Source organism: Lethenteron reissneri, unplaced genomic scaffold, assembly GCF_015708825.2.
Source record: "Lethenteron reissneri isolate LAM-NWPU_2019-01 unplaced genomic scaffold, ASM1570882v1 scaffold_1640, whole genome shotgun sequence".
In the NCBI taxonomy this organism is placed as follows: domain Eukaryota; kingdom Metazoa; phylum Chordata; class Hyperoartia; order Petromyzontiformes; family Petromyzontidae; genus Lethenteron; species Lethenteron reissneri.
This window is the reverse complement of record NW_026891378.1, coordinates 2036862-2181040: the sequence shown is the minus strand read 5'-3', so window position 1 is coordinate 2181040 and position 144179 is coordinate 2036862. Positions and strand designations below refer to the sequence as shown.

Below are 144179 nucleotides of genomic sequence, written 5' to 3'. Positions count from 1 at the left end.
TGTGTTGTGGTTATTGCAAACATGATGCCTTGAATAAAGGTGTCAGTTTTGTACCAGTTAAAATGGTAAAAACCTACTACTTCATTTTTGTTGTTCTCTGTCCCCTGAATCGTGCCCGTTCTGTTGGAATATGTGCTGATGCCTACTTCATTGTGTCGTGAGTCTATGGGTCTCTGCGTGGTGAGTCTATGGGGTCTCTCTGATGAGTCTATGGATTTCAGTGTTGTGAGTCTATGGGTTTCTGCACGGTGATTATATGGGGTCACTCTAATGAGTCAATGGGTGTCTATGTGAGTCTGGGTCTCTGTATGGTGAGTCTATGGGTGTCAATGTGAGTCTATGGGTCTCTATATGGTGAGTCTATGGGTATCTATGTGAGTCTGGGGGTCTCTCTGTGAAACTATGAAAGTGTCAATGCATGGGCTCGTTAACGTGCACCGTGTAGCAGATAGTGTTTTCAGCTGTTGGTGGGTTGTGGTCATTGTAGTAATTCATCGCTTTGTTACAATGTCGCTTTGTTATGAAACGGTTTATGGGCAGCTCCACGAGGAGTTTATTTCTTTAGCCAGTTGAGAGTGAGATGGTGAGTGAATTGAGCACGAGCGAATTATTAGGTGCGTGAGTGGGTGGGTGAGGTGATTTGAAGGTGAGGTATGTGAGGGTGAGGTGAGTTGAGATGGTGGGGATGAGGTGAATTGAGATGAAGTGAGTTAAATTGAGATGAGATGAGGTGTGTGAGAATGAGGTGACATGAGATGAGTTTAAAAGAAGTTATTTGAGATTAGGTGAGTTGACATGAGGTTAGTTGAGATGGACTTTGACCAGCAACCCCTGGCGCTGAGACGTCGGCACTTACCAGGGTGCGTCTTGTGACATGCATATGTGAGCGAGTGGGATTTTGCATGAGTGAGTGATATGGTGGTTGAGTGAGTGCGTGGGTGAGTGAGTGGGTGAGTGAATGAGTGAGTGGGTGAATAAGTTACTAAGATCCTGAGTGAGAGAATGAGTGAGAAAATGACTGAGATGGTGGGTGTGTGCATGATTTAATTAATGCGTGAATGAGTGAGTGGGTCAATTAGTTCTTGAGATTGTAGGTGGTTGAGTGAGATAGTGGTGAGTGATATGTACTTTGGTGGGTGAGTGAATGAGTGAATGAAGGGGTAATTGAATGACAGAGATGGCGAGAGGGTGAAATAGTGAGATGGTAGGTAAGTGAGTGAGATGAAGAGTGAGTGAATGACGAAGTGAATGGATGAGGTGGTGAGATGGTGAGTAAATGAGTTGAGGACAGGGTACGATGGTGTAGTTTGAGTCCCTGTCTCTCTGTGCCTCTTTCTCCCTGTACTCAATCCCGTTATCGATCCTTATTCCTCTTTGGACCCTCCACTGGATAAAGATCCCCTGTACATTGAACAACACTGCCCATAGACTCAACACTGCCCATAGACTCAATGCTGCCCAAAGACTCAACACTGCCCAAAGACTCACCACTGTTCATAGACTCTACACTGACCCTGTACATGAAGCAACCTCACTTATTACCCTCTTTCTTTCTCTATAGTAAAGCCTGACCTCTTCTCCATTACCCTATCTTGTTGTCACGGATACAATTTAATGTGGTTCACAGTGGTGATCAATGATGGTACAATAGTCTGACTCGACGGGTTTCTGGTCCATTTGAAACTGAAATTATCTGGATGTGGCTAGGGGCCGGGTAGCCAAAACCCATTGGCACCTTCCCGTATACAAGGGGGTTGACTGTTCGAGCAGCACCAGCAAAAGAAGCAGCACCAGCGGGAGAAGCAGCGGCAACAGTGGAGGAGGCAACGGCACCAGCAGCAGTGAGCTGAGCGAGCAGGGCAGCTCCCCCTGGGGCGGAAGCAAATACCCAAATGCCTGGTGTGAGGATCAGAAGGGAGAAAGCAGGACTCAAGATCTATCCTACTGTAGGCCTCTTGGACTGATGTCTAAAACCACGGTGCTGGTTTCCCAGTCCCGTGCATTGAATATGTGGTACAGTTATTCAGGGACGTTTGTGGACTGTCTACAGTGCATGTGGACAGTAGAGTTGGTTTTGGTGCTGTGGGTGAAATGGTGAAACGCATAACGACCACCACTACGGAGACTGTGTGTGTTTATCGGGATTACGCAGAGTCATAGGCGTGAGTGGGTTTAGATAGACCCGTGTGTCTGTGATGAATTGTGTGTTCTGGGGGTGTGCGGCCGCTTTGGTGGGCCTTCACACATCTCACTCTACTGTCTGTAACCTGGCCTAAGCACAGAAGTAAACTTGTTTCATCGCTTAAAAGCCTGGTCCATGGATGCCGTTGCTTATTCCGCTTTGTGGAGCCGATCGGCCTGAAAAGTAGGTCACCATGGTGGAGGTAATCATGTAGTGACGCTAGAGTTGTTTACCCACCGTCACACTCTTCCTCTTCCCTCCCCCTACCCTTTCGTAATCTCTAAGTATCCCCTATCGCAGTCACCCATTCCTCAGCCTCTAACACGTCCCTGCCATCCATACTGTATGATGTATCCTTTCTTTTTAACTATGTTAAGCACATTGAGAAAAGGTGTGCTCTGAATATAAAATAAGTTGTTGAGATGAGCACCGCTGTTGATAGACGCAGCGAGGCTCGCCGAGGCAGCGCTGAAGCCACCACTCGACTAGTGGATGGCGACGCCACTGCCCTAGAGGTCGCCATCTTTTTATAACGTATATGTCACTTTCAGCAAAGGGAAATCTGCGTAAATTGTCGTTCAACAAGTAAAGCCTCAATGAGTCACTTTTCAAATATTGTTTTGGGACGTTCAGCCAATTCCTCTTCAAATGTGTGAGAAACCCAACCACAACCCTGCAGCAGTTATTTTCGTTTCAGACTGTTGAGGACACCTGCGGTGCCTATGGAGGCCACCTGCTTTGAGTGGCAAGTCCCTGGCGGTTCACCGAGCCAGGCTCATTATTTGTGGCCAATGTTTTGGACAAACTTCATGAACCCTGTGGACCTCTTTGAGATTGAACTTAAGAAGAGTGGAACTTAGGCTGGAGGGACTTTTTCAACTGCAACTCTGACGTAATTTCTGGACTGTCTGGAAAGGACGCGCCAGCATTTGTTGGTGCTCAACTGTTCTGATATTCGTGTCTTTAAGGGTCACGATTATTTGGAGCTTGGTAGGTGAGTTCAACTTTGTTATGGGAAAACTTACGTCATCTCTGCGTGACGGTGGGGCTCGTGAGTTTGTGTAATTGGAGGGTAGCTATTGATTGTCCAACCTTCACAGAAGTGTGTTGAGAATGAGATGAGTTGACACAAGGTGAGTTGACAATAGGTTAGTTGAAATGAGGTAAATTGAGATAAGGTGAGCTGAGTCTTTATTTAGCTACTTCTGGCACCGAGACGTCTCTGCATGGTCAAAAGTCAACACATTCCAGGGCGCGCCTCATGATATGCAAATCAAACTAAAAGAGTTTGTACTTTAACCTGCCTCACATTTACGTGGCTTGTTCCTAGTTTATTGTCTCAGATGTCGCCAGAGACTGCCTGAGCTACAGCCCGAAACTGCCTGAACAACAGACAGAGACTGCCTGAGTGACAGCCAGCGATTGCCTGAGCTACAGCCAGCGACGAACTGAACAACAGCCAGCGCCTATCTCTGAGTGGAGCCACAAGGCCATGGCGAGTGCGGCTCCCAGTGGTAGCGAGGCTCCAGGGGAGTTGACCTGCCCCATCTGTCTGGACGCGTTCCGCTGCCCCTGCACGCTCAGCTGCGGCCACTCGTTCTGCCTCAAGTGCGTGGAGGGCGCCTGGGATGCGGCCGAGTCTTTCTCCTGCCCACAGTGCCGAGTGACTTTCCCTCAGAGGCCCAAGTTGAACAAAGACTTCACCCTCGCCAGCCTGGTGGAGCAGCGCAGTGCCGCAGATGAAATGGCCACCGTGGTATTGTGTGACTTCTGCAACGATGGCACGACTGCTGCCTCGAAGACCTGCCTCAGGTGTGATATGTCCTACTGTGTGACTCATGTAAAGCCTCATCAGGAGAACCCGAAGTTAAGGAGCCACATTCTGGTGGATCCAGGTACAAATCCTGAGGACCGCAAATGCAAGCCGCATAGAAAGAGGATAAAGTTTTACTGCCGACAGGACGAGAGCTTGGTCTGCACAACCTGCACCTTCGCAGGAGACCACAAGGGTCACGATGTGGCTACGCTGGAGGATGAGCACAAGACACGGGAGGTGAGATGGTTTGCCTGTGTGACCGGGAGCCTCTCCTGTGTGAAGTCATCATGTCCCAGTGCAAAATGAACAATAATATCCAAGTAAATATTATATCATTCCTCTTTCAGCTTCCCATTGTTTCTTTAAATTTTAACAACCTTGATTTAATATAAAGTATGCTGAGGTTGTCATAGCATATTATATAATAATAAATAGTATCAAAGTGGAATGTTTAATACAATGTATAAGGTAATATATACTATCGTAATTTTATAGTGAATATATAGCAGTGTGGTATATAGGGTGGTGTATAGTAATACAGTATGTAATTTAATGTTGGGTTTGTCTATGGCAGTATATAGCAGGGGGTAGACCAATGTGATGTAAGAGAATAAAGTTTAGCTGAAAGCATATTATAATTTTGCGACATAGAATTATAATGTATTACTTACTGTTAGTAGATCAGCTTATTGGAGATTATATTTAGTATACTGATGATACTATGTAGTTTATACTTTAGTTATTTACGTGGTGGTTGAGTTACTGCAGCTACATACTATTAACATTCCTTCACTTCATTAATGCTACTCCTACCCCCTCCCTTTGATTCTGCTAATCCTGCATGATGCACGGGCATAATGACTTTAAACCCCCTTCCTACCTCCTACGCACTTCACAATTAGTACTAATCCCATATCTGCATTTCCCATAAATATGCTAAATTCTTATTGTTATGCAAATTATTTTGTTAAGGCGCACCTTCCCGCTCCAATCTAGCTTAAATAGACACTACAAGCCTGGGGCGTGTCATTCAGACGCTGTCTTCTCGACAGACCTGTTTCTTCACCTGAGGACGGATACTTGCGTTGTGGCCGAAACGTCGTGAGAATTATTGGATTATGTTTTATTTTTATTATTTTATTATTTCCTTCTACGTGACTATACCGAAAGAACCAAGAAGATTATCAATCCTGTTATCTGACAAATTTATAAATGTGCTCTTAGTATATTTTATAAAACTGAAGGACTATAATGCATACAATGTTTTCTCTAAATTTCGTGGGTACATAGACTGTGGTTTGTATACAAAAAAGTGGTTTGTGGAATAGAGGAGCATTCTCCAAATGTGTAATGCGAGCGTAAATGGGGTTGCTGCTGGACTCTGGCCCAATCACACGACCCGGGGTATTGGGGGCGGAGCCCAGTATGGGGGGCGTGTGAGAGGGGCCGCCGTTCACCTCGGCTCCAATGGGAAGCGAGGTGAATGGAGGTCGAGCCAGCAGGGCAGTATGGGAAGGCCGGATCTGACAATCCGGAAGGGAGGAGTCAGGGTCACGTCGGAGAGATGATATAGAGAGGGAGCCCGGAAGCGATCGGGGCCAGGTGATGGAGTGAAGAAGCGGGACCACGTTGGGTGGCCCCTGTGCCATCAGCCACGTGGCTGATGGGGCTTCGGCACACCGTCGGCCAGCGGTGTGCGGAGCGGGGAGGAGCGGAGCGACTAACGGGAGAGCACGTGCGGGGCGCGCGCGAGAAGGAGCTGACAGAGGAGCGTGCGGGGCACGCGAGAGGAGCGTGCGGGGCACGCGAGAGGAGCGTGCGTGACACGCGAGAGGAGCGTGCGGGGCACACGAGAGGAGCGTGCGGGGCACGCGAGAGGAGCGTGCGTGGCACGCGAGAGGAGTGTGCGGGGTACGCGAGAGGAGCGTGCGTGGCACGCAAGAGGAGACGCTGGTCCCTTGTCAGGACCAGCGGGGTGGAAGGACGAGTGGAGGAGCTGAGGAGGAAGCGCGTGCGCGGGGCGCGCGAGAGACGACGCTGGTCCGTGGAGGAGACCAGTGGGGTGCGGAGAAGAACCTGAACAAAAGACAAGCGGAGACCAGCAGTGCCTGACGGAGTCTTTTATTACACTGGTGTCAGAAGTGGAACGAGATGTCAAAACATCTCAAGAGAAAGAATATACCTGCACCATCTTCAGAAGACGAAGAGGACCTTTCTCCGGCGGTGGCGGTCCCGACCATGGAAGGCGTGGGCGAAGTGGCGGCGAGCGACACGACAGGAGTACAAGATATTGTCGGGGCGGCCGGGCCGTCTGCGCCGACGAGCGCCGAGGACGGCTGGCGACACGTGGCAGTCCAGCTTGATTCGCTGTGGGCTGTTCTGCTGGATTTAGTCACCCTCGTGGTGCCAGCGACGATGCCGGATCGGCCACGCGGCGGGCCTTCAAGCGGGGAGCCTTCGGGTGGGGCCGAGCCGTCCGCCATTGGGGCCTCTGCGACGCTTCCCACCCTCTCCAACACGTGGCAGGACGCCGCCATCTTGGGTGTGGTCGCGGACAAACGGCGGGAAGCCGCCATCTTGTCGCCGCCGCGGTGGAAAGCCGCCGCCATCTTGAACATCGTGGCGAAGAGGCGGCCATGCGCTGCCATCTCGGAGGCGCCGTGTGGTGTGCATCCTGCTGCTGAGCAGCTGTTTTGCGGGAAGGAGCCGCAAGGAGAGGGCGCCGACGCTGCTGCTGCCGGGGCGGGAGTACCTCCGTCCTGGCTCGTGTGCGAGACACCGGAGCAGTCGCAAGAGGACGCCGCGCTCACCGTCCGAGTTCTTCGAGGCGTCTCAAGTGACCACCCTGCCGTCCTCTGCTCGCTGCAGCCCCGGGCGAGTCGTGACGATATGCACCCGGCCAAAACACACACCTCACCCATCTTGCTTGTGCCGGGGTGCGATTGTTTGTATGTCTCGAGCGTGCGGAGAGCGGGTCGGGGTGTGTGTGTGTGTGAGGATGGACGGGCTGTCTGCTTGTGTTTGCTCTGTGTCAAATAGTGTTATGCGTTGCGGCATGGAGATGTTATCTTGATGGCGAGGTTAATTATTAATTCGGTTGCGTCGAGTGTCCCGCGCTGTTACCATCCCGTGGGTTGCTGTGTGCTACGTGGTTATTTTGATGATGATTTTTTGCTGCACGGTGCGACAGGGTTAACGGTGTGTTATCTGCCTGCAGCTCTGCTTGCGATTGTGCATAATGTACGACCTGTGTGGAACTTTTCTGCTTGTAATCGCGATATGCTGACTGCATATACTGTATAGACTGTCTTTCTGTATGGATACGGAGTGCGGTGCATTGTTTTGACCATTGGGTTCGGGATTGTTATTAGTTGTGCGTACCTGTTTGGAAATTGGTCAATTCGGGGGGGACCCTTAAATTTGGTTCTATGGGTGTTCGTGCACACGAGATTGCATGTGTGTTCATAGGAAATTGCGAGTGTTGAGGGATGAAGGCGTTGTTGGTGGCTCTGCCATCAAGGGTGATGGGGCCGTAAATTGTCGCCAAGTGGCGTCGCTCTTTCCGTTGATTGCATGCGGCCAGGGGTTGCATTGCGAGTTGGTGTGTATGAGCAATGTGTCTTGGTCAACTATGGGTTAAAAATTCCCCCGATATGACTGCTGTGCGCAGCGAGTTGCGGCTATGCGTCGTATTGTTGGGGGTTGTTAAAACGTGATAGGGGATGTGTGTTGTGACCCCCAGCAAGGGGCAGCTGGGGTGCACACACGGGGAAAACTGCCGACGTGGTCGCACGTTGGGCCGCCATTTTGGCTAGCGCGGGAAATCGCGGGGATGCGCTCGGCGCATGGGGCCGCCATTTTGTGCGCACACGGGAAATCGCGGGGATGCGCTCGGCGCATGGGGCCGCCATTTTGAGCGCATGCGGGAAATCGCGGGGATGCGCTTGGCGCATGGGGCCACCATTTAGAGCGTGCGGGGAAAACCTCGGTGGGGCGCTTCGCGCGTACCGCCGCCATTTTGAGTATACACGTCGAGCCGCGGGGATGCGGTTATGGATATCATTCCTTGACTCTCGTGTTGCGCTCTAATTTGTGTGCGTGCATTGCGTGTTGTGCGCAATGCTGGCATGTTGGCGCCCATTGGGGTAACAGGAGCGGAGTGGCCCGTGTCTGACTAAGGGGGGGGCGTGTCATTGCACCAGCATTTTGGGACAGAGATACTGGCTGGGTTCTATTCTGGGGCAAATATTTCACCGGAATACGCCTACCATTGTTGAGTGGTTGATGCACGAGTTGTGGTCACATCGGCCTATGGCCGATGGCTGACCTGACAGCCCGGAGGCGAGAAACTCCGTGGTATGTCTCAAACTAATGGGCCGTGTGCTCATATGGCTCGGGGAGTCGGGGTTCCCTTGTGCGGTGGCAGACTGTGAACCTGGTGGGCCGGGGGCTCACGGAATTCAGGAGAGGAGGTTCCGTTACGTGGCAGCGAACGGGGAGACCTGGCTAGCATGGGGCGGGGATTCCCCTTGCGGGTCCTCCAGCGGGAAGGGCCATGGACTTGTTCCGCTCTGGGTTATGACGTTATTGAATGTATAAGGGAACATTGCCCCGTGGGGGGGGTCGATGGGGTCTGGCCTTGCCAAGGGATGCACCTTCCCTTGTCTGTAAAGCGTCAGACTATAAAATACTGAGGTGTGTTCATTGGTGATGGGATAGTACGGGATGGAGCGTGGCAGAGTCGTTGCGATGTGCCATTGTCTCGTCCCCGAAAGTGCACTGGCCGAGTGTATGGCCAGTCGACGTTGCTGTGGTTGGACGACCACGGTGAGGGCAAAGGCAAGTTAAATGTTGCCACTGGGGAGCGTGGCTCTCTCCACGTGAGGGTGTGCGGCTGGGGGCTGTGTTGAGAGTGACAGTGGGTAGATGCTGTGTACGTGAGATGTCTGTGCTGGTCCTCAAGGGAGGACTGCTGATGGTCAAGAGCAGGAAAATTTTTGTTGTCATGTGTAAATACAAATTTTTAGTTAAAATGTAAATACTGGGGCATCCATCGCGTCGATTTTTGGGTATTTATTGCGGTTCTCCTTACGCGGGGCGGATTTAGATCATCTCCACTACCCTGGGGCCGGGTGGCTGTCGTGTACGATATGCGGATGTGCGTTTCGTTGTGCTGTGCCTCAGGGGGTTGGGTTCTCCTTCTCGTCACAGATCTTCGGCACCTGCCACACTGGGTGTTACCGGTTGTGCTAACCGGATGTGGACTTGAAGGGGGAGTGGAGCGCCTGTTCGTCACTCCTGCTCTACCAGTTGTTCTCTGAAGTTGGACTTGAGCCAGGCGGATGGACCAGCAACACGGACACGCTCTAAGACACCGCATTCCTGGTTTATGCGCGTCGGCCGTTCTTGCGTGTCGGTTACCGTTGTTGTGTATTACTTTCCATTCCTAAATTCTTTCTTGCTTGTTGCGCTGAGGACGGGCCGGTGTTCCGTACCGGATCCAGATCCCTTCCCTTTCGTTAATTGTGTTGTCATTGTACTCTCCGTTGTGTCTGGGGTGATTCCTGATTGTGATGCCGTCGCTCGCATTATTTTATCCTATTGCAGCCGGGACGGCTGGATTTTTCATCAGGGGGGTTGGTCATGTAATGCGAGCGTAAATGGGGTTGCTGCTGGACTCTGGCCCAATCACACGACCCGGGGTATTGGGGGCGGAGCCCAGTATGGGGGGCGTGTGAGAGGGGCCGCCGTTCACCTCGGCTCCAATGGGAAGCGAGGTGAATGGAGGTCGAGCCAGCAGGGCAGTATGGGAAGGCCGGATCTGACGATCCGGAAGGGAAGAGTCAGGGTCACGTGGGAGAGATGATATAGAGGGGGAGCCCGGAAGAGATCGGGGCCAGTTGATGGAGTGAATAAGCGGGACCACGTTGGGTGGTCGCCGTGCCATCAGCCACGTGGCTGATGGGGCTTCGGCACACCGTCGGCCAGCGGTGTGCGGAGCGGGGAGGAGTGGAGCGACTAACGGGAGAGCGCGTGCGTGGCACGCGCGAGAAGGAGCTGACAGAGGAGTGTGCGGGGCACGCGAGAGGAGCGTGTGTGACACGCGAGAGGAGCGTGCGTGGCACGCGAGAGGAGCGTGCGGGGCACGGGAGAGGAGCGTGCGTGGCACGCGAGAGGAGACGCTGGTCCCTTGTCAGGACCAGCGGGGTGTGAGGACGAGTGGAAGAGCTGAGGAAGAAGCACGTGCGCAGGGCGCGCGAGAGACGACGCTGGTCCGTGGAGGAGACCAGTGGGGTGCGGAGAAGAACCTGAATAAAAGACAAGCGGAGACCAGCAGTGCCTGATGGAGTCTTTTATTACAAATGTAAACGAAATGTAAAACGACTGGGACTACATGAGCCGCAGTGCTCACCGCTTGGTAGACTCGTGCCGGTCTGTCCTAGTTTAGCGCCGCACCCTACAGCAGATACCGGGTCACTGGACTTGGCATTCCATAAATGTCGCTTGATGTTGACGGACCAAGTTATTCGTGACTTCATTTATATTTTCATTAATATTCTCTCTACCGAATTTCTCTGACGCTCAACAGTCACATAGCAGCGGTTCCTTGTGTATTGTAAAAATAAACTAAAACTATTTTTTATTTCACCAAGTGAAGCTCACTTAGCTATGTAGCTCTTTTTCACAGGCAAACCTGGCTACAAATGACAGTGCAACGAAGTGGCTTATCAGGTCTAAATGTTTAGCAGCCAAATGCTCTAAACGCACTTTCCAAAACGTGGACAGAAAAACTGGAGGACGCAGAGAAAGATGCATGCGACCATGGAGAGAGACATGCAAACTGCATTAACAGGCATCAGGCACGGGTTTGAAGCCACGTCCTCCTGTATTGCAGGCAAGTCAGATAACATCTCGCCAATGCGGTGCCCTGTCCACCAACTCCTCAGCTAGCCCCGCCCACCACTCGGGTAACTCCCTCTCATTACTCGGGTAGCCCGGACCACTTCTCCTGTAGCCCTGCCCACTGTCAGGTAGCCCCACCCACTACTCAGGTAGTTCTGCCCACTGCTCAGGGAGCTCTACCCACTACTCAGGTAGCTCCGCCCACTGCTCAGGTAGCTCCGCCCACTGCTCAGGTAGTTCCACTCACTGCTCAGGCAGCCCTACCCACTACTTAGGAAGCCCTGCGCACGCTTTAGCTCCTCGTGAAATCAGTTCCCTGCAGCGCTTGCTCCCCCTGCTTCCATCGCTGCACCTGGGCGCCTGCCCCCATCACTGTGGAGGGTTCTGTGTGGAGTGGGGGTGAGAGGGGACGATCGGAGAGTGAGTGAGTCTCCCCTGGTGACGTCTCTCACAGAAACAAGTGGGAGAGGAGACGCGGGTGGTGGAGGAGAAGAGGAGGGAGGTGGAGGAGTCCGTAAGGCAGATGGAGGCCACTCGCAGGGACGTGCAGGTACCACGTCTGGGCCGGACTCTGTGACCCCGTGACTCCACCCTGAGTAGGGTTTGTGATGGAGGACAACTCCATTCATTCACGTGGACTTCCATTGGCTCTAAACACATTGTGGGATTAAACACAACGGTTAATGCGCCTCAATAATCTGGACGTGTAAAAATGAGGTTCTCATCTCCACTGAGAAACTCAATCAGTGGTGGAAATTCCACATTCCCTTATCTCCATACAACTTAACACTTCAACGACTGTTAACTATATTGATCAGATGATGTGGTACGTACCTCTTATCCAATACTCTGGTGGCAGAGTTGGTGAATCATACATAGATTGTTGTACACCATCTTACTGAAACAAATCAGGTGAGTGGCCAGGTGCCAGTATAGCAAGTGGTTTCATGATCCCATCTCTTCATCCATACATATGTAATAAAGGACTCTGTCAGGCGATGTAAGTCTCCGTTCGTCCTTTATTTGGGTTCTTCTCTTCCGCACCCCACTGGCCTCCTCCTCGGACCAGCGTCGTCTCTCACCCGCCCTGCGCACTCGCTTCCTCCTCAGCTCCTCCACTCGTCCTTCCACCCCGCTGGTCCTGACAAGGGACCAGCGTCGCGTCTCCTCTCCCATGCCACGCACTCTCCTCTCGCGTGCCCCGCACACTCTGCTAGCCACCCCGCTAGCCCCGTGTGCCCCGCACACTCTGCTGGCCACTCCGCTGACCCTGTGTGCCTCGCACACTCCGCTAGCCACCCCGCTAGCCCCGTGTGCCCCGCACACTCTTCTCTCGCTCCGCACACCCTGGCCGACGGTGTGCCAAGCCCCCATCAGCCACGTGGCTGATGGCGCGGCGGCCACCCAAACGTGGTCCCGCCTCTTCACTCCATCGACTGGCCTCGATCTCTTCCGGTCTCCCCTCTATAACCCCTCTCTCACGTGACCCTGACTCCTCCCTTCCGGATCGTCAGATCCGCTCTTATCATACTGCCCTGCTGGTTCCACCTCCAATACCCCGGGTCGTGTGATTGGGCTAGAGTCCAGCAGCAACCTCATTAACGCTCGCATTACACATATGTGGTTTTCTCTCACATTAAAAATATTCATTTGTAGAGGAATTGGCCTAACTTCAAAATTCCTTAGGGCTCTACTTGTAGGCAAATTCCAGATTTATCTTCGCTTCATATGAAGGCAAACAAAGCATCGTCCTGATAGCCTTGCGCAATGAGAATGGCACAGACCCTAAATGTCCTCCTGATGGTATTTGGTGATTTCAGTGCCTCATAGCCCCCGAATCGTGTTGTATTGACAATGCACAGCAGCGCTATTAGAGGAAGAAGGAGGCCTCAGTGCTGCAGACTCGTATCACTGTCTGGACACCTTCAGAGTTGCACTTGGGTGACACCGACCTGAATGTCATTTCACAAAGGACCAGACAATTAATAAATAGAGGTGTGATTTATTTTTTTTGCAGGGATCCATGACAGATAAAAAGGCCTCAATCTCTGTCAGATTTGCCCACGCGAGAGCAGCGTTGGATGCGGAGGAGAAGGCGGCATTAGAGCAACTGGAGCAGAAAGGGCGCGAGCTGCTATCCCAGATCGAGAAGAAGATCGCTCGCTACCAGCGGGAGATCAGTGAGCTCCAGGCAGCAGCCACTCGCCTGCAGGCCCTAGCGCAGGAGAGGGACTCGCTCGCGTTCCTGCAGGTGAGCGATGAGTCTCCAGTGTCGCTATTGGCACAGAGCCCTCTCACCAGCAGCAGCAGACGGAGGCTGCTGAATGAGAGTTCGCATCCACTGGGCTTGAGAGCACAGCTCCACTCATAGACTCGCATCGCAGCTCCAGTAGCTGCCATGTGGAAGCCCAGCTTATATTTTTTCAGTTAAATGAATTCTCTCTCCCGTCCTTTAACAGATTCCCGTTAAGTTTGTTTCATTGTGAATATAAACTAAATGTTAATGTAATTTCACTTTTAAATCAAACATACAACAACAATGTACACAGTAGTTATGATTGTCATGAGTCATAATCTATCCACTTATTGAGGAAGGCCTCCGCAAGCCATTGCCACATCTCATGATGCCGCGATGCAATCCACCGGTGCCTGCTCACGAGCCGATGTCATCTCTGCTCCCTACTATGTGTACCTCCACTTGGATACGCTACCTTCATTGATAATATCAGAGATGCTAAAATAAATAGGTCAAATACACTAATTAATTATATCATTGTGTCTTGAACATCATTACTACAAGACCTGCACCATGTGCATTGGTAACACCAGAAATTACCAGTCCTAAGTTATTCTCAACACAGATCAATATCAACCGGTCTCACTCTGAAATATTTGCCCTACAAATCAGTGTTGGTCCTCATTCGGGCGGCGAGATGTTAACTACCTCGCCTGGTATACCGGAGGTCATGGATTTGATCCCAAACCTAAATTCCGTATACATTTGGAATTTCCATGTCTCCCTCCATGGTCACATGGATTTTCTCCGGGTCCTGCAGTTTCCCCCTCCACATTTGGAAGCATGCGTTTAGAGTATTGGGCTGCTATAAATTTCCACGAGATGAACCACTTCGTTGAGCTATCATTTGTGGCCAGGTCGCTTCTGAAAAAGAGCTATATAGCTCCGTAGGCCTTATCTGTAAAATAAATTGTAGTTTATCGTTAACTATCAACCAGTCTCACTCTGAAATATTTGCCCCGTAAGTCAGTGTTGTTGATCATAGGGTCATAAGCCAAGACTTTGGGGTTTATATTCCACCCACGGTGGTGCAGTGGGAACTCCACTGATCACAGGGGAATGGAGGTAGAGTCACAGTAACGCATCTCTCTCTCTCTCCCATAGGGGCACTTGGAGGAGACGTGCAGGTAAAAGACGACTATCACTCACGACTCGACACACGACAACATGGGACTGAGTGTGGGGTGCGGGCAGTGAGACATTGGCTGTGTGTGGGGATGGTGTTCGTGATGATGCTCTGTGTGGTGATGCTGTATGATGATGCTGTGTGGTGATGCTGTGTGATGTTGTGTGATGATGCTGTGTGTGGTGATGCTGTCTGATGGTGCTGTCTGTGATGATGCTTGTGTGATGAGTCTCGATATGATGGATCTGTGATGATCCTGTGAGTGACGATGCTCTGCGTGAGACAGTATCCATGTCTGTTCTGCTTTCACAGGGCAGGGAGGGTTACAGCAGCTCCACGCACAGCTCCTAGCCAAGAGGACATTGCCTCGCTTAAAGGCACCGAGGGAACTGTGGCCAAATTCCTGTGTGAGTTATTCAGTGTGAAACATGGGTGATGGGGCCATATTAACAAAAAAATATCACCGTGTGTGTGTGCACGAGGTCGACTCAGCTTCAAATGATTACCTGGTGTTGTGTGTAAACATCACCACTAGGGATACAAAAGTGGCCAGGCGTCGTGCTGGCCACCAAGCCCCTCATGTGCTGTGCCAGCTTTCAAAGGTGCTGATTTGCCCCGACAATCTGTTAAGGCAACACGGGGAATATTTATCTTTGTTTACATCATGGAACTTGATGCGGTGTTTGAACAAAATCGCCACTAGGGAGACAAAGGTGGTCGGGCATAGTGCTGGCCATCTACCTCCTCGTGTGCCGTGCTGGTCTTCATAGACACTCGCTAACAGCACTTGCCCCAATGGTCTGTTGAGGCTAAACAGGGGATCTTTGTCTTTGTTCACATCCCATTCCAGGACCCTACTGAACACAGCCATGAGATTAAGTGTTGTGTTCTTGGGTACATAATCATCATTACGAGTCAGGGGTAATTGTGATGTTGAGATGGAGTGTGTGTCTGTGAATGTCTGTGCATTTGTGCGTGGGGGGAGTGGTGGTTTATTGGTTAGCACACTGCACTGCGAACCCAGTTACCTGGGTTTGATTAGCCGTCATGGCTACCATCAGTGGAAATGGTCGAAGATGGTTGCTGATGGTGATGTTTGTAATGTTATTGTTGATGGTGAACATGATGATTGGTGATGTTGATGAATGTGGATGATGGTGATGACGGTGTTCTGCAGTGACGTTGTCATCGCTGTTGTCACAGACGGACGCTCACCGACTCTGGACACAAACTCGGCTCATGACTACCTCCAGATTTCCTCAAATCTCAGGACAATGATGCTGACCTGTTCCTCCCAGGGTCGCCCTGATCACCCACAACGGTTTGATAGCTGTGCACAAGCCCTGTGCTGTGAGAGCTTCTCGTCGGGCCACCACTACTGGGAGGTGGACGTGGGGGACGCGCGGCGGTGGCGGGTTGGAGTCGCGTACGGGACGATCCCACGGAGAGGGAGTAGTAGTGCTGCATATTGGCTGGGAGGGAACGACGCGTCCTGGTGTTTAGAGAAATGTAACTACAGCTTCTCAGTGTTCCATGATAGAGTGAAGAATGCACTGTTGGTGAGGGGGAGCCCCTCCCCCCGCAGCATCGGGATTTACCTGCACTGGGAGGGGGGGCTCCTGGTGTTTTACCGCGCCGACTCCATGGAGGTGATCCACGAGTTTCGGCAGAGATTCTTGCAGCCTCTCTACCCTGGAATGTGTATTTGGCGTGGTAATGGTCGATTGGAGATCGTGGATCTGAGTCGTGCATTCTGAGGATGCACGAGACAGAAACTCAAGAAACAGAGGAGAGGGGGGATGGTGAGGAGAGGGTGAGGTGAGGGGAAGGTGGAACGGCGGGTGAGGTAGGCATGAGGTTGAGGCGAGAATGGAGGGGAAGGTGACGGGTGAACGTGGAGGGTGATGGTGAGGGTGAAAGGTGAGGAGAGGGTGAGGAGATGAGAGGATGCGAAGGAGAGGGTAGGGAGAGGATGAGGTGATGGGAGGGTGAGGTAAAAATTGAGGGAAGGGTTAGGAGAGCATGGAGGGGTAGGGTGAGGTGGGAGGGTGAGGTTCAGGTTGGCGTGTGTGAGCGACGTCGCCGGTGCAGTACAAATCGCAGGTTCATGTGGACGCTCCTTCTTCTGCAGTGCGCGTATGGTTCACCACGCCTCCTCATCCCTGCGATTCACCATCATCACCATCATCATCACCCCATCATCACCATCATCATTACTATCAATATCACCAAAACCATCATAATCACCATCACCAACAATACCTTCACTATCATCACCACGATCACCACCATCACCACCATCATCAGCAACATCATCATCAACAACATTTAATTTTATTATGTTTAATTTTTATTATTTTATTATTTCCCTTCTACGTGACTTTAACGAAAGAACCAATAATATAATTATCCCCATCATCACTACTATCATCATCATCACCAAAATCATCATCACCATAACCATCATCACCACCATCAACATCATCACCACCGTCAAAAACTACTATCAGCATCATCACCACCACCACTATCAAGCTTATCATCATCAATACCACGACTAACGCCACCACCTTTATCACCACCATCATTATTATCATTCCCATTCTTACCACCACCATCACAATCATCACAATCATCACGATCATTACGATCATCAACACCACAAAAACTGCCATAATCATAACTACTATCACAACCATCATCACCACCATCATCATCCCTATCATCCTCACCGTGAAAATCATCATCAGTTTAATTTCCACCATCACCCTCACCACAATCATTATCATCACAGTCAGCATCATCACCACCCACATCACTACCACGATTATCACCATTCTTACTATAATGATCACAACCATCACCACCATCATCATCACTACCATCATTACTAGCATGATCTATACCAGGGACGTGCGGTCAGGGGAGGCAGGGGAGGCAGAGCCTCAACTTTCATACTCCAATGAAAATAGCTGTAACGAAAAGTTAAAAAGATAATAATAATAAAATAAATGTTAAGATTTTTCCACTGATCTGTTATAAATGTCATTTATGTACGATTCCAAGAATTTTTATAGTCAAAATTGCCAAATTTGCGGAGCTCCGCTGTAAGTACAGGAAGAGACGAGAGGTGAGGCAGCGACGAGTTCAGCCTCCCTCTGATTGCGCAACCCCTCAGTAACTGGATGGAGCTTGGGCAATAAGCGTGTGCCTGTTGTTATCTCAGTATGTCACCAATGTAATGTTTGTTGACGACTTCATTTCATGTTCTCGCATTTCATACTCCTGGTAACTTATTTTACGTATGTGTAAAAATATATTTAGGCTCGCTGGTCTCGTAATGAAACTGCAATGAAAAAGCACCAGGGGAGGCAGCTATCACATCTGCCTCACTGACGGGGACGTGTCTAACACGCCCCCCTCAGTGAGGACACGCCCCCTCAGTGAGGCCACGCCCCCTCCGTAAGGTCACGCCCTCCTCAGTGTGCAAATCTGTCTTTGACACTAGCCAGTGCCTCCCCAGCCATTGACCTCACCACACGTCACTGATCTATACCACTACCATCATCACCATTTCACCATTATTAACACTACAACCATCATCATGGTAACGTCTTTGCAACGTCTTTGTAGTTCTGGCTGTTATTTTTGTTTATTGTGTTTAACCAGGGCGAGAACTCAAAACACCAGGATAGGAGTCTCATTTATAATAGTGATTGGAATGAGGAGTGGGTGCTTAGGTGAGTGAGAAGATGAGTAAGTAGATACGTGACAGAGATGGTGATTGAATAATTAAGTGAGTGCATGGTTGATTGGATGAGATGGTGGCTGAGTGGGTGAGTATGCGGGGGAGATGGTTGGTGGGTGAGTGAGTGCATGGGTGAGTGGATTGGTGGAATGTTTTAGTTAGTGAGAGGGTGAGTGGGTAAATTATTGAGTGCATGAGTGAATAGATTAGTGAGTGAAGGATTGTGTGTTTGCGTGAGTGAGATGGTGGGTGAGTGAGTGGCTGAGTGGAGTCAGTGGTGAAGTTAATTAGCTAGAGGGTAGGTGAGTGGGTAAATGATTGAGCAAGTGAGTTCAAGTGTATAGTCTGTAACCGGGTGTAGAACTCGAGAGACCGGGACAGGAGTCTCATTGGCAAGAGTGACCTAGGGCTGGGGGAATCTCCAAAATAACAAAAACGACAACGTGAGCACAGGGAACAATAACGAAGCGGAGATTTAAGATAAATTAGTGGAATAAAACAAACAACGACCACCGTGTTACAGACGGAACCGGAAAACACACATCGCCCTGAACAAACTCCCAATACTGCAAGGGTGGAGACAGCGTCTGTACCTCCAACTTACAGTCGTGTCCACGTGTTGGGGGGCAATCTCGTCTACCCAGGGCCACCCGTCGCGGTGTCCAACGCGACGTAACGACGATTCCCACAAACAACTCCCGACAGCCCACTCCTCCTGCACCCCCCCCCCCCCACGGTTCCTGGGTTTGTCGTCGTGAAAGTGGACTGGTAGCCGCTGCAAGCTGCGCAAGGCGTAATGTGTTCAAAGCGGCTAACCCGACGGATCATCCGGGCAGCTGCATTCTGCACTAACTGGAGCCTTTGCACCAATCCAAGTGGAAGCTCTGCATAGATAATCCAGGCGTGTTGAGACAAACGCATGAACTAATGATTACATGTCTGGGGTAGAAAAGATCGAGCCTAACCCTCGGAGTATGTGTAGGGGTAGAGATATACTCTGAACGTAGCTATGAGCAGCGAGCGCACGGTCAAGCTCTGATTGAACAGCACTCCGAGGTGGCGTACTTTGGACACAAGGAGAGAGCGAGCTCTGCTAATCAGTGGAAGATCGATGTGGCCCTGCCACGCTCGCAGATGCTGCTCTGAGCCAACTATCATGGACTCTGTCTTGCCCAGGTTTAGCTGCAACCAGTTGTGCTTCAGACAAGCATTTTGGAAGGGCAGAAATTGCGGTGTCTGAATCTGACATACATTGAAAACAAATTTCTTTAGAACTGATTGCTGTATTTAGGTTGTTCTCATACAGCACCTCTGATTAGCACGGTTGGCTATGCACGGTGCGAAATAAGTTCAACATACATAGAATCTGAATCAGCATCTTTATTTTAACTGGAGGAATCCAATGAGTCATGACGCTCTTTTACAAAGATGTCCAGTAGGGACGGGTCTTAAAGTTACAATAACTAACAGTCCAAACAACTGATTGGGGTGTGAAATATAGGAAAGGTGTGCCAATCACTTAAATTAAATAAATACTAATTATACAGGTAGGAACAATGTTCCACACTGCCCACCAGGGATTTTTTGTCTGTCTGTCTGTCGTGCATAAATAAATATATAATATACACAGCTCTTTGATTGGTGGAGACCTACTGCTGGGTACGGAGAGGGGAGGGGCCTAAGGAAGGAGGGTCAGGGGAGGGGCCTAAGGAAGGGGGGAGTCAGGAGAGGGGCCTCTAAGTGGGGGGAGGGTCAGAGGAGGGTCCTAAGTGAGGTGGGGTCAGGGGAGGGGCCTAAGGATATGGGGGGGATGGTCAAGGGAGGGGCCTAAGGGAGGGCGGAGGGGCCTAAGGGAGGAAGGAGGGGCCTAAGGGAATGGGGGTGGGGGAGGGGCCTAAGGGAGGGGGGGTAAGGGGAGGGGCCGATAGTTAAGGGGGTTGGCTACCTGCCTGGCTGCCAGCGTGGTGGGATTGTAGCTCAGTGGGAGAGCGCACGCTTTGCATGTGTGAGGGCCCGGGTTCAATCCCCGGTATCTCCATGTTGGAACCTTTTAGTTAATTTGTTTCCAACAAAGGTTGATTTCCAAAATTAATTGGCTGTGTCCATGTCTCTGTAATCGGGATGCACGTGAACTCTCGTAAATATTACCCGATATGAACGATACCTTCGGATGAATTTGTCTTGATTTCCAGAACTTGCTGTTTGTATAATTACCGATGCACACAGTGATCAAATTGTTTACTTAAACATTTGAAGATGAAAACAAGTGCTTAGAAGCATCCAATACACTTTTATTTCCGAATAAAAAAAATCCAAGAATAAATAAATTGGGAAAGCAATATAGTATCCATCCACATTTATTCTTGTTATTTCTTTTTGTTTCAAATAAATACATTTTGCTTGGACTCTGTGCAAACACGATGTGTACAGGGCCAACAGCAGAGTGAGTGGGGTGACAAGGGAGAGGAAGAAGCTGATGACGAAGTTTCACCCCGTACCGAGGTGGAACTGCACCCAGGTAGAACTAGAATGGGGATGTAGCTCAGTGGTAGAGTGCACGCTTCGCATGTGTGAGGCCTCCGTTTCAATCCCCGGCATCTCCACGAGGTGATGTTTTGTCAGTGGCCAGTTTTACTCAAAGGAATATGTGTGGCCTAGACAAAAAACGCCTGCTTGTTTTCATTCGTTATGGTTTCTGAGCACAGATCCAGAAGACCAACATGTCATACGGTCAGCAATGAACAGCATGACAACCAAAGTTGTAGTCGATAGCAGTTAACATATTTATGGAAATTAGAAAGATTTTTAGACTTGAAATCGTCGCATTGACTTCCAAATTCGAGCAGTGCGTGGAAGAAGCCGATAGAAAAGTGTTGTGACCTGCCGAGTGGTGGTCGAACGGAGTGGGTGAGGCGAAAATCAGTCTGGAGTCTTCATCGCTGAAGGAGAACTCAACGAGTGGAATTATATCAGGATACTTGGGAAATTTTCTTGAAAAGAGTCGAGGTAAATTATGCCTAGGTAATTGAATGGGAAATCAAATTGTGATTTGAAGAAGAAATATGATCGTTGAATTTTTAACAAAACACTAAAGACCCAGATGGGACTCAAACCCACAATCCCCCAATTACCAGAAGCTGGTGACTTATCCATTAGGCCACTGGGCCATATTCATCTAGCCGTGTGTTCTTCGTGATGACCCCTAATGTGCATGAGATGTCACTTTCTGTTTCAAATAACAAATTTGACCTAAGGTCTTGGCTCATTTACCAGCTTCACATTCCCTATTGCCATACAAATACTGGAGCAAGGGCCTTTGCTATTGATGCCCCCAGGGTCTGGAATGCTATTACCAATAAACTGCAACTTGAATCACTACCTATGAAATCTTCACTCAAAACTGCTCTAGAGGAGTTGTACACCCCTAGCTGCCACTGCAATTTAGTGGCCTAAAATACAATGTTTCGCTCCGGATGATCGCTGCAAAGTATGATCTGTGTTTTGATTTAGTGTGCTGATCTTAAAGGTGCATTGAAAAATGTTGATACTCCGACTGATGCTCCTACTGTTGTGGAGTGACTCATGCAGCCAGCTATGGCTGCAGAGTTTGGTAGTACATGTTGTTTACGTCGTTTATTGTGAAAATTCGGTCACAGTTCCTATGACCACTGTTTCATTGCTTTTATGGTTTTATTTTGGTGATTTTTGAAAAGTTTTTTGGTTTGGCCATGTTTGTTTGTTGTAGTACAGAGTTAGACTGATGGCCTTAATCTAAGTTGTCTTGTGGTTGTTGTTGTTTGACTTGCATCCCACTGGAATTTTTGCACACAGTGTTGGTGTACGGTGCTTTTTCTGCAATATTTTGCTGTTTTTTTTTGGATTTTCTGTTTGCACATAGTCACTATAAGATGTATTCTTGTTCATGTTTTTGTTTTTTGTTTGTTGCGGTTGCACCCGATTCAAGAGCCGAATGGCTCACAGGGCGACCTCATAAATGAACTTGCACTTTAACTTGAACTTTCATGGTCCTCGGAAGTAGCCCAGGTAATGCTTGCTTCCAAGTGCCGCTATTTAACAACCGGGAAAAGGAACAGATCTGCGAGATTTCCGAGTAGAGTCTTCAACTCAGGCCATGACCCCGATAGCCCCCTTACACAACGAGGTCACGTTACTGGGTTCAGACTGGCCCAGTGTGGTGGGGATGTAGCTCAGTGGTAGAGCGCACGCTTTGCATGTGTGAGGCCCTGGGTTCAATCCCTGGCATCTCCATGTTGGAACCTTTTAGTTAATTTGTTTCCAACAAAGGTTGATTTCCAAAATCAATTGGCAGTGTCAATGTCCCTGTAATAGGGGTGCACATTAACTTTAGTTAATATTTCCCTAAATGAACGATACCTTCGGATGAATTTCTGTTGATTTCAGGAACTTGCTATTTGTATAATTAACGATGCACACAGTTATCAAATGGTTTATTAAAACATTTGGAGATGAAAACAAGTGCTTAAAAGTATCCAAAACACTTTTTTTTATTTCCGAATTTAACACATTCCTGCGGAGGGAGCTGGTAGGAACGTTGGGTTGCTCAGTCAATGGCCAGGGTCAACGGCGGCGTGGTGTATTCCGCAAATATGGCCGACTGTGAGGGCGGGCACAAGCCGGCGTGAGTAGGTGAAACGTTGAGTTTTATTAGGGCACCACGGGGTGACCAGTTCCTCCCCACCCAGCCCCACCCCTCCCACCCCCCATCCAGCCCCACCCTCCCCTCCCCACTCTCCCCACCCTCCCCACCCAGCCCCTCCCCACCCTCCCCTCTCCACCCAGCCCCACCCCTCCCATTTTTGGATTCACGACGGATGGACGGACACAATAATCCCCTGTGGGCTGGTGTAACCAGGAGGTTCCTACCAGTAATATTTCCCAGAATAAATAAATTGGGAAAGCATTATAGGATCCATCCACATGTATTCTCGTTATTTTTTTCAAAAAAATACATTTTGCTTGGACTCTGTTCAAACACGATGTGTACAGGGCCCAGGGCCAACAGGAGAGTGCGTGGGGTGACAAGGGAGAGGAAGAAGCTGATGACGAAGTTTCACCCCGTACCAAGGTGGAACTGCACCCAGATAGAACCACCATAGCGATGTAGATCAGTGGTAGAGTGCACGCTTAGCATGTGTGAGGCCCCGGGTTCAATCCCTGGCATCTCCACGAGGTGATATTTTGCCAGTGGACAATTTTACTCGAAGGAATATGCGTGGCTTGTTTTCATTCGTTATGGTTGCTGAGCACAGATCCAGAAGACCAACATGTCATAGGGTCAGCAATGAACAGCACTACAATCAAAGTTGTAGTCGATAAGAATTCACATAATGCAGGTAGGAACAACAGTTCCACACTGCCCACCAGGGATTATTTGTCTGTCCGTCGTGCATAGCCACGCCCTCGATTTGTATTTCATAGAGCGCTTCGGGCGGGCTCAGCACCACGTGACGCGCCGCCCCACGCAGCTTGCGCCGCGTGACACGGATCCCACGAATGCGCTGTCCAACCAAGTTCCTACCTGCCCACTCCGAAGGAACGTGTTACACGACAGACAGTCAGACAGACAGACAAAAAAATCCCTGGTGGACAGTGTGGAACATTGTTCCTACCTGTATTATGCATGAACTTAGGAAGGCACCACTTAACTTTAATTTAAAAAAACATAACACTCTAATATGCGAACTCTTATGCTTGTAATTGTCAACACAGTACCCCTGGAGGTGTTCTCCTCATTGATCCGTACATTTAACCCTCAATGATTACGTTGTTAACTGGGTAACAGAACATTCGATTAATTCCTCAGAGTAACGCGAGCATATACGGCGATAGGAAAATGTCCTTAAACATGCATGTGACGATATTCATACGAACGGCAATAAAGAAACATTTCCCGAAGGAAAAAGTATACGTGAATTAATTCATTGGCAAGATTATGCAATTAATGAAAATGAATGACTAAAATACTTCTAAACAACCATATCCACGTAACTCAATGGGCAGTAATTCTTTTCACGATCAGTTTATATTTAACGCACCACCTTGGAATGACAACCCTTCTTGAAACACAAAGATAACTTTTTGGAGCAATCTTATTAATCCCGATATGCGTGTTGTGTGCGTGTGTCTTCTTTGATCAATTCTTTGCGTAAAGCAGACACCGAGATTGGGCATTCCTTGTACCAAAAATTTTGTTTGTTCCCTGCGGAGCAGTGAGCGTGTGAGGGTGGGCGTGTCATACAAACGGCTTCGTTGCTCTCTCTCGCTCGGGGCGTGTCTGCTGGCAGCTGCCGGCTCCTTCCACTGATGGATGAGCTGCGTCGGCACGATGCTTGTCCTTGAAGATGCTCGATCGCTCTTGCCGCTCGTCCGCTGGCAGCTACAGACACCTTCCACTGCTGGATGAGCTGGTTGCACGCGCTCTCTCCTGCCCCGTGCTCTCTGGCGATGCACAATTGCGCGTGCAGCTGGTTCTCTGTGATGCTGGCTTGGTCGACGCTTGGCGCTTTCCGCCCTTTCTCGAGGTTGATTGCTTGACGTTGCTCGTCGGTTCAACTCGAGCTGCAGCTGCTCGTCCGCTGGCACTCACACTCAAAACTTGTACATTGTATTCGCACACCTCTTAAACAACTGTGAAAGCTTTGCAAGAGACTCAAAACATCAGGAAACATGTAGAATATAACTTTCAGAGATACTCTGTCGGTCCATGCCGAACTCAACACCGAGCATCACCTCGCCCCTCTTCTCTGCGAGACACCACACCCATTGCTAATGTCGAGGCCAAGCCCCTCAGCCTGCTCCTTTGCAAGACTGAATTGCATGATCTGTGTCCGTGCTTAAATGTGAAATTTTCTCCCCTCTGCGCGTCTCTTGCGAGATAAAAAAAAAAGATGCCCTCTGTCACAATCCTCTCTACGCGGCCGCACCTGATTGCCCCCCCCCCCTCTTCCCTTGATGACCCCGGATGGGCTGTTTTCCGTCAAAGTGTATGCTTGTTTGCATTCCCCCCCCCCTTAATAGTGTTTGTTATCTCGAGGCCAGACACCCTTCATACGTATTTTATGGCCACCATGTGTTTGTGTCAAATTGTTGGAAGACAAAGGTGGTCAGGGAGAGCTCTGATTTCATGGAATACATATTATCTAGTCTGGTGTGTTTAACCTATTTTCTTGTATCTCTTATGAGTTACCCCCGGTCAAATATCTCGTGGTTATTATTTGGTTTATGTTTAACCAATATTCATAATGCCCCTCGTTGTTACCACCATTATTCCGAGGGTTTGCCAAGCTTTGTTATAAGTCTGTGTCACAAGGGATCGGTGTTTTATTTTGAGTTATATTTTGATATCCCGAGGCTGTAGATATATCCAAGCCCTCACTTTCTTGACTACCAGAATTCACATTCCTTGGTTCTCTTGGTGAAGTTACATGGATAGAAACATACAATACAAAATAATGAGTTGAATAAGGGTGAAATAAAATAAGTAATAATAAAGCCACTAATATAGACTGCAGTCTATAACGTCGATTTGTTCAACTTTTTACCGTTAAAGAAAACGCGAGTTGTAACGTCCGTTTGTCTCTGCTCTGTGCTCTGGAGATTTGTTTGTGAACTGTCCAAAACGTCCGGGGAGGTCATGTCATATGGTCATCTGCCAGCCTGGAGATTTCCCAGATAGTCGCTAACCCCTCTCTGCCCCGAAGTTTGTTGTTTAATGCTTTATATGACCTCCAGATGCTTGGTGTGGCTTGATAGTGTTGGTTTCATTTATTTATTATTTAAGAAAATATATTGGCTGAATTATTCTTAATATTATTTTTTGGAAAAAGGCCTATATACACAACGGCGCGCATCTGTGGGATGACGTCACCACCGCACCCCACAGCTTTGAGCCGGGTTCCTGCGTGTCGCTGACGTCACAACCCCCCCTCCGTCCTAATCCACCATTCACCCCAGGGTGTGCATTCCACACAAATGAGTGGGATGAGTCATCACGCTATCGTGTCACTCAGATCATACTAGCAAACTACATTAGGAAAATACATTTTGCTGGCTGGATTGCTGGAGAGAGAGGGAGGGGCGGACAGCCAGGTACAAAAGCCGTGCGGGCTGCTCGTGTTTGATTAGAATATAAAAATGTTCAATAAAAATTTTGAAGGTAAAAAAATCACACAGCACGTGTTATTGTCTTGAGTATTACTGTTTATTTAGAGTGGGTCTATAGAAAGCAATACACATACAGCGACTCAGACGAATTTGACGTTAGTTTGTGTGTGACCAGACCAGTACTCGCTGTGTATTATTCAATACAAATCATCCTGTAGTGCTCGTTCTGTCTATCAACAAAAATGTGCCAAGCCTGCTGCACTGTGAACTTGAAAGAGTTAATGCATTAGCACTTTTATAGATTCACTCAGACCCTGACTCACCACACAGAGACACAGACTCACTCACACAGACCCATATACTCACTCAGAGACACAGACTCATGAACAGGGACCCATAGACTCACACAGAGACCCATACACACACACAAACCCAGACTCACTCACACAGAGACCCACAGACTCACTCACAGGGACACAGACTCCGTCACACTGAGACCCATTGACTCAGACAGAGACCCATAGACTCAACACACAGAGACGCATAGAATCATGACACAGAGACCCATAGCCTCACATAGAGACCCATAGACTTACAGAGACCTATACACTCACACAGAGACCCATCGTCGGTTCTGCCACCACTGTTGCTGTAGTTGTTGTTGCTGTAGTTGTTTATGTTATTTTTTGATGTCGTTCCACGGGGATGTTGATGCCTCGGATCACCGTGGGTCAGGGCTGGAGACGGCTTCCCTATACGCGTTGCTGGTGATGTGGAGCACAGCGGAGGCACGGGAGCAGGGCCAGAGGGAGTGTCACGTGTCTGTGTGTGTGCACACGTGTATGTGTGTGTGCACACGTGTCTGTGTGTGTGCACACGTGTCTGTGTGTGTGCACACGTGTCTGTGTGTGTGCACACGTGTCTGTGTGTGTGCACACGTGTCTGTGTGTGTGCACACGTGTCTGTGTGTGTGCACACGTGTCTGTGTGTGTGCACACGTGTCTGTGTGTGTGCACACGTGTCTGTGTGTGTGCACACGTGTCTGTGTGTGTCTCGGCCTCGCTGTGCGTTGCATTGCACCGCTAGCTGAGTAGTTAACCTCGCATCCAATAAACCCTCAGAGCCAGGGTGAACATCCGAAATGTATTGAATTGAACGACGTAAAACTGGTAAGAAAACAGCACAGACACAGCATCTGTTAATACCCGGAAACACCAACACAATGAATGAACACCACAGCATCATAACATTGTCTTAGATAACATGTTTCTCAACAATAGATCCTGGATGGACCAGGCACCTATATTACCACTGAATAGCTATACAAGTGCATAAGCTACTGTGTTACATAAAGACACATCGTGTATTCATCACACTGCACCCCAAATGTACAGCACTACATATAACACTTAACTGTGGATGAGACATTTTGTCATCCTTGCTCTCAAGATGGCAATATATTTACTTGGGTACAAGTTTGACTCGACTTATTAAATTACAAGTAACATTCACAATAAGGAAAGTTGCAGGCTTCGTTGTTAACTAGGCCTCGTATTTATAACAATTTAACATCATTATAAAGGCATTCACAGCATTATAACGGTCATTCTAACATTATAACAGCTTTCCCAGTATTATAAGAACATAAACGAACTTACAGACAATGCTTCTTATAGTCCCACAATGGACAATTACAGCTGTCTTCACTGGGACACGATTTGTGCCGCCATCTTGAATTCTGTGTAATGGCAGCCTCGTGGCTGAAAGACTGTCAAATCCGAACTTCCTGGTCACGTGACCAAACTCAGCATCAAAACAGGAAATTCCTGTATGCGCACACCCCCACTCCTCCCACGGAGCACAACACCTGAGGCAGAACAGTGTGTGTGTACACGTGTCTGTGTGTGTGTACAAGTGTGTGTCCATGCGTGTGTATACACGGAATGGGGAGCGGTAGTGTAGCGGTTATCACGCTGCACTAAGAACCTGGCGAACTGAGTTCGATCCTAGCTCAAGGCCAACACTGATGACGATTATCTGAACTGGTCGTGAGCCTCACCTCGGTCGACTCAGCCTCAAATGAGTACCTGGTGCAGTGGTGTGTAGTGAACATCGCCACTGGAAAGACAAAGGCGGCCGGGCGTGGTGCTGGCCACCCACTCTCTCGTGTGCCACAGGTGCTACAACCCGCGAACAGCACTTGCCCATAGAGTCTATTGGAGGCTACACGGGGGAGCTTTGTCTCTACAATGTGACAAAGCTCCCCCGTGTAGCCCACCCAGGCTGGAGGAGCAAGAGCTGTTAGTAGCGAGGAGCAGCAGTGCCTGTGAAGGCCGCCACTGTGGCACACGAGGGGGTGGGTGGCCAGCACCACGCCCGGCCACCTTTGTCTCCCAAGCGCTGATTTTTACACACCGCACCAGGTTTTGATTTGAGTCCGAGTCGACCTAGGGGAGGCACAGGACCCGATTCTGATATCACTCGCCACTGATGTTGGCCGTGAGCCGCGACGCAGCGCGCGCAACCGCTCCCCACACTTACAAACTACAACCATGAACCACCAATCACAATCACAGTGTGGGTCTGTATGGGCATCTGTGGGTCTATATGGGTTTGTGTGGGTTACTATGGGACTCTGGGTCTCTGATTGTGTAGGTGTCTGCGAGTTTATATGGGTCTTTGTGGGTCTCTGTATGGGGCTTTGTGTTAGGATATCTGAGTATGGGTCTATGTGGGTCTGCATGGATCCCCGAGTATGGGACTCTGTGGGTCTATGTATGGGTTTCTGGGGGTCTATGTATGGGTCTCTGTGGGTCTAAGTATGGATCTGTGGGTCTCCATGGGACTCTGAGTATGGGTCTATGTATGGGTCTCTGTATGGGTCTTTGTGGGTTTCTGTGGGTCTCTGTGTGGGTCTGTGAGCACCAGCATCTGTATTTATACTGCAGGAGGAATCCGAAAAGCTCTGAAGCTCTTTCATCACAGATGTCCAGTCGGGAACCACGGGGGTCCGAACGATAAGCCATGGTCGGGAGTGTAGTGATGACAGTTTTACATAGGGGTGAATAACGTGGTCAAATATTGTGGAGTCAGAGAGAAACACAGACACAGGAGCGGGTTTAAAAACATCTTTCATTCACTTTGCAAGTGGGCGCACATTCGCCATGCCTTGGGACCCTAGTCAATAAATAAGTTTACAAATGTCACCATGCTGCTTGAACTATTGGAATTGGCTGGCGCACAATGCTGCTACCGATGTCTACTTATAATTAATCTTAAAAATATAAATAATTTTAGTTCGTTTAATAATTTTACCTTGTATTAGTTGACTTTGTTATTTTCATATCATTGAGTATCGTTATGTTTTATGTTTCATTGCCGTAGTTATCACCTTTTACGATGCAGCATTGCCTGGCCTTGCAGCCTGCTGCTACCATCACCTCTTCTGACGTGCTACTACACATTAAGCTCATAAACGCGAACTTACACGTGTTTTCATACTCTACATTGCAGTATACACACTGTATACAGTGCTATATGTAACATGCAGTACACCTTTACCTACACACTTACATTGCACATTAGGCAATACACGAGCTTCTCACACACACACACTAACATGCCGTACATGTGGCACGTGGTGTCAGAACTGGGAAAATTCCCCCCCCTCCTATAAAAAGACTCATCAGGATGCTATTGTAATGACTGAGAATTGAGTGGTGGTAGGGAAAGAGACGAGGCAGGGTAGGAATGGAGACACAGTTCTGACTGAGGGGTGCAGGCCGGGTGTGTGGGGTAAGGCAGGCGAGCGGGGAGTGGATGAGGGCGTCGTTAGAAACAGAGGCACGAGAGAGGCGGCTGTGTTGCTGTTGCTTTATTGACTGAAGTTCGTTGTGGGGCCGTCCATAAATGACGTCACGCACCTGGGAGGGGGGGGGGGTCAGACATTTGTGACGATGTGTGACGAGGGGGGGGGGGGTTGAGAAATGTGACGTCACATCAAAATGCCAAATTTAAATAAATAAATATATATTTATAACAACACTAATTGTTATAACAACACTCCTACAACATCAGAGTGCAGCGCCACATTAAATACGCACTACAATGACAATAGTTTAAAGCGATTTGAAGCATGTTTTATTTTCAAAATGGAAATATGGTTGGGGGGGGGGGGCAGAGCATTGTGACGTCATATTTGAAGGGGGGTCTGACTTTCTGTGACGCCGTGTGACGAGGGGGGGGGGGTCAAAAATCGCGTGACGTCACTTATGGACGGCCCCTGTTGGCACATACGCGCACGAGAGGGAGAATAATCCCTGGCTGTGTTTGGTTGTTCCATTGAGAGAAGTTGGACGACCGTCCGCGATCTGTGATCGCAACGAACGTTCACGTTGCATTCCCGAGGAGCAAGGCGGTCCATCATCCCACTGTGACCTGCATCCACACCCAAAGGTGGCTTCATCAGAGCTCAACGCTGACCCACGCAGGACACGCCCCCCTCCCTCAGGCCCCGCCCACCTGCCCTCAGGCCCCGCCCACCTGCCCTCAGGCCCCGCCCACCTGCCCTCAGGCCCCGCCCACCTGCCCTCTGACCCCTGATTTTGGCGGGAAACCAACATCAGATTGGCGGCAGTGATGTTGCTAAGCAGCGAGGCGGTGAGACACGGGCTGAGGTAAAAGTTTTACTTCTTGCGTACAGGCACGTGAAGTAAAGTCACTGTGCTGATTACATTTACTGTGCTTTGAGGTAGGGAACAGTGGTGTAAGGTTACAACTTGTCCAGATAGAGTTACGCGATTAAGAATGTAACACAACTCTGTAGCATTCTGAGGTAAATATTTAACGTATTTTGAATTTAAGCTGCGAATGTTAACATTTATACTAAAATAGTTGCATAGCTTAGGTTATTCTCAAAACTCGTTTGTGTGACTTAAATCAAAAGTAGTTATGATAGGTAAAAATGCTGTATTAACATTATTGACATAAATAAATCGAGTATTAAACGCTATAAAAAGTCTATAAAAGCATATTTAAAGTTTAATATGTATATTTACGCATTCAAAATAACGTAGATATGTAGCTTACATGATTCTAAATACAAGTGTGTAAGTTTGCGTATGATTACAAGTGTGGTGTTCATGTTGACACACATGCGCGCCAGAACCAGGGTGCTTACCGGTATGGGATGGTTGTGTACTCCTGGCCGAGACCCGCCGGGGGGAGGGGGCTGTGGCCAGTGTCTGCGATCCCACAGAATCCCCTGCCCCTCGGTGGGGAGCGGTAGAAACCGGTCCGGACCGAGCGGTCGGAACCCCTCTGAGGGGAGGGGGCTGGGGGAAGCTACGATCCCACAGAACCCCATCCCTCAGGGAGAAAGAGTATATAAGGCGGGTCCCGAAGAGCGCGAGTCAGTTCGCCTCAAGCCGAAGTCAGAAGCCGCCTGGAGAAGAAGACCCTGGACCCCAAGCCACCGACGTCCTTCTAAGGGCCGGGGCTCAGTGCGGTGCCAGTGGTCGAGAGGTTAGGAACCTGAGGTTCCCTCGGCCTGATGTCCTTCTAAGGGCCAGGTCCGGATGGGCCAGTGGTCAGGGACCCACCGGGCCAGCGGTGGGTCAGCCTCCCCTAGGTCTAGCCAGCCGGAGGGCTAGAGGAGTCAGAGTGATTAGGTACGATAGCCCGGAGGTTGTACCTCCCCAGGTTGTGGGTGTTAAGGTTTAAGTGTAATCTGTTTATAGTATAATAAACCGTGTTGCCTCTACGACGACTACGTCTCCCTACAAGAACATTACAGCTGGTGACAGAAGTGGCCAAGAACTTCGCCTACATGGAGACTAGACAGAAGGCACTCACCAGGTCTCCCGACAGGGAGGTTGATGCCGACGCTGCTCCGGAGTCGGGGGTGCCATTTCTGGAGGACGGGTCTGTAGCGGCGGGCCCGCGATCTCCGGACCCGTCAGGGAGCTCGCCACTGTCGGGATGGGCAATCCAGTCGGCGCACGCTCGTCTGGCCGATCTCCTGCATGCCGCTGCCACCATCCTCGATGAGCTCACGCTGGTGGGGCCAGCTGCTGAGGGTGGGGGGCCAGGCCGGAGGTCGGGTGCCGTTCCCGCTGGTGTGCGAGGAATTTTTAAAACATTACCGAATATGACGTCATTTCCGCTTGTGGAGACGTCACTTCCGCCGGGGGTTTCATCGCTTCCTCCGGAAATGGCGTCATCTGCCCCGGAAGTCACGTGCCCCAGGGAGCACGCGTCACTTCAGCCCTCGCCACCCTCCAACCCGAGGCTGCCGTGTCATCAGATATGCGACCGCCGCTTCTTTGCGGACATTCTGGCGTCTGGCGGCCTTACAAACGCCACACCTGGTGCACATCTTGACTCGGTGGGGAACTACATTCCTGCCCTGCAACAGTGCTTGCCATCTCTTCAAGTCTTCGCAGCTAGAGGCGGAGACTGGGCAGCTTTTGCCCGTCGATTCGTGGCAAACGCTGAGATGGCGGGGTGGACTGCGGACGTTGCTTTTCGGGCTTTGCCTTCTTCGCTGGACGACACCGCCCTGGCTACGTTCCTCATCATCCAGTGGAAGGATCGCTCCACGCTACAGGAAGCCCTCGACCGGATGGCTTTGGTGTACGGACCCCCGTCGGAAACCAGGTATCGCTTCGCAAGCCTGATGAGACCCCCCTCGCCTACCAAAGCGCGCTGATGGCGTTGACTCAAGCGGCCTACCCTCGTATGGACTACGTGGGCCTTGACACCGTCGTGCTTAAGAAAATGTTGCAGCTGACTCGTGAGTTGCGCATCGCCATTCACGTCAAGGACGAGGCGAACCTCTCCTCACTGCACGCTGCCCACTAACTACACACGGAGCTGCTTCTCCAGTGGGACGGGCAGGTGGCGGCGTGTGCCACGCACGTTGCCGCGCCAGAGAACGAGGTCCTGGACAACCAGGCCTTCGCATCACAGCACGCCGCGAGCTGGAGGGCGACCGACCGGCCTCGCTAGGGTGAGCCTCGGCGGAGACACGGTTCCCCGCGGGCATGGGCCCGCGTCACATGCTACAACTGCGGGCGGCAAGGTCATCTGTCATCGGGCTGCCCAGCTCCTCGACGCCGCGCTCCGGGTCGGCCGCCGTCGTCCTTCCGCACGCCTGCCTCTTAACGGGAGCCGCAGGCAAGTCGCGACACCTCACGCATTCGGCACCTACCCTCATCTCACACTCCTCATTTCCATGTGCCGCTCTGTCGCGTTGAGTCAAGTGGTCAGGGCCGGGATAGCATTGATGTTCGGCAACCGCTCCGACCGGTTCAGTGGTTGGAGTTGGCCCACAGGGTTGTCGCCGCGGCTACAGGCTCTTCCGTTATCATCGGCGCCATCGAGGGAGTTGAATTTCGGTTACTGGTTGATACGGGCGCTTCGGCAACCATAATTTCTGACCTCATTTACAATGTGCTGCCCCAGAAGTGTCAGGCGTCACCCCGGTTTCCATTCCTTACTTTTCAGCAAATGGAGGTTCCTTGGGAATAAATGGCCAAATAAAGGCACAAATTTGTATTGGCGATATTACATTAACGGGTCCCATTTTGGTTTCAGAGACCCTTGCCGTCTCCTGTTTGCTGGGCACAGATTTCCTCGGCAAAATGCCCATTAAAATTTTGATCGACAAAGGCTGCATTGAGCTCCCTTTGGGCCGCCGGATGTCGTTCCTGCCCTCACCCACCCGGACTCTGCACGGCTTGTGCAACCGTTGGCATCCCAGACCATTTGGATTCCGCCGGGTGCGCAAATGTTAATTCTGCTTCGGTTGCGGAAACTGCTCGGGTTGGGGACAATGTCGGGTATTTTGCTCGCTCCTTCCAACACGGCCGTACGGGGATTGGAGCTGGTGGGAGCACAGAGACTTGTGCCTGCTGAGGGCCAACCCTTCATTCAGGTGCTGAATGCAGGGTTGTGGACAAAGGTAGTGCACCAGGGGGCTGTGATTGCTCATGCATCACTGCCACTCCACACTGACTCCATTGTGGCTCATGTGGATGGTACGCCTCGGTCCGAGGCGCGTTCTGACGCCGACGATGGTTGGATGGATTCTCTCTGTCCCAGCGATCGCGATTTCGCCGATGTTTTTAGCAAGCACAAATTTTATATCGGGTGCACTAATCTATTGAACCACGACATTGATACGGGCGGTTCCACTCCCATTTGGCAGCATCCACTTCGGTTGAGCCCGGCAGAGAAAGAACATGGCCGGTTGGCTGTGAATGACATGTTGGCCGCGGACATGGTGGCTCCTTCCACCAGCCCATGGGGTGCACCGATTGTGCTCGTAAAGAAACATGATGGCAGTTTGTGACTTTGTGTGGATTTTCGAAAACTCAATAAAATTTCACTGGCGGATGCGTATCCGCTTCCTCGCATGGGCGAGTCGCTGGATGCCTTGGCGGGGGCGCAGTACTTTTCCACCTTGGACCTTTAATCTGGATTTTGGCAACTGCCCTTGAACCATCTTAACCAAAGACCGCGTTCCGCATGCCACAGGGTCTTTTTCAATTTAATCGGTTGCCCATGGGTTTGCACTTAGCCCCGGCGACATTCCAGCAGCTAATGAAGCTGGTCCTCGCTGGGCTGCAGTGGGACTCGTGCTTCATCTATCTGGATGATGTGATTATTTTCAGTCGTACGTTGAGGGCTGTGTTTGTCAGGATGCGGACCGCTAACCTTAAATTCAAGCCCCAGAAGTCTTTTCTATTGCGAGAATTGGTGCGGTACCTCGGGCATATTGTCAGCCGTACGGGCATAGCCACCAACCCCGCAAAAACTGATTGTGTAAGGACGTGGCCGACACCTATGTCTGTGAGTGAGGTCCGCAGCTTCATAGGGTTCGCGTCATATTACCGCCGGTTCGTTGAGGGTTTTGGGTCCATAGGGAAACTTCTTCATGCTTTAACGGCTAAGGGGGCCAAGTTCCACTGGGGGATGCAGAGGACGGGGTGTTCAAGGCGCTTCGCGATGCCCTTGTCGGTGCCCCTCCCTTGTGGTACCCTGACTTCACCTTGCCCTTCATCCTAGACACTGATGCCAGCAATACAGGCAATGGCGCAGTGCTCTCGCAAGTCATGGACGGCGTCGAACACGTCATTGCCTACGGCAGTCGGGTGCTGTCCCCAGCAGAACAGCGCTATTGTGTGACCCACCGTGAACTGCTCGCTATTGTGGTTTTATACAACAGTACCGTCCATACCTGTATGGCAGGCATTTTACGGTTCGCTCTGATCATGCGGCACTGCAATATGCGCTAAAAATAGACCAGCCATCCGGCCAGTTGTCACGATGGCTCGAGGTCCTACAGGACTACGCGTTCACTGTAATCTACCGGAAAGGCACGCGCCATTCAAACGCTGATGGCCTATCGCGCCTTCCTCTGGGGGAGGGCTGTACGTGCTTTACGGGCTCTGGGAGGTGCAAATCGGCCGCTGTGGCTACACCTGCTTCTTCCATTGCGGTGGCGGCAGGGGTTGTCGACGCAGAACCTGACTCTATTGCCGACTCGCTATATTTGGTTGCTCGTGACTCGCTGCTTGACCTGCCTCTGGATGAATGGGGATGGTTTCAGATGGAGGACGCCTCCCTCCTTAGGTTACGCCGTCGTGCCGAATGTACTGGCGATTGCCGGGAGGGTATTGGATCTGTCGTTTTGCGTGATGGTCTCATGTCCTGGGACGCCAGCTTTCGCCGTTATAAAATCGTCGTTCCCACCGCTCTGCGCGGCAGGGCCGTGTGGGCCGCGCACAAATGGCTCTTGCATTTGGGTATTCACAAAACGCTCGCCACACTGCAATTGGATTTTTTTTGGCCGGGAATGGCGCACGATGTCGCCGATCTGTTGAACGGTTGCACGCAGTGTGCACGGCGGAAACACCTGGCTTGGGCAGCCTGCCCACCCCTTCAGTCAATTCGGGTGTCCCGAGTCAACGAGCTGCTGGCACTGGACATCCTGGGTCCCTTCCCTGTCACTGCTCGGGGTAATAAGTACCTACTGGTTGGGGTCGAGTATTTTACCCTCTGGCCCATGGCCTGGCCCCTCCCCAACCAGTCGGTGGCAGCCATTGCGGAGGCATTTCTCCAGGGCTATGTCCTGGATAAGGGCGCCCCGGAGCGGCTGCTGACCGACCAGGGAAAAAACTTCTCATCCAACCTTCTGCGGGAGGTCTGTGACCTTCTGGGTATGCAGAAGGTGCGAACTTCCCCCTACCATCCGCAAACCAATGGTATGGTCGAGCGCTTGCACCGGACTATCACCTCTATGTTGTGCCATCAGGTGGATGATGCACAACTTGATTGGGACCTGTGTATACCTGGAGTTCTGGCCGCATATCGATTGGCACCTCATTCGGCCACAGGTTATTCGCCCTTCTACTTAATGTACGGCAGGGACGTTGACCCCCCCATGGATGTGCAATTGCAGGTCAAGGCGGCTGTGTCACGCTCGAAGCTGTCTGACCACATTCAATTTAACATTCAGAAGTTGGTCGAGGCGCGGGTGGCCGCGAAAGAAAATTCCTGGGCGAGGCAACGGCCAAACGAGCGTCTGTATGATCGCCGGGTTTCTGTCCACAAATGGTCCGTAGGGGATAGGGCGTGGCTGCACTGTCCCCAGGTACCGCTGGCAACATCATCTAAACTGCTCAGGCCCTGGTGGGGTCCAGTGGACATTGTTCGGGTCGTGCGGGACCAGTGTGTTCGGGTCGCGTGCGGACGGCGCTCGTTCACCCATCGCGCCTGAAACCCTACATCGCACCGCGCACTCACACATCTCCTTCATCTCGTAGGGGCCGTTCGCGTGATGTGTCCGACATGCCGGGGGAGTGTTCTCCTGACCCTTGTGTTGCTCCGCACCCTCCTGCCACTCCTTCGGATGTTGCAGGTGTGAGTCCACCAAGGGTGGCCACAACAAAGGATCGGGGAACTGCCTGACCGCCCGGCCAGCAGGAAGACGGCGCATGGGCACTGTCCCCTGCCTCCAGTGACATGCCGGACGCCCGTCATCAGGCCCCTCCTGACCCTCCACCAGGGACTCTGAACTCTTACGATGGACCCGCCACACGGACTCGCTCGAAGCTTCCTCGGTTCTCCAGAGGCCTGATCCGACGCACACACACCGCCCCCTTCTCCCTTCAGTCCTTGCGTTCGGTCGGTGGTGTTGGTGTGAGGTTGACCTCAGGTCCTTGGTGTGGGGTGTCCATAGTGTTCATATGTACAGGTGGGTTGGGGTAAATTATTGTGGGTGTTGTTGGCTTGTTGTAGTTGTGCTGTTATTGTTACTGTTGCGTTGAGGCTCACGGATTTTTTTTTTCCGGTTCACATTGTTATTATTATTGTCAGGGTTGTGGATTGTGTTTCAGCCGGGACGGCTGCGTGCTGTACAGGGGGGGGTGATGTGGTGGTCATGATTGACACACACGCCACAACCAGCGGGAAAGGTAGAAACCGGTCCGGACCGGTCGGGCCAACGGCGGTTGGAACCCCTCTGAGGGGAGGGGGCTGGCAAAAGCTACGATCCCCCAGAACCCCACCCCTAAGGGAGAAAGAGTATATAAGGCGGGTCCCTGAGAGCGCGAGTCAGTCCGTCTCAAGCCGAATCCAGAAGCCCCCTGGAGAAGAAGATGTGGGGGCCGTTGGCCCCCGGGGTCCCTCCCGCCTTCATCCCCTATTCCGTTTACGTTACCCCACCTCTCTATTACCCGCTACGGTTTCGCCGGCATTCGAACGCGACGCCCCTACTGTTACAGCCTCGCGCCGCGCTCCCACGCTGCGAGCATACGTGCGCACAGCATCATCAATCAAACGCCATACTCCCCCTCTTTACACCGCTACGTACAGCTCTCGCACGCTGCGAGCGTGTGCCCGTCTATAGCCCTGTGCGGCACTCGCCTCCACGTCGAATAACCACGTTACCAATGCGCATCCGTATCCGACACGTAACGAACGTATGCGCACTCACGCACACAGCTCCCCGCGGCACTCACTCACCACTGAATACTCGCGTTATTAAACGGGGGTCAGGGGTCGGAGGGCGAATGACGCTACCCTCACGTACACAGCTCCCCATGGCACTCACTCACCTGGCGCACCACTGTGTACACACGCTCACCCCCGCGCTCAGCTCCGCACAGCGCTCACTCACGTGGCGAACCACTGTGTACACACGCTCACCCGCGCGCTCAGCTCCGCGCAGCGCTCACTCACGTGGCGAACCACTGTGCACACACCCGCACCCACACGCTCACACTGCTCGACAAGATCACGCGAGGCCACGCTTCGCTATTAATGATTTATTATCTGCTACCTGGTAATTAATGTTAAATCAGTGAGTCGACGAGGCTGGCCTATTCCACTAAACCTGTACCTATTCCCTATCTATCGGCTATTATCCTACTTCACCTTCTTACTCCCTGTTAGATGCCCACGGCGGTTCATTGATCCCGTACTCGCAGCGTGCCTCGATGCGTCTCACGGACGTTCGGGTCGCTGGACTGGAGAGCGTCCTGTCGCCTGGCGCTGGAGAGAAGAGAGCTATTTCCCCTTTGCGCCCCCTATTTATCCTCCCTACCTCAAAGGGATGCGGCTCTGAACAATGGGCTCGCAACCCTCTGGCACGCGCACGGCGGTTCCGGGCGCTTCTGATATGCTAATCAGTGTGCGGCGTGCGCGGCGTAAATCCTAATTAATCCCTTACCCTCCCTAACAATGGGGCCTGCGCGCTCAAGCGCAACCATCCCAACCTTCCGTGACTATGCGCAAGAGCCCCTGCGGTCCTGCTACTCATGCTGTCCCGTCCTTCCCCTGCTTGCCTCGTCGACGCGTGGGGGGGGGGGTGTGTGTGGGGGATGCGCCTCAACCGCGGTGGCCGAATGCCCCACGCCGCGACCATACCATATTAAGGCTGGTCGCAGCGCCGCGGCGCAACATAGCACGGGGGAGGTCGTCCAATTCCCTGATCGCCGGAAACCGTGAGAGTTAATCCCGATAAGGGTTTCTCGGATAAAAACCGGCCGATCAGGTGATCTCCCTTTCCAGCTCTATGGGTGGGGGAAAATGCGTGCGGGTGTGTTCATGTGAGGTGAGGTGAGGGGGACGCGGGGTTGGCTCCGTTGCTTGGTGGTGGCGAGGTCGGGGATTTGGGCTCCTGCCGAACGGCTTCGTGGCGGCGGCATCACAAAGACCCTGGACCCCAAGCCGCCAACGTCTTTCTAAGGGCCGGGGCTCAGTGCGGTGCCAGTGGTCGAGAGGCTAGGACCCTGAGGTTCCCTCGGCCTGATGTCCTTCTAAGGGCCAGGTCCAGACGGGCCAGTGGTCAGAGACCCACCGGGCCAGCGGTGGGTCAGCCTCCTCTAGGTCTAGCCAGCCGGAGGGCTAGAGTAGACAGAGTTGTAGGTTCGATAGCCCGGAGGCTGTACCTCCCCAGGTTGTGGGTGAAAGGGGCCATTACCCCTTTGTGTTAGGGTTTAAGTGTAAACTGTTTGGTATAATAAACCATGTTGCCTCTATGAAGACTCCGTCTCCATACAAGAACATTACACGTGTATTGCTTTCTATAGACTGTAGGTAAAAGTCACTTTGTATAAACAGTAATACTCAAGACAATAACACGTGATGCGGGATTCTTTTTTTCCTTAAATTTTTTATTAAACATTTCTATTTTCTAATTAAACACGAGCAGCCCGCACGGCCTTTGTACCTAACTGTCCGTCCCTCCCTCCCTCTCTCCCTCCAGCCATCCAGCCAGCAACATGTATTTTCCTAATGTAGTTTGCTAGTATGATGATCTGAGTACAACAGGATAGCATGATTATGCATCCCACTCATTTGTGTGGAATGCCCATCCTGGGGTGAATGGTGGATTAGGACGGAGAGGGGGGGTTGTGACGTCAGCACCACGCAGGAACCCGGCTCAACGCTATGGGGTGCGATGGTGACGTCATCCCACAGATGCGCGTCGTGACATCATCACTTGCTCGCCCGCTCGCCAGGCAGGCAGCCAGGAATCCAGTCAGCAAAACTTATTAACATATACGTACAGTGATGGTTATAATCACATTGCAAAATCTGGGCTGTTCGTGAGCCTTGGTTTAAGTAAAGCCTGACTGCTGCTGATGAGACCACTGATTGTTGAAACCGGTCCAGAGTGTTGCTTGCGTTGGTGTTTATTATGTCTTAAATGTTTCATGTGGAGATAAGGGATTTCTGAAGGAGGGGGGTGATGATGATGGCGATGATGAAAGTAATGGTGATGGTTTTGAAGGTGTTAGTGGTGGAAATAATGGTGAAATGGTGATGAGGGTGATTGTGGTTTTAACGGTGATGATAGTGATGGATGTGATAATGGTGATGATTATGGTGTTTTTTGTGGTATTAATGACCATGATGGTAATGATTGTGATTATTGTGATGATTATGGTGTTTTTTGTGGTATTGATGATGATCATGGTGATCATGGTGATGATTGTGTTTATTTCGATCACTATGGTGGTTTTTGTGGTATTGATGATGGTAATGATTGTAATGATTGTGATTATTGTGAAGATGATTGTGATCAAGATGGTGGTAATGATGATGATGGTGATGATTGTGGCAGTGGTGATGATGATGGTGACGGTGGTGATGATTGTTATGGTGATGATGATGGTGATGGATGTGATTATGGTGGTTTTTTGGTGGTTGATGGTGGTGATCGTGGTCGTGGTGATGATGGACAAATGGCCTCTTTTAGCATACTTTCGGTTTTGGTCGAAAGACAATTTTTTTTTATTTCGGTTTACTTTTGGTTTCGGCCGAAAGTAAATTTTTTACTTTCGGTATGGTTTCGGTTTCGGCCGAAACTGATATCGTCAACCGAAGATCTATTTTTAGAATATAACGCTAGTGCTACGTCTATCACTCTGCCTATCGGCCGGTCAGTCGGCGCTAGGCGATCCTATGCGATAGGCTGCAAACACACACACGTCAGCAGCAGCAGCTTGGGAGCGAGGTTACAGCCGCAAAGATGGTCTGCTAATGTCAACAGACGGCAGCCTGCATCTGCATCCGTGGGTGGAGTCTCTTTGGCGGGACGACAACAATGTGCCTCTGTTGTCTGTTCCCAGCCGCCTGCCCACCTTGACTTATGTGTTGCGTTCGCTTCAGTCTATGCGCGTGTTAATACCGAGATTGGAAGTCTGACAATATTGATATTCAGTTAGTTAATAGTTCTGTAGTGAATTAGTGATAACGAAATTACTAATCTGAGTTGAAGTAGAAAATTAAAGTTAATGAACGGAGCAGTTAATCACCGTGAAAATGTCGAAACATGCGGTGTGGGATTACTTCACTAAAGTAGTTTCTGATGCAAGCAAGGCGAAGCAACCTGCTGGGCGAGAATGCAAAAAAACTGGTATTTGTTAACTACAACATTCGTTTGTTTGGATATTATTACTAAAGAAGTAACACCTAAAGATTTGATATTTAGCGACTCATACTCCAGGCTCAGAATGATTAGTTCTAGATTTATTTTTAATTAAAGTAGCATTTCATCATGACATACAGTATTTCATGAATCTTGCGTTCGGTAACTTTGGTTATATACCTTTCTGTTTCGGTCTCGGTTGAAAGTGTAGTTAAACTTGCGGTTTCGGCTTCGGTTCTACCCTCACCCCCACCTTACCTCTTCCTCCGTTCCAATTTCCCCTCACTCGCGCTTTGCCCTCTTTCTCAACATCCCCCCCTCTCCGTTTCTTGGGTTTCTATCTCTCCCTATCTTCAGGATGAACGACTCAGATCCACAATCATCAATCGATCATTACAACTCTGCACCCACATCGCAGGGTAGAGAGGCTGCGAGAATCTCTGCCGAACCTCGTGGATCACCTCCATGGAGTCGGCGCGGTAAAACACCAGGAGCCCCCCCTCCCAGTGCAGGTGAAGCCCGATTCTGCGGTGGGAGGTGGCCCCCCTCACCGACAGTGCAGTCTCCACTCCACCATGAAACACTGAGAAGTTGTTGCCACATTTCTCTAAACACCAGGATGAGTCGCTCCCTCCCAGCTGCTGTGCAGCACGATCGCCTTTCCGTGGGATCGTAACGTACGCGACTCCAACCCGACACCACTGCGCATTCCCCACGTCCACCTCCCAGTAGTGGTGGCCCGACGAGAAGCTCTCACAGCACAGGGCTTGTGACCAATCAAACCGGTGTGGGTGATCAGGGCGACCCTGGGAGGCACTGGTCCACGTCATCGTCCTGCGATTCGAGGCGATCTGGAGTTGGTTATGAGCTGAGTTTATGTCCAGAGTCGGCGAGCGTCTGTCTGTGACAACAGCGATGACAACATCAGTACAGAATACTGTCATCATCATCCATCATCACCACCATCAACATCACCAACCATCATCTTCACCATCAACAATAACACCACCATCACCAACCATTTTCGCCATCAATATCATCGATGACAACAACATACACATCACCATCACCACTATCATCAACACTAAGAACATCAACATCACTATCACCATCAGAAACATCACAACCATCATCATCACCACCAATAGCACCATCACAAATAATCACCATCACGACCATCACCTGGACCATCACCACTATCCCCATCACCACCGTCTCTAACATCTTCATCACCAATCCGAAAAACATCATTATACCACCATAACCAATATCATCACTACTGTGCCATCAGCAAAACCATCACAACCATCACCATCATTACCATCACCACGACCATCATTGCCATCACCACGACCAACACCATCACTCACCAATGTCATCACCATTCCCATCACTCACGTCACCAACATCAGGATAATTATCAACAGCAACAACAACCGGCCATTCACTAAGTGGTGGTGACGTCACCACAGCACTTGTGCCAAGCTATGTGCACGTTGAGGCCACGGGAAGTGTAGAATGCCCACTGGCAGGAAGTCATGGGGCAGATCCAGGTGTCATGGGTCGACTGAGATGACTGGCCGATGCACCACTATCATTACCACCATGCTCATCACGACACCCTATCACCATCATTATGACCATTACCAGCATCAATAACTCATTTGAGGTTGAAACTGCCTCGTAGACGCTCAGGACTGGATCAGATATCACCTGCCACTGATGTTAGCCATGGCTGGTAATCAAACCTAGGTAACTGGGTTCGTAGTGCAGTGTGCTAACCACTATGCCAACACTCCTCCACGCGCAAATGAACATACATTCACAGGCACACACTGCATCTCAACATCACAATTACCCCTGCCTCTTAATGCTGATTACTTACACAAGAACACCACACTGAGTCTCATGGCTCTGTTCAGTAGTGGGATGTGAACAAAGACTTAGTTCCCCTGTGTAGCCTAAACAAACCATTGGGGCAAGTGCTGTTAGCGTGCATCTATGATGGCCAGCAGGGCACACGAGGAGGTGGGTGGCCAGCACCACGCCCGACCACCTTTTTCTCCCTAGTGGCGATTTTGTTTAAATACAGGATCAGGTTTCAGAATGTAAACAAATAAAAATATTCCCCATGTTGCCTTAACAGACTGTCGGGGCAAATCAGCACCTTTGAAAGCTGGCACCACACATGAGGGGCTGGGTGGCCAGTACTACGCCTGGCCACCTTTGTCTCCCTAGTGGTGATGTTTACACGCAACACCAGGTAATCATTTGAGGCTGAGTCGCCCTCGTGCACACACACACACGGTGATAATTTATTGTGATTAAAACTGAAGAACTCACACAGGAGTTTGGCCACAGTACCATCGGTGGCTTTAAGCGAGGAAATGTCCTCTTGGCTGGGAGATGAGGGTGGAGCCGCTGTAGCCTGCCCTGTCCTGTGAAAGCAGAGCAGACACGGCCACTTTCACACACAGATTATCATCACTCACAGGATCATCACAGCTCCATCACATAGAGACGCATCACACAAAGCATCATGACTCACATCACAATCATTCACAGCATCACCACATACAGCATGATCACGCGCAGCATCATCACAATCAGCACCACCACTCACAGCTTCACCACACACAGCATCATCTCATACACAGCATCCCCACACACAGCCAGTGTCTCACTGCCCGTGCCTCACACTCAGTCCCATGTTGTCGTGTATCGAGTCATGAGTGATAGTCGTCAGTACCTGCACGTCTCCTCCAGGTGCCCCTGTGGGAGAGAGAGAGAGAGGTGCGTTACTGTGACTCTGCCTCCATTCCCATTGGATCAGTGGATTTCCCACTGCAACACCGCAGGTAGAATATAAACCACAAAGTCTTGGCGTATGACCTCATGAGTATCAACACTGACTAACATTGCAAACGTGATTGGGGACGACGGCACGCAAGGACCGGGCGGAAGCTCAGGCCGTGCCTGACAAAGCGCAGTCAATGTGAAAACCTCATTCAGCAGCCTCAACTCTGACGCTGCTAATGGCTCTGTGCCAATAGCAACACTCATCGCTCACCTGCAGGAAGGCGAGCGAGTCCCTCTCCTGCGCTAGGGCCTCCAGACGAGTGGCTGCTGCCTGGAGCTCCCCAATCTCGCGCTGGTAGTGAGCGATGTTCTTCTCGATCTGGGTCAGCAGCTCGCGCCCCTTCTTGGCCACACGAGCCAGAGCCGCCTTCTCGTCCTCGTCCAGAGCTGCTCTCATGCGGGCGAACTCGCCGTAGATTCTCTACCTCACTTCAGTGATCGATCCCTGCCAGGGTGTGTGATTTGTTTGTATTAAATAATTAACGGAGGAGTTAACCTGGCAACGGTTGATCTATGTCTTTGGGAGGTGGCGTTTACACCTCTCTGTCCTCAATAATTAATGGAAAAGCCACAGTAGCCATACAACGCAAACTATGCCAGCTAGCAACATCAGCAAAGATGAGCGTTTTGAATTAGCTCAATTATAAAAGAGGGATGACATTGTCATCCTCTCAGCCGACAAATGCAATGCCACTGTCATCATGGACAAAACAGAATACAACAACAAAATCCAAGAACTACTCAACGATGGCAGCTATACAAAAATAAAAAGAGACCCCACCAACAGCCTCGTCTCAAAAACCAAGCAAATCATTTCTGATTCAACCGCATTAATTGATCAGACCAAACAGTTCTCGTTAAAACCTTCTGCAGCCAGGCCACCAAGATTATACGGCTTGCCAAAGATACATAAAGAAGATACACCTCTTCGTCCCATTGTCTCTACTATCAACTCCCCCACCTATAAATTGGCTCGTTTTTTGTCTGAAATCCTACGGCCTTTCACTGGAAATACCACCTCTGCGGTACTAAACTCTACTGACCTGGTATCGACAATCAAGGGGATTGCCCTGTTCCCAGACGACCTGCTTGTCAGTTTTGATGTGGTTTCCGTATTCACCAAGGTTCCTGTACCTGACACCATCGCAATCATTGAAGACTTGGTTCATCAAGGACTGAATGCTGGGGTACCCCCCCTGGTGAGACACTTCTTAACCAATACATACTTCACCTGGAATGGAACTTTTTACAAGCAAACTGAGGGCACCCCAATTGTCTCCCCCCTATCTCCGGTTGTAGCCAACATCTTCATGGATAAATTTGAGACTGACGCCATCCAGACTGCCACTCTACGCCCGACCTTATGGAAGAGGTACGTAGACGACACTTTTGTCATCTGGCCACATGGCCGGCCTGCTCTAGACCAATTTCTCGACCACATCAATTCCATACACCCAGCCATCAGATTCACCATGGAAGTCGAAAAAGATGGCAAGCTACCCCTTTTTGGATGTCCTAATTAAAAGGAGGCCTGATGGTTCAATGAGCCACTCTGTCTACAGGAAAGCCACCCATACGGATGCTTACCTAAAACCGGATTCCCACCACCATCCATCCCAGAAGAATTCCCTCATCAAGACTCTATACCATAGAGCCCAATGCATCTCCGACCAGGAACACATTGCCAGTGAACTCAAGCACGTACGCCAAGCTCTTAAGGCTAATGGTTACTCCGACTACACAATCTGCAAAGCCATCACTCAAACCATCAAGAAGGATCCTGTTGAGGAGCCTTTCAAGACCATCACCTTACCCTACATTGCTGGGGTCACAAAAAAGATCTCCAAAATCCTGATTAAACACAAGATCCAGGTCCGATTCAACACAGTACATAAAATCCGTGATCTGGTCCCGTCTGTAAAAGATGTGGTTCAAGACATACAGTACCCTGGCGTCTACAAACTAAGTTGCCTCTGTGGTAGCAGTTACATTGGGGAAACCAAACGACATGTCTCGGACCGCATCCGTGAACATAAAGCAGACCTGAAACACGGTAGGACAAACACCTCAGCAGTGGCAGATCACTGTTACAACTCAGTGGGCTCACATGACATTGACTTCTCCAAGACAGAGGTTCTCTGCAAGCCATCTGGCTATCATGAGAGATTCGTTCATGAGGCGATCCACATATACAAACACAGAGACAATTTCAACCGAGAACATGGATTCTGGTTTAGCAATCATTGGAAGGACGTAATAAACCATTTCGGATCTTAACTGATTGTGTTCACGTTTACGGTGACTTTTAGACCGCGTTCCACTCAATGGCATTGTATTCTCCGCAGGGAATGGATTCTTTGCTCCGCTGCAAGTTTTTTCCCCCCACGACTCACCCATTGACACGACGGTCAATGGTACAGTGTATAATAACAAATAATATGACATTATATGCTTAATACAATGTACAAAGTAATATATAGTATCGTAATTGTATAGTAAATATATAGCAGTGTGATACACATTAGGGTGGGTAGAATAATACATAGTGTTATATTAAAATGTTTAAGGTATAGGGTGGTTTATAGCAATACAGTATATAATTTAATGTTGGGTTTATCTATGTCAGTACGGTGTATGCTCGTGTGATGTAAGAGAATAAAGTTTAGATGGAAGCATATTATATAATTTTTACGACGTAGAATTGTAATGTACTACTTGCTGTTAGTAACTCAGCTTATTGTAGAATATAGTAAATATACTGATGGTGCTATGCAGTTTATACTTTAGTTTTTTATGTAGTTTATACTTTAGTTTTCTACGTGGTTGTTTAGTAACTGCAGCTACATACTATTAAAATTCCTTTCCTTTGTTAATGCTACTCCCTGCACCCTCCCTTGGTGCTGCTGATCCTGCATAATGCATGGGCATAATATGACTTTGAAACCCCCCCGCCCACCTCCTACGCATTTCCCATGAATATGCTAAATTCCTCTTGATATGCGCATTCTTTTGTTAAGGCTCTCTTCTTCTTCCACCTCCAACTCAGCTTATATATAAGCTCCTAGCTTGGCAGTGTCTCATTCTTCACCTGAAGACGGCTGCTTGCGTTGTAGCCGAAACGTCGTGAGAATTATTTTATTTTATTATGTTTTATTTTTATTATTTTATTAATTCCCTTCTACGTGACTTTACCGAAAGAACCATGAAGATAAACTATGGGCAATAAAGTAAACCTATAGAGACCCATAGATATACCTCGCGATCCATAGAGATACATAGAGACTAAGATATAGAAACCCATAGCGAAACACAGACACATGAAGACAAATAGAGATGCATAGAGACCCATTTGAGTCAATATAGGGCAGTTGACCTGATGGAGGATGAACCCCTCCTGTGTATCACGGCCTCGGTAGCCAATAAACAATACAATTGTCACCTATCATAATCCTGAAAATTACACAGGACTCAATCGCAAATAGTAAATGACAAATCTGGGAAAAATAAGAAATTTCAATTCTAATTAAATATGAACACCTACTTTTCGAAGAGTTGTGCAAGGTGTGTGTAATGCGAGCAGAGTGACATCATTGAAGCTACCTGGTCAGCAACGCTTCCAAGCTGTATTCCTACCACAAAACAAGCCTCTCTGGGACTAGACACGACGCTGGGTTTCCTGACTTGGCAGTGATAAGATCGGTGCACCGATGAGAACTGGACATGTCGGATACTCTTTTTAAATTCAAATTAACTTTTATGCTCACATAACACATTGCAAATTACAGAATTGGGGTGTACTGTGAATAGATTACGTGAATATGCACATTATTTAAATCACACTGCGTGCATTGAGTATATTGCATTGTTGTGGCTTTACAGATATTACGCGCTACTGATGTAATTCCTTGATGGGAGTTGATCTCAGGTGACTTGAGTTCATAGCACAATGCGATACATATTGTAAACATATATATAATGTGAACCCTGCCACCAATGTGCTGAATAACAGGTATGTACCACCTCATCTTGCCAGAATAGACATATAACAGAACATTAATTGGCAGCTCACATGGGGATATTGGTCCCCCATCCGAAAAATGTGGAATTTCCACCACTGATTCAGTTACCTTTTGGAGATGAGAACCACTTATTTGCTTGTCCTGGGTATTGAGGAGCATTTCTCGTTGTGCCTTTACTCCCACGATGTGTTCAGAGCCTATTGAAGTCCACGTGAATGAATAGAGTTGTCCTCCATCACAAACCCTACTCAGGGTGGAGTTACGAGGTCACAGGGTCTGGTCCAGACACGGTACCTGCACGTCCCTGCGAGCGGCCTCCATCTGCTTTATGGACTCTTCCGCTTTCCTCTTCTTCTCCTCCACCGGCCGCGTCTCATCTCCCATTTGTTTCTGTGAGAGACGTCACCAGGGAAGACTCCACTCACTCTCTGAGTGCCCCCTCTCACCTGTTGTATATATGCCCCTTTTTCCAAAATTAATATTAAGAATAATTCTGCCAATAATTTTTTTTGGTTCACATAGCCACGTGGAAGCAAACAAAGGCCGTAACACCCAATCCTCACCACAGCTGCCTTTCACACTCGAGGCCAGAGGGCAGGAGATGAACCATAAAGATTATGACATCCAACCTCCCGCCAACGGAAGAGGCAGTCGTAAAAAAACACACGCCCGCCTCCCCCGACGAGAGCGAACACAGGCGTTTCGCTTTGATTAACTTTTTCACGTTTCCTCTAATAACGAAAAACCAAAACTTAGCGAAAAGGATTAAGCGCACATTATTGATTCTCACTCCAATTTTAGACCAGGCTACAATCTACACCAGTGGACCATGACTCCTCACTTATTAATTCAATATTAATGTATGGTTACCTTTAATAATTCTCTACGCGACCTGATAAAAAATAACAATAATAACTATGGCAGTCAGGGTCGTTCCTAGGTCAAAGCGAATTCCCGAACTTTGGGATATATATAACAATAATGACTCGAGAGCAGATAGCAAGCCCGGGGTGCAGGATGGAGTGTGCTCTGTGGAGAGGGAGCCCCCGACCGCCTTTGTCTTCCCGTAGCATGGATGGCGAGATTTGCACACACAAAGGAGGCCATCTCCCTATAAAAAAAATCAAACCTCGATGGAAATACCGTGAACCCGGCTACAACATACCTTGAATCACTTACAATCAAAATTCTAAGTAATATTATAATTAAAGTGAGTCACATTTTTTTTACTTCTAAAGAGAAACGGAAAACGTGGAAGTTGTGTGAAACAGAGTTACACCCACGCCGGAGATGGGAAACCACCCCTCCTTCAAAGTTAACAATTATAGGCACGTGGGGGGGGGGGCATCTGGAGCAAACTCGTTTGTTTGCGAAGGGCCAGCGAGGAAGCCCCACCCCCCCCCCCTTTTTGCCCACACCAAGCGACATCAAAGCAAAGTTGCAGAGGCTGAACAGACGGTCTGAGACAGCTGCTTCGCTTGAAGAACTTTATTACTCCAATAAATCGCACACACACGGACACGCACACGCAGCTGTGTTCAGATACAAGCAAACGAAAAAATGTAATTGGTTCCGGCACTTTGAAGGCATCGCGAGAGCAGAGCGGTTTTTCAGATATAAACCGAGGCACTGCCATGTCATCAGCATCTCATCTCATCACCGGAGCCTGGCCGAGGAGCATCTCAACATCATTGCCACCGACACCGAAGACTCAGCAAAATCAGCAAGTATGGAGGGGCTCGCTGAGTAGCGACGTACTAAGCCAGGCAGGGGTCTGCACCACCGCTACACCGAGCCGCCGAGGTGCGAGTGAAACTGACGGTGATTTCAGTTATCATTCTCGAGCAATAGCGAAGACACCCAACGTCAACCCAACGTCAGAGCACCCGGAGCCGGCGAGCGCGCACAGCCGCGTCCTCCATCGCCGAGCACAAAGGTGCCAGCCACCAGCGCACGAGCGAACGAGCGAACGAGCACCCCCGCGCCGCCAGCTATAGAGTTCGGGTGCCAGCGCCAAGCGCCGCCAAGCACCACGCCGAGCCCCACCGGGCGCCACCCAGCGACCGAGCCTCTCCAAGGACAGCATCGGGCCGACGCCACTCATCTCGCAGCGAGAGAGAAAGCAGCGGATCTCTGCAAACCACGCCGAGCCAGAGGGAACTTCTCCAAAGCCGTTCGTATCCCCCCCTCACACTCACAAATCCACGAAACACGCCGGCGTTACTCACGCAAGAATTTACCAAAGAGAAAAATTAACCCGTAAAAACTAAGTTTTTCACTATAAATCCTTTATATGCGTGGCAGCTAGAGTCCTCTCGTCCTCTGGCTTGAGATGGCTGCAACCTATGGGTCAGATGATTGCCTGCCACTATTAAGCAATTGGTAATTAAATAAAACAAAATTCCTAAAAATGTAAAGTTATGGAAAAAAAATTCACGAAAATAAATTGTCACGCACAACGAATCTGTGTGCAAAATGTCAGCTCGATTGGATCACGGGAAGTGGGTTAAAAAACGACCGAAAGATTTGCACGGTCGTAAGCACGCAAGCAAGCACGCAAGTGAACTTCATATAAAGGATTTAAAAATTAACCCGTAAAAACAAAGTTTTTCACTATAAATCCTTTATATGCGTGGCATCGGTTTTATTTTATTATTCATTTCTGTTTTTCTTGAGTAAGAGTTTCATTTTTATCACATTGGTATTTTAAATTAAATATGAAAAAATTATATATCTAAAAAGTGGAAAATTTTTGAATTTTTTTCACGAAAATAAATTGTCACGCACAACGAGTCTGTGTGCAAAATGTCAGCTCGATTGGATCACGGGAAGTGGGTTAAAAAACGACCGAAATATTTGCACGGTCGTAAGCACGCAAGCAAGCAAGCGAACTTAATATAAAGGATTTAATAAAGGATTTAACAATCCCACATACCCACACAATGGAATCAACCCTAGCCAATCATAAGAAGACCAATTATAAAAGTATGAATCATCAGCTGGCCGTGAAGGCATCGCGGCTCATCGCGTGATTAGAATAAGCCATTTATAAGTGCCTTAGTTTTTTTTTCCATATCTTTTAATCGCATATACTACCAATAGATTCGTCGACGCAAACTAAACTCTTGAAATCCTCATCACGAATCTACACGTTTACAGAGAGAATATCGTGTCAAACCTGTTCCTTTGTCATAGAATCTCGCTTAAGAATTAATTAAAGCGGAGCCAGAAATACGCTCTCCCACAAAGAACACACGCACGCACTCGCTCACCATTGTTTCAAAACATTTCGTTAACAAGTAAACCCGTAAAAACAAAGTTTTTCACTATAAATCCTTTATATGCGTGGCGGCTAGAGTCTTCTCGTCCTCTGGCTTGAGATGGCTGCCACCTATGGGTCAGATGATTGTCTGCCAGTATTAAGCAATTGGTAATGAAATATTTAATTTGTTTTCCCTAAACAGTGTAAAATTTTGGAAAAAAATTTTCACGAAAATTAATTGTCACACACAACGAGTCTGTGTGGAAAATGTCAGCTCGATTGGATCACGGGAAGTGGGTTAAAAAACGAGCGAAAGATTTGCACGGTCCGAAGCAAGCAAGTGAACTTAATATAAAGGATTTAAAAATATATTCGCCTGTGGAGGACGCGGGGATCGATCCCGCGACCTTTGGCATGGGAAGCGAGGGCACTACCAACTGCGCTACTCCGCCACGGCCTGTGGAGGGGTTACGCTCTGGGCTCCTACACTGTGACGTTCAGCCAAAGCCATGAATGAGTTGTATTTGAATAAATGTAAAATACATTTTTTTTTGCCTAAAATATGTCAAATTTTTAAAAAAAAATTCACGAACATTAATTGTCTTGCACAACGAGTCTGTGTAGAAAATGTCAGCTCGATTGGATCACGGGAAGTGGGTTAAAAAACGACCGAAAGTATTGCACGGTCGTAAGCAAGCAAGCAAGCACGCAAGCACGCAAGCAAGCGAACTTAATATAAAGGATTAAACAAATGTAATCTTGCCGACGAATCTATTGACGTATGCTTTTGCCTTCGGGATATAATAATAATTTTCTTATTGCCTTTTGTATGACTATCATTGCATGCCTGTTTTAAGACTCTACCTGTCGCCGGATATGCTCGTTACGCAGTGGAATTAATGGTATGTGCGGTTGAAAAAAAGAAAAAAAGCATTGATGGTTAAATGTGCTGCTCACTGAGAGAAATCTCCCCGATGGTAACGTGGATAATTCCGAGCATGAGAGTTCGCATATTAGAGTGTCATATTTTTGTTCAGAATTAAAATTGCTTAACACAGATGTGTTGAGTGTTTCTTTCCAAGTCCATGCATAACTCTTATTTATAATAACTGTATCCTGCGTTGAGATATGCATTTGGAGACCTAACATAACATAAGCACACTAAGAGATAATCAATAAATGTTAAAGCAAGAATAATTGTTTTATCCCAATTGTTAAATACGACACTGGGCAGCGAAGCCAAGCCTAATTATCATAACTGCCCACATTAACATAATCGCAAGCATTCGCATAAAGTAATATGATTATCCCATGATTATCACAATTTATGCATATGATTACATAAATTAGCATAATTTCAAAAAAACTTGCGCATTTTTCCAATCTTCATTTAATTATTATTTTAATCAAAATTACATAAACCGACATATACAACACCCCTCACCCTCTCTCTACCCCCTCCTTCACATCCTCTCCTCTCCTCTCCTCACCCTCCCCTCACCCTTCACCCTCACCATCACCCTCCACGCTAACCCGTGACCTTCCCCCACCTTCCGTTCCACCTTCCCCTCACCCTCACTTCGCCCTCTCCTCAACATCCACCCTCTCCTTTGTTTCTTGGGTTCCTGTCTCGGTTTCTTGGGTTTCTATCTCTCCTCATCCTCAGGATGCAGATCCACGATCTTCAATGGTTCATTACAACTCTGCACCCACATCCCAGGGTAGAGAGGCTGCGAGAATCTCTGCCGAACCTCGTGGATCACCTCCATGGAGTCGGCGCGGTAAAACACCAGGAGCCCCCCCTCCCAGTGCAGGTGAAGCCCGATTCTGCTGGGGGAGGGGGCACCCCTCACCGACAGTGAGGTCTTCACTCCACCATGAAACACTGAGAATTTGTTGGAAAATAAGTTGTCACTTTTCTCTAAACACCAGGACGTGTCGCTGTCTCCCAGCAGATGTGGAGCACCACCACTCATTTTCCGTGGGATCGTCCCGTACGCGACTCCAACCCGCCACATCCGCGCGTCCTCCACGTCCACCTCCCAGTAGTGGTGGCCCGACGAGAAGCTCTCACGGCACAGGGCTTGTGGACAGCTATTAAACCGGTGTGGGTGATCGGGGCGACACTGGGAGGAACCGGTCAGCGTCATCGTCCTGAGATCCGAGGAGATCTGGAGTTTTTTATGAGCTGAGTCTGTGTCCAGAGTCGGTGAGCGTCCATCTGTGACAACAGTGATGACAACATCACTACAAAACACCGTCATCACCATCATCCACCATCACCACCATCAATATCACCACCATCACCAACCATCATCTTCACCATCAACAATAACATCACAAACATCACCATCACCAAGCATCCTCGTCATCAATATCATCAATGACAACAACATGAGGATCACCATTACCACCATCATAAACACTATGAACATCAGCAGCATCACTATAGCAATAAGCAACATCACAACCATCTTCACCACCACGAGCACCATCACAAACAATCACCACCATCACTACCATCACCACTATTTCCATCACTACCATCTTCATCACTATCACCAAAATCACCAACACGACCAGCATCATCATAACCATTACAACGACCATCTAAACCAGGGATCCTCAAACTGCGGCCCGAGAGCCACATGCGACCCGCCGAGGACATTTATCCGGCCCGCCGGGTGTTTTTGCCGCCGCTGCCTGTCTGTTACTTTTTAATTAACTTTTTAATGGCACCCGCACCAGTGTGAGCCTGGGGTAAAAGCGGAGTTCCCCCAATCAGACTGCATTGATGGGCAGTGCAGTCTGTATGTCTCTGTGTAGGAAAAGTTATTGCTGGTATATTGTTTTTGTAGCGCTGTACATATATATTGGTATTTTACTAATAGCAATTTTGACTCCCTCGGAAACAATGATGTCAAGAAAGAGAAAAATTGACTCGGAGTGTAGGATATTCAAAGAACAGTGGACTTATGATTACTTTTTCATGCAGTAAAAGGAAAGAGCTGTGTGTCTGATATGCCAGAATATAGTGTCTGTGTTCAAAGAATACAATTTACGTCGACACTATGAAACTCAACATAAAGATAAATATGATTGTTTGGTCGGAGAAGTGAGAAAAGATAAAATATTAAAACTGAAAAATACATTAACAACTCAGCAAAATACTTTTGTGAAGCAGAAGCAGCTAAATATTTCATCACTGCGAGCAAGTTTTCAAGTTGCCAAGCTAATAGCGTGCACTGGCAGACCATTCGTGGAGGGAGAATTTGTTAAAGAATGCCTTCTTTCTGTTGCCAAAGAGATGTGTCCAGAGAAGGCCGATTTATTTAGTACAGTGAGTCTTTCAGGACCTACAATTACATGGAGTATTGAAGAAATGGGAGACAATTTGCATCAGCATTTGCAAAACTCCATAAAAAAACTTTCCTATTTTTCCTTGGCACTCGACAAAAGCAATGATGTTCGTGATTCTGCACAACTTCTAATTTTTATTCGTGGGACGAATGACTATTTCGAAGTCACAGAAGAGCTTACTGCACTGCAAAGCATCAAAGGAACAACTACAGGAGAGGATATCTATGAAAAGGTTTGCCAAACTGTGAATGGTTTGGAACTGAACTGGGCTAAACTAGCCAGTGTGACAACTGATGGTGCTCCTAGCATGGTGGGGTCTAAGAAAGGAGTAATTGCTCGCATTAACCAAGAGATGGACAAACATAACCATTCTCATCCAATAACCATACACTGCCTCATCCACCAACAAGCGCTGTGTAGTAAATCACTGAAGTGGGACTCTGTTATGAAAATTGTGGTATCTTGTGTTAACTTCATTAGAGCTCATGCACTAAACCACAGACAATTTCAGGAATTTCTGTCTGAGATAAATGTTGACTATGAAGATGTTCTGTACCACACAGAAGTCCGTTGGCTGAGTCGAGGGAGAGTTTTGAAACGTTTCTATGACTTACTTCCACAGATTACAGCTTTTCTGCTTTTAAAAAACAAAGAAGTACCAGAGCTCAATGATGCAGAATGGAAATGGCACCTTGCCTTTCTGACAGATGTAACAGAGCTACTCAACAGTTTCAATGTGCAACTTCAAGGAAAGGGTAAGCTCATCTGTGATATGCAATCACATGTCAAAGCATTTACAGTAAAATTAGGCCTCCTCATCAAACAAGTGAAGGAGGAAAACTTCTGCCATCTCCCCACAACTCAAAATCTGTTAGCAGAAAAAACATTGGTTGCATTCCCAAACAAAACATGTGTGGATTCACTGGAAAAATTGCAAAAGGAGTTCCAATTTAGATTTAAAGAGCTTCATCTCCATGAACAGGACATACAGCTTTTCCGTAACCCATTTTCTATTGACATTAAAAATGTGGATACAATTTACCAAATGGAACTGGCTGAACTGCAGAATGTGACTCTGAAAGACGCATTCAAGTCAAGCAGCCTTCATAATTTATATGCATCTCTCCCCTCTGAGACATATCCTCATCTCAGGAACCATGCACTCAAAATGGCAACCATCTTTGGCAGCACTTATGTCTGTGAACAGACTTTTTCCAGAATGAAACATTTGAAATCTCCAACCAGATCTGGACTAACGGATGCACACTTGCATCACTTGTTACGACTAGCAGTGACAAATATGGAACCGGACATTGACCATCTCATTAGCCAAAAGCAGGCCCATAGTTCCCATTGAAATACTGGCAAGTTTGTTGATTTAACTTTACTTGTTCTTCATTTTAAATATTGTATTTGTTCCCGTTTTGTTTCTTCACTTCAAAATAAGATATATGCAGTGTGCATAGGAATTTGTTCATATTTTTTTAAACTAGAGTCCGGCCCTCCAACGGTCTGAGGGACAGTGAACTGGCCCCCTGTTTAAAAAGTTTGAGGACCCCTGATCTAAACCATCATCACAACCATCATTACCATGACCACCATAACCAATATCATCATCACTACTACCATCAGCGCCATCAGCAAAACCATCACCACCTCCTATATTATCACCAATGTGACCATCATTACCATCAGCACGCCCATCACTGCCATCACCACGACCAACACCATCACCAATCCCATTACCATTCCCATCACTCACATTATCACTAACATCAGCATCATTAGCACCATTCTCATTACGACCACCATCATTATGACTATTACCAGCATCAGTAACTAATGTGAGGTTGAAACTGCCTAGCAGAGGCCCAGGACGGGATCAGATATCACCTACCACTGATGTTAGCCATGGCGGGTAATCAAACTCAGGTAACTGGGTTCGTAGTGCAAGTGTGCTAACCACTATGCCACCACTCCCCCCACGCACAAATGCACAGACACATTCACAGGCACTCACTGTATTTCAATATCACAATTACCCCTGACTCGTAATGCTGATTATTTACCCAAGAACACCACACGGAGTCTCATGGCTCTGTTCAGTAGGGCCTTGGGATGGGATGTGAACAATGACTAATATCTCCCGTGTAGCCTTTACAGACTATTGGGGAAAATCAGCACCGTTGAAGGCTGGCACGACACACGAGGGGGTGGGTGGCCACCACTACGCCTGCCCGCCTTTGTCTCCCTAGTGGTGATGCGTATAAAACACCAGGTAATTATTTGAGGCTTAGTCGACCTCGTGCACACATATTTTATTGTCAAGATGGACCCATCACCCATGATTTACACTGAATAACTCACACAGGAGTTTGGCCACAGTTCCCTCGGTGCCTTTAAGCGAGGCAATGTCCTCTTGACTAGGAGTTGAGGGTGGAGCTGCTGTAGCTCTCCCTGTCCTGTGAAAGCAGAGCAGACATGGCTACTCTCTCACATAGAGCATCGTCACTCACAGGATCATCACAGCTCCATCACACAGGCACTCATCAAACAAAGCAAAATCACTCTTCTCACAATTACAGCATCACCACACACGGTATCAAAACACAGCATCACCAGACATAACATAATCACACAGCATTACAACACAGTGTCAACACACACAGCATAAACGCACACAGCATCATCACACACAGCCTAATCACACGCAGCATATTCACCACACAGCATCACCACACAGCACACAGCATCATCACCACACAGCATCACCACACAACACACAGCATCATCACCACACAGCATCATCAACACACAGCACTACTATCCACACACATAGCATCATCACATAGAGCACCAACAACAACCGCCATTCGCCACTAAGTGGCAGTGACGTCACCAAGACGCTTGTGCCAGGCCATGTGCACCTTGAGGCCACGTGAAGTGTCGAACGCCCGCTGGCAGGAGGTCACGGGGCAGACCCAGGTGCCACGGGTCGACTGACTGAGATGATTGAGATGACTGACTGATGCACCAACTATGCCCTCCACTGTGCCAACTTGCTGCGCTTTAGCCACCCGGCGCTCCACTCGTTGTTGTGAGCGTCGCTCCTCAGTCCTCCGTTGTTGTACCAGTCATTGGCAAGTCCACTCAGCTCCACATCCTCCTGTACCACATCACTCCATCTCTTCTCTAGTCCGTGCTGCGCCCGTTTAGCCCCCTCGATCCGGCCGAACAGAAGCTGTTTAGGCATGCGTTGGCTGGGCATGCTGAGCTACATGACCCAGCCAACGCAGCCTTGCCTGCCGGAGAAGCTCACCGATGGGACTTTGTCCAGATCTTTCAAGGATTTGTGAGCTCCTCACACAATCCAGCCTGGTAAACCCAGGATGGATCGTAGGCAGGCCAGCCTAAATGTTTCTAACCGGCGAAGATGCTCCATTAGGGCATTCCACGTTTCGCAAGCGTAGAGAAGGGAGGGAATGACCTTGGCCGAGAAGACCTGAAACTTCGTGCGGAGCAACAGACCAGGTAGCTTACACATAGCGTTATGCAACCGATTAAAAGATATTGCCGCTCGACTGATTCGGAGTGAGACCTCTGCTGTTAAACCGGAGCCGGTCATGACCACACTGCCCAGGTATGGAAAACTCTCCACTCTCTCCACAACTGCCCCATCACCGATTGAGAGTTGTGGGGGTGGAGTGTACGATGGTACAAAATACCCAGGCAGGTGCTTAGTTTTGGTGGGGCTGATGGTAAGGCGCCACCTCGTAGTGGCACGCTCCAGTTTCAGCAGCAACGTCTCGAACTCCTCCTCCGAGTGAGTAGCAATTACCAGGTCGTCGGCATACATACCGTGGTTGAGCAATAGGGAGCCATCCCTTGACCGCACCCGGACATCGATCAGCCTCCCATTATATCTGTAATAAATGGAACTTCCTCCAGTACAGCTTTTGAAGGCTTCACGAACTACGTGGTCAAAATTGATGTTAAATAATGTGGGGGGCAGAGGACATCCCTGTCACACCCCAAGGTGTACAGGAAATGGCTCTTACTCCCAGCCACGTAGTTTTATCCGGGCCCGCTCACCATCATGAAGGTCCTTAATGAGGGTGAGCAGAGGGTCAGGGACTCCGAAAGCACGAAGAACAACCCAGAGCCCAGGCCTACTGATGATAGCATAGGCCTTGACCCGGTCAATAAAGCAGAGATGTTGGTCTTGTTGGAATTCCCTACACCTCTGCTGTAGCAGACGGACAGAAATATGGCATATGTGCAGGACCGCCCTTTCCTGAAACTGCATAGGGGCTTCGCAAGCCTCTCCTCAGCGTGCCTAGCAAGGCGATGTTGAGATACCCCTATCGTTGTTGCAGTCTGTGTGGACCCCCTTCTTAAAGAGGGGAACCACCAGCGCATCCTTCCAATCCTGCGGAATCCATCCAGTGGCCAAGACTGTTGTATGATGTCATATAGGGCAGTGTGCACAAACGCCACCCTCCCTCAGCATTTCGCTTGGGAGATCATCTCTGCCCATTGCCTTTCCTGGTCTCAGACTCTTGATCGCCTTCAGTACAGCACCATCACACAACATTACCATCACACGGCATCATCACACACAGTATCACCACACAGCCAATGTATCACTGCCCGCACCCCACACTCAGTCCCATGTTGTCCTGTGTCGAGTCGTGAGTGATAGTCGTCTTTTTCCTGCGCTTCTCCTCCAGGTGCCCCTATGGGAAAGAGAGATATGCGTTACGGTGACTCTACTTCCATTCCCTTGTGATCAGTGGGGTTCCCACTGCAACACCGTGGGTGGAATATAAACCCCAAAGTCTTGGCTTATGACCCCATCATCACCAACACTAACTTACGGGGCAAATATTTCAGAGTGAGACCGGTTGAAAGTCAACTATAATCTAATTATATTTTCCACATAAGTCCCACGAAGCAATAGAGCTCTTTTTCAGAAGCGACCTGGCCACAAATGATAGCAGCCCAATACAAATGTGGATGGAAAAACTGCAGGACGTGGAGAAAAATCCATGCGACCATAGAGAGACATGAAAACTCAAAATAAATAGGAATGTCAGGTTTGGGATCAAATCCACGACCTCCGGTATATCAGGCGAGGTAGTTAACATCTCGCCACCCCCATGAGGACCAACACTAATTTGCAGGGCAATTATTTCAGTGAGACCAGTTGATATTGATATGTGTTGAGAGTAACTTAGGACAGGTAATTTCAGGCGTCACCAATGCACACGTGGCAGGTCTTGTAGACGTGGTGGTCAATACACAAGGATATCACTAATAAGCGTGTGAGGCCTCGTATGTATTTTAGCTTCACGAATATGAACACTGAAGGTCGCGCATCCAAGAGGATGTACACGAAGTAAGAAGCAGAGATGATATCGGCTCGTTAGCAGGCGCTGGTGGATTGTTGCATCGCGGCATCATGAGACGTGGCAACAGCTTGGGGAGGCCTTCATCCATCAGTGGATAGATCATGGCTGATGACAATCTTGAATACCGTGTACATTTTTGTTACAGGGTTTATTTAAAAAGTGCAATTCCAATAATATTTAGTTTATATTTACAATGAAACAAACTTAATGGGAATCTGTTAAAGGACGGGAGAGAGAATTAATTTAACTGAAAAAATATGAGCTGGCCTTCCACATGGCAGCTACTGGAGCTGCGATGCGAGTCCATGAGTGGAGCTGTGTTCTCAAGCCCAGTGGATGCGAGCTCTCAATCAGGAGCCTCCCTCTATTGCTGCTGGTGAGAGGGCTCTGGGCCAATAGCGACACTGGAGACTCATTGCTCACCTGCAGGAACGTGAGCGAGTCCCTCTCCTGCGCTAGGGCCTGCAGGCGAGTGGCTGCTGCCTGGAGCTCGCTGATCTCGCGCTGGTCGTGAGCGATCTTCTTCTCGATCAGGGACAGCAGCTTGCGCCATTTCTTCTCCGCTTGCTCTAAAGCCGCCTTCTCCTCCGCATCCAACGCTGCTCTCGCGTGTGCGAATCTGACCGAGATTGAGGCCTTTTCATCTGCCATGGATCCCTGCAAAGTGAAATAAATGCTACCTCTGTTCATTAAATGTCTGGTCCTTTGTGAAATGACATTCAGGTCGGTGACTCGAGTGCAACTCTGAAGGTGTCCAGACAGTGATACGAGTATGCAGCACTGCGGCCTCATTCTTCCTCTGCCTCTGATAACGCCACTGTGCATTTTCACTACAACACGATTTTCCATAACTGGCGGGGGCAGTAACTTGGACCGGCACAAGTGTCGCCATATTCCCCAGCCCCAAAGCAGGGGGGGGGGGCTGCGGGGTCTTCTAGATTCCCCCCTGGAACTCTCTGGAAGGGAGGCGTGGTCAGGGGCGGACAAACCTTGGGAGGCGTATAAAAGCCGAACCTCTGGACGGATCTGGGGCCAATTCGAATTCTGAAGCCAGAAGACCAGCTAGCCTAGGACCCTGGGACCCGTAGACCCGCTGCCCTGTTAAGGGCCGGGACTCAGTGGGCCAGTGGTCGGGACCCGTACCTTGGCTGGGTCGGGTCAGTGTAGCCTCCCCTAGATCAATCTTAGCCGGAGGACTCAGAGCCCATCGCCCCACTGATATGGCAGGTGAGGTCGTACCTCCCCAGGCAGTAGAGTAAGGGGCCGCTACCCCTTTGTGTGAGACTGCTATTGTTACCGTTGTTGTAATAAATGCGTTGCCTCTATAAATCGCCTCCACTCTCCGTGAAACCACTACACTTGCACTTGGCCACTCTAATGCCTGATTGGTTTCAATAAAATGGCATACAAAAGTCTGTATGTGATCCACAAACTCTGCCACCAGAGTATTGGATAATAGGTATGGAGCACTTCATCTGATCAATATAGATAAAAGAACGTTGAAGTGGTAAGTTATATGGAGATATGGGAATGTGGAATTTCAACCAATGATTGAGTATATCAGTAGAGATGAGAACCACCTCTTTGCTCGTCCTGATTATTGAGGTACATTGACTGTTTTGCCTCTCGTCCCACGATGTGTTCGAAGCCAATGGAAGCCCGCGTGAATGAATGGAGTTGTCTTCCATCACAACCCCTACTCAGGGTGGAATCAACGGGTCACAGAGTCCGGCCCAGACGCGGTACCTGCACGTCCCTGCGAGCGGCCTCCATCCGCCTCACGGACTCCTCCGCCTCCCTCTTCTTCTCCTCCACCACCCGCGTCTCCTCTCCAATTTGTTTCTGTGAGAGACGTCATCAGGTGAGACTCCATTCACTCTCCGAGCGTCCCCTCTCACCCCCGCTCCACGCGAACCCCTGCACAGTGACGGGGGCAGGAGCTCCGGAGGAACAAGCGCAGCAGGGAACTGATGTTTCGAGGAGCTAAATCGTGCGCAGGGCTACCTAAGTAGTGGATGGGACTACCTGAGCAGTGGGCAGAGCTACCTAACTAGTGTGGTGAGGCTACCTGTGTAGCGGGTGGGGCGATCTGAGCAGTGGGGCGGGGGGCTACCGAAGTAGTTGGTGGAGATACCTGCGTAGTGGATTGGGCTACCTGCGTAGTGGTTGGGGCTGCGTGAGTAGTGAGCGGTGCTGAGTAGTGGGTGGACAGGGTGCCGGAGTTACGAGATGTTATCTGCCTTGCCTGCTATACAGGAGGTCGTTGGTTCGAACCCGACCCTGATGCCTGTTTCTATGCAGTTTGCATGTCTCTCTCCATGGTCGCATGGATTTTTCTCCGGGTCCTCCGGTGTTTCTGTCCACGTTTAGGAAGAGTGAGTATTTGGCTGCTATACATTTAGACCTGATAAGCCATTTTGTTGATCTGTCTTTTGTGGCCAGGTTGCCTCTGAAAAAAAATCTACATAGCTCAGTGAGCTTCCCTTGGTAAAATAAAAAAGTTTCTGCTCTTTTCTACCACAAACCACTTTTTTATATACAAACCACAGTCTATGCACTCACGTAATTTTAAGAACACATTGTATGCATTACAGTTCTTCATTTTGATAAAAAATGCCAAACAACAGGATTGATAATAACTTGTGGTTGTATTATTTCTGCACTATGACAACCTCAGCATACTTCATAGTAAAACATGTCTGTTAAAATGTCAAGAAACAATGGGCAGCTGAGAGAGGAATTATATTTAGCTGGATGCTATTGTTCAGCTTATACTGGGAAATGATGACTTCATGCAGGAGAGGCTCCCGCTCACACACGCAGACCGTCTCACCTCCCGTTTCTTGTGCTCATCCTCCAGCGTAGCCACATTGTGACGTTTGTGGTCTCCTGCGATGGTGCAGGTTGTGCAGACCAAGCTTTCGTCCTGTCGGCAGTAAAACTTAATCTCATCTCTGTGCGTCTTGCACTTGCGTTCTTCAGGATTTGTGACTGGATCCACCAGAATGTGGTCCCTGAACTTCGGGTTCTCCTGATGAGGCTTTACATGAGTCACACAGTAGGACATATCACAACTGAGGCAGGTCTTGGAGGCAGAGGTCGTGCCATCGTTACAGAAGTCACACAAGACCACTGTGGCCATTTTCTCTGCAGCACTACGCTGCTCCACCAGGTTGGCGAGAGTGAAGTTCTTGCTCAGCTTGGGCCTCTGAGGGAAGGTCACTCGGCACTGCGGGCAGGAGAAGGACTCTGCCGCATTCCAGGCGCCCTCCACGCACTCGAGGCAGAACGAGTGGCCACAGCTGAGCGTGCAGGGGCAGCGGGAGGTGTCCAGGCAGATGGGGCAGGTCAACTCCCCTGGAGCCTCGCTACCACTGGGAGCCACACTCGCCATGGCCCTGTGGCTTCACTCTGAGACGGGCGCTTGATGGAGCTCAGGCAGTCTCTGACTGTAGCTCAGGCAGTCGCTGGATGTTGCTCAGACAGTCTCTGGCTGTATCTTCGGCAGTAGCTGGCTGCGTATGAGACGCAAAAACAGGAACAACCCTCGTGAATGTGAGAAAGGGAAGTGCGGTACAAACACTTTCGGTTTGATTTGTATTATCACGTGACACACCCTGGAATGTGTTGGCGCCCGAGCGAGCAGGGGTGGCTGAATAAAGACTCCGGTGACGTCGCCTCAAATCCTCATCCTCACACACGTCACCTCATCTCAACTCACCTCAATATCTCAACTCACCTCGTCGTCTCAACTGAACTCGTAGGGGAACGCTGTTCGTCAACTCGTTGCGTCTAATTTATTTTGATTATTTTGCTGCTGTACATTTCCACGTGGTGATGATGATGATGAGTCACTTCGTTGAGCCATCATTGTTGGCCAGGTCGCGTCTGAAAAAAGTATCTAATAGTTCATTGGGGCCTTATCTGGTATGATACAACACAATATTTGTAGTTGTATCTCTATAAATATGTCTCGAAGTGATTTTTCTGCCTTTCCTACACTTTGCACTCCTGTCGTGTTGTTGTATTGCTTGTTGTTGTTGTCACGTTCTGACCTGCCCCGACTGGACATCTGTGAAAAAGAGCTTTATAGCTCATCGGATTCCACCAGTATGAATACTTGTTCTCATTCGGTTGCCTCTCCCTCTCTGCTCCACGATATTTTATTATTTCAGCTCCACTTTTTCTTGCTTATTTAAATCGTTAAATTACTTAATTAAACAATTACAATTTGACTTAAAACTTTCGTGACTGCAGGGATTCATATTCTATGGTTCTTTCGGTAAAGTCACGTAGTGACGTAGTGACTTTACCGAAAGAACCAAAGAGTAAAATGAATAAAAAATAATTATTTTCATTTTATTGTTATTATTTTTTCTAGGAGTGACTTTAACGAAAGAACCAACGAGTATGGATTCCTGCAGTCACGAAAGCTTCAAATCAAGATGTATTACCTTTATTTTCATTTATATTATTGTATCATCATTTTTTCTTCGATCTACATGACTTTACCGCAATAACCATAGACAAGTAAACAATGTGTCGGGTTTCTCGTTCTCGAGCTGAGACGCCTGTGGAGTTGCTCGTCTTCAACTCAGTCACGTGGCTGCGGCTCACTGCTCTGTGTCGTGCAGAGACAAAGCTCCCCCGTGTAGCCCACACAGACTCTAAGCGGTGAGTGGCCAGCACCACATCCGCCCGGCCGTCTTTGTCTCCCTAGTGCCGATGTCTACTACACACCGCACCAGGTAACTGTTTGAGGCTGAGTCGACCTAGGGGAGGCCCAGAGCCAGTTGAGATAATCGCTGACGCTATCACTGGTGTGGGTGGTGGCCATGAGCGGGATTGGGGTCTCTGCCCGAATCGTAGCACGGCGCGCCGCGCTAACCGCTGCGCCACCGCTCCCACCACAGAACTGTACACACCGGCACGTGCAGCCGGTGCAAGTCGCTCTGAACCACTGACACCGCACACCGCACAATGTCCATGTGAAGTAGAGCCGACACGAGGTTGGGGGGGGGGGGTCCGTCTTTTATTCACCCCCAGCCCACACTTGCCCACAGCCCTCTCCCAATCCGTTCACCCCGCCACAATGCCCCGAGCCCCCTGATGCCCCCTCCTGCATCTCCTCGCCTGCCCCTCCCCTCCTCCACTGTTGCCGCTTCACTGGCTCCCTTCTTTTGGTTGGGAATCCCCTCCATGCCCCGAAACCCACTGTCCATTTCCATTCCCACCCCTGACATCCCTGACATACACAATACATCCACTCCCATGCCACATTCGTACATTGCAGAGCATCGAGGGTTCCATTTGTCAGTCTCGACTCGCTGCTGGCTCCCAATGCATTTTACCACTCGGCCATTTTCATTCTACTGCTGACGTTTTGTGTCTCTTATGCATTCGTCGTTTTTATTTCACTGCAGGCTTCGCGAGTCTTATTGTTGTTCATTCTCACCCCACTGCTGTATCAACACAGTGCTGGTGATCTATCAGTCTATCACTCCACTGCTGTATCAATACAGTGCTGGTGATCTACCAGTCTCTATCACTCCACTTCTGTATCAACACAGTGCTGGTGATCTACCAGTCTCTATCACTCCACTGCTGTATCAATACAGTGCTGGTGATCTACCAGTCTCTATCACTCCGCTGCTGTATCAATACAGTGCTGGTGATCTACCAGTCTCTATCACTCCACTGCTGTATCAATACAGTGCTGGCGATCTACCAGTCTCTATCACTCCACTGCTGTATCAACACAGTGCTGGTGATCTACCAGTCACTATCACTCCACTGCTGTATCAACACAGTGCTGGTGATCTACCAGTCACTATCACTCCACTGCTGTATCAACACAGTGCTGGTGATCTACCAGTCTCTATCACTCCGCTGCTGTATCCATACAGTGCTGGTGATCTACCAGTCTTTATCACTCCACTGCTGTATCAACACAGTGCTGGTGATCTACCAGTCTCTATTACTCCACTGCTGTATCAACACAATGCTGGTGATCTACCAGTCTCCCTATCACTCCACTGCTGTATCAATACAGTGCTGGTGATCTATCAGTCTCTTTCACTCCACCGCTCTATCAACACAGTGCTGGTGATCTACCAGTCTCTATCACTCCACTGCTGTATCAATACAGTGCTGGTGATCTACCAGTCTCTATCACTACACTGCTGTATCAATACAGTGCTGATGATCTACCAGTCTCTATCACTCCACTGCTCTATCAACACAGTGCTGGTGATCTACCAGTCTTTATCACTCTACTGCTTTATCAACACAGTGCTGGTGATCCACCAGTCTCTATCACTCCACTGCTGTATCAACACAGTGCTGGTGATCTACCAGTCTTTATCACTCTACTGCTTTATCAACACAGTGCTGGTGATCCACCAGTCTCTATCACTCCACTGCTATATTAATACAGTGCTGGTGATCTACCAGTCTCTATCACTCCACTGCTATATCAATACAGTGCTGGTGATCTACCAGTCTCTATCACTCCACTGCTGTATCAACAAAGTGCTGGTGATCTATCAGTCTCTATCACTCCACTGCTGTATCAATACAGTGCTGGTAAACTATCAGTCTCTATCACTCCACTGTTGTATCAATACAGTGCTGGTGATCTACCAGTCCCTATCACTCCACTGCTGTATCAATACAATGCTGGTGATCTACCAGTCTCTATCACTCCACTGCTGTATCAACACACTGCTGGTGATCTACCAGTCTCTATCACTCCACTGCTGTATCAACACAGTGCTGGTGATCTACCAGTCTCTATCACTCCACTGCTGTATCAATACAGTGCTGGTGATCTACCAGTCTCTATCACTCCGCTGCTGTATCAATACAGTGCTGGTGATCTACCAGTCTCTATCACTCCACTGCTGTATCAATACAGTGCTGGCGATCTACCAGTCTCTATCACTCCACTGCTGTATCAACACAGTGCTGGTGATCTACCAGTCACTATCACTCCACTGCTGTATAAACACAGTGCTGGTGATCTACCAGTCACTATCACTCCACTGCTGTATCAACACAGTGCTGGTGATCTACCAGTCTCTATCACTCCGCTGCTGTATCCATACAGTGCTGGTGATCTACCAGTCTTTATCACTCCACTGCTGTATCAACACAGTGCTGGTGATCTACCAGTCTCTATTACTCCACTGCTGTATCAACACAATGCTGGTGATCTACCAGTCTCCCTATCACTCCACTGCTGTATCAATACAGTGCTGGTGATCTATCAGTCTCTTTCACTCCACCGCTCTATCAACACAGTGCTGGTGATCTACCAGTCTCTATCACTCCACTGCTGTATCAATACAGTGCTGGTGATCTACCAGTCTCTATCACTACACTGCTGTATCAATACAGTGCTGATGATCTACCAGTCTCTATCACTCCACTGCTCTATCAACACAGTGCTGGTGATCTACCAGTCTTTATCACTCTACTGCTTTATCAACACAGTGCTGGTGATCCACCAGTCTCTATCACTCCACTGCTGTATCAACACAGTGCTGGTGATCTACCAGTCTTTATCACTCTACTGCTTTATCAACACAGTGCTGGTGATCCACCAGTCTCTATCACTCCACTGCTATATTAATACAGTGCTGGTGATCTACCAGTCTCTATCACTCCACTGCTATATCAATACAGTGCTGGTGATCTACCAGTCTCTATCACTCCACTGCTGTATCAACAAAGTGCTGGTGATCTATCAGTCTCTATCACTCCACTGCTGTATCAATACAGTGCTGGTAAACTATCAGTCTCTATCACTCCACTGTTGTATCAATACAGTGCTGGTGATCTACCAGTCCCTATCACTCCACTGCTGTATCAATACAATGCTGGTGATCTACCAGTCTCTATCACTCCACTGCTGTATCAACACACTGCTGGTGATCTACCAGTCTCTATCACTCCACTGCTGTATCAACACAGTGCTGGTGATCTACCAGTCTCTATCACTCCACTGCTGTATCAACACAGTGCTGGTGATCTACCAGTCTCTATCACTCCACTGCTGTATCAATACAGTGCTGGTGATCTACCAGTCTCTATCACTCCGCTGCTGTATCAATACAGTGCTGGTGATCTACCAGTCTCTATCACTCCACTGCTGTATCAACACAGTGCTGGTGATCTACCAGTCTCTATCACTCCACTGCTGTATCAACACAGTGCTGGTGATCTACCAGTCTCTATCACTCCACTGCTGTATCAATACAGTGCTGGTGATCTACCAGTCTCCCTATCACTCCACTGCTGTATCAATACAGTGCTGGTGATCTATCAGTCTCTTTCACTCCACCGCTCTATCAACACAGTGCTGGTGATCTACCAGTCTCTATCACTACACTGCTGTATCAATACAGTGCTGATGATCTACCAGTCTCTATCACTCCACTGCTGTATCAACACAGTGCTGGTGATCTACCAGTCTCCATCACTCTACTGCTTTATCAACACAGTGCTGGTGATCCACCAGTCTCTATCACTCCACTGCTGTATCAACACAGTGCTGGTGATCTACCAGTCTCTATCACTCCACTGCTGTATCAATACAGTGCTGGTGATCTACCAGTCTCTATCACTCCACTGTTGTATCAATACAGTGCTGGTGATCTACCAGTCTCCATCACTCCACTGCTGTTTCAACACAGTGCTGGTGATCTATCAGTCTCGATCACTCCACTGCTGTATCAATACAGTGCTGGTAAACTACCAGTCTTTATCACTCCACTGCTGTAGCAACACAGTGCTGGTGATTTACCAGTCTCTGTCTTGCCTCACTGCAGATGTGGAGCGTACGTTCACAGGAAGTTCCTGTGTTTTTATGCTAATTTTGGTCACGTGACCAGGAAGTTACGATGTTAGATTTTCAGTGAACCACGCGGGCATCGGCCATCTTACTCATAATTCAAGATGGCGGCACGCATCGCATCTCAGTGAGACCACAGCTGCACTTGTCCATTGTGGGAGCTTAACAAGCATTGTCTGTAAGTTTGTTTATATTCCTATAATATTGGCAATGCTGTTGTAATGTTGGAATGACCGTTATAGTGATGTAGATGCCTTTATGGTGCCGTTAAGTTATTGTAGTAAATACGAGGCCTAGTTAGTAACGAAGCCTGCGACCTTCCTTATTGTGGATGTTACTTGTGATTTAGTAGGTCGAGTCAGACTTGTGCCCAGGTGGCTATGTTGCGATCCTGAGAGTAAAGATGACGAAGTATCTCATCCACAGTTTAGTGTTTTGTGTAATGCTGTACATTTGGGGTGCAGTGGGATGAATACACGATGTGCCTGTATGCAACGCACCGGCTTGTGCTCTTGTCTAGGTGTTCAGTGGTAATGTAGGGGCCTGGTCCGTCCAGGATCTATTGTTATCTAAGACAATGTTCTGATGCTGTGGTGTTCATTGTGTTGGTGTTTCCGGATTATAACAGATGCTGTATCTGTGTTTTCTCACCAGTTTTACCTTGTTAAAATCAATAAATGACGATTGGAGTTGGACATTCATCCTGGCTCCAAGGGTTTATTGAACGCAAGGTTATCTACTCGACTAGCGGTGCAACGCAGCGCACAGCGAGGCCGAGATAGTAAAAAGACATTCTTCTTGAAGCTCCTAAACTGCTCAAGCAAGGCGCTCTCAAGCAGTCAGCCTGCAGCAATCAAGGAGCTCACAAGCAGTCAGCCTGCAGCAAGCAAGGAGCTCTCAAGCAGTCAGCCTGCAGCAAGCAAGGAACTCTCAAACAGTCAGCCTGCAGCAAGCAAGGAGCTCTGCAACGAGTCTACATTAAAATCGTGTTGCAAGCATCGAAGCATGGAAAGCCACAGTTCAGCAGGGAGAGATGCTGAAGAAAGTGAACCAAGCAATCCAGGACCTCCCATTCTGCCTCAAGAGGACCAAGGGAGTTCAAGGCCCCAAAGAGAGGTCAGGTTGACACAACGGGCCTTGGAAAGCTATGATGCTGAGAAACAGGACCTTGATGCCAGGATACAACGGGCATGGGACCGGGTTGAAGCAGATTTATCTGAAGCTTCAAACGCCTCAGACACAGTGGCCTCAATTCAGCGGGCCATCCAGCGAGTGAAGGTGAGCAGCTCAAGCTACAAGCTCCTGGCAAATAAATACATCTCCCTCCTGATGAAGGTGAAAACAGATGAGGGCATTGAGGGAGTGCGTCTGCAAGAGCACTTCCTTGAACTGCTCGATGAAAATGTGCAGGCAGTGATACAAGAGGCAATGGACCATGTGGAGGGCTTAAGAGAGACACGATCTCAGCACTGTCTCATCCAGGTCCACCACAAGATCTAAAGGCTCAGCGCACTCACAGACATAATCTACTAGTATGGCAGCAGCTCAGGCACGCGCAGCAGCAGAAGCAGCAAACGCCCGTATTGCCTACATGGCTGAAGAGGAAGCCATGCTAATTGAAAAGGCTCGCATACAAGATACAAGAAGAAAGTATATTAGCAACTGCTGCCGCACGGAAGAAAGCAGAGCAAGGAAAAGCAGAGCTTGAAGAGCAAGAGAGTACATTAGCAGCTACTGCCACACGGAAGAAAATTGAGCTGGATGCTAAGTTAAGCACCCTACAACTCATAAAGGAAGCAGCTGCTGCAAAGGCCCAGGCAGAGGTGCTCGAAGTAGCAGCCAACCTGGATAAGGAAGAGAATTGGAGTGAGTTTGGCACTCAGATACCTGTCAAGGACCGTGATCAACTCACCAGAAAAAATATTTTGGACTGGTCTGAACAACAATGCATCAATGCTCCTCCACCAAACGATATTGAACAAAGGGTGGACGTTCAGGTATCGCCATCTCCACACCGAATGAACATGAATGCTGTCTACGGGAATGGTGGAAATGCATATCCTGCCCTGAGAGTTAGTCGCTGACTCAGCGTCGCGCACGTGGGTTCAGACGTGGATGCACCAAATCAGACCCACATTCCAGATAGTCACATAAGGGGATCCAACCAATGTGATCGAAACCCTTTGGGCTCACAGTCCAACGCCGTCGCGAATGACGGCATGCAAGGTAATACAGCCAATAATGCCACCTCACAAGCGCCAGTATGGACACACCCTGGATCAGCAGGACTAGGGGACTTTGCTAGGTACCTGGCTCACCGCGAACTAATCAACACAGGACTCGTTAAGTTTGATGACCACTCTGAGAGCTATCGAGCCTGGAGATCTACCTTCAGGAATGCGATCAGAAATGCAGACATTTCTGCAAGTGAAGAACTCGACCTGTTGGTGAAATGGTTAGGAAATGAATCTGCAGAGTACGCAAAGAGGATCCGGTCAGCAAACATTGACGACCCCACCTCAAGCCGGCATGCGGTGTGGGAGAGGCTCGAGGAGTGCTATGGTAGACCAGAAACCATTGAGAAGGCTCTCTTCAAGAAGTTGCAGAACTTTCCAAAAATCTCTGGTAGGGACAATAAAAGGTTACGAGAGCTTGGAGATCTTTTGATGGAGCTTGAATCAGCCCAGGCTGACCCCTACTTACCAGGTCTCATTTTCTTGAATACCTACCATGGCGTGAACCCCATCGTAGAGAAATTGCCATTTGACGTGCAGGAAAAATGGAGAACAGCGGGTTCAAGATACAAGTCAGAGCATCAGGTTGCATTCCCCCCATTTTCTTTTTTCTCAAAGTTTATCCGCAAGCTGGCTAAGACTAGAAATGACCCGAGTTTCATGTTTGGCACCACGGGGATTTCCAGTCCAGATCTCCCACAAATGGAAAGAGCAATGGCGAAACGAGGAACGGCGAGAGTGCCAATTTCCGTAAACAAAACTGAGATCTCTCCTACGACATTCGCAAACTCCGTCCAGACAACCACCACCAAGAAAAAGATAGAGGATCCAGAGAAGCCCTGCCCATTGCATGATAAACCCCACTCCCTCCAGAAATGCCGTGAGTTCAGGAGGAAGCCATTGGAAGAGCGGAAGAACATGCTGAACGAATTTGGAGTGTGCTTCAAATGCTGTGCTTCTACAAACCACCTTGCAAGGAATTGCAAGGCAGATATCAAGTGCGAGGAATGTGGCAGTGACAAACACGCAACTGCTGTGCACACATTTTACTCCAAACCCATTGGCACTAAGGCTTCCGATCCCGAAGCAGAGCACGGCGGGGAGCAAGGCGAGACCGCTGCACTCACTTCGTCAATCACAACCAAATGCACAGAAGTCTGTGGAGAAGGCTTCAAAGGAAGATCTTGTTCAAAGATATGCCTCGTCCGAGTGTATCCCAAAGGACATCCTGAAAGGGCAGTAAGGATGTACGCCATAATGGACGACCAGAGCAACAGGTCTTTGGCAAGGTCAGAGTTCTTTGATCAGCTAAGCGTAGGTGGGAATTCCTTTCCATACACGCTCAGAACATGCTCAGGACTGATGGAGACAGCGGGAAGAAGAGCGAGTGGCCTCATGGTGGAAACCATAGATAGCACCATGAAGCTAGCCCTTCCTATGGTGACAGAGTGCAATGAGATACCGGACGACAGGAGTGAGATTCCCACGCCCGAAGTTGCACGTCACCACCCACACCTGAAACCTATAGCAGAGTTCATCCCGCCATTGGATCACACGGCACAGATTTTACTTCTGCTCGGCAGGGACATGCTGAGAGTCCACAAGGTTCGCAACCAACGCAATGGAGCTCACGATGCCCCCTACGCCCAGAGACTCGATCTGGGATGGGTCATCGTGGGTGACGTTTGTCTCGATGGAACACACAAACCAGACCACATTAGCACATTCAGAACGAGTGTGCTCATAAATGGACGCACGTCGCTCTTCAAACCGTGCCCCAACCACTTCACGCTGGAAGAGAAACTCAAAGAGAGAAGTCAAGGCTGTACCGTGCAGACTTACAAAGAAACCACCACAACTTCGCACGTACATCCACCTTCTTCGCTGGATTTTGTTCCTCCACGTTTCTCCAAGCCAGTCCTCACTGACAAGAGGAAGCCAAAGACGAAGCCGCTGCTCTTCGCTCTGCTGGTGGTCGTGGCGGTGGTTGCTGCGACCGTGGCCTCTTCGTTCCTAGACCCCGAGCCGTCTTCCGAGTGGGAATCCTGGAAGGAGTTCCACGGCAAGGCCCCACAACCAGAACATACCATCCCAAGGCTCGAGCTGTGTGGAGCCGTTCTTGCTACAGAGGTGGCGGAACTGATCTTAGACGAATTGGACGTCAAACTGGATGCGGTCAAGTTCTACACAGACAGTAAGGTCGTACTAGGCTACATAAACAACCAAACCAGAAGGTTCTACACCTACATCAGCAACCGGGTGGAGCGCATCAGGAGATCGACGCAGCCGGAGCAATGGAATTACGTTCCAACTGACCAGAATCCAGCAGATCTCGCAACTAGGTTCGTCCCTGCATCTCTGCTGAATCAAACCATCTGGCTGACGGGTCCAGCATTCCTGTTACGACGTGACGGTGGCCCATGTACTACCAAGGAGACCTTTGGACTCATAGAGCCCGAGTCCGACAAGGAGATTCGTCCTCAAGTGACAACTTTCGTAACAAATGTGCGACCAAGAAGTCCACTGAGTCCACACCATTTTGAACATTTCTCGAAATGGACGACGCTTGTGCGAGCGATGGCACATTTAACGCATATCGCAGACTGCTTCCATCGCCCGATGAGAGGCACCACTGGTAGCTGCAATGGATGGCATCACTGCACAGTGCCATGCACTGAAGACGAGCTTTCCAGAGCAAGGAAATCAATATTCCGCTGTGTGCAACAGGCAGCTTATGCAAGTGAGATCAAGGAGAAGACCTTCCTAGGGTCAGCACCCTCAGGAAGCTAAACCCCAGGATGGACAAAGACAACTTGCTCAGGATCAGTGGTCGGCTAGGGAATGCAAAATTAGATGAGAATGAACGAAACCCCCTCATAATCCCAAGCCAGAGCCACATCACAATCTTACTTGTGCGCCACTACCACGAGAAGGTCAAGCACCAAGGTCGGAGCAATCCGATCTGCAGGGCTGTGGATCGTTGGAGCAAAGAGGTGCATCGCCAACACAATCCACAAGTGTATCAGGTGTCGCAAGCTACGTGGAAAACAGGAAGAACAGAAAATGTCAGACCTCCCAGCCGATCGACTCAGTGTGGAACCTCCCTTCCCCTCTGTAGGGATCGACGTGTTCGGACCATGGACAGTAATCTCCCGCCGCACCAGAGGAGGGCTCGCGAACAGCAAACGTTGGGCAGTGCTGTTCACCTGTATGAGTACACGAGCAGTGCACATCGAAGTCATCGAGTCCATGGACTCTTCGAGCTTTATAAATGCACTCCGGAGATTCTTCGCCATCAGAGGGCCAGCCAAGCAACTCCGTTCTGATTGGTGAACCAATTTCACTGGAGCATGTAAAGAACTTAAGATCAATACGGAGAATGTCGAAGATGATTCTGTCAGGAAATACCTTAGTGACCAAGGCTGCACATGGATCTTCAATCCTCCCCACTCGTCGCATATGGTCTGAGCCTGGGAACGCATGATCGGGATTGCTCGACGCATTCTCGACTCCATGCTATGTGATGTCGGGTCCACACGGCTCTCTCACGAGGTCTTGACCACTCTCATGGCTGAAGTCTCAGCCATAATTAATTCAAGACCCCTGATCCCCGTCTCAACCGACCCAGAGTCACCATTCATCTTGACTCCTGCTACACTTCTTACCCAGAAGACAGACGTGCTCACAGCACCTACCGAAGAGGCCAACACTGCAGACCTCTACAGACGTCAATGGAGACAAGTGAAGAGCTTCGCGAACACGTTCTGGCATCGCTGGAAAAACGAGTACCTTGCGACACTCCAAGTGCGCAACAAGTGGCAGTCTAACAGACCAGACATCCAAGAAGGCGACCTCGTCCTACTGAAGGACAACCAAGCCAAACGGAATGAGTGGCCAATGGGCCGCATCCTCAAGTCGATTCCAAGTGCCGATGGAAAAGTTCGAAATGTCGAGGTTATGATTGCGAAGCAAGGTGTCAAAATCATCAAGTGATGGGAGTAAGCAGGGCTTGGAGTCAAATTTCTTAGTGATGGTAGTGTGTAAAGCTGGGAGTAAAAGACTGGGAATATGGATATGGATATTAACTTGGTAAATGACATCCTTCCAATGATTGCTCAATTTGAATCCATCCTCTCGGTTGAAGTTATGTATATGTTTGTATATCTGGATGGCTTCATGGACAAATCTTTGGTAGTATCCAGGATACAGGTCCGATGCAGTACAGTACACAAAATACGTGATCTGATCCCATCCATAAAGGATGTCATTCCTGACTTACAGGACCCTGGTGTTTACAAACTGAGTTGCATCTGTGGTGATTGTTATATCGGGGAACAAAACGACATATTTCTGACCGCATTCGCGAGCACAAGCCAGATTTGAAACACGGTAGGACGAATTCTTTGGTCGTAGCTGACCACTGTTACAACAAGGCGGGTTCTCATGATATTGTGTTCTTTGATACCAAAGTACTCTGCAAGCCACCTGGATACTACCAAAGATTTGTCCATGAAGCCATCCAGATATACAAACATAGACATAACTTCAACCGAGAGGATGGATTCAAATTGAGCAATCATTGGAAGGATGTCATTAACCAAGTTAAACTTGAGCTGCCTTGCAGTTTACTGCAGTTTACTGCAAGGCAGCTAGTTTACATTCATATTCACAGTTTTTTACTCCCAGCTTTACACACTACCATCACTAAGAATTTTTATTCCAAGCCCTGCTTACTCCCATCACTTGGAAATTTGCCGCGCATTGTTTTGAGCGTGCAAGCTTAGTTCCCCCAGCAGCTCCAATTTGTCTCCCCTGCAGCATAACAAAGGATGTCATTAATCGGCTTAACTTAGCTTTCTTATCAACCAGCTCAACTTCCGCCCCCTGCATTATAAAGCTTTAGTTTGAACTCCATGCACACCTCCCAGCCCACACCCCGCCCCCACACTCACCCTGGCCCCTCTCCCCCCTCTCCCCCGCAGCTATATAATCCCTCGTCACAGCCATCTCTTAGGCATATTTAACTGGTTGTTTTTTCGCCGTGTTTGTCCCCACCTGAAGACGGCCGCTCGTGTTGCGCCCGAAACGTCGTGATTTAATTTAGTTGTTTTCATTTTAATTTCTTTTATTTTTTACCTACGTGACTTTACCGAAAAAACAATGTATGGATCCTTGCAGTCACGAAAACTTAAAATCTAGAAGTATATTTTGGTGTTTGAATATTTGAACACAACTCCTATTTAATTGCCAGAAAGGGTAAAACCAATTTTTATTTTTCATACTTTCATCCTGGCAAAAAGGTATCACATGATGTAGCTGCTCACCCCAAGCTCTAAATACTCTGATGGGTGCATTGTCTTTGTACTGTTCGCCTTTTGGCGTTGTTCTCTGATCTACTACACTGGTGGTGAGACGAGGCCATAAAGAAGGCTGCTGTCTCTGGTGTAGACCAATCAGTTTCAAATACAATGCATATACATTATCAGAGCATGTTTTGTTTGCATATTCACCACAATCACTGCGTGTGGTTAATGCAGACATTCCTTGCAAAAGTTTCTGTTTGGTGTTTAAACATCTTAACACAACTCCTGTTTAATTGCCAGAAAGGGTTAAACCTATTCATAAATTTTGATACTGGCAAGGGAAGTTCAAACACAAAATTGATGCCTTTTGCAAGGAATAAAGTCTGTATTAACCTCAAAAACGTACTTGGTATTCGAACATCTTAACACAACGCCTGTTTTATTGCCATAAAGGGTAAAATCTATCATTATTATTTTCTCAAACTTTGATACCGGCAAAAAAGGTCCTATTTTGTCTTTTTTCGCGCGCTGATGTTGATGTGTTACGGCCGGACCCCCCTGGGGCACCTGCCCCCCGCCCACATGAGCGGGTCACGGTGCCAGGTTCAGCAAAGGGCCTCGCCCGGTGGTTTGTGGCTCCACCAGCTGGACCCCGAGCCCCAGCCACGTGACCGAGTTCAACACGGCAACTCCCACCGGTGTCTCACAGCTCGACAACTGGAACACGACTTTGAGACAGGAACAAATTATTTTCATGAAGTAGTTTAAAGTGTTAAACTTAAAACTAAAAAAATGAGGCTGAACGACGAAGATAGCAACAGCAATCTCGTGGAGTAGAGCGGCATGGAGCAACGAGTTTAGTAGCAGCGTTCCCCTGCCAGTTCAACTGATACGAGTTGAGGTGAGTTGAGATGAGGTGAGATTAGGTGAGTTGTGGTGAGTTGAGGTGAGTTGAAGTGAGTTTAGGTGAGTTGAGGTGAGTTGAGGTGAGTTGAGGAGAGGTGAGTTACAATGGGGTGAGGTGAGTTGAGGTGAGGTGAGTTGAGGTGAGATGAGTTGTGATGAGGTGAGTGAGGATGAGGATTTGAGACGAGGTGATGTGAGTCTTCTTTTTTAAGCCACCCCTGGAATGGAGACGTCTGTACTCGCTCACATGTCAACACATTCCAGGGCATATCTCGTGATATGCAAATAAAACTGAAAGACGTCCTACTTCCTTGTCACCTATTTCCGTGCCTTGTTCCTCGTTTAGCGTCTCAGACGCAGCCAGCGACTGCCTGAGAAACAGACAGCGACTGCCTGAGCATACAGCCAGCGACTGCCTGAGATACAGGCAGAGACTGACTGAGATACAGAGACTGTCTGAGCTACAGACACAGACTATCTGAGCTACATCAAGCGACTGCCTGAGCTCCATCAAGCGCCCGTCACTGAGTGGAACCACAGGGCCATGGCGAGTGCGGCTCCCAGTGGTAGCGAGGCTCCAGGGGAGTTGACCTGCCCCATCTGCCTGGAGGCGTTCCGTTGCCCCTGCACGCTCAGCTGCGGCCACTCGTTCTGCCTCAAGTGCGTGGAGGGCGCCTGGGATTCGGCCAAGTCCTTCTCCTGCCCCCAGTGCCGAGTGACTTTCCCTCGGAGGCCCAAACTGAGCAAGAACTTCACGCTCGCCAACCTGGTGGAGCAGCGCAGTGCCGCAGAGAAAATGGCCGCCGTGGTCTTGTGTGACTTCTGCAACGATGGCACGACCGCTGCCTCGAAGACCTGCCTCAGGTGTGATATGTCATATTGTGTTACTCATGTAAAGCCTCATCAGGAGAACTCGAAGTTCAAGGACCACATTCTGGTGGCTCCAGGCACGAATCCTGAAGAACGTAAATGCAAGAATCACAGAAAGAGGATCAAGTTTTACTGCCGACAGGACAAGAGCTTGGTCTGTACAACCTGCACCATCGCAGGAGACCACAAGCATCACGATGTGGCTACGCTGGAGGATGAGCACAAGACACTGGAGGTGAGACGGTCTGCGTGTATGAGCGGGAGCCCCTCCTGCGTGAAGTCATCATTTCCCAGTACGAACTGAACAATAACATCCAGCTAAATATCCTTCCTCTCTCAGCTGGCCATTGTTTCTTCACATTTTAACAGGCTTGTTTTACTATAAAGTAAGCTGAGGTTGTCAGTGCAGAAATAATACAACCACAAGTTATTATCAATCCTCTTCTTGGTTCTTTCGGTAAAGTCACGTAGAAGGGAAGTAATAAAATAATAAAAATAAAACATAATAAAATTATTCTCACGACGTTTCGGCTACAACGCAAGCAGCCGTCCTCAGGTGAAAACCAGGTCCGTCGAGGCGACAGAGTCTGAATGAAACAGCACACGAGCTTGGAGCATCTATATAAGCTGGGCGCATTGACAAAGGAATTTGCATATCAAGAGGAATTTAGCATATTTATGGGAAATGCAGGAAGGTGATTAGTACTGCATATGCATGTGCATTATGCAGGATTAACAGCATCAAAGGGAGCTGCAGTTGCTGCTGCTGCAGTTGCTGCTGCTGCAGTTGCTGCTCCTGCAGTTTCTGCTGCTGCTGCTGCAGTTGCTGCTGCTGCTGTACTTGCTGCTGCTGCTGCAATTGCTGCCTTATCCATTTTAATATAACACTATGTATTATTCTACCCACCCTAATGTGTATCACACTGCTATATATTTACTATACAATTACGACACCATACATTACTCTGCACACTGCACCATGCCAGTGAGTGGAACGCGGTCTGAAAGTCACCGTGTTCCACTCACTGGCATGGTGCAGTGTGCAGAGTAATGTATGGTGTCGTAATTGTATAGTAAATATATAGCAGTGTGATACACATTAGGGTGGGTAGAATAATACATAGTGTTATATTAAAATGGATAAGGCAGCAATTGCAGCAGCAGCAGCAAGTACAGCAGCAGCAGCAACTGCAGCAGCAGCAGCAGAAACTGCAGCAGCAGCAACTGCAGCAGCAGCAACTGCAGCAGCAGCAGCAACTGCAGCTCCCTTTGATGCTGTTAATCCTGCATAATGCACATGCATATGCAGTACTAATCACATTCCTGCATTTCCCATAAATATGCTAAATTCCTCTTGATATGCAAATTCCTTTGTCAATGCGCCCAGCTTATATAGATGCTCCAAGCTCGTGTGCTGTTTCATTCAGACTCTGTCGCCTCGACGGACCTGGTTTTCACCTGAGGACGGCTGCTTGCGTTGTAGCCGAAACGTCGTGAGAATAATTTTATTATGTTTTATTTTTATTATTTTATTACTTCCCTTCTACGTGACTTTACCGAAAGAACCAAGAAGATGAATCCCTGCAGTCACGAAAGCTTTAAATCAAAATTTATTATCAATCCTGTTGTTTGGCAAATTTATGAAAGTACTCTTAGCATTTTTTTTTAAACTGAAGAACTGAAATACATACAATGTGTTCTTAAAATTGTGTGAGTGCATAGCCTGTGGTTTGTATACAAAAAAGTGGTTTGTGGTAGAGAAGAGCAGAAACTTTTTTTATTTCACCAAGTGAAGCTCACTGAGCTATGTAGCTCTTTTTCAGAGGCAACCTGGCCACAAATGACAGCTCAACGAAGTGGCTTATCAGGTCTAAATGTATAGCAGCCAAATACTCTAAATGCACCTTCCTAAACGTGGACAGAAAAACCGGAGGACCCGTCGAAAAATCAATGCGACCATGGAGAGAGACATGCTAACTGCATATATGCAGGTATCAAGGTCCGGTTCGAACCAACCTCCTGTATAGCAGGCAAGGCAGATAACATCTCGTCACTCCGGCACCCTGTCCACCCACTACTCAGCCCCGCCCACTACTCAGGTAGCCCCAACCACTGCTCAGGTAGCTCCACCCACTACTCAGCACCGCCCACTACTCAGGCAGCCCCACCCACTGCTCAGGCAGCCCAACCCAACACTTGGTTAGCCCTGCCCACCACTTGGGTAATCGGTCATTACTCGGGTAGCCCCACCCACTACTCCAGTAGCCCTGCCACATGCTCAAGGATCCCCACCCACTGCTTAGGTAGCTCCACCCACTACTCAGCACCGCTCACTACTCACGCAGCCCCAAAAAATCAGTTCCCTGCTGCGCTTGCTCCCCCAACCTCCATCGCTTTACGTGGGCTACTGCCCCAGTCACTGTGGAGGGGTTCGCGTGTAGCGGGGGTGAGAGGGGACGCTCATGGAGTAAGTGGAGTCTCCACTGGTGATGTCTCTCACAGAAACAAGTGGGAGAGGAGACGCGGGCGGTGGAGGAGAAGAGGAGGGAGACGGAGGAGTCCGTGAGGCGGATGGAGGCTGCTCGCAGGGACGTGCAGGTAACCGCGTGTGGACCGGACTCTGTGACCCCGTGACTCCACCCTGAGTAGGGTTTGTGATGGAGGATAACTCTATTCATTCACGTGGACTTCCATTGGCTCCGAACACATGGTGGGACTAAAGACACAACGGTCAATGCGCCTCAATACCCAGGACAAGCAAAGAAGTGGTTCTCATCTCCACTGAGAAACTCAATCATTGGTTGAAATTCCACATTCCCATATCTCCATACAACTTGCCACTTCAACGTCTGTTATCTATATTGATCAGATGAGGTGCTACATACCTATTATCCAATACTCTGGTGGCAGAGCTTGTGGATCACACACAGACTGTTGTATGCCATGTTATTGAAACCAATAGGGCATTAGAGTGGCCAGGTGCAAGTGTAGTGGATTCACGGAAAGTGGAGGCGACGTATAGAGGCAACGCATTTATTACAAAAATGGTAACAATAGTAGTCTCACACAAAGGGGCAGCGGCCCCTTACCCTACTGCCTGGGGAGGTATGGCCTCCGCGCTTGCGTGCCCTATCACTGGGGCCTCCAGGTAAGATTGACCTAGGGGAGGCGACACTGACCCGATCCAGCCAAGGTACGGGTCCCGACCATTGGTCCACTGAGTCCTGGCCCTTAACAGGGCAGCGGTCTGCGGGTCCCAGGGTCCGAGGCTAGCTGGTCTTCTGGCTTCGGTCTTGGACTGGCCCCGGACCCGTCTAGAGGTCCGGCTTTTATACACCTCCCCAAGTTTGTCCGCCCCTGGCCACACCTCCCTTCCAGAGAGTCCAGGGGGGGTCTCGGGGGATCCTAGAACACCCCACAGCCCGCCCCCCCCTGCTTTGGGGCTGGGGATTGTAGCGACCCTCATGCCGGTCCAAGTTACTGCCCCTGGTGTGCCCTGTCTGCTACTGCAGGTAAGTACACAGCCCATTTACTCCGCTACACAAGTATAGCAACTATTTTCATGATCCGTTCTCTTCATCTATACATATGTAATGTGAGCGTATACTGGGTTTCGCTGCCCCAGCCCCTAAGCCAACCAGGCGCCACGAACCATTGGGGGCAGGGTTTAAGGGCGGATCCCGCGGGCGTTAGGGTGTGGTATTATCTGGAAAGTTCTTAAGGGGTGTGGCGAAGGGCAGAGTCTGGGTGACGTGGGAAGAGGATATAAAGGGGAGCCGGAAGGGGCTCGGGGTCAGTTCGTGGAAGCTGGAAGCTGGGCCACGTCAGGGGTCTCTGCGAGCCATCGGCCACGTGGCGACGCGGAGACGGCTCCCAGCGCGCCGTCTGCCAGCGGTGCGCGGGAGCGGGGAAGCGAGAGAGCAGCATGAGAGTGGGACGTCAGCTCCCGCGACGTGCCGCGGAACGACCGGGAGAGCGGAACGCGAGTTGTCCAAATAGCAAAGAAATAAAGAGACGGAGACACAGTCGCTTGTCTTCGACCTGTTTTATTACACATATGTCGTTTACCCCTCTCTTCATCCATACATATGTGGTTTTCTCTCACATTAAAAACATTCATTTAAAGAGGAATTGGCCTAACTTCCCATTTCATTAGGGCTCTACTTGTTGAAGGCAAATTACAGATTTTCCTTCGCTTCATGTGAAGGTAAACAAAGCATCGTCCTGATAGCCTTGCACAATGGGAGTGGCACAAACGCTAAATGTGTTCATGGTGGTATTTGATAATTTCATTGCCTCATAGCCCCCACCAGTTATGGCGAATCGTATTGTAGTGAAAATGCACAGTGGCGTTATGAGACGCAGAGGAAGCAGGCCTCAGTGGTGCATACTCGCATCACTGTCTGGACACCTTCAGAGTTGCACTCGGGTGACACCGACCTGAATGTCATTTCACAAAAAAACAGACATTTAATGAACAGAAGTGGCATTTCTTTCTCTTTTCAGGGATCCATGACAGATGAAAAGGCCTCAATCTCGGTCAGATTCACCCACGCAAGAGCAGCGTTGGATGTGGAGGAGAAGGCGGCTTTAGAGCAAGCGGAGCAGAAAGGGCGCAAGCTGTTGTCCCAGATCGAGAAGAAGATCGCTCACTACCAGCGCGAGATCAGCGAGCTCCAGGCAGCAGCCACCCGCCTGCAGGCCCTAGCGCAGGAGAGGGACTCGCTCGCGTTCCTGCAGGTGAGCGATGAGTCTCCAGTGTCGCTATTGGCACAGAGCCCTCTCACCAGCAGCAGCAGAGGGAGGCTCCTGAATGAGAGCTCGCACCCACTGGGCTTGAGAACACAGCTCCACTCATGGATTCGCATTGCAGCACCAGGGGCTGCCATTTGGAAAGCCAGCTCATATTTTTTCATTTAAATAAATTCTCTCTCCCATCCTTTAACAGATTCCCATTAAGTTTGAATCATTGTGAATATAAACTAAATGTTATTGGATTTGCACTTTTTAAATAAATCCTACAACAACAATGTGCACGGTATTCATGATTATCATCAGCCATGCTCTATCCAATTTAAAGCTTTCGTGACTGCAGGGATTCATCTTCTTGGTTCTTTCGGTAAAGTCACGTAGAAGGGAAATAATAAAATAATAAAAATAAAACATAATAAAATAATTCTCACGACGTTTCGGCTACAATGCAAGCAGCCGTCCTCAGGTCAAGAATTAAACACCACCAAGCTTGGAGCGTATATTTAAGCTGGGTAGGAGGGGGAAGAAGAGCGCCTTGACAAACGAATTTGCATATCAAGATGAATTTAGCATATTTATGGGAAATGCGTAGGAGGTGGGCGGGGGGTTTCAAAGTCATATCATGCCCGTGCATTATGCAGGATTAGCAGCAACAAAGGGAGGGGATAGGGGGTAGCATTAACAAAGGGAAGGAATGTTAATAGTAAGTAGCTGCAGTTACTGAACCACCACGTATAAAAACGAAAGTATAAACTACATAGTATCATCAGTATACTAAATATACTAAATATACTCTCCAATAAGCTGAGCTACTAACAGTAAGTAATACATTACAATTCTATGTCGCAAAAAATATAATATGCTTCCAGCTAAACGAATTGTCTAGGACCGCATCCGTGAACATAAAGCAGACCTGAAACACGGTAGGACAAACACCTCAGCCGTGGCAGATCACTGTTACAATTCAGTGGGCTCACATGACATTGACTTCTCCAATACAGAGGTTCTCTGCAAGCCATCTGGCTACCATGAGAAATTCGTTCATGAGGCGATCCGCATATACAAACACAGAGACAATTTCAACCGAGAAGATGGATTCTGGCTCAGCAATCATTGGAAGGACGTAATAAACCATTTCGGATCTTAACTGATTGTGTTCACGTTTACGGTGACTTTCAGACCGCAGTCCACTCACTGGCATTGACTATATATCTTGTATTCTCCACAGGGAATAGATTATTTGCTCCGCTGCAAGTCTCCAACCACCACTTTCCCATTCACATATTTCGTTGCTTCCTCTTAGTATCTTTCACGCGACGGTCAATGGTATAGTGTATAGCAGATTGTATAAATAGTATTAAATTGTAATGTTTAATACAATGTATAAGGTAATATACAGTATCGTAATTGTATAGTGAATATACAGCAGTGTGGTATACAGTAGGGTGGGTAGAATAATATTTAGGGTAATATTATAGTCGAAGGTATAGAGTGTGTATAATAATACAGTATATAATTTAATGTTGGGTTTGTCTATGGTAGTATATAGTACGGGGTAGACCCGTGTGATGTAAGGGAAAAAAGTTTAGCTGAAGCATATTATATTTTTGCGACATAGAATTGTGATGTATTAATTAATGTTAGTAGCTCAGCATATTGGAGAGTATATTTAGTATACTGATGATACTATGTAGTTTATACTTTAGTTTTTTGCGTGGTGGTTTAGTAACTGCAGCTACATACTATTAACATTCCTTACCTTTGTTAATGCTACCCCCTATCCCCTCCCTTTGATGCTGCTAATCCTGCATAATGCATGGGCATAATATGATTTTGAAACCCCCCGCCCACCTCCTACGCATTTCCCATAAATATGCTAAATTCCTCTTGATATGCAAATTATTTTGTCAAGGTGCTCTTCTTCCCCCTCCTACCCAGCTTAAATATACGCTCCAAGCTTGGTGGTGTTTCATTCTTCACCTGAGGACGGCTGCTTGCATTGTAGCCGAAACGTCGTGAAAATGATTTTATTATGTTTTATTTTTATTATTTTATTATTTCCCTTCTACGTGACTTTACCGAAAGAACCAAGAAGATGCTCTATCCTCTTATTGATGAAGCCATTACCACATCTCATGATGCTGCGATGCAACAATCCACCCGCGCCTGCTCACGACCCGATGTCATGTCTACTTCTTTCTTTATGTACCTCCTCTGGGATGCACGACCTTCAGTGTTCATATTCGTGAAGCTAAAATAAATACGAGGTCTCATACGCTTATTAATATCATTGTGTATTGACCACCACTTCTACAAGACCTGCCGCGTGTGCATTGGTGACGCCTGAAATTACCAATCCTAAGTTACTCTCAACACAGATAAATATTAACCGGTCTCACTCTGACATATTTGCCCTGCAAATCAGTGTCGGTCCTCATGGGGGTGGCGAGATGTTAACTACATTGGAGAAACCAAACGACATGTCTCGGTCCGCATCCGTGAACATAAAGCAGACTTGAAACACGGTAGGACAAACACCTCAGCCGTGGCAGATCACTGTTACAATTCAGTGGGCTCACATGATATTGACTTCTCCAAAACAGAGGTTATCTGCAAGCCATCTGGCTACCATGAGAGATTCGTTCATGAGGCGATCCGCATATACAAACACAGAGACAATTTCAACCGAGAACATGGATTCCGGCTTAGCAATCATTGGAAGGACATAATAAACCATTTCGGATCTTAACTGATTGTGTTCACGTTTACGGTGACTTTCAGACCGCATTCCACTCACCGGCATTATATTCTCCGCAGGGAATGGATTCTTTGCTCCGCTGCAAATTTCCCCCCACTACTCTCCCATTGACATATTTCGTTGCTTCCTCTTAGTATCTTTCACACGACGGTCAATGGTACAGTGTATCTTCTTGGTTCTTTCGGTAAAGTCACATAGAAGGGAAGTAATAAAATAATAAAAACAAAACATAATAAAACAATTCTCACGACGTTTCGGCCACAACGCAAGCAGCCGTCCTCAGGCGAAGAATGAAGCACCACCAAGCTTGGAGCGTATATTTAAGCTGGGTTAGAGGGGGGGAGGTGGGAAGAAGAGTGCCTAAACAAGATAATTTGCATATCAAGAGGAATTCAGCATATGGAAAATGCGTAGGAGGTGGGCGGGGGGGGTTCCAAATCAATACTATGCCCGTGCATTATGCAGGATTAGCAGCATCAAAGGGGGGGGGGGGGGGGGGGGGGTAGCATTAACAAAGGAAAGGAATGTTAATAGTATGTAGCTGCAGTTACTAAACAACCACGTAAAAAACTAAAGTATAAACTGCATAACAAACTAAAGTATAAACTACATAGCATCATCAGTATACTTACTATACTCTACAATAATTTGAGTTACTAACAGTAAGTAATACATAAAACATTTTTACGTTGTAAAAAATTATATAATATGCTTCCATCTAAACTTTATTCTCTTACATCACACGCGTCTATACCGTACTATATACTGCCATAGGCAAACCCAACATTAAATTACATACTGTATTGCTATAAACCACCCTATACCTTATACATTTTAATATAACACTATGTATTATTCTACCCACCCTAATGTGTATCAAAATGGTTTATTACGTCCTTCCAGTGATTGCTAAGCCAGAATCCATCTTCTCGGTTAAAATTGTCTCTGTGTTTGTATATGTGGATCGCCTCATGAACGAATCTCTCATGATAGCCAGATGGCTTGCAGAGAACCTCTGTCTTGGAGAAGTCAATGTCATGTGAGCCCACTGAGTTGTAACAGTGATCTGCCACGGCTGAGGTGTTTGTCCTACCGTGTTTCAGGTCAGCTTTATGTTCACGGATGCGGTCCGAGACATGTCGTTTGGTTTCCCCAATGTAACTGCTACCACAGAGGCAACTTAGTTTGTAGACACCAGGGTACTGTATGTCTGGAACCACATCTTTTACAGACGGTACCAGATCACGGATTTTATGTACTGTGTTGAATCGGACCTGGATCTTGTGTTTAATCAGGATTTTGGAGATCTTTTTTGTGACCCCAGCAATGTAGGGTAAGGTGATGGTCTTGAAAGGCTCCTCAGCAGGATCCTTCTTGATGGTTGGAGTGATGGCTTTGCGGATTGTGTAGTCGGAGTAACCATTAGCCTTAAGAGCTTGGCGTACGTGTTTGAGTTCACTGGAAATGTGTTCATGGTCGGAGATGCATTGGGCTCTATGATATAGAGTCTTGATGAGGGAATTCTTCTGGGATGGATGGTGGTGGGAATCCGGTTTTAGATAAGCATCCGTGTGGGTGGCTTTCCTGTAGACAGAGTGGCTCATTGAACCATCAGGTCTCCTTTTGATTAGGACATCCAAAAAGGGTAGCTTGCCATCATTTTCGACTTCCATGGTGAATCTGATGGCTGGGTGTATGGAATTGATGTGGTCGAGAAATTGGTCTAGAACAGGCCGGCCATGTGGCCAGATGACAAAAGTGTCGTCTACGTACCTCTTCTATAAGGTCGGGCGTAGAGTGGCAGTCTGGATGGCGTCCGTCTCAAATTTCTCCATGAAGATGTTGGCTACAACCGGAGATAGGGGGGAGCCCATTGGGGTGCCCTCAATTTGCTTGTAGAAGGTTCCATTCCAGGTGAAGTATGTATTGGTTAAGCAGTGTCTCACCAGGGGGGGTACCCTAGCATTCAGTCCTTGATGAACCAAGTCTTCAATGATTGCGATGGTGTCAGGCACAGGCACCTTGGTGAACAAGGAAACCACATCAAAACTGACAAGCAGGTCGTCTGGGGACAGGGCAATCCCCTTGATTGTCGATACCAGGTCAGTAGAGTTTAGTACTGCAGAGGTGGTTTTTCCAGTGAAAGGCCGTAGGATTTCGGACAAAAAACGAGCCAGTTTGTAAGTGGGGGAGTTGATAGTAGAGACAATGGGACGAAGAGGTGTATCTTCTTTATGTATCTTTGGCAAGCCGTACAATCTTGGTGGCCTGGCTGCAGAAGGTTTCAACGAGAACTGTTTGGTCTGATCAATTAATGCGGTTGAAGCAGAAATGATGTTGTTGGTTTTGGAGACGAGGCTGTTGGTGGGGTCTCTTTTTATTTTTGTATAGCTGCCATCGTTGAGTAGTTCTTGAATTTTGTTGTTGTATTCTATTTTGTCCATGATGACAGTGGCATTGCCTTTGTCGGCTGAGAGGATGACAATGTCATCCCTCTTTTTTAATTGAGCTAATTCAAAACGCTCATCTTTGCTAATGTTGCAAGCTGGCATCTTAGCGTTTTTGAGGGTTACAGAGATTTCGGATCTTGCTACGTCTGCAGCGATGTGACTCAAGCCCTTGAGAGCTACATCTACTCGAGCAATTATATCATTAACTGGTATGTGTCTAGGTGTGACTGCAAAGTTTAGTCCTTTAGCTAAAACGGATTTCAAACCTTCAGAAATAGGACTGTTACTGCGATTAATTACGACTTTGTTAACATCTAGCTTTTCAATGTATGGGTCCGGTTTCTTGTTTGAGAGGCGGTTGAATTTGGAAATCAAGTTGTCCTTACATTTAGTCGACATAGCGGCAGCTGAAGAGGCAGTCATTTTTTCCACATGTTCCCAATCCGATGTGGACATTGTTACACTCAAAGATAAGTGTGATTTGTAGAGTGTCTTGTCTAACTGATCTAGTTCGGTGCGCGTAAGTCTGATTTTCTCTGAGATAAGAGCTAAGCTAGTTCTAGACAGAATTCGTTTCGCATTAGAAGAAGTTACAGCAGCAGATGTTAGTGTAAATGCGTTTGGTATTACCTTAGAATCGCGGCATCTCTTCAGAAAGGTGAGAGACTCGATTAGCTGAGCCTTCTTATCCCGGAGCTTGTTGAAGGATCTCAAAGTTATGTGGAAACCCTCCCCGTAGAGGCGGTTAAATTTCGATTTAAAGCTTTCGTGACTGCAGGGATTCATCTTCTTGGTTCTTTCGGTAAAGTCACGTAGAAGGGAAGTAATAAAATAATAAAAATAAACCATAATAAAACAATTCTCACGACGTTTCGGCCACAACGCAAGCAGCCGTCCTCAGGCGAAGAATGAAGCACCACCAAGCTTGGAGCGTATATTTAAGCTGGGTTAGAGGGGGGGAGGTGGGAAGCAGAGTGCCTAAACAAGATAATTTGCATATCAAGAGGAATTCAGCATATGGAAAATGCGTAGGAGGTGGGCGGGGGGGGGGGGTTCCAAATCAATACTATGCCCGTGCATTATGCAGGATTAGCAGCATCAAAGGGGGGGGGGGGAGGGGGTAGCATTAACAAAGGAAAGGAATGTTAATAGTATGTAGCTGCAGTTACTAAACAACCACGTAAAAAACTAAAGTATAAACTCAAGCCCTAGACACATACCAGTTAATGATATAATTGCTCGAGTAGATGTAGCTCTCAAGGGCTTGAGTCACATCGCTGCAGACGTAGCAAGATCCGAAATCTCTGTAACCCTCAAAAACGCTAAGATGCCAGCTAGCAACATTAGCAAAGATGAGCGTTTTGAATTAGCTCAATTAAAAAAGAGGGATGACATTGTCATCCTCTCAGCCGACAAAGGCAATGCCACTGTCATCATGGACAAAATAGAATACAACAACAAAATTCAAGAACTACTCAACGATGGCAGCTATACAAAAATAAAAAGAGACCCCACCAACAGCCTCGTCTCCAAAACCAACAACATCATTTCTGCTTCAACCGCATTAATTGATCAGACCAAACAGTTCTCGTTGAAACCTTCTGCAGCCAGGCCACCAAGATTGTACGGCTTGCCAAAGATACATAAAGAAGATACACCTCTTCGTCCCATTGTCTCTACTATCAACTCCCCCACTTACAAACTGGCTCGTTTTTTGTCCGAAATCCTACGGCCTTTCACTGGAAAAACCACCTCTGCAGTACTAAACTCTACTGACCTGGTATCGACAATCAAGGGGATTGCCCTGTCCCCAGACGACCTGCTTGTCAGTTTTGATGTGGTTTCCTTGTTCACCAAGGTGCCTGTGCCTGACACCATCGCAATCATTGAAGACTTGGTTCATCAAGGACTGAATGCTGGGGTACCCCCCCTGGTGAGACACTGCTTAACCAATACATACTTCACCTGGAATGGAACCTTCTACAAGCAAATTGAGGGCACCCCAATGGGCTCCCCCCTATCTCCGGTTGTAGCCAACATCTTCATGGAGAAATTTGAGACGGACGCCATCCAGACTGCCACTCTACGCCCGACCTTATAGAAGAGGTACGTAGACGACACTTTTGTCATCTGGCCACATGGCCGGCCTGTTCTAGACCAATTTCTCGACCACATCAATTCCATACACCCAGCCATCAGATTCACCATGGAAGTCGAAAATGATGGCAAGCTACCCTTTTTGGATGTCCTAATCAAAAGGAGACCTGATGGTTCAATGAGCCACTCTGTCTACAGGAAAGCCACCCACACGGATGCTTATCTAAAACCGGATTCCCACCACCATCCATCCCAGAAGAATTCCCTCATCAAGACTCTATATCATAGAGCCCAATGCATCTCCGACCATGAACACATTTCCAGTGAACTCAAACACGTACGCCAAGCTCTTAAGGCTAATGGTTACTCCGACTACACAATCCGCAAAGCCATCACTCCAACCATCAAGAAGGATCCTGCTGAGGAGCCTTTCAAGACCATCACCTTACCCTACATTGCTGGGGTCACAAAAAAGATCTCCAAAATCCTGATTAAACACAAGATCCAGGTCCGATTCAACACAGTACATAAAATCCGTGATCTGGTACCGTCTGTAAAAGATGTGGTTCCAGACATACAGTACCCTGGTGTCTACAAACTAAGTTGCCTCTGTGGTAGCAGTTACATTGGGGAAACCAAACGACATGTCTCGGACCGCATCCGTGAACATAAAGCTGACCTGAAACACGGTAGGACAAACACCTCAGCCGTGGCAGATCACTGTTACAACTCAGTGGGCTCACATGACATTGACTTCTCCAAGACAGAGGTTCTCTGCAAGCCATCTGGCTATCATGAGAGATTCGTTCATGAGGCGATCCACATATACAAACACAGAGACAATTTTAACCGAGAAGATGGATTCTGGCTTAGCAATCACTGGAAGGACGTAATAAACCATTTTGATACACATTAGGGTGGGTAGAATAATACATAGTGTTATATTAAAATGTATAAGGTATAGGGTGGTTTATAGCAATACAGTATGTAATTTAATGTTGGGTTTGCCTATGGCAGTATATAGTACGGTATAGACGCGTGTGATGTAAGAGAATAAAGTTTAGATGGAAGCATATTATATAATTTTTTACAACGTAAAAATGTTTTATGTATTACTTACTGTTAGTAACTCAAATTATTGTAGAGTATAGTAAGTATACTGATGATGCTATGTAGTTTATACTTTAGTTTGTTATGCAGTTTATACTTTAGTTTTTTACGTGGTTGTTTAGTAACTGCAGCTACATACTATTAACATTCCTTTCCTTTGTTAATGCTACCCCCCCCCCCCCCCCCCCCCTTTGATGCTGCTAATCCTGCATAATGCACGGGCATAGTATTGATTTGGAACCCCCCCCGCCCACCTCCTACGCATTTTCCATATGCTGAATTCCTCTTGATATGCAAATTATCTTGTTTAGGCACTCTTCTTCCCACCTCCCCCCCTCTAACCCAGCTTAAATATACGCTCCAAGCTTGGTGGTGCTTCATTCTTCGCCTGAGGACGGCTGCTTGCGTTGTGGCCGAAACGTCGTGAGAATTGTTTTATTATGTTTTATTTTTATTATTTTATTACTTCCCTTCTACGTGACTTTACCGAAAGAACCAAGAAGATGAATCCCTGCAGTCACGAAAGCTTTAAATCGAAAGGTACAGTGTATAATAACAAATATAACATTTATATGCTTAATACAATGTACAAAGTAATATATAGTATCGTAATTCTATAGTAAATATACATAAGTGCGATATACATTGGGGTGGGTAGATTAATACATTGTGTAATATTACAATGTATAAGGTTTAGGGTGGTTTATAGCAATACAGTATATAATTTAACGTTGGGTTTATCTATGGCAGTATATAGTACGGTGTAGACTCGTGTGATGTAAGAGAATAAAGTTTAGATGGAAGCATATTATATAAAAAAAATTTACGACGTAGAATTGTAATGTATTACTTACTGTTAGTAACTCAGCTTATTGTAGAGTATATTTAGTATACTGATGATAATATGTAGTTTATACTTTAGTTGTTTACGTGGTGGTTTAAGTTACTGCAGCTACATACTAATAACACTCCTTCCTTTCATTAATGCTACCCCTATCCCCTCCCTTTGATGCTGCTAATCCTGCATTATGCACGAGCATAAATAGTACTATTCACATACCTGCATTTCCCATATCACATACCTGTATTTCCCATATTCCCTCCCTTTGATGCTGCTAATCCTGCATAATGCACGGGCATAAGTAGTACTAATCACATACCTGCATTTCCCATAAATATGTTAAATTCCTCTTGATATGCATATTCTTTTGTCAAGGCTCCCCCTTTCTTCCCCCCTTACATCCCAGCTTATATACATGCTCCAAGCACGTGTGCTGTTTCATTCAGACGCTGTCACCTCGACAGACCTGGTTTTCACCTGAGGACGGCTACTTGCGTTGTGGCCGAAACGTCGTGAGAATTTTTTATGTTTTATTTTTATTATTTTATTACTTCCCTTCTACGTGACTTTACCGAAAGAACCAAGAAGATTAATCCCTGCAGTCACGAAAGCTTTAAATCGAAATTTACCTCGCCTGGTTTACCGGACGTCGTGGATTTGATCCCAAACCTGACATCCCTATATATTTTGAGTTTTCATGACTCTCTCCATGGTGACATGGATTTTTCTCCGCGTCCTGCAGTTTTTCCCTCCACATTTGTATTGGGCTGCTATACATTTCCACGTGATGAACCACTTCGTTGAGCTATCATTTGTGGCCAGGTCGCTTCTGAAAAAGAGCTCTATCGCTCAGTGGGCCTTCCGTGGAAAAATCTAAATAGTAGTTTATAGTTGACTATCAACCGGTCTCACTCTGAAATATTTGCCCCGTAAGTCAGTGTTGGTGATCATGGGGTCTTAAGCCAAGACTTTGGGGTTTATATTCTACCCACGGTGTTGCAGTGGGAACTACACTGATCACAAAAGATTGGAGGTAAAGTCACAGCAACGTATCTCTCTCTCCCATAGGGGCACCTTGAGGAGAAGCGCAGGAAAAAGACGACTATCACTCACGACTTGACACACGACAACATGGGACTGAGTATAGGGTACGGGCAGTGAGACATTGGCTGTGTGTGATGATGCAGTGTGATGGTGATGTGTGATGGTGCTGTATGTGATGATGCTATGTGTGGTGATAGTAATGCTGTGTGGTGATGATGCTGAAAGGTGATGCTGTGGTGATGATGCTGTGCTGTGTGGTGATGCTGTGTGTGGTGATGCTGTGTGTGATTAGGCTGTGTGTGGTGATGTTGTGTGTGAAGCTGTGTGGTGATGCTGTGTGTGATGATGCTGTGTTGATACTGTGTGGTAATGCTGTGTGATTATGCTATGTGTGGTGATGCTGTGTTTTGATACAGTGTGTGGCGATGCTGTGGTAATAGTAATTCTGTGTGGTGATGCTGTAATTGTGAGATGAGTGATGATGCTTTGTGTGATGCGTGTCTATGTGATGGAGCTGTGATGATCCTGTGAGTGACGATGCTCTATGTGAGACAGTAGCCATGTCTGCTCTGCTTTCACAGGGCAGGGAGGGTTACAGCAGCTCCACCCTCTGCTCCCAGCCAAGAGGACATTGCCTCGCTTAAAGTCCTGGAGACAACTGCAGTCAAACGCCTGTGTGAGTTTTTTCAGTGTGAATCATGGGTGATAGGACCATCTTCACAATAAATGATCACCGTGTGTGTGTGCACGAGGGAAACAAAGGTGGCCAGGCGTAGTGCTGTCTACCAAGCCCCCCATGTGCTGTGCCAGCTTTCAAAGGTGCTGATTTGCCCCAAGTCTGTAAAGGCTACACTGGGATATATTTCTACTAGGGAGACAAAGGTGGTCGGGCGTGGTGCTGGTCACCCACCTGGTGTGCCATGCCAGCCATCATAGACCTTTACGGACAGCACTTGTCCCAATAGTCTGTGAAGGCTACACAAGGGATCTTAGTCTTTGTTCACATCCCAATGCAGGACCCTACTGAACAGAGCCATGAGACTCAGTGTGTTGTTTTTTGGTAAATAATCAGCATTTCCAGTCATGGGTAATTGCGATATTGAGATGCGGTGTGTGCCTGTGAATGTTTCTATGCATCTGTAGGTGGGGTTAGCGATGGCATAGTGGTTAGCACACTGCACTACGAACCCAGTTTACTGGGCTTGATTACCTGCCATTGCTAACATCAGTGGCAGGTGATATCTGATCCATTCCTCCGCCTCTGCTAGGCAGTTTCAACCTCAAATGAGTTCCTGATGCTGGTAATGGTCAAATTATGATAGTGGTCGTGATGATGGTGGCAATGATTATGCTAGTGATGTGAGTGATGGGAATGGTGATAGCATTGGTGAGCGTGTTGGTTGTGGTGATGTCAGTGACGGTCGTGGTGATGGTAATGATGATGACATTGGCGATAATGTAGGTGGTGATGGTTGTGATGGTTTTGCTGATCGCGCTGATGGTAGTAGTGATGATATTGGTTATGGTGGTCATGGTAGTGATGGTGGTGATGATTTTGATGGTCGTTGTGATGGTTATGATGATGTTGGTCGTGTTGGTGATTTTGGTGATAGTGATGAAGATGGTGATGGAAATAGTGGTGATGGTAATGATGGTGGTGATTGTTTGTGATGGTGCTCGTGGTAGTGATGATGGTTGTGATGTTGCTTATTGCTATAGTGATGCTGCTGATGTTCATAGTGTTGATGGTGGTGATGGTGATGTTTATGTTGTTGTCATCTATATATATAAAATCGTTCATGTCTGTGTGTCTGTGTGTGTGTGTGTGGACTGCACTTTCATTGGACGGCGGTTGCCCCTGGCAACGAGTAGCAACTTTTCTCCGCGGGGTGGACGCCATTTTTAATAGCGCGGGGGGGGGGGGGGGACCGGCACCCGTACCCAGCGTTCGCCGGGTGGGAAAATCAGGCAAGGCGGGAGGCTCTGCACGGTGCTAGGCCTCGACACCCAACACGCCACTCTGAGGTAAATTCATACAAATTTCACGTCCTCTACAAAGTGGCGAGGGAGGCAGAGTGGCGAGGGAGGGACTCAGCCTCAAAACGAGTAACTGGTGTGGCGTATTAACATCGCCAATGGGGAGACAAAGGCGGCCGGGCGTGGTGGATACAAGTCCCGGGCAAAGCCGGGTCATGACTATGTGTGTATGTGTTTATGTGTATGTTTGTGTGTATGTATGTGTGTGTCTGTATGTATGTGTGTGTGTATTGTGTATGTGTTTGTGTGTATGTATGTGTGTGTTTGTATGTATGTGTATGTCTGTGTGTATGCATGTGTGTGTATGTGTTTGTGTGTATGTGCGTGTATGTATGTGTGTGTATGTGTGTGTCTGCAGCAAGCGCGTGTATGTGTACCTATGGACGCGCGCGCGTGTGTTGTGTAGGGGGAACGGTAGTGTAGTGCTTAGCGTGCTGCCTGTGTCTATGTGTGTGTGTCTGTGTGTGTGTCTGTGTGTGTGCGTGTGTGGTGTGTAGGAGGAACGGTAGTGCAGTGCTTAGCGTGCTGCCTGTGTGTGTCTGTGTGTGTGTGTCTGTGTGTGTGTGTCTGTGTGTGTGTCTGTGTGTGTGCGTGTGTGGTGTGTGGAGAGCGGTAGTGTAGTGATTAGCGTGCTGTCTGTGTGTCTGTGTGTGTGTGTCTGTCTGTGTGTCTGTGTGTGTGTTCTGTGTGTGTGTCTGTGTGTGTGCGTGTGGTGTGTGGGGAGCGGTAGTGTAGTGGTTAGCGTGCTGTCTGTGTGTCTGTCTGTGTCTGTCTGTGTGTTTCTGCGTGTGTCTGTGTGTGTGTCTGTGTGTGTGTCTGTGCGTCTGTGTGTGTGAGGAGCGGTGGGTGTAGTGGTTAACGCTACGCTGCGCTACCAACCCGGCGAACCGAGTTAGATTCCCGCTCATGGCCACCACCGATCAAGATTATTTGAACCTCCCATAGGTCGACTCAGCCTCAAACGAGTAACTGGTGTGGCGTATTAACATCGCCACTGGGGAGACAAAGGCGGCCGGCCGTGGTGGATACAAGTCCCGGGCGAAGCCGGGTAGTACAGCTAGTCGATGATATTGATGGCAAGGATGCTTGGTGATATGTATGTTTGTGATGTTATTGCTGATGGTAAAGATCATGATTGGTGATGGTAATGTTGATGGTGATGGTGGATGATGGTGATGGCGGTGTTGTGTAGTGATGTTGGCATCGCTGTTGTCACAGACGGACGCTCACCGACTCTGGACACAAACTCAGCTCATAACCAACTCCAGATCTCCTCGGATCTCATGACGATGACAGCAGTCCGTGCCTCCCAGGGTCGCCTCGATCACCCACACCGGTTTGATGGCTGTGCACAAGCCCTGTGCTGTGAGAGCTTCTCGTCGGGCCACCACTACTGGGAGGTGGACGTGGGGGACGCGCGGCGGTGGCGGGTTGGAGTCATGTACGGGACGATCCCACGGAAAGGGGATCTTGCTGCACAGGTGCTGGGAGGGAATGACGTGTCCTGGTGTTTAGAGAGAAGTGGCGACAGCTTCTCAGTGGTTCATGATGAAGTGCGTACTGCACTCTCGGTGAGGGGGGGCCCCTCCCCCCGCAGAATCGGGCTTCACCTGCACTGGGAGGAGGGGCTCCTGGCGTTTTACCGCGCCGACTCCATGGAGGTGATCCACGAGGTTCGGCAGAGATTCTTGCAGCCTCTTTACCCTGGGATGTGGGTGCGGTATTTTAATGAACCATTGAAGATCGTGGATCTGAGTGATGCATCCTGAGGATGGGTTGAGAGAAACCCAAGAAACCGAGACCGAAACCCAATAAACGGAGGAGAGGGGGATGGTGAGGAGAGGGTGAAGTGAGGGTGAGAGGAAGGTGAAGGTGAGGGGATAATGGAGAGGAAGGTGAGGGAAGGTGACAGGTGAGCGTGGAGGGTGATGGTGAAGAGAGGGTGAGGAGAGAATTGGAAGGAGGGGGTATAGGGAAGAGAGGGGGGGCTATTAAGAGAGCTTAGGAGGGAGGGGAAGGTGGATTGGCAGTGCCGGATTAAGCTCGTGCGGGGCGTATAGCATATGTTATAAAGGGGCCCTAAATATTAAAAAAACGTAAACATTACAACACAATTTTTTACTTACTTCGAATTTTTTTTTTTTCATTTGTGATACAGCCAGATAATACTACAAATCGCTCACCTTAAACACCCAGTCATTCATAAAAGTTGAAGGCAGTATAGTACTATAGTAAGAGCAAGTGCAGAATCACTGAACCGGAATTGATAGCTTGAAAGAATTTAGTGTGGGGCCCTTGAAAGTGCGGGACCCATAGCATTATGTATCTACTTTTGCTACTAGCATAATCCAGCACTGAATGGAGGGTGAGGTAAGGTGAGGGTTAGGGGCGGGTGGGGTGAAGGGAGAGTGAGGTAAAAATTGAGGGGTAAGGTGAGCATGGAAGGGGAGGGTGGGGTTCAGGTTGGTGTGCGTGAGCGATGTCGCCGGTGCAGTACAAATCGCCGGTGCGGAAGTTTGAGGGATTTTAATGAAATCTGAGTGGGGAATCAGCGCAGCCCCAGAGTCCGTGTGGCCGCTCCTTCAGCTGCAGTGCACGCTCGCGTCACGCCTCTTCATCCATGCGATTCACCATCATCACTATCATCATCACCACCATCAACACCATCACTGTCCTCACCATCACCACCATCATTATCACCATAATGATCATCATGATCATCATCATTACCATCACTCCATTATCATCACTATCATCACCACCAACCCATCATAATCATCACTATCATCAACACCATCATCATCACCATCACTACCATCACCATCATCACCATAACCATCATCACTGTTGTATGTGTCGGATTATGAAATTTTGATAAAATAATAAAAATTAATAATTTTCCGAAAAATGCGCAAATCGCATTAATTATGTTAATATGTGTATTACTATGCATAAATTATGATAATGCATGTAATTATATGCATAAATTATGATAATCGCTGAGATAATCGTAGTAATTTATGCGGATGTTTGCGATGATGTTAATGTGTGCAGTTATGATCATTTGCCTAGTTTCGTTTATCCAGAGTTATCAATCAGGATAACACGATTATCATAGATTCATTTACCAATTATCCTAGTGTGTGTTATAATATTTTAGGTCACCAGTTCAGATCTCATCACAGGATACAGCTCTTATGAATAAGATGGTTTTGCATGGACTTGGAAAGAACACTCAATATGCTTCTGTGATAACAATTTTATTCTAACAAACACGTGACATTCTATCATGCAGGTCAAACATGCGTCAATAATTCATGGGCAAGATTATGCAATTAACTAATATGAACGACAAAAACTTATGCAGTTGCGAAATTATGCAATTATGCAATATGAATAACGAAACTCTTATGCATTTGACTAAAATGAATGAATAAACACTTATGCATTTAACGAATTGAATGACTAGAAACACTTCTATCAATTGTAACCTCTACTTTTCCTACCAGGCATCTCATTAGTTCGCCCATGTATCGATCACAATCGGCGACTGGTCGAGTTTGAAAACAAGCATGACACACTTCCTATGGCGGTAATATAGCACTTATTGTACCCAAGAGGCGAAAGTATATGTCAATAGATTCATCGGCAAGTATAAAAATCCTCTTAACGGAATGTTTGATACAATGGTGGGTGAGGGCGTGTTGCGGGAGAGCTAATCTGGCTCTGTTTTAATTAATTCTTCGGCGAGACTCTTTGACAAAGGAACCGGTTTGACAAGATTTTCTCTGTTTTCTTGAGTCTGTATGTGGGGAGCGATACGACCTCTCTGCTGTCTGTGCGAGCGGCAGCTGAGACTTTCTCCGCTGTGAGGTGAGCGGCGGCGCTCGTTCAGAAGACTTTGACTCTTTTTCTCCACGGCGGGATGACGAGTCGGTTTTGGTTGATGCTGGTCGATCTGGGTGTCGCTCGTTGTCGCTCGGTGGCGCACGGTGGCGCAAGGTGTCGCTCGTTGTCGCTCGGTGGCGCCCGGTGGCGCACGGTGGCGCACGGTGGCGCAAGGTGGCGCACGGTGGCGCACGGTGGCGCAAGGTGGCGCACGGTGGCGCACGGTGGCGCACGGTGGCGCACGGTGGCGCACGGTGGCGCAAGTTGGCGCTCGTTCAGCGATCTCCGCCTTTCCTGCGGGTTGTTCGCTGGTCGTCACTCTGACGAGGAGCGATGCTTCGTTCGTGGCAGGGTGGACGTTGGCGTCTTTGTTGGCTTCACTCGCAGCTCTGCGACTCAGGGTAGCGATTCTTCTCATGTGGTGCAGACCTCGGCTTGTAGCTACGCGTCGCTACTCCGCGAACCTCGTCATTCTGAATGACAGGAGCTTCTTCGTTGGCGGCGACGAGGAGAGATGGCTGTCGCCCTGGAGAACTCTGGTGGGGCCTTAGCCCGGAGACGAGATGAGATGTAGGCCGGAGCTCGTGAAGATCTGTGTTGGAGCCGAAGCCCGGACGTGATCTCTGGTGGGCCTTAGCCCGGAGACGAGATGGGCTCAGAGCCCTGGCGATCTGTGGTATGGATTTTCCTTCGGTTTATATCTGGAAATTCCACTCAGTTTCCCGAGTTGTTCAAAGGCTGTCATAAAACCCTCCTGTGGGCTGAACCATCTGTGTTCGTTGTGTGTGTGTCCGTCCGTGTTTCGCGTGCGTGTTTGTCCGTGTGTTTATTAGCTTTGAAGACACAGCTGTGTGTCGTTCTGGAAGAAAGGGGTGGGGGTGGGGGCCTCGTGACGGCGCCACCGAAGTTATCCATTAGCCAGACCGATGATTCGCGTCGAGTTATAAAAAAAAACCATTCGAATCCATGTTTTGTTACTGAATAATATTTGTCGCGAAAACCTACGCGTTAAGCGAGCTTAATTATTCCCTCCCTTGCTCTGGGATCACATCCTTTGTCTCACACAGCTTAAGTTGGTTTGGTTTGGAAGTTGAAATGCGACTTATTTGCTGCTTGGTTATGCCGAAACCGTGTTCACGATGTTTCATCGTGATCCGATCTCTCATGGAAATGTTATTTCCTCGCGTGTGCAATTTTTGCTGTCCGTGTTGTGGGGAGACAAAGGCAGTTGTTTCCACGGTGGGAGCACCCGGCGCATGCGCTTATTTATTCGAAGGCGTGTGTTAATTTCCTTTGAGCCCTTGCCCCAACCTTTATGGGTGTCATTTCCTGGCTTGGTGTCTGTGTGTGGAGATCCTCTCGGAAAGACAAAGGTGGCCGTGTTGCTCGCTTCCCATGGGTGTTGTGTTTGGTTAATTTTGAGAGCCTTCTCCGCCCTTGATTTCTCTTCTACTTTAATTCCGTGCTTATTATTTGACTTCTTGTGATTATTTGATCTGATATCCCGGCTAGGAATTTTGTTTTGGAGCGAAATAGATGCCATAATTATTCTTTGATGCTTTGGCCCGGCCGTGTAGATATTCTTTAAAGGTAAATAATGTCAGTACTTAATTAACAATGATGGGTCGGTTTCTGGTGCAGACTGTCGTCTGGTTTTCAATTGGAGTGAGGATGGATACTGTTTGCTTAATCTTCATGGTTAAGTTGGTAACTTGTGTATTTAACATGGTTCAAAGACCCATCTGTGCTTTTTGTCGTCAATGCTGTTTCTTTGTTAAGAATATAATTATCTCTTTCTCCGTGTCTCCTGGTTCTGTGGGGTTTTTTTTTACAAAAGGACGTCCTGCTGACCCCCCCCCCCCCCCCGCCTGCAATTCCCCCCTCCCTTGTTCCTCTTGTGTGAATTTAGGGGAGTTTTTATTACCTTATTGCCCCCCCTTTCATGTCCTCTTTCCTTTGAAATGAGGTGTGCGCACATCTGTGGTAGTGTGGGGGCCTCTGTGGAAGTGTGGGGGCGTGTTCGTTCCCACGTGGCCGCGTCTATTAAAAAAAACGATATTATCTATGTTGGCAGAATAATTCTTAAAAAAAAATAATATTAAAAAAAATAAAAAGGGGGTACATACACAACATCACCACGATCACCATAACAACGATCACCATCATCACCAACACCATCACGATCATCACCGCCATCATCATTATTACCACCATTATGATCACCACCATCATCACAATATTCTTATTCTTTGGTTCTTTCGGTAAAGTCACGTAGATAGAAAAATTATAATAATAATAAATTAAGTGAATAAAAATAGAAATAATAAAAGAAATATTAAAAAACATTCATGTAGACTGTAGCCTGGTTATTAAGTTTGGTGAGTGTACTGAGAGTCTGTAATGTAGACTGTAGCCTGGTTCTTAACCTCGGTGAGCGTAGTGGCAGTCTATAATGTAGACTATAGCCTGTTTTTTAAGCAGTCAGGCATTGCTTAAACCAAGGCTCACGAAGTTTTGCCGATTGTATTCCTGGCCGCCTGCATGCATGTACTGTATGTATGGTGAAATTATATTGCAACGAATGTAGCCAACTGGGCTAATCGGAGGTGCGGGGGAAGGACAACAAACTTAACACAAAAATCAGTTCTAAAGAAATTAGTTTGTACATTTTTATTATTTAAAAGTGAAGAGCTCCAGTGGCTTCATAATAATGTAAAAAAAGCGCTCCAGACGGCCGCACAAGCAGCACCTGCAACAGCGCCACACAATACGGTGACCGTCTTTGTTGGATCCTGCAATGTAATTATAACCATTACTGTACGTATATATTCAAAAGTTTTGCTGATTGGATTCCTGGCTGCCTGCCTGGCTTCCTGGTGGGCGAGCAAGTGATGATGTCACGGCGCGCATTTGTGGGATGACATCACCACCGCAACCCCACAGCGTTGAGGCGGCTTCCTGCATGGTGCTGATGTCACAACCCTCCCTCCCAATCCACCATTCACCCCAGGGTGTGCATCCCACGCAAATTAGTGGGATGCATCATCACGCTATCGTATCATACTCAGATCATCAATCTAGCAAACTACATTAGGAAAATTAATTTTGCTGGCTGGATGGCTGGAGAGAGAGACGGAGAAACGGACAGTCAGGTACCAAAAGCCGTGCGGGCTGCTCGCGTTTGATTAGAAAATAAAATTGTGCAATAAAAAATCGAAGGTAAAAAAGAAACAGCACGTGTTATTGTCTTGAGTATTACGGTTTATTTGAAGTGACTTTAACCTACAGTCAGTCTATAGAAAGCAATACACGTACAGCGACACGGACGAATTTGACGTGAGTTTGTTTGTGACCAGACCAGTACTCGCTGTATCTGATTCAATACAAATCCTCCTGTAGTGCTCGTTCTGTCTATCAACAAAATGTGCCAAGTTTGCTGCACGGTGAACGTTAATGCACTAGCACTTTGATAGATTCACTCAGACCCATAGACTCACCACACAGAGACACAGACTCACTCATAAAGACCCATAGACTCACTCAGAGACAAGACTCACGAAAGGGACCCATAGACTCCGTCACACAGAGACCCATAAACTCACCACACAGAGACCCACAGACTCACAAAGAGACCCACAGTCAGTTCTGCCGCCACTGCTGCTGTAGTTGCTGCTGTAGTTGTTGCTGTTGTTGATGTTGTGGTTGTTGTCGTTCCACGGGGATGTTGATGCCTCGGATCACCGTGGGTCAGGGCTGGAGACGGCTTCCCTGTACGCGTTGCTGGTGATGTGGAGCACAGCGGAGGCACGGGAGCAGGGCCAGAGGGAGTGTCAATGGTGGTGGTATACACGTGTCTGTGTGTACACGTGTTTGTGTGTCCACATGTCTGTGTGTGTACACGTGTCTGTGTGTATACGTGTCTGTGTGTACACGTGTCTGCGTGTGTAGACGTGTTTGTGTGTACACGTGTATGATGTCCACGTGTGTATCCATGTGTGTGTGGACACGGAGTGGGGGGCAGTATTGTAGTGGTTAGCGCGCTGCACTAAGAACTCGGCGAACTGAGTTCAATTCTAGCACAAGGCCAACACTGATGACGATTATTTGAACCGGTCCTGAGCCTCACCTAGGTCGACTCAGCCTCAAATGAGTACCTAGTGCAGTGGTGTGTAGTGAATATCGCCACCGGGGAGACAAAGGCGGCCGGGCGTGGTGCTGGCCACCCACTCTCTCGTGTGCCACAGTGCCGGCCTTGATAGGTGCTACAATCCGCGAACAGCACTTGCCCCTGGTCTATTGGAGGCTACAAAGCTCCCCCGTGTAGCCCACCCAGGCTGGAGGAGCAAGAGCTGTTAGTAGCGAGGAGCAGCAGCGCCTGTGAAGGCTGCCACTGTGGCACACGAGGGGGTGGGTGGCCAGCACCACGCCCGGCCGCCTTTGTCTCCCCAGCGCTGATTTTTACACACCGCACCAGGTTCTGATTGGAGTCCGAGTCGACATAGGGGAGGCACGGGACCCGGTTCTGATTTCACTCGCGCACGCAACCGCTCCCCACACTTAACACTTACAAACTACAACCATTAACCACCAATCACAATCACAGTGTGGGTCTGTATGGGTCTCTGTGGGTCTCTATGGGTCTGTGTGGGTTGCTATGGAACTTTGGGTCTCTATGGTTCTGTCTGCGAGTCTGTATGGGTGTCTGTGGGTTTCTGTATGGGGCTTTGTTAGGGTCTCCGAGTATGGGTCTCTGTGGGTCTGCATGTATTCCTGAGTATGGGACTCTGTGGGTTTCTGTATGGGTCTCAATAGGTCTCTGTGGGTCTATGTATAGGTCTCTGAGCATAGGTCTTTGTGGTTCTATCGATGGATCTGTGGGTCTCTATGTGACTCTTGAGTATGGGTCTATGTATGGGTCTTAGTGGGTTTCTGTATCGGTCTCTGTGTGGGTCTCTGTGTGGGTCTGTGAGCACCAGAATCTGTATTTATACTGCAGGAGGAATCCGAAAAGCTTTGAAGCTCTTTCAACACAGATGTCCAGTCGGGGGGCCACTGGGGTCATAACGTGACAACAACAAACACACAACGCGCGCACAAGACACGACGGGAGGGGCAGCGTACAGGAGAAGCAAACAAATCACTCAACAGATTGTCTACAAACAGCAGCAAGCTGTGTGTGTAGAGAGCAGCAGTGCACGCGTGTGGATCACTCGCACACAGCGCGTCACTCTCACCTCACCACACCATCAGTGGCGAGCCGCTTAAACACCCCCCCACCATCACCAACTCAACGTCGCGACTTAAAGTCACAAATATAAATAGGAGTAGATATTAATTGAAACGTTATTAAAGTTGTTTTTTATTTCCCTCCCCACCGCCGCCGACCGAGCGTGACCGGCATCGGCCTAGGCCGGCCTACCGAGCACCTCGCGCCTCGGCCGGTACGGATTCTATCCGAGGGACGGTGTCTCTCGCGGCATCGCCTCAGAGGGGTGGTTTAACGCCTCGGCCTTTTGACGGGGGGGGGGGCTTCTTTGTCTGTCGCTCTCTCTCGGGGGGGGGGGAAGACAAAGACGGCTGGGAGGGGGGTGAGGGGGGGAACTCACGGTGATGAGGAGTTGCAGGACTCGAGGCGACTCAGTCAACAACGGGGAACTCGATCCGAATCGTTTAGTGCCCATAACGCGGTTGAAGCATCGATTCCGATTCCTCTCGCGACGTCGTTGATTTGGGAGGGGGGTCGTTCTCGATTCAGACATCGTTTTACAGCGCGATTCGATTTCCAGTTAAGTTGAATACGCTGCAAACACGATCGGAGTCGTGGTTAAATTTTAGTGGATCGATCCACCAATTACATTCAGAATCTTTATTGCGACTGCAGTCCAGTAGGGGTCACGGGGTAAGCAAGTTACTGTGTCACTGTAGTGTATAGTGTAGTGTATAGTTGTGTATAGTGTAGTGTATAGTAGTGTAGTGTATAATATAGTGTATAGGGTAGTGTACAGTAGTGTATATTGTAGTGTATCTTAAACAACTACGCTGGTTTGGTCTTCTGCGTGCGTATCTGGACGTTTATTTATTTATTTACGGCCCCGCCCTGACAGCTCGCTCTGATTCGATAAAAATAAAACAGCTGGCAAAAAGCCAAAGCTCACTTTGATTCTAAATTAATAAATAAAACGCCCGGCAGAGAGCGAAAGCATAGGTCTGGCAAAGTCTGCGCCGCAGTGGTGCAGTGCACTGTGGGCGCAGACCCTGCGCTGTGTGAGTGTGGTGTGTATGCAAGTGTGCGAATGGTAGTTACGCTAATATTACGTAATTTTATGTAAAAAATGGGTGCTGCGTGCTGCGATTAGTGGAGTCCCCAAACAACTTTACCTTACGAGTAGCCAGGGGTCGCTATACAGTGAGTCTTAGCGGACTGAGCTGGCAGCTTCACCTGCCGGGACCACGGCCAGTTGCGTAGCGCCCCCTACAGTTTCCACATGGGTCAATACCCCCATGGGGCAACCCAGCTGACTTTTTGATGGGTACAATGGGAACTTTTTGGTTTCTCCGGCTTATTACCATTATTATGTATTGACGTTGATCACGTCTCCATGGACGGCTTGCTGTCTACTTCGGTTGTGTAATTGAGAAGTTGTGCATGCTGCTGCTGGCAGAGGTGTGGACTCGAGTCATGTGACTTGGACTCGAGTCAGACTCGAGTCATGAATTTGATGACTTCAGACTCGACTCGGCAAAATGTACAAAGACTTGCAACTCGACTTGGACTTGCATAACAATGACTTTGTCCCACCTCTGAGGTGTGGACTCGAGTCATGTGACTTGGACTCGAGTCAGACTCGAGTCATGAATTTGATGACTTCAGACTCGACTCGGCAAAATGTACAAAGACTTGCAACTCGACTTGGACTTGCATAACAATGACTTTGTCCCATCTCTGGCTGCTGGTAAGGGCATGTGTTGCATAATATCTTAAACAACTACGCTGGTTTGGTCTTCTGCGTGCGTATCTGGACGTTTATTTATTTATTTACGGCCCTGCCCTGACAGCTCGCTCTGATTCGATAAAAATAAAACAGCTGGCAAAAAGCCAAAGCTCACTTTGATTCTAAATAAATAAATAAAACGCCCGGCAGAGAGCGAAAGCATAGGTCTGGCAAGGTCTGCGCCGCAGTGGTGCAGTGCACTGTGGGCGCAGACCCTGCGCTGTGTGAGTGTGGTGTGTATGCAAGTGTGCGAATGGTAGTTACGCTAATATTACGTATATTTATGTAAAAAATGGGTGCTGCGTGCTGCGATTAGTGGAGTCCCCAAACAACTTTACCTTACGAGTAGCCAGGGGTCGCTATACAGTGAGTCTTAGCGGACTGAGCTGGCAGCTTCACCTGCCGGGACCACGGCCAGTTGCGTAGCGCCCCCTACAGTTTCCACATGGGTCAATACCCCCATGGGGCAACCCAGCTGACTGTTTGATGGGTACAATGGGAACTTTTTGGTTTCTCCGGCTTATTACCATTATTATGTATTGACGTTGATCACGTCTCCATGGACGGCTTGCTGTCTACTTCGGTTGTGTAATTGAGAAGTTGTGCATGCTGCTGCTGGTAAGGGCATGTGTTGCATAATATGCAGCATGTGTCCGCGTATCATGTTTGCCACGGATGCAGTTGGCGTTACTGTACATTTATGATGTTTTGGAGTGCCAATCCCATGCACTTTGAAATGTAATAAACTGTCTAAAAAGCTTGCAGCCCGGCCCCCGCCGCTGTCACTCTCTGGCCGTTGCACAAGCCATATCGGAATTTGCGACATGCTAAAACAATGAGTACAGTGTGACACCACCCGGGTAACTCCCGGGATCAAAATGGCCATTGGAAAGTGATCGCTTTTTTGAGATGATTATGGTACTACCACAGGGTATTGTGAACGGTTCAGGAGGAGGAGAGGTCTGGATTTGTAAGTCTCACAGTACCGGTAAGAAGCGCCGGGTGGGGGATGCCCTCCACTGGGGTACAAATTATGTCATTATTAGTATACGATCATGCAATGTTTCTATCTGCAAGCTGTCATAACTGAAACGATCCCCGTTATTGTTCGATTGAGAAATGGAGTGACCCACACCTCTGATAGCATATGTGAGGAACCCAAAAATCTGATGCATGCGTAAAACACCCACAATGGGAATACGTAAACGTAAAAACACCATCAAAATATTTTTTATAACAAACAAATAGGTGGCCCCATAACGGATTTGTCTGTGTGTGTACATACAGACGGAAGATGCAGGGGCTAACCTGTGTGCGATCGGAACGGTGCAATTGCTGACCAATGTCACTGTGGATGGCGCACACGCTGACGCACACCGGAGCTGTGTCTTTGCGATGCAAGGGCATGGTGGATGGTGGAGCGCATATGGATGGTGCGTTACGAATAAAATAAAACAAAACAAACCGCTGGAAGCAGCCATGCGAGCAGGCTACCTTGAGAGCGATCGCGAATGGGTTGCGTGTCTGGAAGAAGCCTCGCTCTTTCAGATGCCGTACCAGCTTCGTCAACTCTTCGCTACCATTCTGCTGTATTCCATGCCAGCAGATACGACGGCTCTCTGGGATAAATTCTACGACCAATTGGCTCGCGATTACGAGTACCAGTACCGCCAGCTGACCAACAAAGAAGAAATGGTAAATCTTCTTGGTTCTTTCGGTAAAGTCACGTAGAAGGGAAGTAATAAAATAATAAAAATTAAACATAATAAAATAATTCTCACGACGTTTTGGCCACAACGCAAGCAGCCGTCCTCAGGTGAAAACCAGGTCTGTCGAGGCAACAGCGTCTGAATGAAACAGCACACGTGCTTGGAGCATATATATTAGCTGGGTTGGAAGGGGGGGAAAGGGCGCCTTGACAAAAGAATTTGCATTTCAAGAGGAATTTCGCATATTTATGGGAAATGCAGGTATGTGATTAGTACTACTTATGCCCGTGCATTATGCATGATTAGCAGCATCAAAGGGAGGGGATATGGGAAATGCAGGTATGTGATTAGTACTATTTATACCCGTGCATTATGCAGGATTAGCAGCATCAAAGAAAATAAAAGAAATGGTAAAGTTCAAGACCCTTCACAGCCTCCACGAGTTCCTCACGGCAGGTGGGATGGCTCTGTCGGACTTTGACGACCTCCCGCAGCTTTCCGAGTACCCACACTTGGTCTTGGACTCGCTGCTTGAGAACAACCATATCCGCCGCGAATTGGACACGAAGGACTTCCCATTTCGACTTCGGCGCAAACAGTTCTCCATTGTCCCAGCCTTCGCGATGACCATCAACAAGGCGCAAGGGCAAACTGTTCACAACCTGGGATTATATCTACCAACGCCATGCTTCTCAACGCCATGCTTCTCGCACTGTACGTGGCACTATCGCGAGTCACGGCAAGATCCAACATCAAGGCGCTTATTGAGGGACCTGACGACGAGGAGGAAGACGGAGTGTACACAAAGAATATCGTGTATCGCCAGATATTTCAATAAGTTGCATTATATATTTGAATAAGTTGCATTCTTTAATATTGTCGATTGAGCGTCTCATAAAAATGCATATAACCTCACAAAAATAAACATAAAACAATCACCAAAACATGTATATTGTGTCCAGTCACTTTCAACTCCCCACCAACCAAGCACATACACACCGCCCGCGAAGCGGGCGGCGACTGCTAGTAGTTATGTATAGTGTAATGTATAGTGTCGTGTATAGTAGTGTTTCCTATAGTGTATGGTGTAGTGTAATGTATAGTAGTGTATAGTATTGTGTAGTGTATAGTGTCGTTTATAGTAATGCATAGTCTATTGTAGTGTATTGTGTAGTGTATAGTAGTGTCGTGTATTGTAGAGTATTGTGTAGTATTCAGTGAAGTGTATTGCGTAGTGTATACCAGTGTATATTGGAGTGTATAATACTATAGTGTATAGGAGTCTATAGTAGTGTACAGTATAGTAGTGTATAATAGTGCAGTATAGTAGTCTAGAGTAGTGTAGTGTCTAGTAGTGTATAGTATAGTAGTGTAGTGTATTGTGTCACATCGTACAAATAAGTGACAAACGAAAATACAATGGAGGGTGGGGTCCACCTGCATAGGGAAAGTGGGTGATTGAAAATTAGAACCACCTGCAGCAAACAAAGTGTCAATCACCACCAGAGACGAGAGGGTGAATGGAGGAAGACCCCAGGGCTCTCCGCTCTTGAACTCCAGCCAGCAGGGAACGAGAGCGGTACCCAGAAACCGGCCACGCTTCCAGCTTGGACACCCGGTGGGGAGCAGGGAAGGGGCAGAGGAGTGTTGTGGCCGCTGGTCCCCGAAGTCCCTCCCTGCTCCGTGCCTATGGCAGGGGCTCTGCCGTGCGCCGACCCCTCGCTGCTCTGCGAGCAGCTGCTGCCGTCGCTGGGCTCATCGCCCGACGGCTCCCCTCCCTGGTCCGTCCCTCCGCGAGCTCGTGTGAGAGGCATAGCTCGCCGCCCGCCCTCGTTCACCTGCAAACGCTGCGTTGTCTCTCCACGGATCACGCGCTATTAAACGGGGGTCAGGGGTCGGAGGGCGAATGACGCTGCCCTCACACTGTGCGAGTCCCTGCGGCGACAGACGGAGCGGGGACCTGCGGACGCACCGACCCCTTCCCCCACACTACGAGCGCACACACCTGCACACTCGCGACACCCACTCGTGCGCCGCTCTACGCAACGCTCCCACGTGGCGAGCAGCCGTGTACACCACACCACACGGCACTCGCCTCCACATCGAATAACCAATGCACACCTGTATCCGACACGTAGCGAACGTACGCGCACTCACGTACACAGCTCCCCGCGGCACTCACTCACCACTGAGCACTCACGTTGGGATCGCGCACCTGTATTGTTGTGTCTATGCCCTGTTTTCCGTCATTAATATTAAGAATAATTAAGAAAAAAATATATTTTTTTATTATATCTATATATATTTTTTTTTTTATTAAATAATGAAAACAACCCACTACAAGCACACCAGGAATCTGTGAAACGGCCATTAAACTGGCAAGGAGTCGTTCACAGAGAGGTCAGAGACATCCAGATGGACAAAGATCGATGGCCTGACCTTCCAAGACATCTTGAGATGCACGGAGGGGGTGCAGAGCAGAGTAAATGATAATAACGGTTGCCACTCGCGTTTTCTTAACGTTTTCCTAACCGAAAAGTAGAAACTTAACAAAGAGAATTAACCAACAAACAATAAGTTTTTTTTTATTATTAGTAATTCTCTTATATTACTCGTATTCACCGCATACTTATTATTTAGAATTATATGTTTCCTATCTACATGACCTTCCTAAAAACTAAAGAGTACGAATTCCAACAGTTAAGGAAGCGTCGTGGAAACTTAGTTGCACTTAACCTCAGGACATTAAAATATAACTCAAGAATAAATGTAACACACAGGACCACATAAATGTATTGCAAAAATCTCCTCAGCCACCTTTGTCTCCAACGGTCCGGCAAGCAAGAAGGGAGCAAAAAGGTCACAGGGGGGAGTCGGTGCCTGACATTCGAAAACATCTGTATTTTTTCTGTTTGTTTTCTCTCGCAAGAGACGCGAAGAGAGGAGAGGGTGCTCGCGTTTTGGAGCTAAGCACGGCCGTCTTTGTCTCCCCGCAGCACAAACAGATGGCCCATGAATGCTTGGAGGGTTAGGAAAGGTCGCGAGGAGGGGTCGCGGGGGTGTCTGCTTTTTCTCGCTCTGTTTGTGTTTTGTCGCCCGCTCGCAAGGAATGCACAGAGAGGGGAGTCACGTTTTTAAGTTAGGCACAGGCGCACATAACAAGCAGTCTGGGTCGAGTCGCGCTCAGTCTCGCAACTCGGCTTGCGACGCGGTGTTGCGACGGGGCTCGCAAGAGAGCGGAGGCGCGTCGTGCCTCGAGGAGAGATGGGACGACGAGGGGTCGTTATGGTGACAGTCTGAGGGCAGTCTGTTCGAGTCGTGCTCAGTCTCGCAACTCGGCTTGCGACGCAGCGTTGCGACAGGGCTCGCAAGAGAGCCACAGGAGAGATGGGATGACGAGACATCGTTAAGGTGACAGTCTGAAAGCAGTCTGTCCGAGTCGCGCTCAGTCTCGCAACTCGGCTTGCGACGCGGCGTTGCGACGGGGCTCGCAAGAGAGCGGGGGCAGATCGTGCCTCAAGGAGAGATGGGACGGCGAGACATCGTTAAAGTGACAGTCTGAGAGCAGTCTGTCCGAGTCGCGCTCAGCGTTGCGACGGGGCTCGCAAGAGAGCGGGGGCTGATCGTGCCTCGAGGAGAGATGGAACGAGGAGGGGTCGTTCGAGTCGCAGAAGTCTGAGTTCAACCTGGGTCGGGGCTGGGTTTCAGCCGTGCTCCGGCTGGCGGAGCGTCGTGAGGAAACGAAACACCGATGCCGATAGCCGGTGTCGCTTCTCGCAGAACGAAGTTAAGTGCGAGTGAAGCTGGCAGCTGCACGAACAAGGGAAGCACGGAGCAGAGAGAGTGACGAGTGACGACAAGCAATCAACCTGTAAAAGGGCGGAGATCGCCAAGCGTCGACCAAGCGTGCAAAGCAGAGAGCGCGAAGCAGTGGAGAAAGCCTGGTCAAACGGCTGTGAGGAAGAGGACAGCGCCATCGAATGCGCCGTGTGTTTGAGGGCACACCTACCAACGACCAGTGTGAACAGACAAGACGTCCAGAGCGACGGCGAGCGTCGTGCCAAGTCGTCATCCAGCAGTGGAGAGAGAGAGAGCGCAAGAGCAGCACGACTCGGACGTCACCGGGCGTCACCGAGCGTCGTGCCAACTCGTCATCTAGCAGTAGAGGGAGAGAGAGCGCAAGAGCAGCACGACTCGGACGTCACCGGGCGTCACCGAGCGTCGTGCCAACTCGTCATCTAGCAGTAGAGGGAGTGAGAGCGCAAGAGCAGCACGACTCGGACGTCACCGGGCGTCACCGAGCGTCGTGCCAACTCGTCATCTAGCAGTAGAGGGAGAGAGAGCACAAGAGCAGCACGACTCGGACGTCACCGGGCGTCACCGAGCGTCGTGCCAACTCGTCGTCCAGCAGTGGAGAGAGAGAGAGCGCACAAGCAGAGACACGTCGAGCGAGGGAGCAGCAGGGGCTCGCGGCGGCCACGCCCAACCCAGAGAAAACTTCTGGCCGCTGTTTGTATCCTCCCACACCACACAAGCTAACGACACAACTCCCGGCTCTAAGAATTAATTAATATTACAAGGGGACAACGCACACACAGCACGCACACGAATAAGACTTTTTAAAAAATTGTCTTTGCGTTTCAAAAAGGATTGCCATTTAGAGGTGGTGCGTTCAATATCAACTGAACGTGCAAAGCAGTTGCTGCCGTCGAGTTACATGAATAAGAAATGTTTTAGTCATTCATTTTCGTTAACTGCATGATCTCGCCAATGAAGAAGTATTTTTAGTCATTCATTTTCGTTAATTGCATAATCTTGCCCATGAATGTATTGACGTATACCTGCTTTCGCATAAGAGAGTGTCATGTGCTTGTTTAGAATTAAAATTGCTTAACACCAACTGTTCGAGTGCTTCTTTCCAAGTCCATGCAAAACTATCTTATGCCCCTCGCCGCGGCCATACCATCTTAAGGCCGGTCGCAGCGCCGCTGTGCAAAGTAGCGTCGGGGGAGGTCGTCCAATTCCCTGATCGCCGGAAACCGTGAGAGTTAATCCCGATAAGGGTTTCTCGGATAAAAACCGGTCGATCAGGTGACCTTCCCTTCAAGCTCTATGGGGGGGGGGATGCGTGCGGGTGTGTTCATGTGAGGTGAGGTGAGGGGGACGAGGGGTTGGCTCCGTCGCTTGGTGGTGGCGAGGTCGGGGGTGGGGCGCCTGCAGAACGGCTTCGTGGCGGCGGCATCACATAGCCCCCCGAGGTGCCAGTCCCCGTCCCGGGTTGACTGGAGCACCTCGCTTGGGCCGCGCCCACGAGGAAACGTTGCGGGGTCCGGGGGATCCGTCCGGACCTGGTGGCTGGCCTCGGGGCGGGTGGTTCCGTCCTCTGTAGCTCCTGCGGCGGCCTCCTCCTCCACTCCAGCGGCTCTCCCCGTCCTCCGGCACCTGTGGGCTGGGGCACAAACTCAGCAGCGGAAGGGTTTAGTGGCCGTCGTCCGTGCCGTCTCCGGACTGGATCGGGGCGTCTCGGGGGCCCGGCGGGGCCCATGTAGTGTGCGAGGCCCCCCAACACGAGGGGTGCGGGTCCTCCGGGATTTCGGGGCCTTCGGGTGACGGGGTTCTCTCTCGCCGGGGCCGCTTTCCACGGTTTTAAGCGGCGGACATTGACCACCGTCTCTCGACCCCTCTCCCCGCCATAAATTAGTACCGTCCAGGGGGAGATTTGCCGCACCACGGTCCAGGGTCCCCGCCAGTAGGTCGCCAGTTTCCCCACCTGCCCGGTCCCGACGCGAGGGGTGTGTAGCCACACCTTAGCGCCTGTCAGGAATAAGGGGGGTTCCATGCGGGGTCGGGTGCCCTGTTCCTGCCGCCGATGCGCGGCTTCCCCTTGCGGGTATGCTCGGCCTCGGGCTTCTCGTAGGGTCTCCAACAGGTGTTCCACAGGGCGGCTTCCCTCCTCCGGCTGGGGGGAAGGGACGCCGAATAGCAGATCTGCAGGTAAACGAGACTCAGGGCCGAACATCATTAAAAACGGGGTTTGTCCCGTCGACGTGTGTACGGTGGTGGCGTAGGCGAAAAGGGCGTAGGGGAGGTGTTCGTCCCAATCCCATTGATTTGTGGCCGCCATACGTTTGAGTTTCCCCGCTAGGGTCTGATTCATGCGTTCTACCATACCATTCGCTTGGGGGTGGTACGCTGTGGTTCGGTCCTTCTGGATTCCGAATTCTCGGCACAGTGCCTGGAACAGCTCGGCCTCGAACTCGCTACCCTGGTCGGTGAGGACTCGTTCAGGGATCCCGTGCTTAAGTACGTAATGTTCCACGAATGCCCGGGCCACCACCAAGGCCGTTTTATCAGGGATGGCCACTGCTACGGGGTAGCGGGTGAAATACTCTACTGCGACTAGGATATACCGGTTGCCTCGATGGGATCGCGGGAATGGCCCCTGTAGATCGATCCCGACCAGCTGATTCGTGCGGCTGATGTGGAACGGCCTTAGGGGTACCTGGTATCGTGCCGGTTTTGGCCCGCACTGCTGACAGGCGCGGCAGCCCTGTACCCAGGCCGCCACGTCTTGTGCCAATTTGGGCCAGAGATACTGGCGACGCAGGGTCTCTCGCGTGCGTCGTTCCCCATCGTGGCCCCCGAGTGGGTGGTCATGCACCAGCCGTAGCAGCTGGGGTCGCACCTGGGCAGGAACACAGATGCACCCCGGCTGGCCGGCGTCGGTTAACTCCCGTACCACTCCGTTCTGCACACACAACCGGGCATATAAACCGCTCCAGGGTCCTGGTAGGGCGCTCTTTTCCTCCCGCAGTGCCGCCTCCACTGCCGCCAGATCCGGATCTCGCTGCTGGGTCTGTCTCAGCTGCTCGTCGTTTAGGCCCGGGAAGGCGCAGCCGACGTCCTCCTGGATCCGTCCGATCAAGTCCCGAGCCGCGGGTCCCGCGCTTGCCGGGCGGTCGACGGGATCCTCGGTGCCACCTGTGAGGGTCTCTGTGGCGCACACTGCACTCTCTCTCGCTGGGGAAAGGTCAGTGGCCGCGGCCTCTCGGGGGTCCGTTGCCTGCCGGCAGCGTCCCCCCGTGAAACACGGGCAGGCCTCCTCCGCCCTTGTCTCGGCGTACACCGTGGGTCGCCTCGACCAGGCGTCCTCGTTTGCATGCGTCCGGCCAGCCCGATATTCGATTTGCAGGTTGTACTCCTGCAACTGCGCCAACCACCGGGCCATCTGCCCCCGCGGCTCCTTGAATGTAAGAAGGAACTGCAGAGCATAATGGTCAGTGCGTACGCGACATCTCCTGCCGTACAAATACGGCCGGAACTGTTTGCATGCGAAAATCACGGCGTACAACTCTTGGCGGGTCACGCAATAGTTCAGCTCGGCCCCACTCAAGGTCCGGCTGGCGTACGCGATGACTCGTTCCGTCCCATCCTGTACCTGTGACAACACCGCGCCCAGCCCGCTGCTGCAGGCGTCGGTGTCCAAAATAAAATCGGTGGTAAAATCGGGGAAAGCGAGGGTGGGGGCGTGGGTGAGGTGATCTTTGAGAGTGGTGAAGGCCGTCTGGCAGGCCTCCGTCCACTGATAGGGGTGCTTAGGGGAGGTGAGTTGGGTGAGGGGGCGTGCAATCTCGCTGAATCCCTTTACAAAGCGACGATAATAGGTGGCGAGCCCCAAAAATGATCTGATCTCTGTCAGAATCCTTGGCCGTGGCCACTCCACTATGGCGCGTACCTTCTCCGGATCGGTGCGCACGCCTGCCTCGCTGACGCGATGCCCGAGGTACCCCACCTCGCGTTGTGTGATGTAACACTTACGTGGCTTGAGCTTGAGATGAGCCGCTCGCAGTCGCTGGAACACCTCTCGAAGCCTGGACCAGTGCCCAGACAAAGATCTACTGAACACTATCACGTCGTCCAAGTAAATCAGGCACTGTTCCCATTGCAAGCCCCGCATCACCAACTCCATCAGCCGCTGGAACGTCGCGGGCGCATTGGTGAGTCCGAACGGGAGTACTCGAAACTCGAATAGCCCCATCGGGGTGGTGAATGCGGTTTTTGGCCGATCCTCCTCCGCCATCTCCACCTGCCAGTACCCGGACGCGAGATCGAAGGTGGAAAAATATCGCGCTCCGGCGAGGCTGTCAAAAGTGTCGTCGATGTGGGGTATGGGGAAGGCGTCGCCGAGCATGACTGCGTTCAGTTTACGGTAATCAACGCAGAACCGGGTTGACCCATCCTTTTTCGTTACTAGTACCACCGGGGCTGACCAGGGGCTCGCCGAGGGCTGAATTATGTTATCTCGAAGCATGTCCCCAACCGCCTCTTTGATCTGCGTGCGTTCGGGTGCGCCCACTCGGTATGCAGGGAGTTTGATGGGTCTGGCTGCACCGGTGTCAATTTGGTGCTTAACAAGGTCGGTTCGACCCACGTCCGAGTCGTGTTCACTGAACACGTCGGCATACTCCCGCAGTAACTCGCGCAGCCGATCGGCCTCTCCCTTAGGTAAATCCGCCCATGGCACATGTAACGCGTCGAGCAGGGGGACGATCTCGGCTCGGGGAGTCGGGCCGACTCGCCAGGCTAGGTCCTGGTCCCCCTCAGGACGACCGGGGTCCTCAGCCCAGAGTGCGAACACCGATTCGTCAGAGTGGCGTGCGTGCAAGGGGTGTACGGTGGCGATCGGGGTGCGCCGTCGCAGTATCGCTGGGGTATTGTGCGGGTTAAACATCCGCATAAACAATCGGTCCCCATCTGCGTTTACCAACGTGGTGGATCCCACGACCCCATACCGTTTTGCCAACTCCGGGTGAGGAGTTAGCATTACATCCCCTGATGGTCGGAGCGCGGGGTCTGTGGGGGATGTTGCCACCGGCACCAGCATCTCGGTGAGCGGCCCGATGGTGACTGCCGTCGCCAGGATAGCGGCCACAGGTGCGAAGCGGGGGCGCGCTGGTTCTCGTCCCAGGAATGGAATCCGCTCGCCGTTGCTCTCCATGGTGGCGCATCGCTAGCGGGGTTGCACGTTGAGTCCCAGCTTTTCTAAGAGGTCGGTACCTGCAATACACTCGTGACACAACGCACTCGACACGTAGAACTCCTGGGTGCACACCTGGCTGCCTATGCGGATCTCTAGGGTGGCTCTCCCCAGCAGCCCCATTCCGGCTCCGCTCGCCGTGTGCAGCGCGCAGTCCGGGGCCTGCAGGTGACGCACGTCGACCCCGATCGCGCTGCAGTGCGCTGCGCTCACGAGCGAGACCACCGCCCCCGTGTCCAGCAGGATTCGGGTACGCACTCTGTTTACCTCCCCTTCCACCAGCGACGTGGCCCCCGTGATCCCCGCCACCAGCTCCCGTAGCCAGTCGCCAGGAGTCACCGTTTCCGTGGGCGTTGTTGCTGGAACCTGTGTGGAGATCACTCGCTCGCCATTATCACTACAGCTTGTTTGTGTCGGGGCTACGTCGATTTCACCCCCCGGTGGCCCCCTCTCTAGGGGGGCCTTAGTGTTTGACCTATGCATCTGCCTCGCACGGGCGAGCTGAGGGCAGTCTCTCATGCGATGCCCTCGACGGTCGCACACATAACACGTCCGGGGAGGGGTGGCAGCTCCGTAGTGGGTCCCCTGCCCACTCCCTCCTCCCCCAGTGCGCTGCTGCTCATACTCTGCTTCTAGTCGGGCTATCCTTCCAGTTAGCCCTCCTACCATGGAGTCTAGTTCCCCCATCTCGGATCGGATGGTCTCAACGGAGGATTGCAGTTTGGTCATTTTTTTATTCGTTTCCTCACGTGCTTGGGTTATCATATCTCCCACACCGGCCTGTAACCCGGCTACCCACCCCGGGGTGGTCTCGCTGGGTCTCTGGGGCTCCCTTGCCCGTCCCCTTACTGCGATGGCGGGCTCTTCCTCCTCGTCGGAGAGTAGGCTCGCTACGGCGCACTCTCGTCCCCTCCCTCGAGTGCGCGCGCGCTCGACGAGGGTGTTAAAGGAGAGGCGTGCACCGTCTACATTTGGCTGCCACCACGGGGTGTGTGCCAAATATCGCTGGATTTTACCAGCGGCGAGGCCCTCAATTATTTTGGCCTCGTACTCTGGGTACGCGAGCTGGGTCAACATGCGTACATCCTCGGCGTAATCTCGTAGATCCTCGCCGGGTTGGCGGCGGCGTGCCTCTAAGGCCGTCTGCGCATCCTCCTCTTCATAGGCGCCGAAGCGCCGTTCGAGTTCGCACATTAATTTTTCCCACTGAGTTTGTGCGCTTGCGGGCAAAGCTTCCACAAAGTCAGCTGCCCGTCCATCTAAATGTAGTTCTAACTGCTGCAACGCCTCCTCATCTGACCACCCATTAACCTTTTTAGCCCCCCTGATGCTGCGGGCAAACGATTTCCATGATGGAATTCCTTTGCCCGTAAATGTGCATTTTACTTTAACTTGGGTTGGGGGGCCTCTCTCCCTTGGGGGCGCGGGGAATCGTCCCGTTTCTGACACCAATATGTGGGGGCCGTTGGCCCCCGGGGTCCCGTCCGCCTGCATCCCCTATTCCGGTTGTGTTGCCGCGCCGCCCTATTACCCGCTACGGTTTCGCCGGCATTCGAACGCGACGCTCCCACTGTTACCGCCTCGCGCCGCGCTCCCACGCTGCGAGCATACGTGCGCACCGCATCGTCAATCAAGCGCCATACTCCCCCTCTTTACACCGCTACGTACAGCTCTCGCACGCGGCGAGCGTGTGCCCGTCTATAGCCCTGTGCGGCACTCGCCTCCACGTCGAATAACCACGTGACCAATGCGCACCCGTATCCGACACGTAGCGAACGTACGCGCACTCACGCACACAGCTCCCCGCGGCACTCACTCACCACTGAATACTCTCGTTATGATCGCGCACCTGTATCACACACGGAGTGAACACACGCGATACCCACTCTCGCGCCGCTCTGCGCAGCGCTCCCCCGAGACGAGCCGCAGCACTACACTCACCCCTGACTACTCGCGTTATGATCGCGCACCTGTATCGCACACGGGGTGGACGCACGCACACACACGCAGCTCCCCACGCAACACACTGCTCAACAAGATCACGCGAGACCACGCTTCGCTATTAATGATTTATTATCTGATACTCGCGAATTGATGCTAAGTCAGTACGAGTCGACGAGGCTGGCCTATCCCACTTCCCCTGGACCTATTCCCTATTTATCGGCTTACGATAGCCCGTCACCTTGCTACTCACGGCTCGAAGTATTCGGCGTCCTGTGGCTTTTCCTCTATGCCGTCGGGACACGTCGCGCGGACGTCCGGAGGGCAGAGCTGGGAGCCGACTTGCACGCGTGCCTCTTGAAGAGAAGTGACCTCTCTCTACCTTGCTGCGATCCCTTTTATCCTCTGTCCCGTACTCCCGAATGCTCTCCGCTCATGAGCGGTGCATATGCTAATCAATGTCCTGCCCGCACGGCGTAAACTCTAAACAATGGCACGCACCTCCCTTGCACGAGCACGGCCGCTCCGCGGCGCCTCCATGGCGCTTTTGTTATGCTAATCATATGTGCTGCGGCGTCGATTCCAAGCACGCTCCTGTATTAATCTCCCTCTCATGCATGGCGCCGCGCTCCTGCGCACCCTAAACTATGCCGCCCCGTCCCTCCTCTGCCTGTCTCGTCGACCTGTGGGGGTGTGTGTGGGGGGAAAATGCGCCTCAACCGCGGTGGCCGAATGCCCCATGCCGCGACCACACCATATTAAGGCTGGTCGCAGCGCCGCGGCGCAACGTAGCACGGGGGAGGTCGTCCAATTCCCTGATCGCCGGAAACCGTGAGAGTTAATCCCGATAAGGGTTTCTCGGATAAAAACCGGCCGAACAGGTGATCTCCCCTTCCAGCTCTATGGGTGGGGGAAAATGCGTGCGGGTGTGTTCATGTGAGGTGAGGTGAGGGGGACGCGGGGTTGGCTCCGTTGCTTGGTGGTGGCGAGGTCGGGGGTTGGGCGCCTGCCGAACGGCTTCGTGGCGGCGGCATCACACAACGTTGCTTTAATGGCGACAAAAAGGACAATAATTGGATCAGGAATACCGAGAAACTTAAGATTTTAAATTGATTAACTATGCCTCGATTCGTCATGCACTATTGAAACAATTTGCTCAAGGACGTGAACCAACTGTGGCAGATAATACTTTCTTGACAACCAAGTGCAACCAACTCTTGAAAAGTCTCGGCAATAGTAACAGCGCACATTTACATAACCCCTTTAGTCCACTGGCTTAACACGGCGAACCCACAGCGCACTGACGATCGCAGAACTCCCCGGCGACCGTTCGCACCACAACCCTGACGCGCGCTCCGCTCCCGGGTGACGAGGCAACGCGGCAGAAGCCCACCAGCTTGGTGAGCAACATTCACTCTCGAGGTCACGTGCAGCCTCGGGGATCACCCCCCCCCCCCAGGACCCAACGGTAGTGCAGCACTCCTAGGTTTCAAAGCAGCATAAACCTCAACCTTGGCTCGCACACACAACGGCGCCCTTTAATGGATCAACGCAGAAGTAGCTTCGGGACTTGGTTGGTTGCTCTCAACAGCGCTCTGAGTGACTCCACTCAGCAGTAGTCTCAGTCACTGCCACGCCTGCACGGCAGCACCGCACACAGCTGCTCCACGTACCAACAGCACCAGGCACCGACTCGCCCATTACAACGGCAGCAGCAGCAGTGCCAGCAACGACCCATCGTGACAACGGTCCCGGTCACCGACTCGCCCACACCGCAGCAGCCACTCCCTTGCAGGAGCCCCCCCCCACCGCCCGGCCCCGGTGAACGACGACCACCCCAGCCCCTCGTGCAGAAAAACCCCTCCTCTTAACGATGGTAATTGGTTCCACGAAACCAGTCGTTAAGTGATTTGGTCGTTAAGCGAGTATATGAAATGCACGTTAATGGCTTAGTGTAGTGTATAGTAGTGTATAATAGTTTAGTGTGTGTATAGTGTAGTTTATAGTAGTGTCGTGTATAGTAGTGTAGCGTATAGTAGTGTAGTGTATAAGTAGTGTTGTCTATAGTAGTATCTAGTGTAGTGTGTAGTAGTGTCGTGTATATCATAGTGTATAGTGTAGTTCATGGTGTACTGTATGGTGTAGTGTATAGTAGTGCAGGGTCGTCGTAGTAGTTTAGTAGAACCCCTCTTAACGACGGTTATTGGAACCACGAAACCAGTCGATAAGTTATTTGGTCGTTAAGCAAGTAAAGGACATTCACGTTAAAGGCTGAACTCGTTCCGATAGCATCGAAAGTTACCCTTTTTCACCCAAAAACACTACGCTATACACGACACTACTACACACTACACTAGACACTACTATACACAACACTATTATACACTACACTACTATACACTAAGCCATTAATGTGCATTTAATTTACTCGCTTAAGGACCAAATCACTTAACGACTGGTTTCGTGGAACCAATTACCGTCGTTAAGAGGAGGGGTTCTTCTGCATGAGGGGCTGGGGTGGTCGTCGTTCACCGGGGCCAGGCGGCGGTGGGGGGGGGGGCTCCTGCAGGGGAGCGGCTGCTGCGGTGTGGGCGAGTCGGTGACCAGGACCGTTGTCACGATGGGTCGTTGCTGGCACTGCTGCTGCTGCCGTTGTAAGGGGCGAGTCGGTGCCTGGTGCTGCTGGTGCGTGGAGCAGCTGTGTGCGGTGCTGCCGTGTGGGCGTGACAGTGACCAAGACTGCTGCTGAGTAGAGGCGCTCAGAGCGCTGTTGAGATCAACCAACCAAGTCACGAGGCTGCGGTTGCGTTGATCCATTAAAGGGCACCGTTGTGAGTGCGAGCCAAGGTTGAGGTTTATGCTGCTTTGAATCCTTGGAGTGCTGCACTACCGTTGGGTCCTGGGGAGAATCCATGAGTCTGCACGCGATCTCGAAAGTGAATTTTGCTCAGCAAGCTGGTGGGCTTCTTTGCGTTGCCTCGTCACCCGGGAGCGGAGCGCGCGTCAGGGTTGTGGTGCGAACGGTCGCCGCGGAGTTCTGTGATCGACGAGGCGCTGTGGGGTCGCCGTGTTAAGCCGGTGGACTTACGGGGTTATGTAAACGTGCGCTGTTACTGTTGTCGAGAGTTTTGAAGAATTAGTTGCACTTGGTTGTCAATAAATGATTATCCTCCACAGTTGGTTCGCGTCCTTGAGCAAAGTGTTTCAATAGTGCATCACGAATCGAGGTATAATTTATAAATTACAAATCTTTCTCTGTATTCCTGATCGAGTTATTGCCCTTTTCATCGCCGTTAAAGCAATGTTGAAAAATCCGCGCTGGTGCCCGATAATAAAATTAAGGGAATTTCACGGCAGATAAAATTGATCCTAACTCATTTTTCTCTCTCCCACGTAAAAAGATTAGCGGCCCTCACAATTAGCATGGCTGCAATAGCGATTCGGGTCTCATTTTTTGGCTGCTCACCCAGAGCTAAAAATGCCCTGATAGTGCATTGCCTTTGCACTTTTCGCCTTTTGGCGTTCTCCGGTCTGAGACTCGTGAGACTAGGCCCTAAAGAAAGATGTATCTGTAGTAGGCCAATCCGTTTCAAAGGCAATGCATCATATATTAACAGAGCCATGTTTGTTTGCATGTTCGCTACAAGTACTGTGTGTGGTTAATGCAGCAATTGATTTCTTGCAAAAGGTATATATTGGTGTTTGAACATCTGAACACAACTCCAGTTTAATTGCCAGAAAGGGTAAAACCTATTATGATTTTCTCAAACTTTTATACCGGCAAAAAAGGTCCTAATTAGTTTTTTATGCGCTGATGTTGATGTGATACAGTCGCACTACCCCTGGGGCACCTGCCCCCAGCCCACATGAGCGGGTCACGGTGCCGGGTTCAGCAAAGGGCCTCGCCCGGTGGTACGTGGCTCCACAAACTGGACCCTGAGCCCCAGGCACGTGACCGAGTTAAACACGGCAACTCCCACCAGTGTCTCACAGCTCGACAACTGGAACACGACTTTGAGACAGGAACACATTATTTTCATGAAGTAGTTTAAAGTGTTAAACTTAAAATAAAAAAAGGTGAAGCTGAAAGACGAAGATAACAACAATCTCGTGGAGTAGAGCGGCAGGGAGCAACGAGTTTACAAGCAGCGTTCCCCTGCCAGTTCAGTTGAGACGAGTTGAGGTGAGTTCAGTTGTGATGAGGCGAGTAGAGGTGAGGTGAGATGAGGTGAGGTGGGTTGTAATGAGGTGAGTAAAGGTGATACGCAAATCAAACTGAAAGACTTACTGCTTCCTTGTTGCCCATTTACGTGGCTTGTTCCTCGTTTAGCCTGAGCTACAGACAGAGACTGCCTGAGCTACAAACAGAGACTGCCTGAGCTACAGCCAGTGCCTTCTCTGAGTGGGGCCACAGGGCATGGCGAGTGCGGCTCCCAGCGGTAGCGAGGCTCCAGGGGAGTTGACCTGCCCCATCTGCCTGGACGCTTTCCGCTGCCCCTGCACGCTCAGCTGCGGCCACTCGTTTTGCCTCAAGTGCGTGGAGGGCGCCTGGGATGTGGCCAAGTCCTTCTCCTGCCCGCAGTGCCGAGTGACCTTCCCTTGGAGGCCCAAGCTGAGCAAAAACTTCACGCTCGCCAACCTGGTGGAGCAGCGCAGTGCCACAGAGAAAATGGCCACCGTGGTCTTGTGTGACTTCTGCAACGATGGCACGACCGCTGCCTCGAAGACCTGCCTCAGTTGTGATATGTCCTACTGTGTGACTCATGTAAAGCCTCATCAGGAGAACCCGAAGATAAGCAGCCACATTCTGGTGGATCCAGCCACGAATCCTGAGGACCGCAAATGCAAGCCGCACAGAAATAGGATCAAGTTTTACTGCCGACAGGACGAGAGCTTGGTCTGCACAACCTGCATTATTGCAGGAGACCACAAGGGTCACGATGTGGCTACGCTGGAGGATGAGCACAAGACACGGGAGGTGAGACGGTTTGCCTGTGTGAGCGGGAGCCCCTCCTGCATGAAGTCATCATGTCCCAGTACAAACTGAACAATAATATCCAAATAAATATTATATCATTCCTCTCTCAGCTTCCCATTGTTTCTTCAAATTTTAACAACCTTGATTTAATATAAAGTATGCAGAGGTTGTCATAGTGCAGAAATAATACGAAAACATTATCAATCCTGTTATCTGACAAATTTATAAATGTGCTCTTCGTATATTTGATAAAACTGAAGGACTATGATGCATACAATGTTTTCTCTAAAATACATGGGTAGATAGACCGTGGTTTGTATAGAAGAAGTGGTTTGTGGAATAGAGGAGCATTCCCCAAAATGTAAACGAAATGTAAAATGATTGGGACTGCGTGAGCTGCAGTGCTCACCGCTTGGTAGCCTCGTGCCGTTCTGTCCCAGTTAAGCGCCGCACTCTACAGCAGCTACCGGGTCACTGGACGTGGCGTTCCAGAAATGTCGCTTGATTTTGACGGACCAAGTAATTCGTGACTTCATTTATATTTTCATCAATATTCTCTTCACCGAATTTCTCTGACACTCAACAGTCACATAACAGCGGTTCCTGGTGCCATGTAAAACTAAACCAATACTATTTTTTATTTCAACAATTGAAGGTCACTGAGCTATGCATAGCTCTTTTTTACAGACAAACCTGGCCACAAATGACAGCTCAACGAAGTGGCTTATCAGGTATAAATGTATAGCAGCCAAATGCTCTAAACGCACTTTCCAAATCGTGGACAGAAAAACTGGAGGGCCCAGAGAAAGATCCATGCGACCATGGAGAGAGACATGCAAACTGCAAAAACAGGCATAAGACACGGGTTCGAACCCACGTCCTCCTGTATTGCAGGCATGGCAGATAACATCTCGCCGCTGCGGTGCCCTGTCCACCAACGACTCAGCTAGCCCCGCCCATCACTCGGGTAGCCCCGCCCACCACTCGGGTAGCCCCGCCCACCACTCGGGTAACTCCCGCTCATTACTCGGGTAGACCGGACCACTTCTCCTGTAGCCCCACCCACTGCTCAGGTAGCCCTGCCCACTGCTCAGGTAGCCCCACCCACTGCTCAAGTTACCCCACCCACTACTCAGGTAGCCCCACTCACTACACAGGTAGCTCCGCCTACTGCTCAGGTCGCTCCACTCACTGCTCAGGCAGCCCTACTCATTACTTATGTGGCACATTAGGAATGGATCACTCTTTTAATTACGTCCTTGTGCAGCAAGGGAGTAAAGTGTGGTTCTGTGAAAGTCCTGATGTGCTGTGCAGTGCATCAATGCATGTGTAGGGCTGTTACAGAGGGTCTGTTGTGTAGGGCTGTTTGCATAGGGGCTAACGGAAAACAGACACAGTGGGCGGGGTCTCCGTGAGCACACGGGGTGGTGCCCGCAACGACGTCCGTACTGGACGGCGTGAGGGGGGGTTTCGATCCTCTAGGGGGGTATAAAAAGGGTTGAGCCAGAGAGCTCGGGGCTCAGTCTTAGAATAGTTAAGTGAAGAGAGAAGACCGGCCAGATAGGCCCTGGACTCCCCCTGGGACGCCGCCCTTGTAAGGGCAGTGCAGGCTGGAGCCAGTGGCGTGGTCCCGGAACCAGAGTCAGACCTCTGGGATTCCGGGTACCGTAGCCCGACTGACCAGTGTCGGGCCAGACAGCCTCCCCTAGCCCGTTAGCGGAGGACTCGGCTAGGAAGGCTAGCTAGGGGTGAATTCGCAGTTGTACGGGTGAGGGGGCCGATACATCCCTCCAGTATTGTAAAGCCATTGTGAAAATAAATACGTGTGCCTTACCCCGTTGTCCACGCGTCGTCAAGAACACTTCATCTGGCGTCAGAAGAACCAAGAACATGGACACGCGCCAAACAGCTCGAGCCAGGGAACAGCAGGCGGAAGACGCCGCCGAAATTGTCGAGCCCGAGATGGCTCTACTAGACGACGTGCAGCCGGGGCCGGACGCGCGCTTACCGGAGCGTCGCCATGAAGAGGAGCAGCGGGGAGACAACCTGAGGCTGGCTCACGAGAGGCTGGCGGAACTGCTCTACGCCGCTGCCGCTACGCTGGAGAACATCACACGGCTGGGGGCTGGTGGTCCACCGCGGGCCGAGGGGAACCGGCGTATGGAGCGCCTTCCCGCCATTTCGGAAGATTTAAATTTTGAATTTCCCGCCATCGACGCAGCGACCGCTAGGGGCGTGGCCAACCTCAACCTGGGGTCCGACATCGGCCGCGCTGGGGCTGCCGCATCAACGACGGAGGAGGGCGCGTCATCAAAGCTGCGACAGGCGATGCCATCTGCCATTCGCGCCGAGACGCAGCCGAGTCGGGGAGGCAGCAGCCCACGGGACTCCACGGCAACCGCTGCACTACACCAAAGGCTGCCCCCGCTTAAAGAATTCGTGGGCGCAGAGGGCGACTGGAGCGGCTTCCGAAGACGCTTCCTCGCCCACCAAGAAATGGCTAAATGGACAGACGAAGAAGCTCTCAGCGCCCTGCCGGCGCTCCTGGACGGCGACGCGCTTGCCGCCCTAACATCGGCACCAAAGGAAAAGCGCTCTACGTTACCGATGGCGCTGCAGCTGCTGGGAGGGGTCTACGGACCATCGGCGGAATGCAGACAGGAGTTCTACGACCGCAAGCGGGGAGAAAAGGAGTCGCCCCTAGCGTACCGAATGAGCCTCCTGGCGATGGCCAAGTCGGCCTTCCCCCGGATGGATGACGACGGCATCGACGCTATGGTAACGGAGAAGATACTCCTCCTGGCCGACGATCTTGACATTGCTGTCGTCGCACAGGAGGACGCGGAAATGACATCGCTCCAGGCGGCGCGGCTCCTCCACGCAAACCTCCTGTCGCTTCGGCGAAAAGCCAGCAGGGCATCGGCGGGGCGTGCGGTGGCTGCAGCCACCCTTCCGACGGAGGAACTCTACGCCGTCGACCACCGACGGCAACAGGCGACGAGTGCACGGCCGGGCCAGGACGGGTCGGGCCGTTCCGACCATTCGTCACCTCCGACGTCGCTCCCGCGGTGTTTTAACTGCGGCGTCCGGGGCCACGTCGCCTCGGGGTGCCGCTCTCCTCGTCAGCGCGGGACGACACCTCACCGGGACGACGGGCCTCATCCCAAGCTCCACCATCAAAAACCGGCGAGTCGCGGCACCCCACACGTTTGGCCCACACACACACCCGTCACGCACTCAAACACCGCGACGAGAGGGGGGCCGGTATCACGCACCATCGCACCATCACGCACCACTCCGGGTACCCATATCGAACCCGGCCAGTGGTCCGTGCTGGCCGATCGTGTGGTTGCCGCATCGTCGGGGCAGTCGGCCGTTGTAGGATATATCGACGGGGTGGAAGTGCGCATCCTGGTCGATACGGGGGCATCGGCGACTATTATTTCGGAATTAATTTATAACATTCTCCCTGTCCGAAGTCGTCCTTTGATGCCAGTTAACATACCATTCTATGCGGCTAACGGGGGCTCACTTGGCATCATCGGACAAATTCGTGCCCAAATTTGTATCGGGGAAATTAAATTGTCTGGGCCGATTTTTGTTTCTTCCTCGCTGGCGGTTCCGTGCCTGCTGGGGACGGACTTCCTGGCCAAGATGCCGATTGTAATTTTGATCGACCAGGGGTGCATAGAGCTTCCATCGGGCAGACGCATGGCGTTTCTGCCATCACCGGTTGCGACTCGGACGGCGTTCGCGACGGTGCCGGCGTTCGTGGAGAGAACGGTACGCGTTCCTCCGGGAACGCAAATGTTGGTACCCTTGAAACTTCGGCGGCCCCTCGTTAAGGGTGCTGGGGCACAAGGGGTACTGTTGGGACCGTCTAGGGCCGGGGTTAGTGGACCTGACTTACTACCGGCCCAGACCATAGTGAGAGGGGATGGTGAACCCTTCATCGCGGTCCTAAATGTGGGCTCGCGGACGGTGGTGCTCCCACAGGGGACCGTGCTTGCTCACGCAACGCCGGTGCCGTGTGAGGAACCCGCCGTAAATTCCGTCAACACTGTCCCTGCGTCGCGACCGCGTTCGGACAGCGATGAAGGGTGGCTCGAGGCGCTTTGTGCGGGATCGACGGACCTGTCCGATTCAGAGCGTCGACAACTTAAAACATTACTGCGAGAATTTTCCGACGTTTTTAGTCGAAATAAGTATGATTTGGGTTGCACTCACTTGCTGCGTCACCATATTGACACGGGTGACAGCGCGCCAATTCGCCAAAATCCGTTTCGGTTGAGTCCCGCCGAAAAGGACCATGTCAAATCGGCTGTTGATGACATGTTGGCCGCGGACATCATTTCTCCTTCCACCAGCCCTTGGGGAGCGCCGATCGTCCTGGTTAAAAAGCAGGACGGTTCGTTGCGGTTTTGCGTTGACTTCCGGCGTCCTAATAAAATTTCGGTTGCCGACGCATACCCGCTCCCTCGGATGGATGAATCGCTTGACGCCTTGGCGGGAGCGCGATTCTTTTCCACACTAGATTTACTTTCGGGATTCTGGCAGCTTCCTCTGGATGATGAGTCAAAGCCTAAAACTGCTTTTCGTACGCCGCACGGCTTGTTTCAATTCAACAGGTTGCCGATGGGCTTACACTCGGCCCCGGCAACTTTCCAGCGTTTAATGGAATTGGTTTTGGCTGGACTGCAATGGGAGTCGTGCCTCATTTATTTGGATGACGTTATCGTCTTTGGTAAAACTTTTGATGAGCATCTCCAGAGGTTGCGGGCGGTTTTCCTTAAGATGCGGGCTGCTAATTTGAAATTTAAGCCCCAAAAATGCCATTTGTTGCGTGATTCGGTGCGTTATTTGGGGCACATCGTGGGGCGCTCAGGTATTGCTACCGATCCCGCCAAAACGCAGTGTGTCAGCTCCTGGCCGACTCCCACCTCGGTGGGAGAGGTCAGGAGTTTCATTGGGTTCGCGTCGTATTATCGACGGTTTGTTGCTGATTTTGCAACAATTGCTAAACCCCTGCACGCTCTAACATCTAAAGGGGTTCGTTTCCACTGGGGTCAAGAGGAGGAGGCTGCGTTCCGCTCCCTTCGGGACGCCCTGGTGAAAGCCCCTCCCTTGATCTACCCTGACTTTTCGAAACCCTTTTTGCTCGACACCGATGCGAGCAACACGGGTATTGGGGGTGTGCTTTCCCAGGTGGTTGATGGCGTTGAACGGGTGGTCGCGTACGGTAGTCGGGTGTTGTCTCCTGCGGAGCAGAGATATTGTGTTACCCGTAGAGAACTGTTGGCAATTGTTTTTTTCATCCAACAGTACCGCCCATATCTGTACGGTCGGCATTTCACCGTCCGCACAGATCATGCGGCACTACAGTACGCCCTGCGGGTCCAACAACCATCGGGACAGTTGTCTCGATGGTTGGAGGTTCTCCAGGATTTTGATTTTGAGACCACTTACCGTAAGGGCGTTCGCCATACCAACGCGGACGCTCTGTCACGCATGCCAACCACCTCGGAATGTGCATGCCTCCTGGGGTCGGGACGTTGCAGACCTTCAGGGGACGCATCGGTCCCGATCCTGGCAGCCACCGACGACGACGAGCCACTGCGTGATAATTCGATCGAACAACAGGGAAGGGATTCCCTGTTGGGGTTGCCCGTCACTGAGTGGGGGCGCCTCCAAATGGAGGATACCTCCCTCCTCGGGTGGCGTCGTCGCGTCGGGGGTGCTGGCCGGGTGAAAGGTGATTCGGGTGCATGGGAAATGGTACAGGGTCTGTTCATGCATTGGGACGCAAAATCACAGCGACATCGGCTGGTCGTCCCTTCGGAGTTGCGAGGCAAAGTGGTGTGGGCCGCGCATGAGCGCCTGTTACATCTGGGGACTCTAAAGACCCTTGCACTGATACAACTAGATTTTTTTTGGCCTGGTATGACAAAGGATGTGGGGGATCTTTTGAGTTCATGCCCGCGGTGTGCGCAACGGAAACCGCCGGCGCGGGAGTCTAACCCGCCTTTACAATCAATCAAGGTGTCCAGAATAAATGAGCTTGTCGCACTGGACATCTTGGGGCCATTTCCCGCCACCCCCAGGGGCAATAGGTATTTGCTGACAGGAGTTGAGTATTTTACGCGCTGGCCCATGGCCTGGCCCCTTGCCAACCAGTCGGCAGCAGCCATCGTGGACGCCTTTGTTCAGGGATACGTCCTGGGCAAAGGTGCTCCGGAGCGGCTGCTGACCGACCAGGGTAAAAATTTTTCCAGCAAATTGCTTAAACAAGTCTGTGACCTATTAGGCACAAAGAAAATTCGGACCTCCCCGTATCACCCACAGACCGACGGAATGGTCGAGCGCCTGCATCGCACCATTTCGTCAATGATGGCACAGCAGGTCTCAGATTCTCAAACTGATTGGGACCTGCATATTCAGGGGGTCTTGGCGGCATACCGGATGGCACCCCATGCAGCTACGGGGTTTTCCCCCTTTTACCTTATGTACGGTCGCGAACCCGACCCGCCTGTTCGCGCCCAGCTGCAGATCCCCGACCCGCAAGGAAAAACTAAATTGGCTGACCACGTCAAATTTAATCTGGCTAAATTAACAGAGGCGCGGGATGCTGCGAGGTTGAACTCGGACCTCCGTCAAAAGGCGAACGAGCGCCTCAGGTTGGGTCGGGCGCATGTCATACAGTGGAAACCGGGGGACAGGGCATGGTTGCACTGTCCCCAAGTACCCCTGGCTACCTCCCCTAAGCTGGCGCGGCCGTGGCGGGGTCCTGTGGAAGTGGTCGAGGTCTTGCGACCACAGTGCGTGCGCATTCGTTGGGGGAAGCGGCGATGGTTCGTGCACCCCTCTCGGTTGAAACCTTTCGTCGCGGCACACAAACCCACTTCACACATGCGTGGCCAGACGTGTGGGGGGTCGACCGACTCACTGGGTCCGTCTCCACCCCGCTCACCTAATGCCTTGCCGGCCGTGCCACCTCCAGGTGCATCGAGACTGACGGGCTCACGCCCGACCACCCCTTCTGGGGATACCAACAGTCACGAGGCATCAGAGGAGGCCTCGCTCCCGGACGGACGATTACCATCTGACGGTCCGCCACCCGGGGTTTCCCCGTGTGAGGGGCCCGCCGCAAGGACACGCGCAAAAATGCGCAGACTGTTGTGAAACCGCGAGATGTGTAGATATGTTGTGTTCATTGTGGGTTGTGTGAGGGGGGTGTGTTCCCTGCCCATTGAATTCACATACGTGGTGCTCACCTGCTGTTGTGTGTATGGTGGCTTCGCTGCAAATTGTATATAGTTTGTTCTTACGGTATCCGTATTTATTCGGGGGGGGTGCGTCGGATTGTTCCCTTTCGGGGTTGAGGGTTTTGTTGTTGTCATTGTTGTTGTTGTTGTCGTTGTTGCTGTTGTTTCCTTCATGTTAGTGTTAAAAAACGTTTTTTTAAGGCACACGCGGGGGTCCAGGGGTTAAATAACCTTTATTGAAAGTTGTTGCAGCCGGGACGGCTGCGAGCTGTACAGGGGGGGGTGATGTAGGGCTGTTACAGAGGGTCTGTTGTGTAGGGCTGTTTGCATAGGGGCTAACGGAAAACAGACACAGTGGGCGGGGTCTCCGTGAGCACACGGGGTGGTGCCCGCAACGACGTCCGTACTGGACGGCGTGAGGGGGGGTTTCGATCCTCTAGGGGGGTATAAAAAGGGTTGAGCCAGAGAGCTCGGGGCTCAGTCTTAGAATAGTTAAGTGAAGAGAGAAGACCGGCCAGATAGGCCCTGGACTCCCCCTGGGACGCCGCCCTTGTAAGGGCAGTGCAGGCTGGAGCCAGTGGCGTGGTCCCGGAACCAGAGTCAGACCTCTGGGATTCCGGGTACCGTAGCCCGACTGACCAGTGTCGGGCCAGACAGCCTCCCCTAGCCCGTTAGCGGAGGACTCGGCTAGGAAGGCTAGCTAGGGGTGAATTCCCAGTTGTACGGGTGAGGGGGCCGATACATCCCTCCAGTATTGTAAAGCCATTGTGAAAATAAATACGTGTGCCTTACCCCGTTGTCCACGCGTCGTCAAGAACACTTCACATGTGTGTACACCAGCATGTGATGACTGAGTCGGGTCTGTAGGTGGCTGGCAGGGTTATTGAATGACCACGCGGATATACCAGTCACATGGTTAATGGCGACTCGGGAGAAATGCTGTTTGTAACACACGTGCTGTTGCATTTTACAGGTAAAGGACCCAAAGGTTGTTTTTGATCGTTATATAAATGTTCTAGACTTTTTCTAGACGTTAAGCTTGGTTTTGAATTGTTCGTTTGTGATATATGCAATTAGAGAGGTTTTAGCACTGTGCATTGTAAAGGGATGATGCATTGTAATTACCTACTGTCATTGTAATTCTCTAACTCTAATACTGTTTAGTCTATAACCATACCCATGTACCCAGAGTATGACTACTTGCAATTCTATTGAGAATATAATACATGTAAAGTAGTAAGCTGTACAATGGTGACATACAGTACGTATACTGTACACATACAGTACATATAATGGGTGTAAGATGCCGATATGAGTGGATGGTATAGATAGACATACAGCTTAGGATTAAAGGAATATTCGAATAGTGATGTGCAAATGTGATTGTCAAAGACAAAGATGGTTTATCAGTAGTAGAATTGGGTTTAAGAGAAAACTGTTAATGATTAACCGCACTTGGACACGAGCCACATGGTGAATGGCGACTCGGGAGAAATGCTGTTTGTAACACACGTGATGTTGCATTTTACAGAGTGACGGTGCTGTTCTTCACAAGATTAATATTAACCACAATAAATGTGTCTGTCCTCGATTTGGAGCACCTGCCCACGTCCTTCATTTCGAGTGTGCAACACTTAGGTTTGAGCTCCTCGTGAAAACAGTTTCCTGCAGCGCTTGCTCCCCAAGCTTCCATCGCTGCACCGGGGCTCCTGCCCCCATCACTGTGGAGGGGGTAAGAGGGGATGCTCAGAGAGTGAGTGGAGCCTCCCCTGGTGACGTCTCTCACAGAAACAAGTGGAAGAGGAGACGCGGGCGGTGGAGGAGAAGAGGATGGAGGCGGAGGAGTCCATAAGGCAGATGGAGGCCGCTCGCAGGGACGTGCAGGTACCGTATCTGGGCCGGACTCGGTGACCCCATGACTCCAACTGAGTAGGGTTTGTGATGGAGGACAACTCTATTCATTTACGTGGACTTCCATTGGCTCTAAACACATTGTGGGACTAAAGATATAACAATCAGGACATGCAAATAAGTGGTTCTCATCTCCACTGAGAAACTCAATCAGTGGTGGGAATTCCACATTCCCATATCTCCATGCAACTTACCACTTCAACGTCTGTTATCTATATTGGTCAGATGAGGTGGTCCATACCTCGTATCCAATACTCTGGTGGAAGAGTTGGTGGATCACACATCGACTGTTGTACACTCTTTTAGTGAATCCAATTAGACGTTAGAGTGGCCAGGTGCCAGTATAGCAAGTGGTTTCATAATCCCCTATCTTCATCCATACATATGTGGTTTTCTCTCACATTCAAAATATTCATTTATAAGAGGAATTGGCCTAAATTCAAAATTCTTTATGGCTCTGCCTGTTGTAGGCAAATTCCAGATTTATCTTCGCTTCATATGAAGGCAAACAAAGCATCGTCCTGATAGCTTTGCGCAATGAGGATGGCACAGACCCTAAATGTACTCCTGATGGTATTTTATTATTTCAATGCCTCATAGCCCCCGAATCGTGTTGTACTGACAATGCACAACAGCGCTATCAGAGCAAGAAGGAGGGCTCAGTACTGCAGACTCGTATCACTGTCTGAACACCTGAATGTAATTTTACAAAGGAACAGACATTTAATGAACATAGGTGGCATTTATTTCTATTTGCAGGGTTCCATGACAGATACAAAGGCCTCAATCTCGGTCAGATTCGCCCACGCGAGAGCAGCGTTGGATGCGGAGGAGAAGGCGGCTTTAGAGCAACTGGAGCAGAAAGGGCGCAAGCTGCTGTCCCAGATCGAGAAGAAGATCGCTCATTATCAGCGCGAGATCAGCGAGCTCCAGGCAGCAGCCACTCGCCTGCAGGCCCTAGCGCAGGAGAGAGACTCGCTCGCGTTCCTGCAGGTGAGCGATGAGTCTCCAGTGTCGCTATTGGCACAGAGCCCTCTCACCAGGAGCAGCAGAGGGAGGTTCCTGAATGAGAGTTCGCATCCACTGGGCTTGAGAACAAAGCTCCACTCATGGACTTGCATCGCAGCTCCAGTGGCTGCCATGTGGAAGCCCAGCTCATATTTTCTCAGTTAAATTCACTCCCGTCCTTTAACAGATTCCCATTAAGTTGGTTTCATTGTGAATATAAATTAAATGTTATTGGAATTGCACTTGTTAAATAAACCCTACAACAACAGCAACAACAATGTACACCGTATTCATCATCAGCCATGATCTATCCCCTGATGGATGAAGGCCTCACCAAGCCGTTGCCACATCTCATAATGCCGCGATGCAACAATCCACCAACGCCTGCTCACGAGCCGATGTCATCTTTGCTTCTTATTTTGTGTGCCTCCACTTGCATGCGCTACCTTCATTGTTCTATAGGGATGCTAAAATAAATAGGTCTCATACACATATTAATGATATCATTGTGTCTTGAACATCACTGCTACAAGACCTGTACCATGTGCATTGTTAACACGAGAAATTACCAGTCCTAAGTTACACTCAACACAGATCAATATCAACTGTTCTCACTCTGAAATATTTGCCCTGCAAATCAGTGGTGGTCCTCATGGGGGAGGCGAGATGTTAACTACCTCGCCTGGTATACCGGAGGTCGTGGATTTGATCGCAAACCTGACATCCCTATACATTTGGAGTTTTCATGTCTTCTCCGTGTCCTCCAGTTTTTCCCTCCACATTTGAAAACGTGCGTCTTGAGTATTGGGCTGCTATAAATTTCCACGAGATTAACCACTCCGTTGAGCTATCATTTGTGGCCAGGTCGCTTCTGAAAGAGAGCTACATAGCTCCGTGGGCCTTACCTGTGTAGAGGAGTAGAATGGGGACGTGACGTCATGTGTGCCATCCAGTGCAATGACGTCATGCGCGCTGGGCGGCTCGATGACGTCATGTCTCGTGGAGTACTTAAGGGAGACCACGTGACGAAAGCGGGGTCACTGTGGGAATGAGTAGAGTGAGAAGGGTAGAGAGGGAACCAGGGTGTAGAGTGATGAAGTCGTGAGTCTGGAAAGAATCCCAGTGGTAGCCGATAGAGGTGCTTCTCTCTCTGGTCGGTGGCGTTGGCAGAGTCCCCGATCCGACACGGAGAGAGAGACCGGAGCTAGCCGGGCAGGGACCAGGACTCAGCGTAGGACCCCTAACCCCTGGGAGTTGTGTACCCTTGTGTTAAGTTGCAAAGTCTGTTATAAACCTTTGGCGAAATCCCATAAACTTACCTTCGTCTCCGAGTGCGTCCTGGGAACTCCTCAACACCTGGTAAAATTAAAATAATAGTTTTTAGTTGACTATCAACCAGTCTCATTCTGAAATATTTGCCCCGTAAGTCAGTGTTGGTGATCATAGGATCATAAGCTAAGACTTTGGGGTTTTTATTCCACGGTGTTGCAGTGGGAACTCCACTGATCACAAGGTAATGGAGGTAAAGTCACAGTAACGCATCTCTCTCTCTCCCACAGGGGCACCTGGAGAAGACGTGCAGGTAAAAGACGACTCACGACTCGACACACGACAACATGGGGCTGAGTGTGGGGTGCGGGCAGTGAGACAATGGCTGTATGTGGAAATGCTGTGTGTGGTGATGCTGTGTGTAGTAATAGTAATTCTGTCTGATGCTGTAATTGTGAGATGATGCTTTGTTTGATGAGTGCCTGTGAGATGGAGCTGTGATGATCCTGTGAGTGATGATGCTCTATGTGAGACAGTAGCCATGTCTGTTCTGATTTCACAGGACAGGGAGGGCTACAGCAGCTCCCAGCCAAGAGGACATTGCCTCGCTTCAAGTCCTGGAGACACCTGCAGTCAAACTCCTGTGTGAGTTCTTCAGTGTGAATAATGGGTGATGGGGCCATCTTCACAATAAATTATTGCCGTGTGTGTGCACGAGGTAGACTCAGCCTAACATTATTACCTGGAGTTTTATAAACATAACCACTAGGGAGACAAAGGTGGTCGGACCTAGTGCTGCCATGCCGGCCTTCATAGACGCTCGCTGACAGCACTCGTCCCAATAGTCTGTGAAGGCTACACAGGGGATCTTAGTCTTTGTTCACATCCCATTCCAGGACCCTACTGAACAGAGCCATGAGACTCAGTGTGCTGTTCTTGTGTAAATGATAAGCATGAGTCAGGGGTAATTGTGATGTTAAGATGCAGTGAGTGCCTGTGAATGTATAGGCATGTATAGGGGGGGGGGAGCGGCGCTTTAGTGGTTAGCACACAGCACTACGAACCTGGTTACCTGGGTTTGATTACCCGCCATGTCTAACATCAGTGGCAGGTGATATCTTATCCAGTCATGGGCCTCTAGTCGGCAGTTTCAGCCTCAAATTAGTTCCTGATGTTAGTAATGGTCATAATGATGGTGATAGTGGTCGTGATGATGGTGGTACTGATGCTGATGTTAGTGATGTGAGTGATGGGAATGGTGATAGCATTGGTGATGGTGTTGGTCGTGGTGATGTCAGTGACGGTCGTGGTGATGGTAGGAGTGATGATGATATTGGTTATGGTGGTCATGGTAGTGATGGTGGTGATGATGGTTTTGATGGTCGCTGTGATGGTTTTAATGATGTTGGTTGTGTTGGTGATTTTGGTGATAGTGATGAAGATGGTGGTGATGTATATGTTGTTGTCATCGATTATATTGATGGCAAGGATGCTAGGTGATGGTGATGTTTGTGATGTTATTGTTGATGGTAAAAATTATGGTTGGTGATGGTGATGTTGATGGTGGTGATGGTGGATGATGGTGATGACGGTGTTCTGTAAGTGATGTTGTCATCGCTGTTGTCACAGACGGATGCTCACCGACTCTGGACACGAACTCAGCTCATGACAAACTCCAGATCTCCTCAAATCTCAGGACGATGATGCTGACCGGTGCCTCTCAGGGTCGCCCCGATCACCCACACCGGTTTTATGGCTGTGCACAAGCCCTGTGCTGTGAGAGCTTCTCGTCGGGCCACCACTACTGGGAGGTGGACGTGGGGGACGTCCGGTGGTGGCGGGTTGGAGTCGCGTACGGAACGATCCCACGGAAAGGGAGTGGTGGTGCTACACAGCTGCTGGGAGGGAGCAATGCGTCCTGGTGTTTAGAGAAACGTGACGACAGCTTTTCAGTGGTTCATGGTGGAGTGGAGACTGCACTGTCGGTGAGGGGGTCCCTCTCCCCCCGCAGAATCGGGATTCACCTGCACTGGGAGGGGGGCTCCTGGCGTTTTACCGCGCCGACTCCATGGAGGTGATCCGCGAGGTTCGGCAGAGATTCTTGCAGCCTCTCTACCCTGGGATGTTGGTGCGGAGTTGTAATGATCGATTGGAGATCGTGGATCTGAGTCGCGCATCCTGAGGATGAGGAGAGATAGAAAGCCAAGAAACGGAGAGGGGGGATGGCGAGTAGAGGGTGAAGTGAGGGGAAGGTGGAACGGAGGGTGAGGTAAGGTGTAGGGAGGGTCAGGTGAATATTGAGGGGTAAGGTGAGCATGATCAGGGGAAGGTGAGGGGGGAGGGTGAGGTTGAGGTTGGTGTGCGTGAGCGATGTCGCCGGTGTAGTACAAATCGCCGGTGTGGAAGTTTGAGGGATTTTAATAAAATCTGAGTGGGGAATCAGCGCAGCCCCAGAGTCCGTGTGGCCGCTCCTTCACCTGCTGTGCGCGCTCGTGTCACCATGCCTCCTCATCCCTACGATTCACTATCACCCCATCATCATCACTGTCATCACCATCATCATTACCACCACAATGATCATCATCTTCATCATTACCATCACTCCATTATCATCACCAACACCTTTAACATCATTATCCCCATCATCACCATGATCACCATCGTCACCACCACCATCACCACCACCATCAACCACCATCAACCACCATCAACCACCATCAACCACCATCATCACTATCAACACCCAAAAAACCACCATAATCACATCCATCATCATGATCATCACTATCATCACCACCACCATCATCACCATAACCATCAAGACCATAACCATCATCACCACGATCACCATCATCACCACCAACAATGCCACAATTATCACCACCATCATCACCACCATCATCACCACCATCATCATCACTATCATCACCGTAAAAACCACCATCAACATCACCACCATCAACACCACCACCATCATAATCACCATCACCCTTCTTACTAACACCATCACTACAATCATTATTACAATGATAACGACCAATACCATCATCACCATTTCACCATTATTACCACCACTACCACCTTCATCACAATCATCATCACCATTACTATCATCATCAAACCCCCCCCTTCGCAAATCCCTTATCTCCACATTAAACATGAAAGACATAACACACACCACGTAACGTTTAACTCATACAGGTAGGAACAATGTTCCACACTGCCCACCAGGGATTTTTTGTCTGTCTGTCTGTCTGTCGTGCATAAATATATAATATACACAGCTCTTTGATTGGTGGAGACCTACAGCCGGGTACGGGAGGGGAGGTGCCTAAGGGAGGAGGGTCAGGGGAGGGGCCTAAGGAAGGGGGGAGTCAGGAGCGGGGCCTCTAAGGGGGGGGGGGTCAGAGGAGGGGCCTAAGGGAGGTGCTGTCAGGGGAGGGGCCTAAGGATATGGGGGGGTGGTCAGGGGAGGGGCCTAAGAGAGTGGGGGGGAGGGGCCTAAGGGAATGGGGGTGGGGGGAGGGGCCTAAGGAAGGGGGGGTAAGGGGAGGGGTCGATAGTTAAGGGGATTGGCTACCTGGCTGGCTGCCAGCGTGGTGGGGATGTAGCTCAGTGGGAGAGCGCACGCTTTGCATGTGTGAGGGCCCGCGTTCAATCCCCGGCTTCATGTTAGAAGCTTTTATTTAATTTATGTTTCCAACAAGGGTTGATTTCCAAAATTAATTGGCTGTGTCCATGTCCCTGTAATCGGGGTTCACGTGAACTCTCGTAAATATTACCCGATATGAACGATACCTTCGGGTGAATTTGTCTTGATTTCCGGAACTTGCTGTTTGTATAACTACCGATGCACACAGTGATCAAATTGTTTACTTAAACATTTGGAGATGAAAACAAGTGCTTAGAAGTATCCAATACACTTTTTTATTTCCGAATAAAAAATTTCCAAGAATAAATATGTAATGCGAGCAAGGATTGAGGGGGGGCGGAGTCTGGGTCACGTGGGGAGTGGGTGGAGTTAGGGTTACGTGGGTGAGAGGATTTAGCGAGAGAACCGGAAGGGGAAGGGGGAGTTGAGACGGAGTGAAACACGAGGAGGCCACGCTGGGCAAGACGGAGAGAGTGGCGCGGTCGCCACGCGGTGGGAGACGTCGACACCGTCAGGCATCGGTGTCAGACGGAGAGAGCTAACGGGGCTGTGAGAGGCTAGCTGTGTACGGGGCAGCAGTGACGCTAGATAGCGGAGCAGCGGTGTGGCTGCAAGGATTGCCTAATGGAGCAGCAGGGAGACGGCATATTGGAGCAGCAGGGAGACTGCATATCGGAGCAGCCGAGGCTGTGGAGAGGTCGTCGAGCAGGACGCGGGCCTGAGCGAGACGCCGTGGTATCGAGATTCTACGAACCGAATAAAGGACAACGGAGATCGACATCTGAGAGAGCGTCCTTTATTACAAATAAATTGGGAAAGCATTATAGTATCCATCCACATGTATTCTTGATATTTATTTTAGTTTCAAAGAAATACATTTTGCTTGGACTCTGTGCAAACACGATGTGTACAGGGCCCAGGGCCAACAGCAGAGTGAGTGGGGTGACAAGGGAGAGGAAGAAGCTGATGACGAAGTTTCACCCCGTATCGAGGTGGAACTGCACCCAGGTAGAACCAGAATAGGGATGTAGCTCAGTGGTAGAGTGCACGCTTCGCATGTGTGAGGCCCCCGTTTCAATCCCCGGCATCTCCACGAGGTGATGTTTTGTCAGTGGCCAATTTTACTCAAAGGAATATGCGTGGCCTGGACAAAAAACGCCTGCTTGTTTTCATTCGTTATGGTTGTTGAGCACAGATCCAGAAGACCAACATGTCATACGGTCAGCAATGAACAGCACGACAACCAAAATTGTAGTCGATAACAGTTAACATATTTATGGAAATTAGAAAAATTATTAGACTTCAAATCGTCGCATGGACTTCCAAATTCGAGCAGTGCGTGGAAGAAGCCGATAGAAAAGTGTTGTGACCTGCCGAGTGGTGGTCGAACGGAATGGGTGAGACGAAAATCAGTCTGGATTCTTCATCGCTGAAGGAGAACTCAACGAGTGGAATTATATCAGGATACTTGGGAAATTTTCTTGAAAAGAGTCGAGGTAAATTATGCCTAGGTAATTGAATGGGAAATCAAATTGTGATTTGAAGAAGAAATATGATCGTTGAATTTTTAACAAAACACTAAAGACCCAGATGTGACTTATCCATTAGGCCACTGGGCCATATTCATCGAGCCGTGTGTTCTTTGTATTGACCCCTAATGTGGATGAGATGTCACTTTCTGTTTCAAAGAACAAATTTGACCTAAGGCCTTCGCTCATTTACCAGCTTCACATTCCCTATTGCCGTACAAATACTGGAGGAAGGGCCTTTGCTATTGATGCCCCCAGGGTCTGGAATGCTATTGCCAATAAACTGCAACTTCTTCTTGGTTCTTTCGGTAAAGTCACGTAGAAGGGAAATAATAAAATAATAAAAATTTAACATAATAAAATCATTCTCACGACGTTTCGGCCACAACGCAAGCAGCCGTCCTCAGGTGAAGAACAGCCGTCCTCAGATGAAGAACAGGTCTGTTGGAAAGACGCCGTCTTTCCGACAGACCTGTTCTTCACCTGAGGACGGCAGCGTCTTTCCGACAGGCCTGTTCTTCACCTGAGGACGGCTGCTTGCGTTGTGGCCGAAACGTCGTGAGAATTATTTGATTATGTTTTATTATTTTATTATTTCCCTTCTACGTGACTTTACCGAAAGAACCAATAAGATGAATCCCTGCAGTCACGAAAGCTTTATATGGAAAAATAAACTGCAACTTGAATCACTACCTATGAGATCTTCACTCAAACTGCTCTAGAGGAGTTGTACACCCTTAGCTGCCACTGCAATTTAGTGGCCTAAAATACAATGTTTCGCTCCGGATGATCGCTGCAAAGTATGATCTGTGTTTTGATTTAGTGTGCTGATCTTAAAGGTGCATTGAAAAATGTTGATACTCCAACTGATGCTCCTACTGTTGTGGAGTGACTCATGCAGCCAACTATGGCTGCAGAGTTTGGTAGTACATGTTGTTTACGTCGTTTATTGTGAAAATTCGGTCACAGTTCCTATGACCACTGTTTCATTGCTTTTATGGCTTTATTTTGGTGATTTTCGAAAAGTTTTCTGGTTTGGCCATGTTTGTTTGTTGTTGTACAGAGTTAGACTGATGGCCTTAATCTAAGTTGTCTTGTGGTTGTTGTTGTTTGACTTGCATCCCAATGGGATTTTAGCACACAGTGTTGGTTTTCGGTGCTTTTTCTGAAATATTTTGCTGTCTTTTCTTGGATTTTTTGTTTGCACATAGTCACTATAAGATGTATTCTTGTTCATGTTTTTGTTTTTTGTTTGTTGCGGTTGCACCCGATTCAAGAGCCGAATGGCTCACAGGGCTATACCTAATAAATGAACTTGCACTTGAACTTGAACTTTCATGGTCCTCGGAAGTAGCCCAGGTAATGCTTGCATCCAAGTGCCGCTATCTAACAACCGGGAAAAGGAACCGATCTGCGAGATATCCGAGTAGAGTCTTCAACTCAGGCCATGACCCCGATAGCCCCCTTACACAACGAGGTCACGTGACTGGGTTCAGACTGACCCAGTGTGGTGGGGATGTTGCTCAGTGGTAAAGCACACGCTTTGCATGTGTGAGGCCCTGGGTTCAATCCCTGGCATCTCCATGTTGGAACCTTTTAGTTAATTTGTTTCAAACAAAGGTTGATTTCCAAAATCAATTGGCTGTGTCAATGTCCCTGTAATAGAGGTGCACGCACATTAACTTTCGTTAATATTACCCTAAATGAACGATACCTTCGGATGAATTTCTGTTATTTTCAGGAACTTGCTATTTGTATAACTAGCGATGCACACAGTTATCAAATGGTTTATTTAAAAATTTGGAGATGAAAACAAGTGCTTAAAAGTATCCAAAACATTTTTTTTATTTCCGAATTTAACACATTCCTGCGGAGGGAGCTGGTAGGAACGTTGGGTTGCTCGGTCAATGGCCAGGGTCAACAGCGGCGTGGTGTATTCCGCAAATATGGCCGACTGTGAGGGCGGGCACAAGCCGGCGTGAGTAGGTTTAACGTTGAGTTTTATTAGGGCACCACGGGGTGACCAGCCCCTCCCCTCCCGACCCAGCCCCACCCCTCCCACCCCCCATCCAGCCCCACCCTCCCCACCCAGCCCCTCCCCACCCTCCCCACCCAGTCCCTCCCCACCCTCCCCGCTCCACCCAACCCCACCCCTCCCATTTTTGGATTCACGATGGACGGACGGACACAATAATCTCCTGTGGGCTGGTGTAACCAGGAGGTTCCTACCAGTAATATTTCCCAGAAAAAATAAATTGGGAAAGCATTATAGGATCCATCCACATGTATTCTTGTTATTTTTTTTTTGTTTGAAAAAAATACATTTTGCTTGGACTCTGTGCAGAATCGATGGGTTCAGGGCCCAGGGCCAACAGGAGAGTGAGTGGGGTGACAAGGGAGAGGAAGAAGCTGATGACGAAGTTTCACCCCGTACCAAGGTGGAACTGCGCCCAGATAGAACCACCATGAGGATGTAGCTCAGTGGTAGCTCAGTGGTAGCGTGCACGCTTCGCATGTGTGAGGCCCCGGGTTCAATCCCTGGCATCTCCACGAGGTGATATTTTTGCCAGTGGACAATTTTACTCGAAGGAATATGCGTGGCTTGTTTTCATTCGTTATGGTTGCGGAACACAGATCCAGAAGACCAACATGTCATAGGGTCAGCAATAAACAGCACTACAATCAAAGTTGTAGTCGATAAGAGTTCACATAATGTAGGAACAGTTCCACACTGCCCACCAGGGATTATTTGTCTGTCTGTCGTGCATAGCCACGCCCTCGATTTGTATTTCATAGAGCGCTTCGGGCGGGCTCAGCACCACGTGATGCGCCGCCCCACGCAGCTTGCGCCGCGTGACATGGATCGCACGAATGCGCTGTCCAACCAAGTTCCTACCTGCCCACTCCGAAGGAACGTGTTTTTTTGATGTCGTTCAACAGAGATATTGATGCCTCAGATCGCCGTGGGTCAGGGCTGGAGACGGCTTCCCTGCACGCGTTGCTGGTGCTGTGGAGCACAGCGGAGGCACGGGAGCAGGGCCAGAGGGCGTGTCACGTGTCTGTGTGTGTACGCGTGTCTGTGTGTGTACGCGTGTCTGTGTGTGTGTACGCGTGTCTGTGTGTGTGTACGCGTGTCTGTGTGTGTGTACACGTGTCTGTGTGTGTACACACGTGTGTG

At 49.6% G+C, this 144179-nt stretch overlaps 4 protein-coding genes and 3 non-coding genes across 7 annotated transcripts; 6 read left to right on the top strand and 1 right to left on the bottom strand.

The window, feature by feature from the left end:
• Positions 1-3560: 3560 nt before the first annotated feature.
• On the top strand, positions 3561-16080 carry LOC133339070 (E3 ubiquitin/ISG15 ligase TRIM25-like). The gene is made up of 6 exons (XM_061547192.1): positions 3561-4235; positions 11356-11451; positions 12919-13152; positions 14302-14324; positions 14636-14730; positions 15527-16080. Exons 1-6 carry the CDS (start codon positions 3675-3677, stop codon positions 16078-16080), a joined length of 1563 nt encoding a protein of 520 aa, XP_061403176.1. The 5' UTR covers positions 3561-3674.
• A 3957-nt stretch (positions 16081-20037) lies between these two features.
• On the top strand, positions 20038-20109 carry TRNAA-UGC (transfer RNA alanine (anticodon UGC)). Its single transcript has one exon. It is a non-coding gene; the product is annotated as a tRNA-Ala (tRNA).
• A 2159-nt stretch (positions 20110-22268) lies between these two features.
• Positions 22269-22340, top strand: TRNAA-UGC (transfer RNA alanine (anticodon UGC)). Its single transcript has one exon. It is a non-coding gene; the product is annotated as a tRNA-Ala (tRNA).
• A 31104-nt stretch (positions 22341-53444) lies between these two features.
• LOC133339109 (E3 ubiquitin/ISG15 ligase TRIM25-like) lies at positions 53445-64027 on the bottom strand. The gene is made up of 6 exons (XM_061547229.1): positions 63403-64027; positions 62316-62411; positions 60993-61226; positions 59815-59894; positions 57526-57620; positions 53445-54019 (listed from the first exon to the last, which is right to left on the bottom strand). Exons 1-6 carry the CDS (start codon positions 63961-63963, stop codon positions 53445-53447), a joined length of 1641 nt encoding a protein of 546 aa, XP_061403213.1. The 5' UTR covers positions 63964-64027.
• Positions 64028-78410: 14383 nt separating this feature from the next.
• LOC133339128 (E3 ubiquitin/ISG15 ligase TRIM25-like) lies at positions 78411-97761 on the top strand. The gene is made up of 6 exons (XM_061547253.1): positions 78411-78971; positions 81239-81334; positions 83243-83476; positions 93813-93837; positions 94372-94464; positions 97044-97761. Exons 1-6 carry the CDS (start codon positions 78411-78413, stop codon positions 97592-97594), a joined length of 1560 nt encoding a protein of 519 aa, XP_061403237.1. The 3' UTR covers positions 97595-97761.
• Positions 97762-123809: 26048 nt separating this feature from the next.
• Positions 123810-138002, top strand: LOC133339088 (E3 ubiquitin-protein ligase Midline-1-like). Its single transcript, XM_061547205.1, is given in 7 exon segments — positions 123810-124370; positions 133421-133516; positions 134303-134536; positions 136111-136133; positions 136383-136465; positions 137450-137860; positions 137863-138002. Coding segments are annotated over 7 exon segments (1548 nt in total).
• A 4511-nt stretch (positions 138003-142513) lies between these two features.
• On the top strand, positions 142514-142585 carry TRNAA-UGC (transfer RNA alanine (anticodon UGC)). The gene has a single exon. It is a non-coding gene; the product is annotated as a tRNA-Ala (tRNA).
• Positions 142586-144179: the final 1594 nt, after the last annotated feature.

What these genes read in the sequence shown, in the direction of transcription:
- LOC133339070 (XM_061547192.1), top strand. Translation starts at nt 3,675, where the DNA reads ATGGCGAGTGCGGCTCCCAGTGGTAGCGAGGCTCCAGGGGAGTTGACC. An exon ending in CCACTCGCAGGGACGTGCAG is followed by an intron (nt 11,452 to 12,918) that starts GTACCACGTCTG and finishes TTTTTTTTGCAG; the next exon opens with GGATCCATGACAGATAAAAA. An exon ending in ACTCGCTCGCGTTCCTGCAG is followed by an intron (nt 13,153 to 14,301) that starts GTGAGCGATGAG and finishes TCTCTCCCATAG; the next exon opens with GGGCACTTGGAGGAGACGTG.
- LOC133339109 (XM_061547229.1), bottom strand. Translation starts at nt 63,963, where the DNA reads ATGGCGAGTGTGGCTCCCAGTGGTAGCGAGGCTCCAGGGGAGTTGACC. An exon ending in ACTCGCTCACGTTCCTGCAG is followed by an intron (nt 59,895 to 60,992) that starts GTGAGCAATGAG and finishes TCTTTCCCATAG; the next exon opens with GGGCACCTGGAGGAGAAGCG. An exon ending in AACTGTGGCCAAACTCCTGT is followed by an intron (nt 54,020 to 57,525) that starts GTGAGTTATTCA and finishes CTGTTGTCACAG; the next exon opens with ATGGACGCTCACCGACTCTG.
- LOC133339128 (XM_061547253.1), top strand. Translation starts at nt 78,411, where the DNA reads ATGGCGAGTGCGGCTCCCAGTGGTAGCGAGGCTCCAGGGGAGTTGACC. An exon ending in ATGAGCACAAGACACTGGAG is followed by an intron (nt 78,972 to 81,238) that starts GTGAGACGGTCT and finishes TGTCTCTCACAG; the next exon opens with AAACAAGTGGGAGAGGAGAC. An exon ending in CCTTGAGGAGAAGCGCAGGA is followed by an intron (nt 93,838 to 94,371) that starts AAAAGACGACTA and finishes GCTTTCACAGGG; the next exon opens with CAGGGAGGGTTACAGCAGCT.